Below are 129,154 nucleotides of genomic sequence, written 5' to 3'. Positions count from 1 at the left end.
AGTGTGATACTTTTCTTACACGAGACATCGGATTTAATGCCTCATTTTCACCGCAGATAAGTATTAATTTTGTACATCCAACGCAGCATACGGGCTAGCCTTTAGAAGGTTTCACCTATGATTCGATCATTTAAGAGATTTCCATATTTCTGTACGCTATTTGACCATTGAATTCACATGTAATAAAGTTTATTTGATGCACCGAGCAAATATATGTACATTATGAAAAGAGGTAGGATAACTTCGCATGGTTTTCTTCCCTCACAAGGACAAGATATTAGTTAATGAAACTTATTAATTATAAAGCAGTCTGTATCATATAATTTAAAAACAATTCAACAATTTAAAATTTTCTTTTTACTTCCCGGTTATTCAGTGCACCATATTGCTGTAGAAGACGGTATAGAAAATACGTGTTTCCATGGCCATATAATATAGATATAAGAAGATGTGGTATGAGTGCCAATGAGACAACTCTCCATCCAAGTCAAAATTTATAAAAGTAAACCATTATAGGTCACAGTACGGTCTTCAACACGGAGCCTTGGCTCACACCGAACAGTAAGCTATAAAGGGACCCACAAAATAACTAGTGTAAAACCATTCAAACGGGAAAACCAACGGTCTAATCTATATAAAAAACGATAAACGAGAAACACTTATGAACCACATCAACAAACGACAACTACTGAACATAAGATTCCTGACTTAGGACAGGTGCAAACAAATGCAGCGGGTTTAAACGTTTTAATGGTACCAAACCTTCACCCTTTTTCTGAAACAATAGTGTAACATCACAACATAGAAAGACACACTATAAAATATCAACTGAAATAGCTTAACTCAATCAAAGGACATATTAACACCATTGAACATACACTGAACAAATAAATTTGACCTATGACACAATGTAAATACAAAATAAAGAAACTTAGGGAAGAATAATAAAAGTAACATGTTATATCGGTAAGAAATATTAAACAATTGAAGAAAAACAATATGCTCGAACAAAAATATCAGACATTTGCAATAACTTTAAACACAGGTAAATGAAAATAATTTTGTTGTTAGGTATACGTTTACAGTACCAATAGAGAAAGGAAATATTTTTACAAAATAAATAATTTTGATGTTCATAGTACGAAATGAAAATTTATAGTTATACCAAACACTTATCAAAGCTGGTATATAGACCAGATATAGCCCTGAATAACATTAATTAATAAAATACCAATACAATTAGTATCAACAGGTCAAGTAAACAAGAAAGTACGATTTGAGAGTACTCGTATTTACTGACAGCTAGTTAAAAGCCAAAACAAATAATAATAAAAAATCATGCATCAGAGACTAAAATCAACTAAACACATCCCTAGGGATTTAGTATTTTAACGTCATGGACAGTCAAAGAAGACATGATTAGTGCAATGCCAAAAATAAATGTATAGACAGACAGTAGGATAGTTAGGAGTTTAACCTCTTTATAGATCTAAACGAACGTGGGTGTGTCTTTATACATCCCACTTGAAAAAAAGTACAAATTTAGTTATGTTTTAATTTGCTGATGACAAAATCGATATTAGTGCCAATGTAAACTATATTCAAAGATCTAATTACAACATTGGTAAGATAACAAGTTTGTTTAAAGGTTCGATGAGTTTACACGGATCCCATAGTCATTTAAAACTTTATAGAATGACTTAAAGCATATTCAAGTGTTAAAAAATGATTTAAAGAACACATATTAGTTTTTCTATATATGCACCATTTGTTGTATTTGAATATATAGAAAAGATAAACAAATGGATAAGAAAACATTTTAGTTCATGTATGAATTATCTTTTTTTAAGATAACAACATCTCATCAAAAACAAATAATCATGTATCCAACATACAGATACAAACACACAATCACTGCATCGACTGTGGTATGATATTTCTCCTCTTGTGAAAGTTTAGTGAGTATAACGAGTGTTTACATATTTAAAATATTATTGTCGAGAATAGAGTTATATTTTTGTCTTTGAGACACCACAAAAGCGAAAGCAGAGGAAAGCAGTAAATTTTTCGTTTTTATTGAACTTTGACCCGTTAAAAAAGTGCAAACCACACGAGAAACTTTTAAATATAAAGGCATTTAAAGGAGAAATATTAAAAAAAAAAAAAGCAACGGTAACCTACATTAATGCATTAATGATTTTTACAATTGAATCTGGTTAATATATATTTATATGCGCGTCAGTGTGATGTGCAGGATAAACTTTTCATAAATTTTCTATTATGGTTTTCAGGTTTTAAAATTGTGTACTAAACAATTAAAATAAAAAAATTTCAGAAGACGAAAGTAAAATTTTTACTATTTAAAAGAAGACAATATATATCATGTGTATTTAAAACAAGAAAAATAAAAAAATAAGGAATGACTGTAATATTTGTTCTGTCTATGAAGAAACAACATAAAATGTGGTGCACACTGAATAACCCGCATAGCGTGCTATTTGAAAGTGTGCACCACATTTTGTAGGTAATTTCGAATAGACAGAAAAAATAAAACAGTAATTTTTTTGATAATTTAATTCTAAATTCCATTTTTAAGCAGTGAATTTTGAAAAAAAAGTTGGTGACGTCACGGTCACATGATGAAATTATGTCTATGAGCTGAAAGACAAAACACTTTCAGGCAATCAGAAGACATGTTACATCCAAAATAAAATTATAACATGATATATTCATGTAAAGCATATTATAAAATAAATTGACGATGGTTGGTCAGAGAGACACGCATTACCGTGCAGACTTGTCTATAATCATCTTTTTATTATGTGTACCAGAATACCTCTGATCAAGAATGAAATGAATTGGTGTCCAAGCATATGTAACAGTTCTTGTTTCTAAAAAGGTTGTCTTAAAAAAAACTATTTCTGTTTCTGTAACATTTATAACTATTCAAAGCAATTTAAAAATAGATTGAGTTAGACATTGTATCTGCGCTATTTCTGTTGAATCTCTTTAGAGGTTTACACCTCTCTATACATTTTTATGTTTCATTAAGGTGTATAAGCGTTGGTCATAAAACATTTCAATAAAATCCGGAAATGTGCTTTCATCTGACAGTAAGAAATATCTACGCGAGAAGAAATCATGCTCGATGAGTAAATTAGCATATCTTATTCTGAATTGAAAAATTGCAAAACGAAAGTTTTGAATGTTTTGATGATCAGTAGTGTTTGATTTAAATCTAGTTTCGGGGATAATTTAGCACGTAGATAGAAAAAAAATCTTTATAAAAACAAATACATTTCATATTTGATATGGATATATTCCAGTAATTTTGTTTAGGTTCATCATCTGTTGAAGGTTTATCTCATTCCGTTAGTTTTCATATTATTTGCAGTTAACGGACGTAATATTTGAGTCGTTGCGTTAATTCGTTGTATAAACCGGTTCCATATAATCCTCGGATTGAGTAAAGTCATTAGAAGATAGATGTGTACTTGCAAGGTTATCAGTATTCGCCACTTCTTGATTAAGGTCTTCAGTATTCGCTTGTTATAGCTGATTATACAGATTGGTTGCTGATATCTGTCTTAGATCCGTCATATCCTGAAGTTACATCTAAATAGATGTTTCTATTGGAGTTGCTATTTGATTCTTCCTCTGCATCTATTTCATCATAAACTGCGTCGTAATGCTCAACAAATTCCATCCTGGCATGAACAAATGGAACAATTTGTAAGATAATGTTAGATAAAAACAATATTGTAGATTATCAAAATCTTCAAACTTTTGCTTCATTTATAGACAGACTACATTTTGAAAATGAAACCAGAAAAAAACATTAACAATAACATTCCAAAACAGTTAGATACTGGAAAGTAAATATATTTTATATATTAAATGTTTGACGTTGAAAGTCATTGTAAAATGATCCTGTTGTTTAAAAGTCTTTGAATACGATTAAAAAAAAAATAATAATAAAAAAAACAAAATCCCCAAGTTCGGACTGAACATTTTCATTTGCCTGAACTTTTACGGACATATGTGTCTTTAGTTACGGTACATGTAACTACTAATTCTGGTAATTTTATGTATTGCGAAATGATTAAAAGTCTGAAATTAATTTAAATGATATTTTTTTACTTTCACGTATATATTAAAATAATGCGACGATTAATGCTATCTCAAGAAACAGTTTGAATGAAAATATACTAAATCACCGAATTGCATTACCATTTTGATATTAAAATCCTGTTTACTTGATTTTCATATCTTTATAGATCAACACAACGTTTTTCTATTTCTTCTTTTGTTTTGTACACAAAACCATGTTCTCATTCCGTATTTGACGTCAAAATCAAAATTGAAACGACAATTGTATTTGGAACAACACCGGGGCAAAAGCCATACCACATAGTCAGGTATAAAAAGCCCCGAAAACAATTCAAAGGAGAAATCTAAAGGTCTGATTTATCTAGAAAACAATGAACGAAAAACAAATATGATATACAACTACAAACGACAACCACTCATTTCTAATACTGACACAGTTGGTTTTCTAGACGTTTCTGCTTCAAAGTGGTTGCCTTTCGTATGTGTCTTATAAATCTGTTTCGGAGTGTAAAAGTTCTGAATTTGCCTATTATAATAGAATTAATTCTATCATGCCATGCTCTATGTTCATTGTAACATCGGTAGGCATTATATTGCATTGTCAACATTTACACTCCGTTTACGCTTAATAAAGATATTGACAAGTATAATGCCTACCCATATTTAACTTAGCATAGAGTATGGCATGAAAGAATTTTTTTTTAAACACACCATACCTGGAGTTCATTGTTCCTGCAGACAATCCTACAACAGGCAAAAAGTTAATTGCAGATAGAAAAGCATTTTATGTTGTATGCAAGTCATCAATCTAGATCTAGCAATCTAGCAACATAATAAATTAACATAATGAATGATCACAGTCATATTAATCATTTTAACATATATGGTTAGTACGAAGTAGAAGACAGTTCCAGGTATTTATTACCCAAAATAAAGGAGGGAAAAAAAACTAAAAACAAAATCCCATAAAAACAAAAAACTGAAAAAATATTTTTAAGACATTTAAATTTGTAATACAGGTAAAAATGGCCGCACATTATTTATGCTACTGATAACAAAACCCTAATAATCTCTAGCTTACAAAATGAATGAATGATAATAATGGTACAGTCACATATTATTGCATCAGATGGGAATGGTTTATACTATTTTCTCTTAATTGCAAAAAAATTGAAAGTCCAAAACCTAGCACACTCGCTGAAGAGCTGATAAAACCAGAAAGGACCACAAATAACGCCAAACCTTGACAAGGAATCAGAGATTAAATCTACGTTGTTGTTTTGCCGAGGTTTGAATAAAGAGTTTGTCATGAAACCTTAGATAAAACGAACTAAATGGTTGAAAGAGGTAGCCTCCTTGCTCATTCCACTAATAAGATGTTTTCACTTCATAATGGAAACGTACGATATTTTTCACCGATATTTCTTCTAAAGTGTGAAGTAAGAAATCTTCTTGCTGACCTATCATTGATATGATGCACAACAACTTAAATCAAAATAAGCCCAGGAGTGTTCAGTCATATAAACATCATATACAATGATATCTCTCTATTTATATAAAATGCATCAACACAGAAGAAATATAAGGATATCTTTTTCGTATTTAACTTGTAATATATATAACAACGAATGCAAACATACCATCCTCTTTGACGACAATCTTGTTAATTTCTTCCCTGATTTCAGTCTTTGTTCATTTTCTTATTCATTGAACGCCGCGTCATAAGAACGACAACTGATATGATAACAAAAACTCCTACAATTCCAATTGCAACTACTCCATATAGAACTATACTATTTTTTTCACTGGTAGAAGAATCATATCTCATATATAAAACATGTTCATTAATGTTCCCAACGAAGACCTGATTTAAATAAGATGTTTGAAAACAAAGCTATTCAATGGTTTGCTTTATACCAAGTATAAAAAAAAGATGTCATGATATTTTTATTTTATTCAGGTAATATCAGTGTTTAATATGAAAAGACCCAATAAAGCCAAATATTCTGAAATTGGTGTTAAAACAACAACAATCAATCAATCAATACAACGACTTTCAATGCACAGAACACATTGGAATAGAAAAAAAGTTATTCCTTAAATGATCTGTTTCACATACAATATAGAAAAGCACTAAAAGTTATAGTACAAAGTATAAAATATGGAGATATACTATAAAGGACAGATTCGTTCATCATTTACGACGGCTATTGAATGTTCGCTACTACAGTGTTAATTATTTGGGAGTATCCCTGACTTGGTGTATGACTGCCTAGCGTACTGTTCCTGAAATAACACATACCTTTATCTTGTTCATTATGTTAATAGATTAGTCAAATTGGCGTAATTTAACCTTTTCTTACCTGCAGAACGTCACGTAAACACACTGATCTTTTGAATAAACTTATTCTTTAAGATATTAATCTAGCACTAGTGTTATCTTTCAATATTTAAATATTGTTTTGGTCCTATATCCTATCGATATTATTTACTTATAATTTGGCTTGCACATAATCATGCTTTCCAAAACTGTTTATGACGTCTTTACACTAAATCCATTGGACGTGCACTGATTGATACTTTCGTCTCATAGAAATGATTTATTATTTTATAGATGTTATTTACTCTGAAATTGTCTGAGCCAGCTTTCAGTCATTGCAAGTACACTTAGATCAGGACGTTGGGTCTTTTGTCTTTATGTTGTTTTTGTTATGTGACGAGTCAAGACATTCTCAACTGATGTTTAGATTTTGTTCTTGAGTTGTGCTGTTACACCACTGTCCCAGTTTAGGATTGAGAGCTCCAAAGCTTGTCTGATACAATGAGTGCCTGTCCCAAGTTAGGAGCCTGTAAATCAGTGATTTTCGTTATTTACTGTCTGTCATATTTGTTTTTCTTTCATTATTTATCATAACAAATGCCATTATTTTTTTTGTTTGAATTGGTTTCTATTTCGTCATGTTTCTATCTTTAAAAGCTGACTATAAGGTACAGATTTTGCATATTGTTGGAAGCCGTGTGATTACCTATAGGTGCCTAAATATGCATAATTTTGACTTCGTTGGATAATGGTATCATTGACAATCATACAACAACTCCTTATTTGACACTCTTCGCCTGTACTACTATATGTAAAGTTATAATTGCAATTTAAGAACATGATTCTGAACAATGTTTTGTAGAAATTAGTATTTACAGTTACTGTAACTAACGAAAATATGTTTCAATGGACTTTTTGCAAATCAAGAAATCATATAATGAAAAATAATACAGCTCTCAAATAAAATCAATTTCACAACGTTTTTTTTTTCATTTCATAGTATTTAACGCTTTTGTCTGTTTTATACGAATTCACAATCAAAATGTAAAAGCCATTTCTTTGAACATAAATATATCCTTATCATTTGCTCTCATTGAACATTTAAAAAAAATATGTCTGGCGTTTTTCTGGCTTAACAATGCTTCACAATGATTTTAACAGTCTGGACGTGTAACACAGGATTTTCCTTACAACTCAAAAAATGGAATAGTGTGAAAACCACTGAAAGATATCAGGTTTTTCATTAAGGACCCAAGACGAGCGTTTCGCTCACATAAGACTAATCAGTGGCGCTCGAAACAAAATATTCGGAAGGCTGAATCCGTAAAAAAGTTTTAATACGTCTTAGGACAGCTATTCATCGTGGTTAGAAAATCCTTCTGGATTCAAATTCTTCTAAATTTTGTAACAGTAAATTTATAAATCACTGTATGACTGATATTTCATTTTGAACACAGATGTGCTTACTACCGTAATGTGAATCCCTTAAAAGAGAAGACTGGTGAAAACGTAAGCAATAGTTATCAAAGGTACCAGGATTATAATTTAATACGCCAGACGCGCGTTTCGTCTACATAAGACTCATCAGTGACGCTCAGATGAAAATAGTTATAAAGCCAAACAAGTACAAAGTTGAAGAGCATTGAGGACCCAAAATTCCAAAAAGTTGTGCCAAATACGGCTAAGGTAATCAATTCCTGGAATAAGAAAATCCTTAGTTTTTTGAAAAATTCAAAGTTTTGTAAACAGGAAATTTATAAAAAAAGAACATATAATTGATATTCATGTCAACACATGGAACATACAAATTAATACGGGGTTACGCATGTTTATGAACAACTGAATATCTCAATTAAGATGGAAATTTAGTGAAACAGCATAACATGACACACTGTAAAACTCAGCTGAAAATGGATAGAATCATGTAATCGAAACAAAGCCCAATACACAACTAACAAATAGCCAAAAAGACATGAAATACTTAACAAAGAGCGTTCACAGTTTGTGGCAGCTAGTTCAAAGCCCAGTTTTTAAAAATTAATGAACCATGTATTACAAAACTATAAAATCAATTAGTAAACCAAAACGAAATGTATCCATACCACAATAAACACTAAACCCCCGGTGTTTGTACGAGGCTTGGTCTGTGGCGGCAGGCATGTGATGTTGTCATTGTTTATATCTGTAATAAGACATAAGCCACCCAAGCCTACACGTATGAAATAATCGTCTGGTCTAGCACCTTGTAATAATCGACGGCCCTGAAATTCAGATTTATTATTTAACCATACAGGTACAAATGCACACAATTGATTTGACTTCATTTTGTTTGAAATTCAATGTGGTTGAAGGACACTCTACTTAGGTTAGGGATAATGATAATATAATTATATTTAATGTAGAATTGCTTGCTAATAAGAAGGTAACACATAACTCAGCAGGAAACACTGTTTTGTGCCCTATCGTATTAACCATCAAAAACTGGCAAAACAAATCAATAAATATTTAAAAAAATGCGTAACAATGGTTCAGATTGGTTTTGATGAAGTTACATACCCTCTGATATGATCAACTAATGTAAAGCTATCAGGTTTATAAGCAAGACTGGGCAAAAACTTTGGCCTTATATCTCCTCTTTAATAACGTTCTTGAAAGTATTTAGACATATATAACATTAGTTTAATGTTTTAGGATGGACAGCAGTTTTAGCGTTACATAAATAATATGCAACCGAATATATGCATTTAAAAAAAAATAGAATATCGACAACAATAATGGTACCTTGATTTCTTAGACTGCATTATTAACGTATACAAAAACTTTTGATACTTTCTCCAACAGAGGATCATCCACATAAAATACTTCCAAGGACACTCTATAATTATCAAAATGAACATAAATGTTTTGTACAATTGCTCTTTTCCGTCTTTCAAAATCTGATTTCACATACTGTGGAGTTTTACATACTACAATGCTATCAGATATAATGGTACATGGATCAGCATCGTAAAAAATAATCATGATTATAATGAGACTATTATGGATTAGAGCCTTGCCAAGTCAGGAATATGACAGTTGTTTTCCATTCGTTTGATGTGTTTGAGCTTTTGATATTGCCATTTGATAAGGGTCTTTCCGTTTTCAATTTTCCTTGGAGTTCGGTACTTTTGTTATTACACTTTTTAGAGCATAATAAAAAATGGCTATATATATGGGCGATATTGACTAAAACAAAATCATATAGATAAACAACCTTTCTAAGAATAAATGAACCTTGTACATATATTTCAACACTGAAATTCAATAAGAAATCCAAACGCGAAAATTACACTTACAACATTGAATACTAAATTACCGGTGTTTTTTATGAGGCTCGGTTTGTGTTGACAGACATGTGATATTGTCATTGTTTGTATCTGTAATTTTGCATAAACCTATCCCATGTCAGAAGCCTGTAGTTCAGTGGTTGTTGTTGGTTCATGTCTGGCATAATTGTTTTTCGTAAATTGTACTGTTATAAATTAGGCCGTTAGTTTTTCTTGTTTGAATTGTTTCACATCTTTAATGTCTGGGCCTTTTATAACCGACTAAACGATGTGTGTTTTCACATTTTTGAGGGCCACACGGTTGCCTATAATTGCTTACATCCTATTAAATTAAACTTAGCTTCTTTTATTGTTTAAGGAATTCTCTCAGTTTTTGTTTGTTACCTTGTTTTGTATCTTTTTAATCAACTTTTTCAGATTTGAAAATCGATAATCTTCTTCTTAAATATAACATATGGCGGGGTTAAACATGTTTGCGAGCGTTCAACCATTCCATAACCATGGATAGGGGTGTATCAGCACAATTCAATGCAACATACGAACAAACAATAAAAGCCTGTTGGAAAGGGTTTGAATCATCATTTGGCACAAACCAACAAAAAACATAAGACAAAAAGTACTGACCTAAGGGTACTCGCAATAATTGAAAGCTTGTTCAAAGCAAATTACAACTGCTACTCTAAATTATGTTTTCGAAAACTAAAATGTCAGGTAGTACACGTCTTCCGGATTAGTTTACATATTCATGTACAATGCCAAATTTAAAATTTTCGAAAGGGTGTACATTTAGGACCTTAAATTATCATAACTGTTTAGAAATATTACACATTTAGATTTATTTAATAAAAACAAAATCAATGTTAGTACTGATCAAGCCAAATATTCAAAGATCATAATACATTGTTCAATTGATAACCTTTAAGAATAAGTATATTCAAAGGATCAATAAGTAAACATGGATCAAATAGTAGTTAACGGGCGTTAATTAATACAGTTTTAGACAGATCCTTATAAAGGAGCATCGGCTTTACGTTTGATGTATTTATTGCACATTGCTACATTGACATATTTTGTTCTAGTAAAAATTAAATCTCAAACAGTAAATTTATAATTTCACACGTTTTTATGATAATTTGGTCTGTATGGCTTTAAATTATATAGATATAGGAAGATGTGGTATGAGTGCCAATGAGACAACTCTCCATCAAAGTAACAATTTATAAAAGTAAACCATTATAAGTCAGGGTACGGTCTTCAACACGGAGCATTGGCTCACACCGAACAGCAAGGTATAAAGGGCCCCAAAAATTACTAATGTAAAACCATTCAAACCGGAAAACCAACGGTCTAATCTATATAAAAACGAGAAACACGTATGAACTACATAAACAGACGACAACTACTGTACATCAAATTCCTGACTTAGGACAGGTGCAAACATTTGCAGTGGAATTAAACGTTTTAATGGTACCAAACTTTCTCCCTTTTCTGAAACAATAGTATAACATCACAACATAGAAAGACACACTATAAAATATCAATTGGAAGGCTTAACTCAATCAAAAAACGTAAATTAACACACAATGAACGAATAAATTTGATCTGTGATACCTGAATGCAAATGCATAGTTAATAAAAATTATAAGGGATAAATAATTAAGGTCAAAAGTAAATAAACAGGTTTAAACAAAGTTAAAGTATGATACCACTGTGAAATGTTAAACAGTTTTTAGAAAATCATCACTTTTGAAAAAACCTGCGTCATATTATACACAGGTAAATGAAAATAGTTTTGTTGTTAAGTATACTTCTTCTTCTGTGTGTAATAAATCTTCCGTTTAGGAATACCATGAAATTTCTTTAATATCAATTAAACTAATCTAACACTTGGTACATATGGGGTGAATATCAACAATAAAACTATACAATTAGTGCTAGATAAAACTTCCTGTACAGGTGCAAGAACAGTATTTAAGGAGAAATGAAATAATTTTGATGTTCATAGTACGAAGAAGTGAAAATTTGTAGTAATGGTTATTTCACAATAATTAAAAAAAAAAATCAATCACACATTCGAGACTTTTTGAATGATGACTTAATAAAATCTAGAAACAATACTGTTTTTTTGCAGGTTTTTATATTTGATTGAACCATGGTGTTTTCTTAACACGCTAATTGAGCAATTTAATGAAAAAGAAATTATATTATCATTTTATGAATTCCTTGCTTGCCATAAATTTTAGTTTAATGGTTAAAATGTCTGACTTATTTCAGTCCAGTAGTGACAAATAAATTTTTCACGACATGTTTTTTTTTAAAAAGTCAATTAATTAGATTTTCACATTAAAAAATGGGCTGGGCTGTTTTCTGCTCTTTGGTGGGGTTGTTGTCTCTTTAACACATTTCCCGTTTCCATTCTCAATTTTATTTGGTTTTAGTTTGTTGAATCATTAAATAAATGTTCCTCATCCGAAAAGCTTTTTACCTTTTATACAAAAATTCATATTAGTTAATAGAACTGACATTTGAAAAATGCGACAAAGGGGTTTCATAATAAGTTTTATTTACAATAATGCTGAGATATCCAAAACCATTGAATCAACATTAATACACTGATTGTGCTAGCTGGTTGTAAAAAATAGTACTTTCTATTAGCGTCCGTAGCACTTGCCTGCATGAACCTTCACCAGGAAAGCCGGAAACCAAACAGTGTAAGCCAATGATGTGTAAACTTTCTGAGAAGATGTTTGAAGGATGCAAACTGTCTGAGAAGATATTTGCAGGATGTACACTGTTTTACAAAGGAGAGGTGTGAGGGATAACGAATGCAATCGACATTATACTCATATGCACTTTCATGGTAATACAATCTGTCGATGCCTATTTTTTGGTATCGCACAAGGTAATGTTTTTCTATGACTGTTAATGACGTTTTTACACTAAATCCATTGGATGTTGGATGTGTACGGATTGATATTCTAGTCTTAGATACATAATTTATTTTATTAGTTGTTATTGGCTTTGAAATAGCTGTCAGTAACTTCGAGTAATCTCATATCTGTATTTTGTATCTTTTTTGTTTTTTTGGGATGTATAAATACCCTGCCACGTCCAGTCTGTGTTTTCGATAGATGTTTTTTCTGCTTTGTATCGATCTGATGAGTTAAACCCTTTTCAACTTATTTTTAAAGTTTCTTCTTATGTTGTGCTGTAACTTCACAGTCCCAGATTTGGGGAGGGTTGAGCGCTCACAAACATATTTAACCCCACTACATTCTTTAAGTGCCTGTCCCAAGTCAGTTCAGTGGTTGTCGTTGGTTCGTGTATGTCATATTTGTTTTTTTGTAAATCATTTTGTCATAAATTAGGCCATTAGTTTTCTCAATTGAATGGTTTCATATTTTTCATGTCGGAGCCTTTTATTGCCGATTATATAGTATGTGTTTTTTTTTATCATTGTTGAAAGCCGTATGATTGCCTATAACAGCTTACATCCACTTCATTTCAATTTTGGTGGATAGTTGTCTCATTGGCAATCATACTACTTCTCCTTATTTTAATATAACATAAGTTTTACGGTCACAATCACAAATTGGTTGATTGATTAAATCTGTCTATGTCTCATCTCAACAGCGACATGTTTTGGCAGTCATCGATCGTTAGATAACAAAATAATATTCAGATTGTGTCATATTCCTAAATATGTGGCATTCCCGGATGTGACATTGCAATTGAACTTTAATTACGCATGCGGACGGAGCTTGCATTGTATGAGACGCTTCAAGTTTCACTTATTTTGGAGTTCATGCGTTTCCCTCTCCCACAATTTTTGTTCGTTATCTTGATGTGTCTTCCTAATCAATTTATGAAATTTGAACATAAACAAACTACTGTTGCCTTAAAATTTAGCCTTACCCAAATTCATTTTTGTACATTGCAGTATTTTCAACTGCTTCACCTTCATAAATCATAAATACATAAATTTCACGTTCATCACCGCGAATTGGTTGACCGATACGATGTGTTTGTGTCTCAAGCATAGAGACATGAACACGAATAGTCGTCTAGCCGCCTGAAAATTTAGCTATTGCGTCCTATTCCCGAATTTAAAATTAACCTCAGTGTGGATTGGAATGGCTGTTGATGTTTTACAAGCAGGAAACGCTAACCTTGTCGCTGAACCCAATCTCGATCTTCATGCAAATTCCCTAAATTTTGTTTATCTTGGTTTGTATCTTCGTAGATGGTTTATGAGAATAGATCTTTGCGTAACTACTGTTGCCTTTGGTTTAATACAGTTTGTTATGAAATACCAAATAATCGTTTATTTAACTTTATTAAGAGTATTATAACGAAAAAAAGGAAATGTTAAACGGTCGTTAATGCAAAAGTATCTATCATAAAAGAAAGACAAGCATGCAGACATACAACTGTAGGTCATTGCATGGGTTTTACAAACACGGAAACCTACACCATTAGGTCAAATAGGGACAACACTGTAAAAACCGGAATACGACATTTGATTTGCAACACGATTCAACAGTCGTACTTCGAACCAAACTTTTGATTTTATTGTTGAGTCCATTATTTCTACAAGAAAAGACTGCTGTTTAAAATTAACTTCGAATTACAAAGGCACTCTCTACAGACAGAGAGACAACTGATGGATCGGCTTTAATAAAAAAAATCGTTGTTGAGGGTAAGATTTGTATTTCCATCAATAGTTACAGTCAGATATGTTAAATCAATGACACTCTCCGACCTGTCAATATTGTCTGTCTTGCAGGGTTCATTTGACCTTGATTTCATTTTTTGGATCATGTTAACTTGTAGTAAACCTTTATATTTAGGACTATCAACATAAAATCAATGGTCAGTAAAGCAGGCGAGACATTTCAGGGTGTGCACACTTGTTTACATTCATTAAAAAATTTAATGTATGTTTTTGTCAAATAAAACCAGCGTGTTATTAATTAATACGCTACAGGAGTGAAACATTTATCGCGAAGATAGGTGTAACTAGCTCGGAAACAATATTCGAAGCTGCATTACAAGAATATAAATCAATTTATGAAAAACTGTTCTTCGATTTCAGAAAATAAAACTGGATACATGATTCAGAAGAACACCGAATAACCCTTGACCAACTCTCAACAGGACCGATGTTATTTCAAGACTTAACGAACAGTATTTGACTAAACATACTAGAATACTAGTAGATAATTATTATTTAAAAGCATGGCTTCAAATATGATCAATATTTTTATAGTACGTATCGAAAAGAAAAAAAAAAACAATGTTCGAGAAGGGAAAGAGATATTATGCACATTTTAATTTTGGACATTTTTCATTTTAATTACTTAATGCATGGTCAAGTTAAAATAAATAGGTACATTTGTATGAATTTCTATTAGATTTTGACTCCATAACATTCATACCGGTGGACATAAAATATAATTAGGATGATCAGAAAGTTCGGTGTATGCATAGAATAAATCTATTTTATAACTCTGTATGACCAGAAAGTTCTCTGTATGTATAGAATAAATTTATTTTATAACTCTGTAGGATCAGAAAGTTCTCTGTATATATAGAATGAATTTATTTCATAACTCTGTAGGATCAGAAAGTTCTCTGTATGTATAGAATAAATTTATTTTATAACTCTGTAGGATCAGAAAGTTCTCTGTATGCATAGAATACATTTATTTTATAACTCTGTAGGATCAGAAAGTTCTCTGTATGTATAGAATAAATTTATTTTATAACTCTGTAGGATCAGAAAGTTCTCTGTATGCATAGAATAAATCTATTTTATAACTCTGTATGATCAGAAAGTTCTCTGTATATATAGAATGAATTTATTTCATAACTCTGTAGGATCAGAAAGTTCTCTGTATGTATAGAATAAATTTATTTTATAACTCTGTAGGATCAGAAAGTTCTCTGTATGCATAGAATACATTTATTTTATAACTCTGTTGGATCAGAAAGATCTCTGTATGTATAGAATAAATTTATTTTATAACTGTATGATCAGAAAGTTCTCTGTATATATAGAATGAATATTTATTTCATAACTCTGTAGGATAAGAAAGTTCTATGTATGTTTAGAATAAATTTATTTTATAATTCTGTATGGTCAGGAAGTTCTGTGTATGCATAGAATAAATTCATTCTAGAACTCTGTATGATCAGAAAGTTCTTTGTATGTATAGAATACATTTATTCTAAGCATTATTGTAAATAGACAAGTTTCTTTGAAAGGACAGCTAAGTCCATAGCTCAAAATAAATTTATTTCAAAATGTAAAAAATTAACATCGATATAATAGTTAATTTTCAGAAATACACACTTTATCAGTTAATAAAATTATTCCAAATAAGGTTCAGAATTGCATTTTTCAGGAGTTTCGTGGAAAAAAAGGAAAATTGTTTTTTTCCTTTTTTATTCTGCTCTCAGTTATAAAACCAAAATAAAGGTTATGTGTGACGTAAAAAGAACATCATCCCACTCTTATACGTGGAAGTGTGAAAAAACCCAGTATATTTGTCCTGTCCACTTCATTTCAAGCAAGTTTAAATAGCATGTATTAACAAGTTATTTACTATGTAGAAGCTTTTGCAATGTACCTTTAATTTTTTTGAAATCTTTCTGATGTATTTTAATGAAAGCTTTCTTGCTTTCTAAAGAAAAGTTCTTATTCGCCAAAAGGATGATCCTTCTGCTACGAATTATAACTTTAAGTTTTTTATTTATTTAACAAGTTTTGTTGGAATATGTTGACGGGAATACTGCATGCTGTTGTGAAGTAATTGCCGACATGCCTCGTTGAAAAAGAGATTCTTAAAAATGCGCTAAAAGAGATAATAAAATTTTGTCCTTTAGTTATGTTTCTTGTGCCGCTGTTCCAGCGAAATTAGTAGCAATATTTCTTCAGGCAATAATGTAAAAGTCCGTATTTTATTGAAAATAACCCCATCGCAAATATAATGACTTAAACTGTGACAAATATTTTTAGAATGCATTCATCTCATTATTATTTTTTTTATTCTTAATAATAAGTAACAATAGACTCGAATTTCATATGAGTGTTTCGTTTGAACATTGCATGGATGACCACATTTAAATACTAATGCACTGTATATTAATTCATTTTGATTTTAAGTACGTTTATCTTCATATGAAATAATATAGTTAAGTTCCAGAAAAAAAAAATCATTTCTTTAAATTTGCATCAATACTAGTTCATGTGCTCAATGCATTGACAGAATATTTTGCTTTTACCCTAATAAATTCAGTTCTCCAATCAAGTACATGTAGCTGAATTTAAAGTGTTCTATGTCAAATTCGGGCGCATTGCATTTGCGCCAATTTTTACAAAATCCAATCTTTCATTTGCGCCACAAGGTTATATTTCATTTGCGCCAAAAAATAAAAACTACATTTGCGCCATTTTAAAGGTAACATATAACAGAACAGTTTAAAATATTCATTGCTACATCGTGAATAAGATTTTTTTTAGAGTATTCACCCTGGGTAACTAAGTAAGTTCATACTTATTTCTTATATAAAACTGAGAGTCACTTAGGTTTAAAACTATATAGTGTTCACATGTTTGAGGTGTCAAGATGGATATTGTCAATTCTGAGACAAACAGGCCGTTAGTTTTCTCAATTGGATTGTTTCATATTTTTCATGTCGGGGTTTTCTCAATTTTTTAGGCCGAACGGTTGCCTAAACTTGCTTTCATCTACTTCATTTGAACTTTGGTGGATAGTTGTTTCATTGGCAATCATACCACATCTCCTTATTTTTATATAGAGGAAATAAGCCTGACCACACATATACTAGATTATCCAGTGTACATGAGCACATCCGAGCCGCTGCTAACAAGTCTTGTGTCAGAACAAACTTTTGGTTTTACTCCAGTGTATAGTGCTTTATAGGTTTTATGATCTCGTTAATTTATAACAGAACTGTGTTTAAAAATTATTATGAAAAGTCTCTTATTAAGAATGTATCAGTGTATAGTGCTTTCATTATGGTTACGATGACTGATTTCGGAGGAATATGTTTTATTATGCAATCAAAAACTGTGTTTTGAAGTTATTATTAAAAGTCTCTTTTGAATAAAACTATTATACGATTTACCTGTATTTACCAGTATTATTGGCGCAAATGAAATGTTTTATTTTGGCGCAAATGAAATATGGTTTGTGGCGCAAATGAAAGATTATTTTGGCGCAAGTGAAATGCCAATTGGCGCAAAAGCAAAGCACCGGTCAAATTCTCATGAGTGTAATTTTATTTTCAATTTAATAAAATAAGGAGGGTATACATTTGTACATGTAGCAAGGGGCAGACTTTAAGACAGACAAAACCCTGTACAAGCTATAAAAAAAACGAGCTGACAAACCCAATGCAGATTACAAAAGACTGCAAAAACAAACCACCAAAGATACGAAACCCACGATAAAGAAACCCCCCAAAACGAGGATGACTACAATGCTATTACAACATCATTTTTTAAGGAATTACATAATCTATAAATATATGACGTATATAATTGGACTAATTTGTAAATTGTTTAGGTAGCCATAAGAAAATCTTAAAACATTCAAAACGATCCGAGAAATATATGCGTTCAAAAATTTATTAACATAAGGAGAATTTTGGCCCCTTGCACAAGCATTAGATTCAATGATGTTGACTAGAATAAACCTGGTCAAATAAATGACTATCAGTCTCACAAATACACTAACAATATTTCGATGTCCGTTAACTATAAATTATGTTGGAAATGTATTCATTAAATTCAAGTTAAAGATATTTATGGTAAAATTTTAAGTTAGCTATAAGACATTTACCACAAATCAATCAATTTATGTCGGAAATACTATCATATTTTTGATTCTTGATAATTTTTTAACAGAAACGCAATTTTTTTTTTATACAATTGCAGTTTTGTATGGAAGCGTATTAGCGCCTCACACTTTTATTTATATTTCTACCTTTGTTTGCGTTATTTCGCAAATGTTTGCGTTATTTCGCAAATGTTTGCGTTATAACGATATAACGCAAACAAAGATAGAAATATAGAAAAAAAATTGTGTGGCGCTAATAAGCTTCCGTAGTGTTGAGTTTTCTGGAACATTTTCATAATGCTTTTAGAATCCAACCAATCGTTTAGCTTTAGGTGCGACTAAATAATTCTACTGTGCATTTCAACGATTCGTAGACACTGCTGACTGCTGCTCTATTTAGTAGTTTAGATATATAAAAACCGTTAACTAAAGCATTTATTTCCTCTTAAAATGTGCAGACGGTCAACATTTATTTAAATATTTGTATGCATTGTTGTTATACTGTCATAGAAAGCACATCCACTCATTAATGTTGCAAGAATCACTTTAAAAACCAGGCGATTGTTGTGTGGCGATCTAAATGATGTAATCCTTATGAAATATCTATGTGATGCAATAACTAAAATGAAAAGAATCATTCAATAAACGGATGCGTTATTCAAATTTAGCAGACGGTAACTTTTGAAGATCGTAAAATATTTTGTTATCATCTTATCTAAAATATCCTATAGTGTTTCCTTCATATTATCAATACAATCATTGATACAATTCTAAACATGTGAAGTATTGAAAAGCTTGTGGACTTTAAAGTTGTGTAAAATGCGGTAAATTATATTAAAAGTAAAGTAATCAAGACTTCTAAGTACTTTAAATAATTGTATTTCAATGTGTTCTTTTTGAAAATTTTGATTGACAGGAGAGGTTCAGCCTTGAAATTCTTTCCCCACAAGTATAAAGAGAATAAACGTATAACGGTAGGCCTTTTTGTATAATTGTTGAAAAATGGTATATAATTCATGCATCGTTATGGGTTTTTTTTTCAAAAGTTGTGATTGATACACTTATAATGTAAAACCATGATTATTTCTCCAAAAATATTGCACTCAGCCAAAATATGAAGAGTTCATATCAAGGTCTAAGCAACCTATTTTAGAAGTATAAGTGGTCAAAAAGATCGAAATCAATCCTTATTTACATGTAACATCTTATATGAAGATGTAAAAATCTTTAGGGCAATCCTAGACTAGTATAGATTCTTACATATATGACATACTCTTATTTGTTAATATGGAAGTCTGCAAGTCCAATTTAGTAATTTGAAGGAAACTATTATCTTGAATATGAATATGCAGTTACTAAAATCAACATCTACGGTGAATAAAGAAAATTTTCCTGACTTTAGATTTTTACAGTCACATGTCTAAACGGATTTGCTTTTGTGACAAAATCTTTCATTTGGGCCAGAAACAATATTTCAGTTGGACAAAAATGATACATTTCATTTGCGCCAATAATACATGCAATTAAATAGTCATAATATTTATATATTGAAAAGAGACTTTGATTAATAATTTTACAAAACAGTTTTGATAGCATAATATAACACATTCTTCATAGATCACATGCAGTTGCTCTTTTAAAGTCCTATTTATCTAATCGTAAACAACAAATTAAAGTCAACAATGTTCTGAGTGGTTAGGCTGACATCCATAAAGGCGTACAACAGGGTTCTATACTAGGGCCATTGTTGTTTAACATATTTATAAATGATATTTTTTTTTGTTAAAAATGGTAGTTTATATAACTATGCAGATGACAATACTCTGTCTTTCTGTACTCCAGATTTTGATTTGTTAATTTCAACTTTGGAATCTGAGTCAAAAATACTTATTGAGTGGTTCCGGGTGAATAAAATGCATGCAAATCCCGACAAGTTTCAAGTTTTGGCTGTTGGCAAAAAGACCTTTGAACAAAACCCATCTATACATATTCAAAACTCAAACCTTACATGTGAAAAAAACAGTAAAATTATTAGGCATTGAAATTGACTATCAGTTAAATTTTGATGTTCATATCAGCTCAATCTGTAGGAGGGCATCCCAGCAATTAAATGTTTTAAAACGTTTGGGCTCAGTTTTGGATAGACTTAGTAAACTCACTATTTTTCATACTTTTATTCTTAGTAATTTTAATTTTTGTCCTTTGGCATGGCATTTTTGCACTGAGAAACATTCCAAAAAATTAGAAAAGTTGCAGGAAAGAGCACTCCGTTTTGTATATGAGGATTTTACCAGCCCCTACGAGGACCTCTTACTTAAAGCTAAGGTGCCCTCCTTGCAGATCAGACGGATTAGAACAATGGCTCTAGAAACTTTTAAGATTATAAATAATATAGCTCCTGTGTGCTTACAAAATTTGGTGAGTGTCAAAAATATTCAAATTTTAAAGTAAATTTGGATTTTATTAGATAAATACTTACCATCATAAATTCTGAGTGTAACCCCAATTGCGTCATAGGTCAGATGGAAAATCCCGACTAAAAATAAACGTACTCTCACTGGTCCGGACATATACCCCTGTTTGCCCATATTCTCCCATTCAATTTCCTCAAGACAGAAACGTAAGGAAAGGGGATGAAGGGGAGGTGGGTGGGACCTATAATTTATGATGGTAAGTATTTATCTAATAAAATCCAAATTTACTTTAAAATTTGAATATTTTATAGCTATAAATACGTTACCATCATAAATTCTGAGTAACAGAATCTAACGTAAAGCTGAATCCCCTGTAACAGAAGAAACATGAGGAAAGTTCAATCTTTGTGCTGAAACTATAGGTCCAAGAGAGTATAAACTCTCGCCAAAAGTAGCCATAGATTGAAGGTAATGAGATATAAAAGAGTTCTCATTTCTCCAGAAACCTGCAGACAGTACCTCTTCTAAAGATGCACTGTTAAACAGAGCCCAGGATGTAGAGATACCCCTAACATCATGAGCTTTAACATTAAAACTATTTAAAAGTTTTGCCTTAGAAGAACCATAAGCTAAAGATATGCATTTGCATATCCAAGTAGAAATAGTTTTAACAGAAAGATCTGAGATTCCTTTTTTAATAGGAATAAAGAGTCTTGAGTTAGAAACAGAACGTAAACTACTCGTTCTATCCAGATAAATAGAAAGGATTCTTACTGGACATAAAAGTACAGAAATAGAATCGCTAGGGAGTGCAGGAATCACGACTGGTTCTGCACCCTTATCTGGAATCTGATTCTTTGCCAAAAAAGCAGGATCAGTTAAAAGAGTAACAGAAGATTTATCCCTGTTAAATCGAAGGCAAGCATCAGAAATAGATAAGGCATGGATTTCACTCCTTCTCCGTCCAGAAGCCAAAGCTAAAAGAAAACAGCATTTATAGGAAAGAAACCTTAAATCTATTGTTTCTGCTGGTTCAAAAGGAGGAAGTTTAAAAAAGGATAAAACGAGTCCAAGATCCCACTTAGGAACTAAAGTTTTTTGTCTTGGTCTTTCAAGACTAAAACTACGAACCAAAAGAGAAATATGCTCATTGTTTCCAAAATCTGGGCCACCAGAAATATGAATAGTTCTTGAAATAGCTGATCTATATCCCTTAATAGTAGATGAACATAATCCTTTGGATTCAAAAAGAAAAACTAGAAAGTCTGCTAATTGTTGTACAGTGACTTGGAAAGGATCAATTTCCCGCTCACTACACCAATCTGAGAAGATTGACCATTTTGCATCATAGACAATGCTAGTGGAGTCTCTGACAGACTTTGTGAGATGCTTGGTTGCTCCTTCAGAAAAACCTCTCTTTCTGAGGCTAACCCTGAGAGAAGCCAGGCGTGTAGATGAAGTTTTTTCTGGATTTTGATAAAGAACCTTGCCCTTGATTTGAGACAGAAGGTCTGGTCTCAGAGGTAGAACTAGAGGACAAGCACATGATAGGCGCAGAAGGTCTGGAAACCAAGACTGTTTCGGCCATGCTGGAGCAATAACTATGATCTTGCAATTTTCCCCTGCTATTTTCTGAAGTACTGGGGAGAGAAACCTGAAAGGAGGGAAGGCGTACCCGAACATTCCTTTCCAAGATAGGCTCATTGCGTCTACCGCAAAAGATTTTGGATCTGGAACCGGAGACACAAATGTTAGAAGTTTGTGATTGAGACTGGTCGCAAACAGATCTATTTGAGGTGACCCGGGCCCCCAATGAAGAGTCACAGCTTTGAAAACTACTTGAAGTAGTTCCCACTCCGTGTTTACTGGAGCAAGGGATCTGGATAGAGTGTCGGCTAGAATATTGAGGTGCCCCGCAATATGTCTCACCACTAGATGAACCTGGAGTTGAAAACACAGAAGGAGAATGTCTCTGGCTATCTGATAAAGAGAAGGTGAATGAGTTCCTCCCTGATTCTTGAGATAAGCTACAACTGTTGTGTTGTCCGTGGCCAGAATGACAGACTGATTCTTTAGAGACATTTGGAAATGATTCAGTGCAGACAGAACAGCTTTCATTTCCAATACATTGATGTGCTCTTCAAAAAGATCTGGATTCCAGACTCCCGAGATTGTAAGCCCCTCCAGATATGCTCCCCAACCGAGGGTGGAGGCATCTGTAAATAATGTTAGACTGGGAACTTGAGGGGACAGACATAGGCCCCTCATTACATTTTCCCGTACTAACCACCATTGAAGATGTGGAAATAAAGGCTGAGTGATTAGAATCAATGCTTCCCATTCTTGTGAAGCTGGAATCCATAACTTGTGCAGATAAAACTAAAGCGGACGAATGTGAAGTCGTCCCAATGGAATTACATCTGCCAGAGAGTTCAATAGACCCAGAAGTTGCAAGAATTGACGTGCTGTGACTGATTGAACTGTCAGGAATTAATGTTTTTTCTGACATAGTTGTGTAAATTTTTCCTCTGGTGGGAGGACTAGGCCTACACTGGTTAGGAAATGTTCTCCCAGGAAAACAAAGTCTTGAGAAGGAATTATCTCTGACTTTTTCCAAGAGATTAGGAAGCCTAGGGACAGAAAACAATTGATGACCAAATCTGTCTGAACCCTCAATTTGATTGGGCAAAATTCCTTGAGAAGGGAATCGTCCAGGTAGGAATAAATTTGAATAGACAGGGAATGTAGGTGAGCTATAACTGCCTGCATGATTTTGGTAATAGCCAAAGGGGCTGTAGACAGGCCAAAAGGTAGAGCCTTGACCTGGAAAACTTTGTTGTTCCAAACGAAGCGAAGGTATTTCCTGTAAGTATGGAAAATGGGAATGTGGAAATAAGCATCTGAAAGATCCAGAGAAGTAGTCCACATTCCTGGAAGGATTGAAGCCCTGATTGATCTGTTGGTTTCCATTTTGAAATGGGGAACAATAAGAAAGTTGTTCAGAATAGATGGGTCTATGACCGGCCTCATTCCTCCAGTCTTCTTTGGAACCAGAAAAAGACGGGAATAAAATCCCGGAGACAGAGTTAAGAGCGACACCTCCTCTATTGCAGATTTTTGTAACATTGTGTCCACTTCTACTGATAGAAGTTGATACTTGACTGGGTCTTGAGTATGAGACAAACTTATCGGAACTGCAGACAGAGGAGGTGGGTTCTTGAACTGAAGTGTTAATCCCCCTCGAATTATTTACAGCACATAACAGTCTGAGGTAATTTTCTTCCACTGATTTAGGAAAAAACTTAACCTCCCCCCTACTGGTATTGATTTTTGAGGAACTTGTAAATTTTCCCCTGGGGAAGCTGTCAATAACGTACGAGGGGGCAAGAGCCTAGGTACTAGACCCAGGTTTCTTCGGACCCTTAAAACCACCAGAAGGCTTACCTGAGCTTTTTCCGGAGTTATGGGGTTTGTTTGCGGTTTGCCGTAGTTATTCTTCCTTTTCTTAGCAGAAGAAGGAGGACCACCTGAAACAGAAGTACTAGTAGAACTAGATGTAGCATTAACCGACCTCTTGCCATTAGTAACTTGTACACTAACTTTGACTGGAGGAGGGTTTTTGCTGAGTTCCTCTTGAACCCGCTGTAAGGGTTAACCAAACATCTTGTCAGTAAGTGGAGATTTTAGTAAAGAATCTTTCAAAGGCTCAGCAACAGAAATGTTTTCAAGAAACTCTGGTCTTTTAGATAGGGTGCAATTAGCAATATAACCCATTAAAAGCAACTGAGATGAACCTAGAGCTTTATCCAGTTGAAGTAAGAAGGATCGTACTTCTGCTGGAACAACCGAATCTTCGCTGTTAAGCAAATGTCCGGTTGCAGCTAGAAAATGTTCGGCTGTGCCAAGAACTTGAGAAGCACTACGAAGGAGATTCTCAAACTTTGACCAAACAGGTTGAGTGAGACGAAGACCATCTACTGGCCTTTTTCCCAATAAAGATGACATAGATTTGTCACAACTGGGAACAAGTCTACCCAGTGAAGAATCAAAGATATCAAAATCCTTGTACTTAACCTGATCAGAAAAGGATGACATTCCAAATCCAGAGATATTGTTATTAGCAACCTTTTCACTAGCAGAATTAGCGATACCTTCATTAATAAATCGTAAAGCAAATGCCATATGGCCAGATTCAGGAAAAGAATTGTGAGAAGTCACAGTATCCTGAGAAATACCACAGGAAGTTTCAAAAGTTGAAGAAGGTTTCTTCGGCTTGGAAGGAGAGGCAAAAGGGATATGTGCTTCATCCCTCATCAAGGTATACACCTTATCCCTAAGATCTTTCAAGGATGAAGGATCCTCAGTCTCCTTGGTGGGAGGTTGTTGATCTGACTTAGAAGAAGGCTCAGGAACCGTCTTCGATACCTTGGGAGAAGAAGAACTTTCAACATCCTCATCAGTGAGGAAAGCCCTTTCATGACTCCCAGGGGAAACAGAAAGCTCGTCATCCTCCCTCTCATCATATTCTACAGACTTAGCTGGAGAAGGTTGATGAGAAGAAACTCTATTCTCCAGTAGAGACATACGACTGGATAGAGTACTAAATTCAGCCTTGAAAGACTCACCAAAGTCCAAAAGTAACTTCTGAAAACCATCCAAAGATGATGCATGATCAGAACCCTGAGTACCATGAGAAGAGCTAGAAGATTGAGCTCGAGAGTCTGGAAAGGTGATAGAAGGAGCTACTGCAGGAGTCAAAGATACTGCTACGGGTGGAGCAGGAGCTAAAGGTGGTGCAGTAGCTACCCCAGAAGGGGGACCATAGAAATTGTCCCTATAAGGCCAAAAACCAGGTTGGTTTGGCATAAACCCACCATAAGGGTAAGACTGTGGCCAAAGTGGCTGAGACCATGAGGGTAAAGGTTGTGTGCCCGAGTTGGGAAGCATATACCCACAATAGGATAATGGGGGTCTAGAACCTGGCAAGTTCAAACCCATAGCTGTACCTGGGACAGAACTAATAGTACCCGATAAATTAACAGGCCTAGATAAAGTATGAGTCACCGAAGTTGACGTAGGTACCCCCCAAAATGCATGGCCGAACCTTGTGAAAGGGTCGGATAGGTAGCATTACCAGACACCGTTGTCGAAACACCGGTCAATGTACTGGTAGTTTGGGGGGACTTAAAGGTAGTGACCCATCTAGGAGATTGTCCGAACCAGGAATATTTACGTACGGACTATTCAAATTAAAGTCCATAATAAAATTTACTTTAGTCAAAAAAACAACAAATAATTTGTTTAGAAATTCAAACTAAACAAGGGAATAAATTTCCAATAATATACACAATATATGAAAAGCAATTAAGCAATTCAAAAAACTTTACAAACAACTAAACACTTCTCTGTTGAATCTGTAATAATTTGCACGTGTGACCGATGTCGCAGATGGAAATTGAATGGGAGAATATGGGCAAACAGGGGTATATGTCCGGACCAGTGAGAGTACGTTTATTTTTAGTCGGGATTTTCCATCTGACCTATGACGCAATTGGGGTTACACTCAGAATTTATGATGGTAACGTATTTATAGCTATAAAAATCTAAGTATTCTTTCAGGTATGTAAATATTCTGGATGTTCCACAGGTAAAGTCAACCCGTTACGGTAAAAAATCTTTTAGATTTGCTGCCGCTACTTTATAGAACAGCCTTCGAAATCATTTCAGGACTGAAAATAGTTTTTCACATTTTAAAAGTCTTGTTCAGTCCTGGAACGGTTTGGAATGTCGCTGTTCTGCTTGCAGATAATTCTTGAGATGTTTATTATGTTTGTTGCTTTTGCATGGTTGCTCTGGTCTAGCATGTTTTATTTTATTTTAAATTTGTTGCTAAATTTTTATTGCATGCTATGTAAGTGAGATTTAACTTCGTATTACAGGTTGTTTTATATGTCAAATTAGACTGTTTTTATGTTATGTATATGTTTTTATATTCGGTCAAAAGCTCCTTAGAGCTTATGTTGTGTCTTTTAACTTATGCCGAATCAAAATAAAGTTTTCTTATCTTATCTTATCTTATCTTATCACATTCATCAATAAACTAAAAAAAGCATTAAAACTAATTAGTTTTCTAAATGCTGAGATTGTACTTTTTGCTGGTCTAAACCGTTGCTGACTGTATCATTCGATGTTTTATAATGTTTTTGCTGTCTACATCTGTTGTGATACTGGTTTTGCAACTTTTTGGGGTACATCTATATAATTTGTCTTCGTTTTTCAGTACAATATTAGATATCCGAAATGTGAGGTCTTAAAAAAATTACAGACGTATTTCCTCCTCAATTTTTCTTCGAGTGAACTATTGTCATCTCGAACATGTGAATACTATAAATTTTATACCTTTAAGTGACTCTCCCTTTTGTATGAGATATGAGTATGAACTCATTTAATTACGCCTAAGGGGGTGGGGGGCTCTACCACAATTCTTAAACGGTGACAACTTATATTAATCCGTTTCCGTTATATTTTACCCTTAAATTGGAATTTATTGACACATATATATCGTATTAGGTCACTAGCACATTGTGTAACGAAATTATCTTACCGACTATCTTAGCATGTGGTATTTATACTATTGACCTATCAGAGTGATCAAGTCTTAAATACTTAGTATTAAGAACCTACTTCAATTGGTCTATACAAAAACAAATGCCAACAATAACAACTTGTTAGCTTTTAATTAAATGTGTTTTATGAATTTATTTCAATCGTTCATCATCAAATTCTTCGTCTGTTGAAACCTTTCAGATTTTTCGTCAACACCGTGATGTTTTTATAAAGGGACGCAACACCACTACTAATCATGTATTGAAATGAGCCCCGCCTACTAATCCCATATGAAATATACACGGTCTCCACGCGGTTGCTTTTAACCAATCATATTCTTAGAAATGTATAGGAGGTAAGATAAGACACTTTTCAGCGTAACCAGAATCCTAATATGACATTTGTTTATTTGTTCATATGGAAGTATGTCAGGCAAATAGATTTATTTGAAGGAACTATTGAATATAAATATACATTCACCAAATTTAACAAAGATCAAAATCAACACATAATGTTGCCGATTCACTGCAAGTTATATAAGCCAAAGCCACATTCATAAAAAAGCCAAAGCCACATTCATAAAATAAATTTCTCCGATTCACATGCAAATTTTTCATCACTGTCAAATTACATTTTTACCTCCGAGTGGCTTGCGTTAGATTACAAAATGTTCATCTATGGATAATATGAAAAAGTATTGAAATTCTATTCTGTAGCGATGATATATTTTCCGCTTTATTCGAATCGAGTCTCTCTTCTTTTGGGGATATACCTTTTGTAAAAATGAAACAGAAAATCAACAGAAGTAATCACGAAACCCCAGATATAAGGAAGTATATAAATTTCCAGCTGAAGTAGACACAATATTTGTATTTACGGAAGTAAATTAATGAAAAAAACCCGCATTTATGATGCATCTTGTTTAGAAGAGATATTATCAGAAAGTCAGAATTTTATAGAAAAAAGGCCATCGATAAATGAACGACACTCTGATTAAAAGAAAAGGTAGGTAGAAAATGACCCTGGTGTAAAATAGATCAAGGAGAAATTGACTTTACCTCTTAAAAATCCTTTCCGAAATTCTAAGATCCGACTAACCGTAAATAATAGTAAAGCCAAAAGTTGGACTCCTGTTTGGCTTTGTCGCCAATCCATACGGATTTAGACTTTCAAAACACGTAAGCATTGAATTAATGTGAAACACATTCAGCAATGACCCTTATTTTAAATTAATTCTTATTAAAATATCCCTATATTGTTCATTATATGGGTCATTTAAAAAAAAATGTCGAATTTTAAAATTGCAAAATTGAATAAACGTTACTAGTTTAAACCACCCTCTTGATAAGCAAATCAAAACAAACAGTACTTTTGGAACAACATATACAAAAATGCAATCTTACTCATGTCATACAAGAATATATTGAAACAATTTTTGATGGTGCAATAATTTCTCTCTCCTGTTACCGTGTTTAAAAGGAATTTACGGCTATTCAGAAAAGGTCTTGATAAAATTTAAAGCTTGTTTTTCCTTGCCAATAAGGTGGTTTTTAAGAACAACACTTCCCTCAATATAACTTCTTTCTGAGTATTGATAGATTGTTTGTCAAATTTCCATGATGTACCGAAAAATATTCCTAAAAATAACCAAATATTTCATTATGTGTAAAAATATATGTAATTAGATACTTTTTAAGACGTTACAGTCAAATATAGTCCAACCATAGTAACCACAGTAACAGGATATACATAACAGGATAGACAAATTTCTATATTTATGAACGCTGTTGTGAAATTACTACATTTTGTACTCCCTTGTAGGAGGTGATAACATTTTTCTTCTATAATAGTCTTGTTTCCCAACAAGTAAGTGCACTTTTTACGAGCATAATATTGTTTTAAGGAATAAATTTAAGAAGTAATTCACGTGGGCTTGAATTTATCGTGATTTTACCATTGGGTGGCCCTATATGCTAAATATTTTACCACGAGCGATAGCGAGAGGTAAAATATCAGCATAAAGGGCCAACCCGTGGTAAAATCAATAAAAATTCAAGCCCCATGAATTATTTCTATTCTGATATGTCAAAGACAGCAATTCTTTTGGGTCGAAGCGCTCTATGCGAAGGGAAATATTTGCTGTTCCCGTAATTGAACACACTATTAATATTGACGTAAATGACGAAGAAAATTGATTAAGTGAAATCTAAACCGATATATAATAACATACTAAGACAGATTTGGATGGATTAATATTATGGACTATCTTACTTTCATTTAAGAAGATATGGACATTATACACATTCTTGCCATGTTTTGTTTATGTTTTCATGTTTTGAGACTTTCAGTTTCCCATTCGTGCATTTTCCCGTAAAATCCTTACATTCTTACGTTATCATCGTTCAATGACGCCATTTACACCATCTGACGTCAGGCAAATCATTCATAAAAAGCATACGACGTGGGAGTAGGATAGGAACAGCCCAAACAAATCATAACGTTGTCTATCAGCTGACATAAGAATATATTCGAACTTTACCACGGGTGTGTACTCAAAGCGTTTGAACAACGTTATATTAGAATTGTTGGTAGCAGCATACTAACTTTTATTTGAACACTTGCAACTTAATTCTCCATCGTAAATAAAAACAAATAGGTAGGTGTACCGAACATTCTACAGTTTTTGAAAATGACCCATATACATGTATACTTCCAAAATATGCTTTTACTTCTGTAAAGTATTATGTAGAAAATTTCTTTTGTTTGGTCGTTCTTAATATACATGAATTATTTTTCCAATGGACGTCATGCAAACTACACAATTTATATAGACCTGTTATGATAGCAATTAATAATAAAAGTGCGTATCAATTTCATTGTTAAATTCACGCGCATGCAAATCAAATAAATAAAGGATCCTTTTGGAACAACTATACAAATGAACTTCATATGTTGTTGAAACTCAACACATTGTTTTTTTCCTGCTGAGTAATATTACGTACGTCATTTAATATATACAAAAAAATCATATGCTTTATTTTTTTGCAAACTGGAATTGTATTTATAATGCTGTTTGGAACTTAAACCCATCCTTAATGTTGACAATAATGTTTGAAAATTATGTGCGATAATTGTCGAAATATTGTTTTTTTTTCATTTTGTTAATAGTTCGTAAAAAATCATTACGGTATACTTTTCCTTGTTATTGGTTTTTGAACAGAGGTAATATTTTCAATTCTTCTGGTAACACTGGTGCTTCTGTATGTAAGTAGTTTTCATTTCATATTTTCTAGACTGTCGCAGTTTAAATATAGATTCTATCACTGCATCGAGTGTCATAAGATATTTTTTATAAGTAAAATTGTCATATTCAAAATGCAAGGCTTGTCGATAAATATCTAAAAACAAAATTAACTCTCGAGAGCGAAGAAAAAGCATATCGCACAACTTTCGGTGGTGGAGTCTGTTTTTCTAACGATTTTAGACTCCGTGTACACTAACTTTATCTTCCTTTTTCAATAAACTGCAGAAAGATGTGTTTTTTGAATGTGAAGTCATCAGACATGGTCGCCCTTTTTTAGCTCACCTTGCCCAAAGGGCCAAGTGAGCTTTTCTCATCACTTGACGTCCGTCGTCTGTCGTCCGTCGTCGTCCGTCGTCGCCGTTTACTTTGACACAAAAATCTTCTCCTCTGAAACTACAGGACCAAATTTAACCAAACTTGGCCACAATCATCATGGTCTTATCTAATTTTTAAAAAAATGTGTCCGATGACCCCGCTTACCAACCGAGATGGCCGACATGACTAAAAATAGAACATAGGGGTAAAATGCAAGTTTTGTCTATTATTTTGAATCTTATAAATAGAGAAAATCTGACTGGGGCAGTCATGTTCAGAATGTTGAGCTCTTCCAATTGTCTTTTTACGTTAAAACTGTCATGGGATTTCTTGTAGGAGTTATTGCCCTTAAATGACAAATTTTACCATTTTTTTACATTTTTACATATTATCTTGAAAACTAAAATAGATACAAACAAACTTCGAGAACAAAAGTGATCAGCAAGTCAGAGAAGATCTACATATAAGTCTGCATAGTTGAAATCGTCATTCGACTCCTTATTGGAGTTATTGCCCTTTGATGACGATTTTTACTAATTTTTTGCGTTTTTACCTTATATAATAAAAATTTTTAATAGATAGATAGAAGCTTAAATAAGCAAAAAAAAGCAGAAGACAATATAAAGGAAATCGTCTGACGACTCCTTATTAGAGTTATTGCCCTTTAATGACTATTTTTACCATTTGTTTGGCCTTGTATGATAAAAATTAATAGATAAATAGAAACTTTAAATAGCAAAAATGATCAGCAAGTCAAGATCTACAAACAAGTCAAATTTTGATGGTTAATTTAGTAGACTGTCACTCTTTATAGGACTGATTGCCCTTAAATGAGGATTTTTTTAAAACTTCTTTTGCGTTTTGAGCGAAAACCAAAGAAGATATATAGAGAGAAACTAAACAGAAAAAACGATCAGCAATACAACATCAACTGCAAAAAAGAGATTTTTGTCATGAAATCTATTCTCGTTTACAATGTTGGAGAGTGTCCTTTTTTGAATATGCACATAGACCTAGGTGAGCGACACAGGTTCTTTAGAGCCTCTAGTTTTGTGACGGAAATTTAAAGGAAAGCAAGACAATTTGACGTCAAAACTGAATTTTGACCAATGAATGAAGTGAGATCAAACGAACCACACGATGATATCTAAAACAAAATAAACAATTGGTCGTGAAAAGTATAAAATTGGAAAAGAATTAGAGAAGATACGTTAAAAATCTAAGAGCTTGTAGAATTTTAAAGATTTATCATGATTCTAATTTTAATTTTATAATAACTATAATAACAGCTGAAACAAAGTCAGGTAAAAACGCAGGCACTTGTCTCTGAATTTTTATGTACATTAACACTTTAATATAACATTTTGTCATTATGATTACATTTTCCCGTGTTTCAAAGAATAGCGGGAAACATTTGTATTAACGATGCGTATGAATTTTATAATTTAGTCACGTGCAAATTTTCACGTGCGGGAAAATATTTTGAAAGCCTTCACTTTCTACCCAACAGTCGTAGTGTCAAGATGGACACCGGGTTAGATTCTCCGATTCGAGAAGCCATTGCAAACGAGGTAAAAAATGTCATCGCTAGTTCTCAGCAGGACATGCTAAACAATATGAGCGCAATGATGGAATCCAGATTAAATCGTTTACAATCCTATATTCAACAATCTCAGTTTGATATTTCCAACGCACAGATCATCAAAATAGAGGAAAGTGTATCAGACAATTATAAGTTTCAAAGAAAAGGGAACGAAAATCAGTTTCGGCACAGTGTGAAAGTTATGTCCAAGTTAACTGAGGCCCGTCCTTTGCTTGATACTCCTGATGTCTGCATTTCCAAAGTAGCCGTGGAAAAGGACAAGATATCAGAAGGTATAGACTTAGTTCAAGAGCGCCAAAACTTAATTAAGTTAGCGGATTCTTCCAAGTTAGGATGGCGTGTAGTGCAAGAATACATTACTAATCCTATAGCAGACGATTCTGAGGACGATAAACGTATGAATAGAGCCCAATCTAGAGCTGAAAGAAAGTCTAAAGCGGAAAAGGCAAAAAAGCGCACAAGACCGGTTCCATATAAAAAGATAGGAGCTCTGAGTACAAGAACTCAACCTACAAGCCTAGTAGATGTTTCACTTGTGGAAAGAGAGGTCATTGGAGTGACAATTGTCCAGAAAATAAGAAGTCAAAGATAAGTACAATCACTTGATTACCCTTAAATAACGATTTGTTATCATCTGAAACAAAGATAAAAAATATTCATTTTGAACATACATATACTATTTTACCTTCTGTCTCAATAACGAGCAAAAACGAATCACAAAACAAGAATGTAAAGACTTAACAGTTCTCACCTGAAACTGTTTTATACTTACCTGGCACACCTGTAGGTAGATTAAAGATCAGGTTGGATAAATGGAAATTGATAACTGATAATCAATACATTCTTGACGTAATCGAGAACGGTTACAAAATACCATTTAAAACAGAACCTGACCGTATACATATTAGAAATAACAAATCTTCATTAGACAACAAAAATTTTGATTTTAAACATATTTTATTCAAGATATGAAAAGGATTGAGCAACAGGCACAGCCTATAAAAGCTCTCTTCATATTACATGTACAAGGTATAATTCAATTATAACAACTGTATTATTTAAAATAATGTAATATAGTGGAACATGCATGCTACGTATGAGCACACACGAGCAAATATATGTTTACAGTGTTACTTATTAAATGTAAAGTATATTTAAGTATATAGGCAATTACTCATCATTTATTCAAGTACCTTGAAACATGCAAATATCCTTTATAAGTTATTAGAAATATATATGTATGGCTTGAAAGAGACACTAAGCTTACTTAGTGGAATCAATGAATTAATGTTGAAGTGGAGGAGAAAAAAAAAAGTAAATTTCAAACAAAACGTTGAGTGTCACTGATATATTTCTGAACAGATTTAAAAATAGCAATATTCATATCATATGAAAATAATCTGTTTCCAAAAAGTAATAATTCAATATTTATGTCAACATTATCAGCAATGGAGTAAATGGAATCAAGAAGGATCTGTCTTACATCATTGTACTTAGGGCAAATAAAAAAGAAATGTTGGTTATCCTCAACAGGATGATTACAGTTTGCACAAAAAGTGTTCTCGGATAAGAATTGATTAAACAAATGAGATTTTAGGTTGCTAGCAATATTTCTGAGTTGACAATGACTTATATTAAGTTTCCTTATCCCATAGTTGAAAGGTTTAAATATATCATCAGTCCTATAAAACTTGTCCAGTCTACTTCTAAATATACCCAAACTTGGGGATTATTGTAAACTCAAAGAAAGACTATTCCAAAGTCTTATAGTGGAAGGAATGCACCTATTAAAATAAGAGCTAGTTCTAGCAAGAGGTGGGTGAAAAGTGTTATTTTCATTCCTCAAAGTATAAGGGGTTTGTCTAGGAAGATATGGCTGGACTAACTCATATAAGTATGCAGGTGTCATCCCATTTAATATTTTATAGAATAGTATTAGCCTATGTTTATTACGTCTATTCTCCAGAGTTTCTAAACCTAATTCAATATAAAGTTTTTGTCTGGAGGAATTACGTCGTAATCCTGTAATAATTCTAGCAGCTTCTATTTGGATATTTTCAAAAAGCTCAGACTCGTGCTGGGAGCAATTGCCCCAAACAACATCACCATACTCTAATATAGGTCTAATAAAAGCATAATAAATACGTATAAGTGAACTCCTATCTAATAAATGTTTAACTTGACGAAGCACAGATAGACGAGAGCATGCTTTTTTATAAATAATATCAATATGTGTGTTCCATGAAGCTGATGACTGAAATGTTATCCCAAGATGACAGTGAATATTTATTTTCTCAATCTCTTCGCCATTTATCCCAAAAAATACAGGTGGATGCTCCCTTTCCCTTCTAGTAAATTTCTAGTAAAAAGATTTTGTTTCATCCGAAATTGTAAACCTGTTGAAAAAAGGTTGTATTAAAGAAGTAAGCACTAAACCCTTAGTCGTTAACCCTCTTACGGTAGCGTTCAACAAATCGAGTAAACCTAGACTCGTCCTTGACTGCCGTCACGTAAACCCACACTTATTTAAATGCAAGTTTAAATACGAAGATTGTAAAGTGGCTAGAGAATTGTTCAATGAAAATGATTTTATTTTTAGTTATGATTTAAAATCAGCATATCATCATATCGAGATATTTAAAGAGCATCAACAGTATTTAGTGTTTTCATGGCTTTTTGATGATATATTTAAATGTTTTGTGTTTGCTGTTTTGCCCTTTGGAATTTCAACTGCAGAATATATCTTTTCAAAAGTTTTGCGAGAAGTTGTTAAAGATTTAAGATCTCAAGGCAAGAGAATTATTATGTTTTTAGACGACGGTTTGGCGAGCGAAAAAGATATTGCAACTGCTTTACCGTGTTTGTAAACAAGTTAAACTTCAATTAGAAGATTTGGGATTTTTAATAGCACATGAAAAATCGCACTGGTTTCCTTGTCAAAAATTAGATTGGCTCGGTTTCACATGGGATACCAAAAATGGTAACATATTTGTCAAGGAAGAAAGGATAGAGAAACTTGAAAAATATTTGAATTTTGTTTTGTTTCAAGTGACTAACGGAAAAATTTTATTTAGAGCTAGATTTATAGCCAGTACTATTTGTCAGCTTATTTCCATGCACGCCGTTTTTGGCAACGATGTACGTAGAAATACTAGATTTCTTTATGATTGTGTTATGTCAAAATCCAGTTGGCAAGCATGTGTGAAAATAACGCATGAAGCTTTAAATGAATTGTTGTATTTGAATCTTCAATGTAGAAATATAAATACAGTAGGTGCTAAGATAAGCACGGTAACAGTCAATACTTTGTTTGACTGTGAAATTTTTTGTGACGCCTCAGATGTGGGCTTTGGTGGTTATATTACACCATTTGCTGAGTCTCATTTTGAGAATTTTGAAACATTCGGTAATTGGACCGAATCCGAGATGGGTGAAAGTTCTACATAGAGAGAGTTAGAATGTGTAAGAAGGGTATTAAACACATAAAATTTTGAAAATGTCACTGAAAACAAACAAATTAGAATTCATTCAGATAACAAGAATGTTGAGCATATTTTAAAAATAGGTAGCAAGAAATTGAAATTACAATTAATTTCTACTTCTATTCTTGATTTTTGCAAAGTACAAAAGATTAACTTTACATCTAATTGGATACCTAGAGCTGAAAATAATGATGCAGATCATTTGAGTAGAGTAATGGATCATGACGATTGGGGCATAGAATCGTCGATTTATCATTATTCGTGCAATTTATGGGACAAATGTACGGTAGACAGATTTGCAACACACTATAACTCTCAGTGTAAGAGATTTAATTCAAAAGTATGGTGTCCAGGGACAGAAGCTGTAGACGCTTTCACTCAGTTTTGGGGGAATGATGTAAACTGGCTTGTACCGTCACCTATCTTAGTTACTAAAACTCTCAATAAATTAAAACAAGACAAAGCAAAAGGAACACTCATCGTTCCTGAGTGGACTTCTGCGCCTTATTGGCCTATTTTACATAGAAATGGTGAATTGTTTTATTTCGTGAGAAAAATTTATTATTTACCTCAGAATAATTGTATTGTTAATGGGGCAGGGAAAAATGGTGTTTTCAAGATAGGGTTGCTAAAATTCAGAATGATAGCTTTGAGGCTAGTGTTTTGATTTAGTAATTCTATTTTGCAGGAATAAGATTGAGGCAGAATGTTGGAGCAGCTGTGGAGGCAAGTGGAGTTTCTAATGACCATATTCTTTCTGATTTAACAGGAGATGTCTTCATTTCTCCTCGACTCAAGAAGTAACAATACGAACAAGACGTACTTTTCTAGTTTCAATAGATGGAGTACATTTATCAAAGAACATGATTTTAATAATTTACCGGCCGATCCTATTCACGTCGCATTGTACATAACTAATTTGATAGACAAAAACTGTTCTCCAAATGTTTATTAATGGTGCTATTTATTCTTTAAAATGGGTACATGAGCTGAATGGTTTTGCTGACCCTAGTGATAATTCGTTCGTTAAATCACTACAAGAATCGGCCAAAAGGTTAAACGGAAAACCTGTTAACAAGAAAGATCCTGTTAGTATCGACATGATTATTGAACTATGTACAAAATTCATAGATTCTAATGATTTACTAATTGTGAGAGATTTAGCTATGATAGTGTTAAGTTTTGCAGGATTTTTCCGTTTCGACGAGCTTAGTTCTTTAAAATGTAAAGACGTTACTTTGTATGATGACTTTTTGACATTATTTATTTCTCATAGCAAAACGGATCAGTATAGACAGGGTAATGAAATTTTGATTGCATAAGGGAAAACTATAGCATGTCCAGTCAGTATTTTCAAGAATTATATTATTTTGGCTAAATTGAACCTGAATTCAGATTTTTATATATTTCGACCTATATTTAGGCATAAATGTATAGCTAAACTTATTTACAATAATAAGAAAATAAGTTACACAGCAGCTAGAGAAAATATATTGAAAAGACTGAAATTAGTCGCACCTTCGTTGAATTTGGGTTTACATTCCTTGCGTGCTGGTGGGGCGACCGCTGCTGCTAGTTCAGAAGTTAATGAACGATGCATTAAAAGGCATGGCAGATGGAAGTCTGACACTAGCAAGACGATTATATTGCTGACACTTTAGAAAAGAGGCTTTCTGTATCTCAGAGTCTTGGATTATAAACGTTTCTACTCATATTTCAACCCTTTCTTTGTATGTTTTCTAGCTGTCTGGGTTATCGGCAATATGAATATATTGGTTTGTTTTATTTAAGCCTATGTATTTATGGGAAAGAAGTTAAGGTAATACTTACATTTACCCGCGTTTCAAAGAATAGCGGGAAACATTTGTATTAACGATGCGTATGAATTTTATAATTTAGTCACGTGCAAATTTTCACGTGCGGGAAAATATTTTGAAAGCCTTCACTTTCTACCCAACTGTCGTAGTATCAAGTTTCTTTTTACATATTTCAGATATGTATCATTTTTAGTTCTAATTCGTATTGCTCATGATTAGTTGTTATTATATATATCTCATTTTTTATATACTGTCCAAGTATACCTCTTGAGACGGTCTTCCGAGCATTGGGTTTGGACACTGGTTTCCAACTTTTTTCCACTACATATTTAGTATTTATGTAGTTTGACCGAGTAAACTCATTTTAATTGGTTGTTCCTGGCCGGCGGGATCGTCGATGATAGAGACTTTGTCATTATTTGGTATTAAATCTTAAAATACAGCATATCAGCATTCAGTCATCATTTATAACTGTAATGATTTATTTATGTATTTATGCTTATGAATTGTATTTGTCAATTTATTAAAATCCGGTGTCCTTCAAGCTGTCTGGGTTATCGGCAATATGAATATATTGTTTTGTTTTATTTAAGCCTATGTATTTATGGGAAAGAAGTTAAGGTAATACCTGCAATTACAATGATTTTAAATAGACTCATGACCTACTTAGTTTGAAGTCTAAATATATGTCAATATAGATTTTTGTAAACAAAAGTGGCCATAATCTAGTTCACGGAAGTTTTCGACCTGTTTATTGATTCAACATTTAAGGTAATTAATTTTAGCATGAGATAAGAATATAGACAACAAATTTCATTTAATAGAAAACACTGAAGCGCAATTTATGCATGTATAAACAACCTCGCCGACAGTACTTCGACCCTATTGGAAATATAGGTTAAGGCAAAGTTGAATGAAATAAATGTGAAAAAACCAAATCATAGTAAATTAATGCAAAATGCAGTGGTGGTCATTCTTCGACATGCATGTAAAGAAAAAATGAAATATAAAGAAAATATTTGTATTATAGAGAAAGTCCTTTGGATAAAATTCTAGGGCATACAAGTTTTTCTAAATATAAAAAAGAAGATTTGGTATGATTGCCAATGAGACAACTCTCCACAAGAGACCAAATGACATAGAAATTAACAAAAATAGGTCACCGTACGGCCTTCAACAATGAGCAAAGCCCATACCGCACAGTCAGCTATAAAAGGCCCCGAAAAGACAATGTAAAACAATTCAAACGAGAAAACTAACGGCCTAATTTATGTACAAAAAAGAACTATTAACAAATATGTAACACATAAACAAACGACAACCACTGAATTACAGGCTCCTGACTTGGGACAGGCACATGCATACAGAATGTGGCGGGGTTAAACATGTAAGCGGGATCCCAACCCTCCCCCTAACCAGGGACAGTGGTGTAACAGTACAACATAAGAACGAACTATAAAAATCAGTTGAAAGAGGCTTAACTCATCAGATGGATAAAAATACAAATAATACAAATACAAGTGGACATGGCCGGGTACTTGTACATCCAAACAACAAAAAGACACTAAGTACAGATCTGAGAGTACTCGCAGTTACTGACAGCTAGTTCAAAGCCACTAACAACTAATAAAACAAAGTCATGCATCTAAGACTAAATTATCAATCCGTACACATCCAACATCCAATGGATTTAGTGTAAAGAGGTCATAAACAGTCAGAGAAAAACATGACCTTGTGCAATGTCAAGATAAAGGTATCGACAGATTGTAGATCCATGATTGTGTATATGTATATAACAATAATATTTAGTTTGCTTTTAAACTGTTTTATGACGGATTGGAAGATCATCTTAATCCTTAAGGATTTAACCTGTATGAGACAACATGTTAAAGCTGTCTTAGTACGGTCTCTGTTAAATTACCTTTATGCATTAATAATCTAATTTGGGATGTAACGCGTCTTCTGATTGGCTGACGTTGTTTTGTTTATCAGCTCATAGACATAATTTTGTCATGTGACCGTGACGTCATCAACGTTTTTTCATGGTTTACTTCGGTTTAAAATGGAATTTAGAATTAAATTATAAGAAATGACTGTAATATTTTTTCTGTCTATTCGAAATATCATAAAAAATGTGGTGCACACTTTAAAATAACCCGCTACGCGGGTTATTCAGTGTGCACCACATTTTTTATGTTATTTCTTCATAGACAGAAAAAATATTACAGTCATTCCTTAAATATATTTTTTATTTATCACTGTATTGAAAACAAATTATTATCATTTTGTCTTAAGCAATATCTTTCATTATCATTTTGTCTTATGCAATATATTTCTGTAACTGTTCCTTGCGTATGTTTGCGGATTTTCATTATCTGACAAACCTATTTCACTCATTGAAAGAAAATTTAGATTTTGTAATGCTGCAAACAAGAATGAATCAAAAGGGGGAAATTTATTAATATTAACCTTCTTTTGAGTTAATCAACCGATTAATTTAAATACGTGATTTTAAGTGACAGATAAAATGACCTATGTATTAACATTCCATTCATTAATAACATTTTTTAATCATGTTCACAACATCATATTTCATTAGATCATATAATAACAAGTAAATGACAACATAGTATAGCTATCAAATATACATTGAAAATGTATGTGCATAGGTATCAAAAACACAGGTAAGTACAATGTATATGTAAATATATATGAATATAAGTATACTCTAGAAGGGTTTAAAAGAGCAAATATTGCACCACTATAAAAATAAGGAGATGAGGTATGATTGCCAATGAAACAACTATCCACCAAAGTTCAAATAAAGTGGTTGTAAGCAATTATAGGCAACCGTGCGGCCTTGAACAACGAGAAAACCCCATACCGTATAGTCGGCTATAAACAGCCCCGACATGAAAAATATGAAACAATTCAATTGAGAAATAAACGGTCTAATTTATAACAAAACAATTTACGAAAAACAAATATGACAGACATGAACCAACGACAACCACTGAACTACAGGATCCTGACTTGGAACAGGCACATAAAGAATGTGGCGGGGTTAAATATATTTGTAAGCGCTCAACCCTCACTCTAACCTGGGACAGTGGTGTAACAGCAAAACCTAAGAACAAACTATAAAAATCAGTTGGAAAAGGCTTAACACATTAGACCTATACAAAGCAAAAAAATATCAAACATAAACACAGACCGGACGTGGCACGGTATTTATCCATCCCTCATCCCTAACAACAAAAAGGACACTGAGTGCAGATCTGAGAGTACTAGCATATTAACATTTTATAGTATTTTTATACTTATTGATGTGTGCTTTTGTAAATGGAAAATAGCGAATAGTTGAATGATTTAAATAAATGAAAATGATTCATAATAACTGTTTTGTCTATTCCCCCTTTAATTGAATATTTTAAGAACGCTTGGTTTGTAGTCGGTGTATTAATTTTGACCGTTTATTCCTCGTTCACTACAAAAATGCATGCGTCTTTCATTCACGACTTCTAGTTATCATTCCCTAAAAACTTTAACTGCCTTGGTATTTGCGAAAAAAAAAAAACAATTTGTCCATATTTGTCATATTTGTTTTATTGTTTATTGTTTTTGTTTTATTTTGCGTGCTTATTGCTTTTGTTAAATTGGAGGGAATGATGTTATTCAAAAAAGAACGAGACGGCATGCAGTTTGAGTTTCTGACAGGCACCGCACATGGAGATTGTGCGAAGGAAAATTGAGAGAAATAAGAACAATGTAAAGATACATTTGTACATATTGATAAACTAGAGATTATATTGCATCTTCAAAAGCGGAATAAAGTTGATTATCTGTAGGTATATTGCTCCCAAAGAGCACTTTATAAAACAGTGCATATAGCCCCATTGGGTCTTTTGCTCTCAGAATATTTTTATTATTTGCTTTCCAAACTTTTATGAAAAGAGCGTGTCTGGTAACAGATATTCTAGACAACATGTGATGTGCGCATTGATTTCTTGTCTTTCGTCATGGTGTTATTCTTGCATTTTTATGTTTTTGTTTGTTTGTTTGTCTGTTTAGTTGGGTTTTTTTTTGTCTTAGTGTGTGATTCTTGTTATCTTCATATAATTCTTATATGATTTGCATATCTACAAATACTTGAATCGGGTTGGTCCGTTAGAATATTTTGCTTGGTTTACACTTCGATAAACCATGTTACCGAAACCACTTTCGTAACCTTCACTGTGATCTATTCATGCGCGATACTCATGCATGGGATCCAGGGGTTCTAATCGAATTGACATTAAAAAACAAATACAGAACTGTTATTTCTTTTTTAACGGATAACAAAATGAAATAAAGTGTTAAAGCTTTGAAAATGTATGAAATTAAAATGAAATAAAATTCCGCGAAATATCATGAATGATCATGTCGTCATACCAATTAAAACTCTCAAGCTGATGATTATTCCGTTACTTGTACATGTACGCTTCAAATTTTGATAATATTTAATTAAAATGAAGCTTTTGAGGTAGGTGTTATATCATTTCAGATTCTATAGCATGAATCGAACAGTTATGGATGTCGCAAAGTTAATATGGCGGCTAACTCCTTAGTTACGACATGTCAATTGTGCATTTGATGATGCAATAAACAAAACATTGTTCATTAAATAATGCGAATGTTTGGCATAAGAATTATAAGGATTAAACACATTTTTTTAGAGGTTATTGATGTGTAAACTGGGACGTTTTAACTCATAAACTGAATAAAAGTCTTCATCAATAACCTCTAGAAAAATGTGTTTAATCCTATAATACATCAAATTCCGAAGCAAGGTTGTCGGCTCTCCGAACTTTCACGAAGTCCTGCGTTTATTGCCGAGTTTACGAGCTTCGGTCCATGCTTGGAAGTTGCATATACATATATAAACTCTCTGACCGGAAACTGACGCATAAATGATATAGGATTCTAATATAATGAAATGGAATTCGAACTAACAGTGCATTGTTTTCGTGACTTATCTACTTCACATACATGACTTGTATATCCGGGTACTTTTTTTTTGGAATTTAACGAGATTTGTTTAAATTAAAACAAGGATATCCGACAGAATGACATTTCACATATGATATTAAACACATTTAGATTTAATTATGTTTATTTGCACGGATTTTACATCTAATATTAGTCTTGTCGAAAATGCACGAAAAGCTTGGAAATATTCAATTATATATATATTTACACTTTGGATGGTAGGAAAGTTGATTAAAAGGTAAACTTAAATACATTTCTTGATTATCATTTAAACTGATAAAAATTATTTCGATATGCTAAAAATGTATCTTAAATTACGAGTTCGTCATATCATGGTGGACCCCTTTATTGTGTTATAGAGTTTCAATCCACTTCATTTTTGCAATATTTCGGTGAAATATCATGAAATTTAAAAAAAAATAGGATACATACATGACATACAAGGTAAAAGGTGCATGTGCAGCTTCCCAAAACGCTATGTACAGAATCAAAAATCTTTATAGGTTAGAGTTATCGCTCTCCACAGGTTAGATAATAACTGAAATTTACAAGTAGAATAAGAACTAAAAAAAGCTAATTTAGAATAGTTAAAAGGTTGATATAAACGTGACTTTCTTGACGTGCAATAATACGTTATAAAAAGGTAAAGAATAATGGGAAAACTTATGTAAAAACCACAGGTACCACAAGGTATATTAAAATAATCTCGTCTTGTACATGTTGTACCTGTGGTAAAAACTGGGAATAGTATTCTTCAATATATTATGTCCCAGGTAATTATGAGAATCCAAATTGTCTTGATATTTAAATATATAGAATGTTATAAATATATTTAGATTATGTCTATCAACGCAAGAATATTTCATGTCGTTATACACAGGTATATCATGCGGTTGTATTATAAGTCTTCGTCTTTACTATAAGTTTGTAATCACAACCTTTATATACATACTTCTATAGTTATAGTTACAGAGTAACGATAATCGATCCTTATGAAATCGACTTTTTTTTTCTTGGCACATAGAAAGCTGATTTTTAAACTTAAGGGGGACATTGGGCATGATAAAAGGACCGAAATTGACCCAAATAGACGGTGTACGCAACATAAATATGTCGATTATTTTGATAGCATTTTTTCTCTTAGATACTTTATAAAAATTCCTATTCATTTTTAGCTCACCTTCACCTGAAGGGCCAGTGTGAGCTTTTCCCATCCCTTGACGTCCGTCGTCTGTTAGCGTCGTCCGTCGTCGTCGTCCGTTAACTTTTACAAAAATCTTCTCTGAAACTACTGGGCCAAATGTAACCAAGCTTCGCCACAATCACCATTCCGATGACCACGCCTACCAATCAAGATGGCCGAAATGGCTAAAAATAGAATATTGGAGAAAAATGCAAGTTTTGTCTATTATTTTGAAAACTGCTATAAAGATTGACAGGGACAAAATTGTTAAGAATGTTGAGCTCTATCTATTTTTCATTTTGGTCAAAACTGTCAGACGACATCCTATAGGAGTTATTGCCCTTGAATTGTACCCTTTTTTCATTTTTTCCTATTATCTTGAAAATCATAATAGATAGAGATAAACTTCAAATTGCAAAAATTATCAACAAGACAATATCTACAAATAATTTAACATGGTCGAAATCGTCAGACGACTCCTTGTTAAAGTTGTTGCCCTTTAATGACAATTTGTACCATTTTGTTCGTTTTTGCAAAAGGTAAATATCTGAAAAAAAAATAGATATATAGAAACTTATAACAGCAAGAATGATCAGTAAGAAAAGATCTATAATTGAGTCTAATGACCGAATTCTTCAGTCGACTTGTTATTGGAGTTATTGCTCTTTAATGACGATATTAACCAATTTTTAGTATTTTTGCCTATTATCTTAAAAACTATTAAAGATCGATAAACACTTTAAAAGGCAAAAATGATCAGCAAGACATGATCAACAAATTAGTTAGCAGGACTGAAATCGTCAGTCGACTCATTATTGGAGATTTTAATCTTTAATGAAGATTTTATCGAGTATTTAGTGTTTGCCTGTAATCCCGAAAACTATGATAAAAGATAAACACTTTTTATAGCAAAAATGATCAGCATGACAAGATGTACAAATAAGTTAATATACTAGGCTAAATCGTTTGTCGACTAGTTGTTGGAGTTCTTGCTCTTCAATGACGATTTTTACCATGTTTTGGCGATTTTGCCTATTATCATGAAAACTATGAAAGATAGATAGAAGCTTTAAATGTAAAACATGATCAGCAAGACAAGATCTACAAACAGTCAAATTTTACTGAAATATTTAGAAGACTCTTTATAGGAGTGACTAACCTCAAATCACGATGTTTTTACCATCTTTTGGTGTTTTGAGCAAAAACTAAAAAATAATTAGCAATACAAGATCAGCAAAAAGAGATTTTTGTCATGGATTCTGTTCTATATTTTGGAGAGTGTCCATTGTTGAAGATATACATAGACCTAGGTGAGCGATTTTATTCTATATCACCTGATTTAACGTAGCATGTACATGTACGGTTTCAATGATAAAAAAGGACCAGTCGGGATCCACCCTTAAAATTCAGCGTTTTTATTATTAGTTTGATTTATTGCCTTATTTATATGTATTCTTTAAACGATCTCTAGTCTGTATATTGCAATCACATGTCAAGTACATTTTCTCCGGGTTGCTGGCTACAGGGGTCAATTTGGATAAAGTTGCAGAGTATTTCTTTTTGATGTGTTATGGAAATCCCTGTTAAGTATGAAAATGCATTATATATGGAGTAAAATTAATGATGCAGGACCCCTAGGACATTAAAAAATCTAAACTAAACAACACCTTGATGTTAACATGCGGTGTACAACAATAGGGTAATTGTCTATATATACAATATGCCAAGCTGTAAATCGTCACGAGTCTAGATAAATAGCGAATAAATTTATCAAAGATCTGGCGCCAATCTAATTTCTCTAAATAGCAAAACAATAAGGTATAATTAAAATAAAATAAAACGCTGACAATTAAGGTGACAGAATTGAGACAAGCACCTGCACATGTTGCGGGATTAAATATGTTTCCTCATACCTCAACATTGAAGTTCCGTCTTATAATTTCGATCTTTGAGACAGGAAAAATTACTTGAGAACAAAACTTTATCAGTACAGAAAAGCATGAAACACTATATACTATCGATAGTTGACAATAGACACTAAAAAAACGCAACAAAACAGAAGTACAAGCAAAATACTACCGTATCAAAGAGTTATCCATACTGAAAGCAAGGTCAAAGTACTTAGCAATAGATATGACTTCATGTCGCCATTAACTGATATGTCGACGACTGAACGTCGGAGTATAGATTTTTTTTAACAATGCCAACACAAGTTAAATAATACACTAGTGTGTGCAATACCTAAAATAAATTTGTGTAGAATCGGAATGTAGAAAAAAATCTAAGTGTTTTTCATGTTTCAAACTATGAATTAACGAATCGATTTTACTTCCCCAAAAATTCAGAACCTATGCTTACACAATTGTTAAACATAACCTTTTTAACAAGTGTTGTGAGCGCGGAAATGTGGTCCTGCGTTTTTCACTAATAAGTTTTTTTCAACTTTGAAATTCTTACGTTCATTGAAATCTGAACCATCACTACACCTTGTACAATAATTTGTACGTGTTTGTTTCTTGTTTAAGCATACAACGGGTTGTTGGTTTTCGCGTTTGATTTATTTCACATTTTGTCACACCGGGGCCATTCATAGCTTTGTTCATTTTACGGTAGCATGTTGTTGCTTACAACTATGTCATTGTATCTTTCGTTGATAGTTGTCACATTGATAATCATACCACGTCTCATTAATTTTTGTGAAACAAAACTTAATAATTTATTATATTTCATCAAGTTTTTTTGTAGAATTACCATGACTATCCCATTTGCAGACGAGACATCTGAATCCAGCGAATGTGGGGTTTCGCGGGATAATGAAAAACATCATTACGAATTATCCTGCTCACCGGAAAGCGATCTACAACTAATCTTACATAATTTACTTAATATAGATCTTAACACTTTAATGCATGAATACGAAAAATGCAAGAAAAGTTTATTGGTTTGGTATACATTGGCATTGTTCATTAAACTTTTTGTAAAATGCATTTTTAACGCTTTAATTAATGATACAATGATTCGAAAATGTGGTCATACGGTAAAAGTTAAAGTAAAATGGAAAAGAACTCTTCTGACGAATGAACAATTATATTTAGGACCAAAACGGTGGCTTGGAAATATTATTAGACTAATTCGAAATGTACCACAGACTATAATTCAAACTTTCCCATTCTTGCCACAAGATTTTCGCATATTCTTAAAAGATGAGAAGTCACAGAGTATGCAATTCGAAGGTTCACGATTCTCAACATTTGCTACATTTCCTTATATACCGGGAGTATATGCAACTAGGTTAGCGGAGGCTGGATTCTTTTATTCCGGGTATGATGATGAAGTTGTTTGCTACAGCTGCGGCGTAACGCATAAAAACTGGAAACGTTACGATTTACCATTAGAGATCCACAAACAAATATCTCCAAATTGCTACTTTTTATTGGAAATAAAACCACAACGTGAGGAAAGTTCTCAGACTGCAGGTGCTTGTGGCCGTGATGAAATTGAACCAGATACCAGGACATTTATCTCAGATGATAAAAGTTTTAATACATCTTCTAAATCGAAGGATGAAAAACGCGAGAGCAGAGAGTATAATGCCTCGTGTTCAAATCAAACAAGTTCTTGCAACGTAAACACTACGAGAACGGAAAGTAATTCTTTCGCCACAAGTTATTCAACAAATGACACACAAAGTTTAATCAGAATTCCCCAATTCAATGCGCACACACAACATGCAATACTAAATTCTACAGGAAGCATTATACACGGTGTATATGCAAGATCTACGTTGCAAAACAATCAAAGAGAACCAACAGCGTTAAGAATATGTCTTGATAAACCGAAGTATCCAAAATACACAATCAGATCTGTAAGACTTGATTCATTTAGTCATTGGCCGCAACATTTGACACAGTCTCCAGAAGAAATGGCTACAGCAGGATTATTTTTCACAGGTGAAATTTTATCATTTTTTTGAAAAAGTAGGAAAAAATGAATTAGAAAATAAATCTTGAATAATCTTTTGTCCGATAATGAGTCCTTTTTTTTATTGAAATCTCAAACTGTTGACATAATAAAAAGTTTACAAATGACACGTTTCTGTTATTCATCCATTCATATAGATATACGATATTAAAAAATGTCAAATTTTATAAATTCAAATATCAATATTTTTCTCTCTTTCAAGGTACAGAATATGTTTCGAATTTCCTTTTTTCTCTGAATATAAAGAAAAAATCAATTTTATTGACATCATGGCTAACCATAAATCTTAGAGAAACAAATATGATTTACTGAATTGCCTATCATCTTAAAAGGAAAATTGTTATAAGACGTTTTGTCTGAGTAAATCAAATGACTAAATTTTTGTTTATTTACTCTAGGAACAGACGACCATTGCCGATGCTTTTTTTGTGGGGGTGGTTTAAGAAGCTGGGAACCAGGTGACCAACCATGGATAGAACATGCCCGCTGGTACCAGAACTGTACTTTTTTACGGCAGTGTAAAGGAGATAAATTTATAGAAGATGTTCAAATGAATAGAATTTTACCACATAAGGTATATTTCTTATTCCGTTGTATGTGAAAGCTGAAACAAAGTTTTGCATATAAGGACAATTGCACTGAGGTCATATGTAGGTATTTCCTACCATATTCTACATCAGTTGGATGATGGACATATGTGTATATGTCTTAAATTGAATTTTTATTATATTTATATCAAATTTAAATTGGCAAAAGGTTATTGTACTATACAAGTCGTAATATCAAGTACATTCTCTCCATATGCGTTCAATAAAAAGACAACTTTCGAATTCGTTGCATTTCCGTCAAAAACTTTGGTTTTAATGAATATCATTCGTACGTTTAGGCGCATCGTCACTTCCTTTCCATGTTGAGGGAGCGGTTGAAAAAAATAATGATGCTATATTGTACGAATTATTTGGAAAATTAAATTCTTATAATTAATAATCAGCACTGGTGTCATTAGGGAATTGTGATTAAGTACCTACGGAACAAACATTATTTCTAGTTTTTCCTGAATAATGATGATCATGAAGACGCTTGATGTACTTTAATAGTGTAGGGATACAGGCGGTCCCCTATTTTTGGGAAATAACGTCATAAAGGCGCGCATAATTGACGAACTTTTCCGGTGAAGGACATAACTCGAAAGTGGTGTATTAGAAGATGCCAAACAATGCAATACTTGATTAGTCGTGCACCCATTTTTATAAAGAAAACCAACTAAACATTTCTCGGTTTGAACTTTCAGTGCATTAAACATAATGGACACTTTTCCTTTTATTAACATTACTTTAAAACAGTAGTTTTAATGTATGCATCTACCAGTTTACTCTCGTCATCCTTAACTCTTATCTCGAATTTCTTGTATTATCCATTAAAATGTGTCCCTTTCAAAATACTCCTGATATATCAAAATTTCCTCAAATCTCAAATTTTGTTAGACCTATTAGCTTTGGATGATGGCTGTTTTATTATATAAAAACTGTATAATACTACGTGCGTTCATGTTTAGTGCAGACCCGAAAAATTGTCTAATTAAATTCATTATATTCTAGAATGAAAATAAATGGCATCCGAATTCGGTAGGAGAAACAAGAAAATCGGTTACGAAGAATGCTGAATACAGTAATCATCCAGCTGTTACGGCGGTTGCAGATTTAGGATATGATGAACGCATAGTAAAGATAGCTTATGATTCGCTACATAATGCAGGATCGACAGGTATATATTAGTACTGTCGTTTCAAAGTTTTCTTAGAGCTTTCGTTTTTAATAATGAATATAAATTGAAAATTGTTTAAATAATAAGCATTTTGATAAAGATTAAGGTAAACCAAGAAAAGCGCTGCGGACGCACACATGTAGTTTTCATTTATGAGCCAAAAATCGCAATGATTCTAAATGCATGTTCACCATGACAGTGTTCAAACGATGCCTAGGAAAATTTCAAACAAAACAATCGAAAGGCTTTATTCAACTCGTAATTTCGTCATGTTTAAGCATTAAAATGTAATATTTGTTATAAGAATTAAACTATGATAATCTTGTTTATAGTTTTTAGGAGTGTACAAAAGCATTGACTCATACAAATTCGACTATTCTGTTTTGGTCTCTTTCGGTCATATAGCTCTGAACATTTCGACTCATTTATACATTATTGGGTTTCAAAAATTTGCGTTTGGCCGGTTAGGTGAAGGTTAAATCTGTAAAGCGCTCCGGACGCACGAAATTTGAAAAGTGTTATTTTCTTTTTGTTTAAAAATTCAACCTTCATGACGATTGTTATATCATGAATTGCACATCTTCTTTGATTGATTATAACGAAAACCAGTTTTGTTATGATTTAATATATTTGGCCTTAAACCCGTTGACTATGAAGTTTACAAAACCGTTTATATTTCAGAGATCACTGGAACAGTTCTTCTTGAAGCCATATTCCAAATTGAAGAAAATAGCAGAATAAACGAGTTATTAAATTCAATAGAAACTGGAAAACTATCTGGCAATGATACACAACAGACAAAAGAAGACAACCCAATAGAGGCCAATGAAAATAAATCTACTGAAGAGACGACAAGTACTCCTGATCTTGAACGTAAATACACAACTATTAAATTAACATATACCTTATTTCTATCGGCGATATTTTAAAGTATTTTACTTCGCGTTTTAATTTCACCAGAACACAAATTATAACATCAATAAATGAACGTATGGTGCCAAAGTACTTCTGACTTATCCTTAATCAAACACACTCGGGGTTAACAGTAAGGTATAACATTAAAACACGGATATGGTTTATTTAAATTTGCTGTTAAAAATTTCGAAATCATTTTAAACTTAGGAATATACCTCCGTCATGCATAGCTATGGTTCATTGTCCGGGTTTTGCTTTACTTTTGATCCTTTTAGGTTTTATGAGCTCTTCACTTGGAAGAAGCAGTATGTATGCTCGGGGACTGTCAACCCAGCAGCACCGATGACGACCCAGTTAATGTAAATAAACGAATTCCGTTTTATTAGACCCCTGCAAAAGTTTTATTTGAAATACCTTCAAGAATAAAAATTTGGAAAACATTCTAACAGGGTTTAATAGATTATTTTCGTAGCTTGTGACATAAGATATGTTTTTATTACCTTATATTAACTTTAATGAAATATTCAGTGATATGTTTCAAATTATATTTCAGTGTCGGTAAGAAGCTTAGAAGAAGAAAATCAAAACCTTAAAGATCAGCAGACATGTAAAATATGTCTAGATGAACCAATAGCTATAGTTTTTCTTCCGTGTGGGCATTTAGCTGCCTGTACAAACTGTGCGCCTGCTCTAAGAAGATGCCCAATTTGTAGAGCATTCATAAAAGGAACTGTCAAGGCTATTATGTGTTAACAAATATGACATTATTGAAGTTTTATTTATGAAATTTAAAACGTAAATACTAATAAATAAAATCAAAGTATATATTTAGTTTGTTTTGTTTTTATTTCTCCATTGGTATTCATTTTTATTTACCTTTTTTATTTCCTATTATTAGAAATCCGAAAGTAGACTGAAGCATGTATGAAGTGAGATCAAACCTCGTCAGGTATAAAATAAATTAAATTGAACATTCTGAAACTCAGTGAAAGGTGTTAGCGGCCACGTGCACTGAATTCGTATGTTTGTCTTGAAGATTCGAATTGTCAACTAACTGAATGATAATTTCATATGAGTATCTAAATAGTTTTCTTCAAGTGTAATTGCCTTGATTCTGTTTTTTATATCGATTTTCTTAATTGTGACAGTTACATTGACTTTCCGTCTACCCATATTGAAACCTTAATACTATGCTATTCTCCATAATTCTTAACAATAATTAAACTTTCAAAATGCTACATTGTCCGTAAGTATAGCTCGTACACGAAATTCACTCTTTAAAGTTCTCCTTCGGGAACCGACAAGTTTTGCAAGTGCCATAACTATTTTACCATTTTGTAAAATTTTCCCTTGGAGAACACTTAGTTAAAAAAAAACATTTAGAGAACCCAGAGGAACATTGTGATGTTTTTCTGGGGAACACATAAACAAAGTTACCATTTAGTGAAATGTTCCTCTGGGGACAGCATATACAAATTATCACTATCAAATCGAAAGTTATATTATGACTCAATCATCAAGATGATATCCTTCCTGGCAGTAAGTATTTCATAACGGACAACTTTATTTCTGGGGAGGCTGATGCATAACAGAAGTCTTGAGTCATTTAAAGCTTTCTACTTAATGATAATGTTTTCATTTGTGTTCCCTAGAGGAATAGTCAATGTTCCACAAACGAAGATTTTTCTTGAAGGCAACTTTTGATATGTGTTTTCTAGCGAAACATTTTAATATTTCCCAGAGGAACACTTCCCCATATGGTGACTTTTGATATGTTCCCCAGTGGCACATTAAGCTGTGTGTTTCTTTCAGGTACATTTCACTAAATGTAAACTTTTATTATGTGGTACCTAGGGGAACATTTCACAAAATGGAAAATTAGTTATGTATTATTATGCATGCAAATGCACTCCTTGTCAGGGGAGCTTTTTAAGGTGACTTTCATCTACGAACAAAAAAAAAAAAAAAAAAAAAAGCGTGAGAAGATCTTTAAAAAACCAGAAATAATAGGTATTCGTCACCGGAAAATTTTAATAATGTTAAAGCATGAGTAAAATTACATATGCATTTTAGTGTTCTAATCATAATAATCCTTAGCATGCATGCTACATGTATGACAATCATGGTTGAATTTGACACGTTTATTTTTTCCCCATGTGTACTAATGACAATAATTCCAGAAAAGCCAATTGAACGCATCAAATTGATTAACAAAATTAATCTTGTACTAGATCAACAGGATGAGCCGGATTTTAATGTGCCAGTTCATACATAGTCAGATGCCGTAGATGTAAAGACAAGTAAGCTTTGGGAGACAACCAAAACGGTATATATAAACTGAAATGCAAGAATACAACATCTGGTCTATAAAGATATAACGATGAGAAGGGATATAACAGAACATGATATAAAATGAATGAAATGGTGCAATTTGATTGGAGAAAACGTTTCTAGTCAGCGTGCAATGTTGTCTTTAAAAGGAAAGAAAACATAACACCCAACATCACATATTACACTTCATTTTTAAATAGTTTGTATTTTATTCACCAAGTTTGTTTATTGTACCAGACTAGTATAAATATGTTCGATTGAATCTAATTAAAGTATGATGGTTTAATCTTTTAATTTAATAGATAGATTAGATACAGTTAATAATATTTTAGACTTAAATTAAATTTGTGATCAATATTTTCGTAGACATGATTAAGTTCAAATTAAAATTATATATATAGTTATTAGATCACATATCACACTCCATTGTTATAACAGGAAATAGAATAATAAAACATCACTGGATTTTATTCGCCATTTTCCGTATGTATCGCTAAGTTAATTTCCATGTCTTTTTTCATGAAAAAAAAGAAGGAGACACAAGAAGAACAAGTGCTCGGCGAAATGTGCTACAAATAGAGTTAACTTTAGAGTGAGTAAAGGATCAAGAGTCGTGATTTCCTTCAAGCAAGTGCTTTGCACTTTATATTAGTAACTTTCAATCTTTTATTTAAATGAATAAAATGGCGAGGTATTTTAAGAGCAAGAGTTTCTATCTCTCTACTTTTGAACCAAAAGACGTCAAGTATAACAATACCCGATGTTAAATATGAAAAGCGTATTTCTTTGCAGTAAAACAGAAATATATTAGTTCATGTTCAGTTGCAAATAATATAATGGAGCTTAACATAAAACAAGTGCTTATTAATGTAGAGGGGTAGTTAATTAGAATCGAAAGGTACACACTGTGCTAACAGTATTAATTCCAGTATTGGGTACGACCAGAATTCTAACTATACTTTACACCATCTCAAAGCTCTAGATCCGTTTTTTTTTAAATGTGTACTTTCAAAATGCACCCCCCTTAAAAAAACAAAAACAAAAACAAAAACCGTAGGCAGCTGTTTTTAATTTTGATATCGATTTAGAAGCAAAGTTACAAGGCGCATCAAATACATCATGTTCACACATTGAAAATACGGTCGAAAAACATTTCAGTGAATATACCTTTCAGATTCCCAATTGTGAAATTTCCATTTTTATATAGCAACATTCTTGCAGCGCCTGCCTACGGAGTATATATCTCCCGATGACAGCGAATATGTTCCAATTGTCGTAACTACAATCCCGTCCCCTCCCCCGAATGTGACCTACCGAATTAGACTTATTACTGGGTTTGCACTAACATGAGCAACACGACTGGTGCCACATGTGGAGCAGGATCTGCTTTCCCTTCCAGAGCACCTGAGATCACCCCCAGTGTTTGGTGGGTTCGTGTTGCTCAGTCTTCAGTTTTCTATGTTGTGTTTTGTGTACTGTTGTTTGTCTGTTTGTCTTTTTATGTTTTAGGCATGGCGTTGTCAGTTTATTTTCTTCTTATGAGTTTGAATGTCCCTTTCGTATCTTTCGCCTCTCTTTCATTGTTTAGTAGACCAAAGATAATTATCTGAAATTATTTTCTACGTATACTTGACATTGATTTCAACTGAAGTATTATCATTATGAAAGCGAATGAGCCCTATCTTTCAGAAGGCGATATTTTGGCGACTGTAAAAGCTTTGAAACGTTACTCTTTTAGTAAAATGTACCCTAAAATGATGCAAATTTTTTCATGTCGACAAAAAGACAAAATATGAACTTTTTTGAGGGAACAAATCTATATATCTCCCTACGGCAATGGAAATAAATGTATATAAAATCTAATATAGTTGTTAAATAAACTCTTTATTTACACACCGAAGTATTTAGAAGCGGAAGCACTTCATACTAAAAATCTGCGCAACATCAACACTTTTACAACACTCTAAATTTACAATGAAAAAAACAAAATTCAATTCTTATAATTACATTTTTATGCTACAACCATGAAATAATGTGATGTATCAGGTTTTTTGTTTGTTTTCTTTTCTATTGTTGTGACGATGTCACGGGAGGCACGTGCAGTCATGAATGATGCATTTTATTAGATAACTAAATCTTATTTTGAAATTAGATTTCACACTTCATACAAAATGTACTGCGGTCAACGCCTTTACACCCAAATAAAACTACAAAAAGAAGCATGCAATTCTTAATTAATAATAACTGATTTGAATAAGGTCGTGTATGAAATTAAGTTTGAAAGATTTTCTGTATGACTATAAAATCCACTAAGTATTGTTTTGTAAGAATTCTGCCTGGAAACTGAAAATAAAAGATGACACCCTACAAACAAGCTTTTTAAACAAGGCAAAATGCTACGCAAGGGCTCAGAAAATATTCCACAGGACACTTCTAATGTATAGCAAAGCTAAGGTACAGAAATACACCGAAGACTTAATATGACTAAGACAGCTTTTTAAGCCAGTGCAGTCGGTGTCAAAGGCACAGTCATCCACAGCCATTCTTTGTAACTAAAAGAAAAAAAAGAGGACAAAATGACAGTCATACCTTCAGCAAATACATTTATGTTTCGGTCGACTTATATTCAACATCATGTTGCTGTTTGCTTCATTGGGCAGTCGACTCTAATCTTTGTTATCTAGGATTGTCAGTTTTCCTACCGATGGTCGGTGGTTCTCTTCGGGCCCATCGGCTTCCTCTACCAATGAAAAAAATCTGACCGCCACGAAATAGCACAAAATTGCTAGAAGTTGCATAACAACACCAATCAATCAATCAATAAATCAATCATTGCCAAGGCATATATGCATGAAGCTACTCAAGGATGTTTGCTACTTTGTTTCAAAATAACATCTTTTTAAAAGATTTAATAAATTGATAATATATATATATCAGAACTAAAAACCGGAAAAAAAATGCAAGGTTCGTGTCCTTATGTTTTAGATATAAGCCATGGAAAATTTGGCGGGAAATGATTGTCACTCGACTTTTTATACAATTGACATTAGCATCTTTTTTCTATCAAAAACTTTGAAGAAATAACAAGTATTTTATAATATTTAAAAAAATGGCTTTTCATACATTATGTTATAACATTGTGAAAGGAAAAGAAGGGGTTAGCGGGCAAAATGTTGTAATGGCACCACATAGTTAAAACCAGAGGATTCCAAATATCTGACAAGAGGTAAAAAAAAAGCGAACATCCTTGAGTGAACATTAAAGCAACATTCCGTTCTTGGTAATGCAATGGCATACATGAAACATCTTAAACTTGGTGTTTCCAGGTTTAAATTATAGCTGGTGCAACAAATCTTAAGTGTCAGTGGAATGCATAAAAACTCATTAACTAATAAAACACTTATAAGAGTTTATTGAAGTATTTGGTACCTATAAATTTGAAAGTAAGAAAGATTCAATGCTCATTATATTACGCCCCATCTTTTTTTTTACCAATGCACAGATGAAGCATTATCGACATGAGGCAAATATTACCACTCGATCCTTTGTGAGGCGCCATTTTTAAAATGCAGTACGGTGTGAGACTTTTACTAAGAATAACAGGCCTCGACCTCATTGTGACTTAGCATAAACAGCAACACAAGCATGTTTCCTTGCGTGTAGTCTTGTGCAGTGTGCTTGGTGATTTTGTATCAATAATTAGTGTATTGTACCCTTTGTGGTATTTATATCTTAGATTTATTGATACCTTTGTAGTGTTTGAATAAATGTACCTTTGAATCTGTTACTATGTAGATTGTTCCATTTTGAGTTTGTAAGTCAACAATGTTGTGCGATCCTGTTATTTCATATTCTACGTCTACTGTATAGGACTCAATGGAACTAATGTTCAACTGTAAATAAATGTACATGTGTAAAATAAATAAATGAATGATATATAAGTAAAAGTACGATTAACATTTAATAACGATATGTAAAACTTCGAAAATATGATAAAAAATAAACAAATAGAAAGAAAATCTGAGCGCATTTTATTATCATTTGTATCAACATACACATGAATTGCCAGACAATATGTCTCCTACTTACGCAAATGTTCTTGTTCTCTTTTTGAAAAAGGAATGCGATCAAATTTTTTTTTTATTTTCAGATGCAACTGATCATAATGACACTTGATGATTGAAACATGCATACATAATAATAATGAAAACAATCGATTTATATGCGTTACATGTAACTATTTTAAATATGTAGTAAAGATTGTATAGTATTTTTTTCTAGATCTAGATAAATGTTAAATCAAAAGTAAAAATACAAAAATTCAACGATGATCATTTATATAATTTAAAGTAGACTTGTAAAAACAGTTGTTTTTGCCAATACATATTAGGTAAATATTGGAATGAAGTTTTCGTAAATTATGAATTTCCAAACTGAAAATAAGCTAAGAAGGGAATCCATCTGATTTTGATTGGTTCCTTTGTTTTACCAAATCATATTTTTATGCAATAGGAAAATATGATTTACTTTTAATTACTTAAAAAATAAATTGAACACATACAAAATGTTATAAGCGTCATGTAGTGCATTACACTATCTTTAGTTTGAACAAATTGAATGCAAATTCTAAAAGTGTACGTGTTTAAAATATACTTATAAAATACTTGAAACATCAATTGATATTCATTCTTGAGTGTCAAATGATTTGATGACATGTCCTTCTAAATAAAGACAATAACAAAATGATGGAGGAAATTAACATCCATTGTTTATTGAAGGATAAACCTTTTTTTTTGTACCTGACACATTTTCTAAAAATAAGTTTTGGTTCATGACACATTTTCGAAAAAGAAGTTTTGAGTAAATGATGAAAATTAAAACAAATCTGACAAACAATACCTGTCAAATACAACAAACGTTACTTATCTAGTTCTTTTTCTGTTTTTTGAAAGAGATTTGAACAATGTACTATTATATAAATCAGTACACTATTGTCTTAGATTTCCGTATCTACGTAATACCATTTTAACAGATACTAAGAGTTTCCCAGTATTTAATGTTTCCTTAATTTTTTCAGGAAGGAAGTGATCAACAAACAGAAATTTTACTTTATTCGTAAATTTTTAATGGCCAAAGTTGTGCTGAAGGGCATACGATACAGTTTTGATCCCGCGGTGATTTTTTTTGGGCATATATGCTATTTGTTCCTAGTCAATTCAAGTATGTAATAAAACATATATCTTCATGTGTTTCTTTTTTTAGAGATAAATGGGGTAGAAATTTTAGACATTTGGTCAAAATTTCATTTTCTTGGAAATTTCTATCAAAAGGACAGCGGATTTTTGAAAAATCATTTGGAATGTCTTCTTTACATAAGTGTGTTTTAAATTTATGTAACAGTTATTTGTAATTAATTAATTTAAATTTAATTTTCATAATTTTAGAAAAAACGCCAATTTTTGCTGTATATTTATCTAATTAAAAAAAAAATACATTGGTGATTAGTTCATAAAATTTTGTACAATAATATTCTTACATAATCAAACTAAATGTCATTTTAAAAAAGTGGCGTCCATGAACTCGTTTTCATGCTAATGATAAAAATCAGTCGAAAAATGCATCTTTTCCCGATATGTCACAGTTTGACGTCGCGAAAAATAACATTTTATGTTGGCAACGTCATTATCTCCCCTGTAACTGTATTCTATGCCCTTAACTACTCACTAATTTTCGTCGAAGAAACATAAAAAATAAATATAAACATGTGTTACCTTAACAATTTGCCCTGTATCTGTTCCTGCAATCAGCACCATGTCATTTGAATCAATTTTAGCGAGATGACATAGAACTCTCCCTGTTGTGTTGTAAACTGCACTTAAGACAGTTGGATGGACTCCCTCAATTGTATAATATAGAACAGTGTTGCAGAAATCTCCTTTGATCACATTACAAACCTAAAATATATGACACAACAATTGTTTATTTCAACACCATAGAGTATGTTTGTAGCAAAATGATAGGTTGAACAGCGTACAGCCCAATTATAAGAATGTGTGGCTCTTATTTCTAATGTGTAATTGATAGTTGTCTCATTAGGAATCATACCATATCTCCTTGTTTTTATATATGTCTATGAACATAAAAGTAAGATTATTGAAAGCTTCAATGTCAAATTGGACCTGTCGAGATGACGAACAGTAGTAAGACAATAAAAGGCAAAGGGCTGCTCCATGGTTCGAGGAAATGGATGACATAATTGTACGTGAAAATGGTAAAAGTAGCGAAGATGGTAGAATTTTCTAACTATATTTTTGTAGTGTGGGTTAGGGTTAATGTGTTTACGTCTGAACTGTAGGCAAACACTTTTTTTTCGCTAAAATCCACAACACATATTTTGCACTGAAAACATCTTCATACACTTTTTTCGTATATGACAACATCGATAGAATTACTGTGAATAATACATTTTATCCTACAGTTGGGTGTATTATCATACATTAACAGCCCAACAGATATCTCTAGCTGGTATTCGTATACTATACAGATATCGCTTTAAAGCTCCGCCCACTGCCGGACTACTTTTGTGTATTGCTGTTGACGAGTGTTGTATGAACTTTGGTGACCTCAGAATGTGTATTGCAGTCGCATTCCAATGACTATTGCTTGACCTTATGTGAACTATAGATTAATTTGCGTTCTGTTTGTTTCAAGCATTTCTTTAGAGCAATATGAATAAGAATGAAAATATTTTGTCATCCGATGAACAGCAGGATTAACTCTACTTTCTACGGCACCAATCTTAATGTTTAAAACTTGAAGATGTACATGTGTAACACACAAAACCAACCATGCAACAATGTCAATAATCAGTGAATGTCACGATCAGTTCGAAATTCTGAAGCGTAGGACAAATCATACACTTTTGTCTTAAATCGGACAATGTTTTGTTATTTCTTTTTACTGTTGAAATTAGACGTTATGTTATAATAAATAATTATTTGAGCGATGTTTTACTGTTGACCATGCGAGATTCTTTTCGTCGTACCGGTCACCAGCTGATTGTGTGATTTTGTTTAATATTACTGCCCGGGCCTCAAAGGTAAAATAAACAAAAACAAATATATTTTAAATCGAAAATAAATGCAATAAATGTGAGTTTTTCTGTCTTTCAAAGCAAAAACAAATTACAAAATTAATCGCAGAATACAGACAAAAACTGTTTAGCATAATAAATGTTTAGTGTCTTTAAATATCAGCTGTATTTGCACTCGGCTCGAAACAGGAGAAATAGCTCGCTGAAGCTCGAATTACACCTGTTTCCTAGCCTCGTTCAAATACAGTCAAAGAACCAACATTTGAAAAAAAAAAATATATGTATGAGTCATTATGTACAGAACTGAATTAACAACTAGATGCTTTCATTATCTATGTCACACGCAATCTTACCATCGATTCAGCACATGTCTGGTTTTTCAAATAGGTATAAGTTTTTGACTTCCAAGCTGAAAAAGGACCGGTTTAAAGCTTCGATTTTTCCATCCTGTTTTCTGATTACAACGTAAAATATTCATCCGCGAATCTCGGAAACGTTTTGCTAGTTCTGTAATGCTAAACGAACAGATAACGCTTGATTCCAGATTACTGAAAGATACAATTATCGTTCCATTGATTCAGTACTAAACCATCTTCGATCTTCGTGTAGTTTACATTGTCATGGTAACACACAAGAGGAATATCTTCATACGAAGTACGAAAACCATTACTTGAGTATGTATGATGGGATGCACACATTTTGCCTAGCTTTGCTTCAATAAATTGATCATTTAAATAAACATTACACAAAAAATATACAAATTGTTGATGCACAAAACCGGCTTTGTACCTCATCTGCAAGCGGTTCATGTTTCCATTATAAATCAAATGGTATACAATATTACTAGAATACGAAAACTCATCCAGACTTCCCATTTGTAAGCTGTATATAGTTTTGGAATCTTTGCGATTAGTGAACGACTTAATATATGGTGCTGCTATCATATATCCCATTTCATCCGATAATCTACATTTTTAGTATAACGGAGGTGTGTTAAGATCGATCATAAATCGCTCAGTCATTATGTCTTTTTCTTTAAAATTCCGGGTTAATTTATGACAGTGACTTTCTCCGTCTCCGAGAGAGGAACATACAATCAGCAAATCTGCGTCATCATCAACAAGAACTGCCCATACATTTTGTACCGAAATGAATTTAAGTTCGTTAAAAGATGTTTTGTTTAGTTTAACAAGACCTAACTCTCCACCTACATACACATAATCTCCCTCTATCAACAGGACGGGACGATGACCAACTTTATGTATATCATATAAGTTTAGAGAGAATGTATGCGATATAAGCATCCAAGCGAATATATAAATATCTGATTTCATGGTTATCTTTCGACCTGAATGACAAATATTCTCACGACACTTCAACACATACATAATCGAATTCGTAACATTTCCGTCCTTATGAATCACTTTATTATTTTGTATATTTTTCAAGGAACAATCGCAATTTATTTTAAATACAAACCAGTATTGCTTTCTTTTTCCTTGATATAACAAAAAATTAACACTTTTTTTCTTTTGATAACCTTGCTGTCGCATTGCTGTCACGGTATAAACAAAAAATATTCTACGAGCGATGATATTCACAAAAAATCATTACACAACCCTTTTATTGTATAGTAAAGCTCGCCAAACTGTTGCAACATATTTTTTTTCACCGAAGACTTCACTAATGTGAAGATTTTTTCCATCAGCGCAATATGATTTATTTTTGCATGCCATCTTGTGACGACTTTTTGAATGAAATGTATTTGTGTTATACAATAATGAATAAAACTGTCATTAACAGCATACAAACAAAGTAGAAATAAAATACAGACTTGTGACATCGTGTAGAAACAATACGTCTCTGATAAATATCAGAGAAGAACAAACATGGTCAGCGGAATTATTTGGTTGCGAATCATAGGAGTTTTGTCAAATTCGAAGAAGAAGCAAACAAGAAACAAACAAATAAAAATAAATAATTAAATGGATTATCATATTCACTTTTCTACTATCAATTTTTACTAATCATATGAATAGTATATCATACCACGGTGTTTTCAATATCAGCGCCAGTCCTTGCTTAATCAAATGTCTTCGGTACGATATGAGAGTTTCGGTTGATGAATTATACCAGAACCAATATGAAATCCTAAAAAATATACTTATTATTTGCCTCTAGATCATGTATAATAATATGTCGCTCATATGACTGATTTCAACCTTCAAGGTATTAGTTCAGATGAATAAAAATGTCAATTCATATTTGACGGCTGATAAGGAATGATCGGATTGAAGGTCAAGACATTTGAGCGCCACTAGCAAAAATAAAGATATGTTTGCTATGGCCAATATTTTGCACCAGGTATTCTCAGAACACTCCAAAGACGGGATGTCTCAAACAATCAATTGCAGAAAGTGTGACACTCTTCTTACACGAGGCATCGGATTTAATGCCCCATTTTCACCGCAGATAAGTATTAATATTGTTCATCCAGCGCGGCATGCAGGCTAGCCTCTAGAAGATTTCACCAAGGATTGGATCATTTCAGAGATTACCATATTTCTATACGCTATTTCACCATTGAATTCACATGTAATAAAGTTTATTTGATGCACCGAGCAAATATATGTACATTATGAAAAGAGGTAGGGTAACTTCGCATGGTTTTCCTCCCTCACAAGGACAAGATATTAGTTAATGAAACTTATTAAACATGAAGCAGTCTGTATCATATAATTAAAAACAATTCAACAATTTAAAATTTCCAGTTACTTCCAGGTTATTCGGCGCACCATATTGCTGTAGAAGACAGTTTAGAAAATACGTGTTTCCATGACCATATAATATAGTCAGTTTATAAAATGATTTAAAGAATATTCAAGTGTTAAAAAAATGATTTAAAGAACACATGTTAGTTTTTTCTATATATGCACCATTTGTTGTATTTGAATATATAGAAAAGATAAACAAATGGATAAGAAAACATATTAGTTCATGTATGAAATATCTTTTTTTAAGATAACAACATTTCATGAAAAACAAATATTCATGTATCCAACATACAGATACAAACACACAATCACTGCAGCGATTGTGGTATGATATTTCTCCTCTTGTGAAAATTTAGTGAGTATAACGAGTGTTTACATATTTAAATATTATTGTCGAGAATAGAGTTATATTTTTGTTTTTGAGACACCACAAAAGCGAAAGCAGAGGAAAGCAGTAAATGTTTCGTTTTTATTGAACTTTGACCCGTTAAAAAAGTGCAAACCACACGAGAAACCTTTAAATATAAAGGCATTTAAAGGAGAAATATTAAAAAAAACCAACGGTAACCTACATGTATGCATTAATGATTTCTACAATTGAATCTAGTTAATATATATTTATATGCGCGTCAGTGTGATGTGCAGGATACACTTTTCATAAATTTTCTATTATGGTTTTCAGGTTTTAAAATTGTGAAAACTATTAAAGACAATTAAAACAAACATATTTCAGAAGACGAAAGTAAAATTTAGACTATTTGAAAGAAGACAATACAAATCATGTGTATTTAAAATAATTAAGGAATGACTGTAATATTTTTTCTGTCTATGAAGAAATAACATTTTTTAGGTAATTTCGAATAGACAGAAAAAATAATACAGTAATTCCTTATAATTTAATTCTAAATTCGATTTTAAAGTAGTACATTTTGAAGACAGAAAAAACGTTGGTGACGTTACGGTCACATGATAAAATTATGTTTTTATGATAGACAAAACACTTTCAGCTAATCAGAAGACGTGTTACATCCAAAATTAAATTATAACATAATAAATACATGTAGAGCATAATATAAATACATTGACGATGGTTGGTCAGAGAGACACGCATTACCGTGCAGATTTGTCTATAATCATCTTTTTATTATGTGTACCAGAATACCTCTGATCAAGATTAAAATGAATTGATGTCCAAGCATATGTAGCAGTACTTGTTTCTAAAAAGGTTGTCTTTAAAAAGAAAAATCAGTTTCTGTAACATTTATAACTGTATTCAATGCAATTCAAAAATAGATTGAGTTTGACATGGTATCTGCGCTATCTCTGTTGGATCTTTTTAGAGCTTTACACCTCCCTGTACATTTTTTTGTTTCATTAAGGTGTATAAGCGTTGGTCATAAAACATTTCAATGAAATCCGGGAATGTGCTTTCATCTGACAGTAAGAAATATCTACGCGAGAGGAAATCATGCTTGATGAGTGAATTTAGCATATCTAATTCTGAATTAAAAATTGCAAAATGAAAGTTTTGAATGTTTTGATGTTCAGTAGTGTTTGATTTAAATCTAGTTTTGGGGATAATTAGGCACATAGATAGAAAAAAAAATCTTGATAAAAACAAATACATTTCATATTTGATATGGATATATTCAAGTAATTGTGTTTAGGTTCATCATCTGTTGAAAGTTTATCTCAATCCGTTAGATTTCATATTATTTGCAGTTAACGGACACAATATTTGAGTTGTTGCTTTAATTTGTTGTATCAACCGGTTCCATGTAATTCTCGAATTGTGCAAAGTCATTAGAAGATAGTTGTGTACTTGTAAGGTTATCAGTATTCGCCACTTCTTGATTAAGGTCTTCAGTATTCGCTTGATGTAGCTGATTATACGGGTTCGTTGCTGACACTTGTCCGAGATCTTCATATCCAGAAGTAACATCTAAATATGTGTTTCTATTTGAGTTGCTATTTGATTCTTCCTCTGCATTTATTTCATCATAAACTTCGTCGTAAGGCTCAACAAATTCCATCCTGGAATGAACAAATGGAACGATTTGTAAGATAATGTTAGATAAATACAATATTATAGATTACAAATGTATATCAAAATCTTATTCTATCTTCAAATGAGCTTTATTTATAGACAGACTATTTTTTTGAAAATGAAACCAGAAAAAAACATTAACAATAACATTCCAAAAACAGTTAGATACTGGAAAGTATATATACATGCTTGACGTTGAAAGTAATTGTAAAAATTATCCTGTTGTTTAATAGTCTTTGGATACATGTTGTTCATAATTGTTCAACTGGAAAACAAAATGTTTTCACCTAGAATGTAGTCCTAGCTGATCATTTTCTTTTTTCATAACTCTTACGGACATATTTGTCTTTTGTCACGGTACATGTAACTACCACTTCTGATAATTTCATGTATTGCGAAATAATTAAAAGTCTGAAATTTATTTGAATGATATGTTTGTACTTTCACGTATATATTAGAATAGTGCGACGAGGAATGCGATTGTAGAATACATTTACCAAGAAACAGTGTGAATGAAAATATACGAAATCAATGTGTCTCATAGATCGGTTTCGGAGTACAAAATGTATGAAGTTTCCTATTATGATAGAATTAATTCTTTCATGCAATGCTCTATGCTCAATGTAACAATGGTAGGCATTATACACCATTGTCGACATTTTACAACACAATTACGCTCAATATAAAAAAATCACAAATATAATGCCTACCCATGTTAAACCTAGCATAGAGTATGACATGAACAAATTATTTCTTAAACACGTCTATACCTTGAGTTCGCTATTCCTGCAGACAATCCTACAATAGACAAAAAAGTAAATTGCAGACAGAAAAGTATTTTATGTTGTATGCAAGTAATCAATCTAGATCTAGCAATCTAGCAACATAACAAAGTTACATAATGACCGATCACAGTCAAATCATTTGAATATGTATTGTTAGTACGAAGTGAAAGACAGTTCCAGGTATTTATTATCCAAAATAAAGGATAAAAAAAAAACTAAAAACAAAACCCATAAAAACAAAACACTGAAGAAAATATTTTTAAGTCATTTAAATTTGTAACACCAGCAAAAATGGCCGCATATTATTTATGGTACTGAAAACAGAAACCAAAATAATCTCTAGCTTACAAAATAAATGAATAACGATAATGGTACAAATATTATTGCATCAGATGCGAATTGTTTAAACTAACGTCTCTTCAGTGCAAAAATATTAAGTCCAAAACCTAGTACACACGATGAAGAGCTGATAAAATGAGAAAGGACCCTTAAGTAACGCAAAACTCTGACAAGGACTTAGAGCTATGCATGAAGGAGATACATTCCATAATTTAAAATATAAATCTAGGTTGTTGTTTTGCCGAGGTTTGAATAAAGAGTTTGTCATGAAACCTTAGATAAAACGATCATAAAGGTTGAAAAAAGTTAAATCACAAAAATACTGAAAAACAAATTCAAAACGGAAAGTCCCTAATCAAATGGCAAAATCAAAAGCACAAACACATCAAACGAATGGACAACAACTGTCATATTCCTGACTTGGTACAGGCATTTTCTTATGTAGAATATGGTAGATTGAACCTGGTTTTATAGCGCTAAATCTCTCACTTGTACGACAGTCGCATCAAATTCCATTATATTGACAACGATGCGTGGACAAAATGTAGCTTTCTTGCTCATACCACTGATAAAATGTTTTTACTTCACAATGCAAACGTTTGATACTTTTCACCAATATTTCTTCTAATATATGAAATAAGACATCTTCTTGCTGACCTATCATTGCTTTGCAGCTCAACAACTCAATGCAAAATAAGCCCAACAATTTATGTGTGCAAAAATGACCCTACTATTTGAATGAACCGAGAGGTTATAAACTTTCTAAAAAAGGACTAAAATATCGTCCACCGTTCAAAAAAAAAAATTGAGAAGAGTGTCGTCAAGTTATTAAAGATGCTCTTATCCTATTGTATAAAATTGTGTAAACGGAAGAAATCTGACAAAAAGTCACTCGATGCCTATTTAAATAAATGTCTGAATATTGTTGATATTCGCATATCTCATTTTTGAAAATAATTAAGAATTAAAAGAGTAAGTAATACGCCCATTTCCAGGATTAAAAACAAAATTCAAGTACTATCAAAGCGTTTTGTGTTCGTAATGCAGCCAACAATGTGGTGGTGGTATGACGTAAATACTACACGGAAGTCCTTAAGAATGAAATTATACATTCAACTACACCCAAGGCCGTACGCTCCACAGAGAGTCACATAGTAAATAATCATGTCACTACCACAGCTCAGCTTAAGGCTCTTCTGAACATTTGAAGGTCCCTACTTGGTATTGAATACCTAAACTACACAAAAACCCCGTAAAATATCGTTTTATCTCGGCCTTAAGTAAGTGTCCTACTAATAATCTTTCAGTGCTTTTCACGAGTTCCTTAACTACTATCAAATAACTAATCGTTAATTTTGTAATAAAACATATGAAAACAGTGGAATTTACCATTTTTTGGATTGTAAAAAATCCTTTTGATGTTTTAGATAAATTACGTGCTTTTGATAGTCCTTTTGATTCGGTTGACAGTTTTGACTTTTCCACTCTTTAAACAAAATTCCACACAATCTTATCAAACAAACGTTTCCCTATCTAATTAAATGGTCGTTTGATAAATCTGATTGCAAATTTTTTTTGCTGCAACTCATATAAAGCCTTTTTCTCTAATGAGAAAGGTAAAAATGCTTGATATACATACTGGAGGTGTGATGACATGAACCATTCTAAATATAACACATATGTACTTTCACGGTACAACAACCTTTCGATACCTATAGCTATAGCTTGGCATTGCACAATGTCCTGTTTTTCTCGGACTGACTGTTAATGACGTCTTTACACTAAATCCAGTAGATGTTGGATGTGTACTGATTGATATTTTAGCATGTTTAGTCTTAGATACATGACTTTTTTTATTAGTTGTTATTGGCTTTGAACTAGCTGTCAGTAAATGCGAGTACTCTAAGATATGTACTTAGTGTCTATTTTGTTGTGGGGATGTATAGGTACCCATCTACGTCCACTCTGTGTTTTTGTTAGATGTATTTCTATTTGTATCCATCTGATGAGTTAAGCCTTTTTCACTGATTTTTATAGTTTGTTCTTATGTTGTACTGTTACAACACTTCGAGGTTAGGGGAGGGTTGAGCGCTCACAAACATGTTTAACCCCGCCACATTCTTTATGTGCCTGTCCTAAGTCAGGAGCATGTAGTTCTGTGGTTGTCGTTGGTTCATGTCTGTCATATTTGTTTTTCGTGAATTGTTTTGTTATCAATTAGGCCGTTAGTTTTTCTCAATTGAATTGTTTCATATTTTTCATGTCGGGGCCTTTTATAACCGATCATACAGTATGGGTTTTTCTCATTGTTGAAGGCCGTACTGTTGCCTATAACTGCTTACATACCCTTCATTTGAACTTTGGTGGATAATTGTCGCATTGGCAATCATACCACATCTCCTTATTTTTATCTTTATTACTGCTTTTAAAGACAACCAATATCTCTTTTAAAATGCATAAAAGCCTTATATGCTATTTATAAGGCAAGGGTTAAGACGACTCGCTTTAAGGAAAGCAGTTTCTGTTCAGGAATATATACATCCCGTCAATGTGTTTGTATTATCTTTCATTTTTGCTGGTGTGTTTTGTATATGCGACTTTTTGTGTTTCTGTGGTTCTTATAACGTGACTCTGTACTTTAAAAGATCCCGTCATTATGTTATTGTTGTATTATATGTCATTATGTTATTGTTCTATTATAAATTTGAAAATACTTTGAACGACAAACGACAAATTTATTTTACTCCTGTAGTGGTATTAACCATATGTAGATTCTTAAAAATTCTAAAGAACTTCTGGACAATTTTAAATCCCGGTCTATTTTTGAAATTAATTCTAACATAACTTTTGATTTTTTAACCCTGTATACCAACATTCCACATGTGAAATTATAAAATTGTTTTGAATAAACATTGAATGACAAAATTTCTTCTTATGTGACGTTTACATTTTCTGACGTCAGACACGCGAAGCAATGAATGTGGTTTTTAATTTGATAGATGCTTTTGTTCTTTTTTGTAAATAATTGTTTGTTTTGATATTGTAACACAGTGATGACTGCTGTACCCATATTTTGACTATTTTATTTATAATGTCTGTTTTGTTCACGCATCGTTGTAAATATAACGGAATTTGATAAGACTGTCGTACAAGTGAGAGGTTTAGCGCTATAAAACCAGGTTCAATCTACCATTTTCTACATTTGAAAATGCCTGTACCAAGTCAGGAATATGACAGTTGTTGTCCATTCGTTTGATGTTTTTTGTCATTTGATTTTGCCATGTGATTAGGGACTTTCCGATTGAATTTTCCTCGGAGTTCAGTATTTTTGTGATTTTACTTTTTATCATATACAAGAGTGTTATCTCTCTTAATATATAAAATGCACCACAATAGAGATGTTAGCATATATTTTTCGTATTTAACTTATATATATAATTCGTCTCAAGTTAAGCCCAACAATGTTAGATCTTTAAATTTGCGTTAGCAAATTTTCGTTCTTCCCTCCACGGGATTCGAACCCTTGCTTCTGTCAGATCGTGGAAACACCGCATGCACCGGGCTAAGCGCCCTAGACCACTCGACCACCTAAGCTACATAAACATATAGCTTTCGGTGGTCGATGGAATGCCTTTTCTCATCGGCTTTATCTAGAGTTGTAACCCAGTACATGATATATAGTGGCAAGTAGATGGTGTATCTTTCACATCAGCTATTTTGTCTGTCGTAAAGGATGATAATGTTAATGATATGCCGCCACATCAAATTTTAATTTTTATTATACATGCCTAAAATGTAACAACTTTATGACAGATATTCTCCATCGGATAACACGTGGTTGTAAAACAACGAATACAAACATACCATCCTCTTTGACGATAATCTTGCTAATTTCTTCCTTCATTTCTTTCATTTCAGTCTTTGTCTTGTCTATTTTCCTTTTCATTGAACGCCGCATCATAAGAACGACAACTGATATGATAACCAAAACTACTATAATTACACCTCCAGCTACTCCATAAAGAACTATATTATTATTTTCACTGGTAGAAGATTCATACCGCAAATATCCAACATGTTCATTAATGTTCCCAACGACAACCTTTATATAAAAAGATTAAATGTTTGAAAACAAAGTTATTAAATGATTTGCTTCATATCAAGTAGTAGATCTCACTAGAAAAGGTATCATGATATATTTTCGTATTTAAGTCATGCCAGTGGTTACTATCAAAGGACCCAATAAAGCCATGTATTCTGAAATTAGTGTTTAAAACTTCAACAATTAATCAATTAATACAACGATTTTTAATGTATAGAACACATTGAAATAGAAAAAAGTTTCTCCATAGAGGGTTACTCTGCTTCTCATAGAATATAGAAATACAAATAAAATATAGTGAACAGTTTAAAATACGGATATTTAATACAAAGAACAATTGCACTCATCATTTTCAACATCTATTGTATGTTTGCAACTACAGTGTTAACTGGTAAGGAGTATCCATGAGTTAGTGTTTAGCTGCCTAGCGTTCTGTTCCTGAAATAGCACATACCTTTATCATGTTCAGTATGTTAATAGATTAGTCAAATTGTCGTAATATACACCTTTTCTTGCCTGCTAAACCTCAAGTAAACACATTGAGCTTTTGAATAAACTTTTTTTTAAAGGATACCAAACTAGCACTAGTGATATCTTTGAATATTGTTTTGAAAGGTACTAATATGATTTTTGTTTTGATAAATTGAAACATAACTGATGAAAACTTATGGTCTTATACATGTACATGTTTCCTACTGATATTATTTACTTATAATTTCACTTTGACCATAATCATGCTTTCCTAGACTGTTTATGACGTCTTTAAACTACAGCCGTTGAACGTGCACTGATTGATACTTTAGTCTCATAGGAAATATATATTAATTAGTTGAAAGGCTCTGACATTGTCTGAACCAGCTTTCAGTCATTTGGTTTTTGCTTATTGTGTTGTCAAAACGCATGTCTTTTTTTTCGTTTGAATTGGTTCATATTTCGTCATGATTGGACAGTTAAAAGCTGACAATGAGGTAAAGATTTTGTATATTGTTGAAGGCCATGTGGTAACATGGTTGCCTGAATCAGTGTCATTTTGAAACTGTGGGATAATTGTAACATTGAAAAGCATACAACTCCTTATTTGATAACATTCGTATTGTGTCAACCAATTAAAATTATTCATTTGCTTACACATGTTTCAATGGTAATACAATTGAATTTAATCAATGGGTTATTGAAACATATTGTTTCAATTGTCTTAAATCATATTTTGTACTACCATATGCAAACTTATAATCGCAATTAAGAACATGATTCTCAACAATGTTTTGCAGAATTTATTATTTAATGCTACTGTAGCTTTGCTGAAGCTTAACAGTGCTTCAAAACATTACTGACAGTGTGGACGTGCAACACATAATTTGCCTTACAACTCAAGAAATGGAGAAGTGTGATACCAATGAAAGATATCAGGTTTATCATTAACACGCCAGACGAGCGTTTCGCTTACAAAAGAGTTATCAGTGGCGTTCAAATCAAAATAACTGGAAGGTCAAATCAGTAGATAAGTTAAATGCGTCTTAAGGACAGCTATTCATCGCGGGTAGAAAATCCATCTGATTTCAGATTTTTCAAAATTTTGTAACAATAAATATTAAAGTCACTGTACTACATATATTTCATGTGAGCAAAGTGGTGCTAACTACCGTGGTGTGAATCCTTTAAAAGAGAAGACAAGTAGCCCGATTTATGCTTAAGCAACACATTAATTACAAAAATCTGCTGGACATGGATAGAATCAAGTTATCAAAACAAACCCAAAGTCACAACTAACAAATAGCCAAAAAGAAAAAAAAAAAAAAAAAAAAACTGAACAAAAAGTCCCCACACTTTGTGGTAGCTAGTTCAAAGCCCAATTTTTAAGAATTAATGAACCATGTACAGATGTAGTACAATACAAAAATATTAATTAGTAAACCAAAACGAAAATTATCCTTACCACAATAAACACTAAATCTCCGGTATTTGTACGCGGTTTTGTTTTGGGTGGTAGACATGTGATGTTGTCATTGTTTATATCTGTAATTAGACATAAACCATCCAAACCTACGCGTATGAAATAATCATCAGGTCTAGCACCTTCTAATAATCCACGACCCTGAAATTAAGACGCATCAATTAATTATAAAGGTACAAATGCACATAATTCATTTGACTCATTTTGTTTTAAAGTTTGAAATATTTAAAAATGTGGTTAAAGGACACTTTTCCTAGTTTTTGGGTAATACTAATATAATTGTACTTCATGTAAATGTAACAGGAAACACTGTTTCGTGCCCTATCGTATTGACCATTAAAAACTGGCACAACAAATCAATAATTTAAAACACAATACGTACCAATTGTTCAAATCAGTTTTGATGAAGTTGATATAATAAACTAATGTCAAACTATCAGTTTTATAACCAAGAGTGGGCAAAAACCTTGATCTAATATATCCTCTTTAATCACGTTCTTTTGGTATTTACTTAATATATATAAAATTGTTTTGATTTTTTTGGATGTGCAGCAGTTTTAGCTTTACATACATAATATGCTATCGAATAGATGCACTTTTCAAAATCAAATATCGACAACAATAACATGAATAATTTTACCTTGATTTCTAAGATTGCATTACTGAGATATACAAAAACTTTTGATAGTTTCTCCAACAGAGGATCATCCACATAAAATACTCCCAAGGATACTCTATAACTATCAAAATGAACATAAATGTTTTGTACAGCTGCTCTTTTCCTTCTTTCGAAATCTGATTTCACATACGGTGGAGATTTACATACTACAATGCTATCAGATATTATTGTACATGGAACAGCATCCTAAAAAAAAATCATGATTATACTAGACTATAATGGATTACAGCATAATAGAAACAATCTATATCTATGCGCAAAATTGTCTAAAAACAAGATCAGATAAATAAACAACCTTTCTTAGAATAAATTTACTATGTACAAGAATTCCAACACTAAATATCAAATAGTAAACCAAACATGAAAATCACGCTTACCACAATGAATATTAAATCACCGGAGTTTGTAGGAGGCTTGGTTTGTGGCGACAGACATGTGATGTTGTTCTTATTTATTTCTTTAATTAAATATAAACCTGTCCCAAGTCAGGAGCATGTAGTTTAGCGATTGTCGTTGGTTCATGTCTGTCATATTTGTTTATTTGTTTTGTTAGAAATTAGGCCGTGAATGTTCTCGATTGAATTATTTCACATGTTTCATGTCTTGGCCTTTTATAGCCGACTGTACGGTGTGGGATATTCTCATTGTCATTGCTTACGTGTACTATAATTGATTTCTATTGGATAGTTGTATCATTGGCAATCATACCACATCTCCTTATGCTTATATTCAAGCACTACTCAATTACAGCCTCCTGAATGTGGACAGCCACATGGATTGGCATGACGCCTAATGCATGGATAGCAGTAGACGCTTTTACATTATACCTGTCGACAAACATGGTCTAGCTTCTTTTAGATTTCACGCAATTCCTTCAGTTTTTGTTTGTAACTTCGCTTTGTACCATCTTAATCGATTTTAGAAAAATTGCGGTAATCTGATTATTTAACATAACAAACAGCGGGGTTAAACATTTTTGCTAGCGTTTAACCATCCTATAACCATGGATAGTGGTGTATCAGCACAACATAAGAACAAAGTGTCAAAAACCTGTTTGAAAAGGCTTGAATAATCAAATTGGCGAAATCCAAAAAATGACATAAGACAAAAAGTACTGCCCTAACGATACTCGCAATTATTGAAAGTCAGTTCAAAGTCAACTACAACTAATAACTAAATCGTGTTTTCGAAAACTAAAATATCAAGCAGACACGTCTTACAGGTAAGTGTACATATTCTTGTGCAATGCACAATTTTGAGTTTCGACAGGATGTAAATTTAGGATCATAAGTTATCATAACTGTTTAGCAATATGTAAAATTGATAATCTGTAAGAATAAGTTTATTCAAAGGATCAATAAGTTAACATGATTCGAATCGAATTTTACGGGCTTTAATGTATAAACTGTAAGACAAAACATTATAAGGGAGCACCGGCTTTACGCTTGATGTATTTAGTGCCAGTTTACATTGGCATATGTTTGATTAAGTACAAATTAAAACTGTAACAAGAAATTTATCTTGTTGCACGTTTTTACGATAACTTGGCCTGTATGGCTTCAAATTACATCAGTTTGTACACAATAATTCTTAAAAAAAAATTTGAATGATGACGTAATCAAATTTAGAAGCAATACTACACAGGTATTAATACTTGATCGAACCGTTGTGTATTTTTAACCAAAAAGCTAATCGAGCAATTTAATGAAAACAATTTAATATATGATCATTTTATGAATTTCTTGCTAGCCATAATCTTTAGTTTTATTGTTAAAATGTCTCATTTACATCAGTCCACTACTGACAGTTTTAATGTTACACGGACCCCAACTGTCTACCTTCGTCAGTCTGGCATTACTTTCTGTATTTGTCATGGTTGACATTAATTCTTACCACTGAATATTACTTAGGAATCATGTATTTTGGGCAAACAAATATAAGGCTGGTACATGTACAATGTATATGCAATGCCTTTTTATGGTAAAAACATGGATAACAGTTGTTTTCGCAAATTTTATCAAAATTTAGAAATATTTACGATCTTCGGACTGAATTTAGTATGAATTAATAAAAGATAAAAAAGTGAAACAGTTTGAACTTTAGTTGTAGAACTATCACTACTTAGGTGAGTGGTTATAACAGAAATTGGACTCAAACAAATTGACGAAAGCATTCATGGGAATGATTTTCAACTTGCAGCAGGACAGACCTAGTTGTAGTAATCAACACATATAATACTAATTACGTGCGAACGACCCATATTTCTGGTAGAGTCAGTTCATTAGATTTTCACATTACATTTGTGCTTTGTTTATAGTTTGTTGAATCATTAATATTCCTCACCCGAGATTGATTTGATTGATTTTTAGTGTTGTAACGCCACTTTTAAGCACCGCTTTTGAGCTATTTCGTGGCGGCCAGTTTTAATTGGTGGAGGAAGCCGGAGTGCCCGGAGAAAACCACCGACCTTCGATAGGAAAACTGACAATCCTAGTCAATTAAGATTGGAGTCGAGTGCACTCGCACGAGCGGGGTTCGAACTCACAACCTCAGTGTTGACTGGCTAGTGATTACAGTAGTATCTACTTAGACCACTCGGCCACCGAGGCCCCTTCCTCACCCGAGATGTTTTTCACCTGGTATATAAAAATTCATATAAGTTAATGGAACTGAAATTTAATAAAAAGCGGCAAAGGGGTTTTATAACGATTTTTTTTCAATAATGCTGATATATCAAAAACCGTTGAATAAAAATTAATACATTGATTGTGCTAGCTGGTTTAAGAAAAATATCACTTTGTAAATGATTAGCGTCCGAATGACTTGTCTGCATGAACCTTCAATAGGAAAGCTGAAATTTAAACATTGTAAGCCAAGGATGTGTACACTGTCTAAAAAGATGTTTGAAAGATGTAAAATGTTGGAAAAGACATTTGAAGGACGTAAACTCTTTAACCATGGAGAGGTGTGTGGGGAATAACGAATGAAATCGACATAACATACGTTTTACGGTCACCATTATAAATTGGTTGACCGGCTCAGTAAGTCTATGTCTCATCTAAACAGCGACATGTTTTCGCATTCATTGATTGTTAGATAACAAAATAATAGTCTAATCTGTAATTTTACAGATTGTGTCATATTTCCGAATATGCGTCAATCCCGACGGTGACGCTTTAATTGAGCGTTGATTACGCATGCAGATAGAGCTTGCATTGTACGAGACGCTTACCATTTCGAAGCATCTAGTTGCACTCTCTTTGGAGTTCATGCGGTTTCCTTTCCCTCAATTATTGTTTGTTACCTTGATTTGTCTTCTTAATCAATTTATAAAATTGAACAGATGTAAACTCCTGTTTGCCTTATCCAGCTTCCTTTTGGAACATTGTGGTATTTTTAACTTTTTCTCAGTTACCATTTCCAAGGAGAGAGATGAAATACCTCATTTCCTTATACGGATGAAAACAAGTGTTTACAAAATTTGGTCGAGGATAATGAAGTTAATTGAGGTGAATCCACTACTGACAAATGGTCTATTTGCTCATAAAATATACAGTCGTTTACTTTAATACCATGATACTACTGTTAAAGATTTATTTTTCCTTCGATCACCCATAACTTAAAATTATTAAATGAACAGAACACCTTTAACTGGTTGTTTTCATAAATAAACATGTATTACTTGTATCATTCTTACTGGAGTGTCTACCATAACAACCCCTACGTTCAAAAAGCCAGTTCCTGTTACAGTTAGTTTTTGTCCTCCACTGAAAACAAATTATATTTTCAAATATTAGTAAACAATGTACCTATTAGTAACGTTTAATATTATACAGTACCAAAGTTATTTTCAATCTCATCATAAAGGAAACTTGAAAACTCCTGTGAAATTCTAAGCTTTATACAACAGAAATTCTGTAATAATACCGTGGAAAACAAAGAAAGAAATTGCAATTGAATAAATTTGAAAACCACCATGCGCTTGTTTCTGGTAACATGAATATTTGAACTAGAAGAAGACAGTCGATATTGAAATTTGTACTGATTGCGCCCCTATTGACCGCATTGTTTGTATACAAATATGAAGCAGAATTCATCCAGTATCTTCTCAGAAACGAAAATAAAACAGTATCTTGCACAGTTACTTATATTCAAATTACTATTTGTCAGCAATAACATACCGTCTAACTAATCATTATGCATCTCTCAATTATTAAGTGACACTTGTGCATGTTCAAAGTTACTTATATTTAAATTACTATTTGTCAGCAATAACATACCGTCTAACTAACCATTATGCATCTCTCAATTATTAAGTGACACTTGTGCATGTTCAAAGTTACTTATATTTAAATTACTATTTGTCAGCAATAACATACCGTCTAACTAACCATTATGCATTTCTCAATTAATAAGTGACACTTGTGCATGTTAACATTATACGGACTTTATGAACAGGAATGTGCACAAAAACTGCTCCAACAACATGAACAAAGTGATGAGAAAGAAAAACGGAAATCTTTCTTTCTCATCACTTTGTTCATGTTGTTGGAGCAGTTTTTGTGCACATTCCTGTTCATAAAGTCCGTATAATGTTAACATGCACAAGTGTCACTTATTAATTGAGAAATGCATAATGGTTAGTTAGACGGTATTTTATTGCTGACAAATAGTAATTTGAATATAAGTAACTGTGCAAGATACTGCTTTTTTTTGTTTCTGAGAAGATACTGGACGAATTCTGCTTCATATTTGTATACAAACAATGCGGTCAATAAGGACGCAATCAGTACAAATTTCAATACCGACTGTCTTCTTCTAGTTCAAATATTCATGTTACCAGAAACAAGTGCATGGTGGTTTTCAAATTTATTCAATTGCAATTTCTTTCTTTGTTTTCCACGGTATTATTACAGAATTTCTGTTGTATAAAGCTTAGAACAATTCATAAATTTCACGCTCACACGAATCGGTTGACCGATATGATGTGTTTGTGTCTCATGCATATCTTTGTGGTCTCAAGATCATCATGTACTTTTTTTTTCTTGATTTGAATCTTCGTAATTTATTTGTGATAATAGATCATCGCTTCACTTCTGTTGCATTTGATTTAATACAATTTGTAGTGAAATACCAAGTAACCTTTCATTAAGCTTTATTAAAGGGTAATTTTATGAAAATAAGGAAATGATAAACGGTAGCAAATGTAAACATATCTGCTAAAAACGAGACAAAGATGTAGATATACAAATGTAAGTCATTGCATGAGCTTTTCGAACAAGGAAAACCTACACCATAAGGTAAGATAGGAACAACACTGTAAATGCCGGGATATGACATTTGATTTGCATCACGATTCAACATTTATACTTCGAACCAAACGTTTGACTTTATAAAATTTTGAGTACATTATTTCTACTAGAAAAGATTTATTTATTATTCATAACTCGAAAACTGCTGTTTAAAATTACCTTCGAAATACAGAAGAACTGTCTACAGACAGAGGGGCAACTAATGGATCGGCAACAATCATGAACTCTTTGTTGAGGGTAAGATGTGTATTTCCATCAATAGTAACACTCAAATATGTTAAAGTAATGACACTATCTGATCCATCCATATTGCATGTCAAAGTATGGTCTCCTTCAATTTGAAGAAATCTAGATACAAAATTGAAATTTTAAGATGTTTTATTTCGGCAGCACATTGGTAACGCCAAGGAAGTACACATATGACAATTTGACGAAAGCCGAAATTCACCATATTTTCGCAAATAAAGATTCACGTACTTGCTTTCACTTGCATACACGTTTTTTTTCGTTATAAAATTGCTAATTATTCGATAAAACACGATGTTTTTGCGAGAAAAAAACAGGGTGCAAAAATAGGGTATTTTGAAATAGAGTTTATTAAAACTCAACTTGATTATTTAAATAACTTTATATTCCACGCGCTATTAACCCATTTCAATATTTTAATTAGCTAAACCGTATTAGGCAAATGTTTTCAAAATGTTTGCTTTTCAACGCTTTTTCATTTCGTATTTTATTTGGTCTTCCTAATTGCTATTATTCTTCCAATTCCCTGGAATTTTTATTGATGACGACACGAGGGTCTGCGTGATTAATTGCAAGCCTGATATCTTTCATGAGTTTATTAACATACACTGTGCCGATGCCACTGCGGATGTCGTTTCGTCCCTTCGTATATCCCCAACCCAGAAGAATCCACTTTTGTAGACAAGAACTACCATTGATACGTTCATCTTCTATAGATTAACTCATCAAACATAAATTTACTGTTTAGAAAATGTTGCAATAATATTCGAAACACCTATAGGCATTTATAGCATAAACTGTATTAGGTAGAACGTTTCTGAATATTTGGGTTTCAGAACTCATCAATTTCAATTTGATTTTGCCATTTAGCTTTTTATTGTGAGCACCAATAAAAAAAAAGTCATAGTGATAAAGATTTTAAGAAAATATTATACTTCTATATTCTCCAAGATCCATTGTTCCCTTACATGTATTCGTGTTATTTATCATATATAAATATAGATACTAAATTGTATTTCTTTTTCAATGCTTTTTCATTGCGTATCTTATTTGGCTAACTTGCTATCATTCTTCAAATCCACTGAACTGTTATTGAAGACGAGACGATGATTTGTGTGATTTTCTGTTTTTTTGACATGAAACGAAAACTGTTTTGTTAGGACTATAAATGTTCTTTTTCCGTTGTTAAAAAGTCTGCCAATCTGTTGGTAGCAGTAATAGCATGAAATACAACGGTATCAATTTTAGTACTTTAATAAATAGTTATACCATTTTATCCTAACTATATTACTTTGTAAGGAAAAGAAAAAAATATATTGGTACAATCTTTATATGCCGTGTTGTAAAATAATGACTATTTTAAGTTAATACGTATACACTCTACCTGTTAAATGTACCAAGTCAGGAATATGACAATTGTTTTCCATTCGTTTGATGTGTTTGATCTTTTTATTTTGCCATTTGATAAGGAACTTTCCGACTTGAATGTTCCTTGGAGTTTGGTATTTTTGTTGTTTTACTTTTTATATAGAATGTGTAAATTTCAGAGTATTAGATCTATTCACTTGGAATTTAGATTGAACAGTTCCGCTGCAAATTTAAAAGCATTCGTGATAAAATGCTAAAAAGAAAATTTACTATTATTCATCATTTCTACGTTAAATGATATTTTAATTTAGAATTAGGCAAAATAAAAATAAAAAGTATTGAAAAGATGATTAGAAAGCAAAGATATTGATAGATATTTCAAATCACCTGCACTGTATACATTTGATGTCATTACAAAATAAAACGTTGTAGCGACTTCCCATAAAACCAATATTTGTTCCTCGGATTGATATCTTTCTTCCTCCAGATAAAATACTTCTGCTCGGCGAAAAGGTTAATAATTCAAGTTGACTCTTTAAAAAATCAGTAAAATAATAAGTGTTGCATTTTTGTGTGTAATAATAGCAACATGTCAACGGGAAATCTATTCAAAGTTTTTGTCATCAATCTTATTATTACTACCTAATAATGTAATCTACAAGTTGTATTAATGTAACACGATTTCGTTATTGTAACATTGTACCAAAGGACTATAAACAATTCTGTTGAATATAATATTTTACGAAGGTTACACCATATATCATTTACACTTCAAAATATCTAAGGTATAACTAATAAAATTGAATATAAAAATATACATGTTACAAATTCATTAAAGACTGAGGGGCATATTTATTTTTTTTCGTTCTTTTGATGTGTTTGAGCTTTGAGGCTTCCGCTGATAGCATGATACCATATTTATATACATATATGTATAATATGTTAGGCATAATAAGTTTTGAAAAAATCAACTTATTCAGGAATGAAATTAAAAAACGAAATGTTAAAATGTTTTTTGATTGTAGTAAAATTTTCAAAATCTGTTTTCTTATATATACATTAAAGTTGATTATATGAATATTTCGTAATTATAGGTGTACAAGATAAGTTAGGACATATATTGTTTAGTAAATAAATTCTTTTGTTGTCATCGGAAGACTTCATTTTTGTTGTTGTGTGATATGTTACTTTCTCTTACACTTTTCCATTAAGCCACAACTTATGTAACTTACCCGAAAAGTGTATTTGTGTCTTGCTAAAGGGCTAAGGACTTCATTTACCGTGACTTCTATTCCGTTCTGTGTGCTTGCAGATGCATTGCAAGTTAAACAACTGATACTGAAAAAATATATTTTATTAGGCTTTAAAAAATAGATAAGATTACACAACTCATCAACATTTACACTTTAGATTTATAAATTATGCTTAGAATGACGGTTTACCTTTATCCACTAGCATATAACAATTAGCAGGGAATATTAATTGTCGCTTTCTTGTATGTCAGTCAACATATTAATTATTTGATTGAAGGATTCTAATGCCACTTTCCCTGTCAGTGTTCTAGTAATTTTGTAAATCAGATCACTTAAAGGAAACTGTGAGGGCTACACTAAATAGGGTCTTATTTATCTTCAGACCATCTAATCAAATATAAAAATGTATGTTTTATAACGTGATGAAATCATTTGTTAGAATGGAAAAAATCCTTATCAAAATCATAAACGAGATAAATACAGATTTTGAAGACAGAACTATTTAAAACTCCAGCTGCTATGAAGTTCCAAAATTATCAATATAACCAACAGTCGTTTATGTACTGAAATTTGACTGCTAACGAATGCAATCCACAGAAAAGTTTAGTTATTTGAAATGTGTTAAAACCTACTCTGAAAAATGCACTTAAAAACTCGATGTTCATATCTTATATATATATCTTGTTTTCACGTTACTTTAGTATATTCTTTTAAATATTATTAGCCTCTAACTGTATAAGAAACAATACCAATCGTATGTTTGCAACAACGTACCGAAATAAAGATTAAATCAAAGCCTGAACATTTTGACATTGTTTATTATTTTTATCCGTGTCGGTCTTTTAATTATTTTATATCATCACAACTTCCGGTAAAGATTTGTGTTAGTATCTATATCCAAATATCTTCAGGTAGAATCGCTAGTATAAGAACCGAAACAGGCAAGGAGAAAATACAAAAAATAATAATGAGTCAATGGCATTAACTCCAAAAGGATCAAGATCAGATGTGGCGGCAGAGAAAGTGTATCGCTATGCATGCAGTCAATATGTCACAATCGGAAATACAACTCAATAGCCAAGTCTACACATCAGACGACCATCAGACCACCTTCTGTTATCTACATATCTTAAATAAAGGCAACAATAGTATACCGCTGTTCAAAAGTCATAAGGCGATTGAGAGAAAACAAATTCGGGTTACAAACTAAAACAAAGGGAAACACATCAACTATAAGAATAAAACAACGGAACAAAAGAAACACTGAAGTGCAACAAAAACAAACGCGAAATCCTGATGGCTGTATATTGAGTATTGGTCAAACAATTCTTGTATAGATAACAATGGGGCAGAGAGTATGTTAAAACACGTCGTTCGTATCAAATTATAAGGCTGTTATCTTTGAAGAGATTTAACTGTTGATGAACGGGAAGTAGAGAATGGAAAAGTAGAAAATATCACTTGTGTATTGCATTCTATATAGTTTGAAATACTTCATCGGTGTCAAAATCAAGGAGATTATCAAGCTATGAAGCAGACCTTATAGTTTCGGTAGTATCCTTAATCTCAAGTTCACTGGGATATATGACATGTCAGCACCAAATATTCACAGTGTGGTTAAAATATGATTTTTTCAACGATTGCTCGTGAAATCAAATAATGTAATCTCATGAAAATTACAAATTTCAAATCTCATAACGAAAATGATTTTTCAGAAGTGACTTCAACAGATTTTTGTTACATTTATCAAACCAATTAACTTTAAAATTTGTAGCGTATTTTGCAAAATCTATTTTTTCAGCTTAAAATGAAAAATGTTTGGCGTAAATATACACGGTCTAACTTCAATAGGGTCTTTTTAATGTAAAACATCTGTTGACATTGAACAAAATTGCACACTTTTATTTCTTCAAAATTTCAATAAAAAACTTCGCTGAAGAGCCACACAGAAATTTACTATCCTCTACAAAGTATGTCAGATAGGAAAGCATGTTCCGCAATATCGTATGAGTTGATATATATTCCATACCACGATGTACAAAGTCATTATATCAGTTTTCGTAAGTTTCATTAAAAAACAATCGTAAGATAATTGTCAATATCTAGATAAACGTAAAGATACGAAGTTCAACTAATTAAATCTGTTATGCAAATTACAACGTTTTTCATTGAAGATTGGATAATATACCTATACAATCAAAACAACCACGAGTATGCCGTTCTCAGTTGTACATTTAGTATATTTTTGTCTACGAAAAGGACCTTTAAAGAGGGGATAATTGCTTATTTTATCGAATGTTATTCCAATAATTCGATCGGGGGTAAAAAAGATTATTTGAGTAGGTTGTTTGAAACTCTGATACAAGTAAAAAAATACCAGATGTCTGAGTAATCAAATCCTAAAGATGCACTTACACAGTAGATGGTTTTATAACTGTCACATTTTCGCAATCAACACCATTTATGGTAACTGAAATATTATCTCCTCTGTTACCAATATTACTTCCAGTAATGTTAATCACAGTTCCGCCAAATTCAGGCCCTGCAGATGGATACACCTGTAATTGCCATAAAAAACTTTTAGGTAGCATGAAAAAAGAAATCCAAACAACGAGGGCTGCGGTCATAAAACTTAACCCAGTGCTCGGAATACACACATTGTGCTCGAAACACAAAATCAAACATTTTTATTTGTTGAATTGTGAGTTGGAATGTGAAGATACTTATCTTTAATACAATTAGGAATAACATTTACAAATACATTTCAAAAAATTAAAAAAACATTGACTATCTTGAGTATTCAGTCAACTCAATATTTTTGTAAGATTGTTCAATATCTACATCATGTAAATGCATTTGAGGAAAAAAACCAATTTCACACAAAAAATATAAAAAACCGGTACATCTACCACGGGGAAAATCAAGGTATATCAAGAGGCTGTCAGAGTGACAGCAAACCAGATTTTTTAACATTTATTTGTGTCCTAAAAAAAATTAAAGGATATGGTATGGAGTAAATGTACATGGGACAAAATCGCACACAATACATAGAGAACATAGAAAATTATCAATGAACAGGGCTTTTATTCCTGTTCTTCATCTTGACAGTTGATGTACTGGCATTTTTTTAATATCACAAGGACCATAACTTCTGAAAGGTAAAAGTGACAATCATCAATATTGAACTTGACCACCATTTTGTCATCAGTAACAACTTATTAAATTTTGAAAAGCTTTAGTTCAACGGTCCATGAGTTAAAGCACGGACAGGACTGTAAACACCATTTTTCAATCTTTCAAGAACCACCACTCCTGAACGGTGAAAGTGAAAATCGTCAATATTGAACTTGATCTCCATTTTGTCATCAGTTACAACATATTAAAATTTTAAAATCTTTGGTTGAACGGTTCATGAGTTAAAGCACGGACACGACTGGTAATACCATTTTTCAATCTTTCAAGAACCATAACTCCTGAACAGTGAAAGTGAAAATCATCAATTTTAAACATGACTTTCATTTTGTCATCAGTAACACCATATTAAAATTTGAAAAGCTTTGGTTGAACGGTTCATGAGTAAATGCACGGACACTGTTTGGCAGCCTCCCGCCCGGATGAGCCGTACATCCCCAAATCAATAACCCATTTTCCTTCGGAAATCTGGTAAAAAATTACAGATGATATTGTCTCGACATTGTAAATTTTACTAGTTTATGATAAACGTTATTTAGATACTTCTATGAAAACTATTCAGCAACGATTTCAAGGACTTTTCAAATAAAAAATGCGCATAAATGGTTAATCAACATAGTTTCTTTAAAAAATTACCTCTGATACTGAAAGATGACATTGAACAAATTCGTCTTGTTTACATTTCTCTGGTGCACCATCAATTGTAGTTTTGCATGATCCACACCAATCACATTTGAACCCCTGGGTTTTATGATATTTACAAACTCCGCAACTGCTACTAAAGTCATTACATCCATAAACTAAAATAACAATAGCCAAACATCCATATACTTAAAAAAAATTCAATATGCATAAACATGCATATACATATAATCTTTCATCTCATCGACAACAAACTGAGTGGAGAATATTTAGCAATTTTGAACGGTTGGGTAAGATTTTGATCCAACAAAAAAACACTGCATTTTAAAGAGAAAACCATCATTTACAACAGATGAAAGTCATCGATGGTCCCTCACTACTGCCATTTAAGAAAACTGCTTTGAATACAGTAAATGATGGACATATTTCTTACAATCAAATTTGTAATATACATGACAATTTAATATACAAATTAGTAAATACCGTTGCCTAAAACACTATTTTTGAAGCTAAGGCCACACCAATTTGATTAATAGTTCTTTGGATTTTCCCGCTCCTGTTTTGGAGAAATTGACTTTTCAATAAATAAAAAAAATTACCACTTCCGCAAATTTTTGGGCCGCATGCCGCTCCAAATTTTGTTTCTCCTTGAAATTTTTTTTTCACATAGACGTTTTTCTTGTGCATATATTGCTCCGTTCGATTCAAACGCACGTGTGATAAATCGAATTGTAAATAAAAGGTCAAAAATCGGGATGCCAACATGTAGTTGTGTCAGCTCATTGTCGTGGACAAGTAGTTACTGAACACACAGTTATCCGAAATGCATCTCGTTTTGTCTATAAAGATCTGTTCTAGGAGACAAATATTAAAAATCTGTCTTTAGATGACCACGATCACATCAATGTTCGTTAGAACCATCGTCATCCCGGATTATTGTTTCAACAGACATAGACCTGAATCTGAATAAGTACGTTGCAGGGCCAGGATAGGCATCAATGGCAACGCCAACGTAAGAGAGGCGCTGGAAAATTAATCCAACGATGTGAGAGCAACCAAAGTTTTAAAGCTCTCAATTGTATTGGTACACACGAGATTGTTTGGTAGTCTATTCCAGTAAAAAAATGTTTTTACAAAGAATGACGGTTTATATTGTTCAGATTTGCTATGTGGAATTTTGAAACACCGGCTGCTGTTTTGTACAAATGTATCTACAATGTTTGTTGTTTTATAAACCTATCTATCTTGGATGAAATTAATATTAAATTCCCTTGAATTTTAAAAAAATCACAGATTTATCTTATTTTGATGAAAGTCCATATCCCATTGTTAGTCTATTGGCATACAAGCAGAAATCTTTTGTAAGGGAAAATTTAAGAGTTCCAACGTTCGAGACCAAAGTGGTGGTATTGTAATTGGCATGCTCATAACAATTAGGGATGTGTAATTGGTTCAACCACTTCTAGTTAAGCTAAAGAGTTTAAAATGCATTGCAGCTTTTAGGAGCAAAAGGAAAGAGTATTTTGCTGTCAGAATAATGTATGTGAATGTTGTGACAAGTATTTTAAGGGAATATTTTAATACATTGAGATCTACATGCATAGCAATATAAATATCTTACTCATGATGTTGAAATATTCACCTCACTCATTATGTTGATCCTTTGTATGGATAAATAGTTCAAAGTGGACATCAAGCAGCCAATAAACAATCATTACCATATATAGATATAATGAAAACAACTATATCAAAAAATATTTAATATTTTGCAGGGGCATTTTTTTTGGTACATACATGTACACATATTTAAATTTTATTCAATATATGTCATTTACCTAACTAACATAATTCCACAGGCACTTGTTTCAGAATTTTTTCCCCCTATATACCTTATTAACGTATTATATTAAGGTATATAGGAAATTTTTTTTCTGAGACAAGTGCCTGTGCATAATCCTCTTGTTAAACTGCATCTGCTATGCTTCCTTAATATATACACATGTATGAATTTTAATGAAAATTCACGCAGACAAAGCTTATTTGACGAAAATAATTATAAATTAACTAAACCCCAGCGAGACAAGAAAGTTGGGTATGGTTCATGCGCCAATCCATCAAATTATATGCATTAGAGCATGTTTCTTCTCCTTTTTCTATGAAGTAACCCAGTTTTAACATGTACATGAATTCTAAATCGCACAATTTAAAAAAAAAATTTTACCGCTCGTTTCACTTGTAGAGCACTCGCCTCATAAAAACTCTATTCAAGAAAAAAATACAATAAAAAAAATTTCGCTCGCTCGCCCCATTTTTTTTGGAGATTTTGTCCGAAGAACTACGAATCAAATTGGTGTGGCCTAATATATAAAAAAGACAACAACTTTAGAGTGTACCATTGTTTCTATTAAATATTCTTAAACATCATTGCACTGTAAGGTAGAAAGTTACTTATCGTTTCAAAACCTTACCTTCTACATCGGCAGCATTATCTAACCTTGAACCATCATACTCAAGATACAATTTCGTTATGTCTGATTTAGGGGCCTACAAAACACGTAGCTGTAGATTTTATTGAATATAATTTTTTGATATCAAGATCATCTGAAATATATGCTACATGTACGAGTATACACTACATTTTCTATCATACATAAATGCTCATATTTCATGTTTGACAATTGCGAAGCGATTCCTCTGTTATCAAGGAAGAATGTGTTTTGTTAAATTGACAAATTGATGAAACATTGTTTTCAATGAAAAAACAAATGATCATGAATATTTTTTTGTCTGTTAATATCCAACGTTCGTCTAATATCAACCGAACCAGAGACGATAGTTTTGTCAAGGATATCAAACTAATGCAAACAAACAGTTTTGAATTACAAATTGTCTAAGTTTAGTTTTCAAGTAGTTCAATGCTTTTAAACACAACTAGAAGGAATGTTCAGTTAACAAGCTATCAAAAAATAAACTTTGGAAAAAAAAAAGCAATCGGTCTAGTTGTTTATTCAAACGGGTAGAGATCGTATGCGTCGACAAGGTATGCTCTCTTGATATAGAATATACTAACAGTCAAATAAGTAGAAAATGTTACAGGTAAACACATACAAATACCAGTAATACTGTCAAATAGACAACAGTGGACATATCAGAATAAACAGTGTAATGTTACCAGTAAGTTAAGGGAAAGTAAGACATATTAAAAGATCTCTAAATTCAAATCCTTAGAACTAACCTAAACACCTGTGTGTTTGTGTGTGTCTAAACTGTTTGAAATTGGATGAAAAGCATTCTGCAGAAGTGATATTTCATAATGACACAGTTAAAAAGTTTACCGTAATGTTGTTTGAACTTTATTATTATTGCTATTAGAACATTGCAAATTGAATATAAGAAGTATGAATCCATGCCAAATTCAATGTTCGTTGATGTCAAAGATTTCATAGATATAAGAAGATGTGGAGATAACTCTCCATCCAAGTCACAATTTGTAAAAGTAAACCATTATAGGTCAAAGTACGGCCTTCAACACGGAGCCTTGGCTCACATCGAACAGCAAGCTATAAAGGGCCCCAAAAATGACTAGTGTAAAAACCATTCAAACAGGAAAACCGACGGTCTAAGCCATATAAAAAACGAGAAACGAGAAACACTTATGAACCAAGCACAAGTCCTACTCAAGGAAGCCGTGTGAATTATAGCAAGTTTTTACAATCCAGGTTAAACCTGATAGAACTATACATAATTTAAGCAAAACGACAATGTTATGATGGTACAAAATATATTTTTTAACAAACTGTTTTTTACTCTCAGGTGGCAATATATGTTCCTGATATGAAAAAGACTATCACAATCTGCCAGTTGGATTGGCAGCCAGCTTTAGGTTTATAGCGACAGTCCAAACGTTAGGAATTTATGTTAATTCATCATAATTAATCTGTCATTTACAATACCAATAACAACAGCGTCATTTGTATATAAAAAAAAAACAATATCAAAATTAATTAACTCCCATCAATTAAAACCAGACGTTGATTCTTAAAATATACATCAAAATCAATAATCCAAATCATTTTAGTATTGTAATAAATAAAACCTATGAATTTTCGTCACTCTACAATACAATAACAAATGCTATATTGGAAGACCGACTGCATCTGCACATTAAATAGTGCTTTTTATATAAACATTGGAACCGTAATTTCGATACGTTTGTTTTAGATCTCGTCAAATTAACTTTGAAAAGAAATACACCAATTCCAACATACAATAAAATACTGGATTTTTTGACCGACAACATTGATGTGTTATGTTGATTAATAGTTTCGCACATTTATTGGCCGACGATTCTGACGTTTCTGACCGTGGCATATTAAGCAGAATTCAAGACAAACAATAATATGGACAAGAGAGAAACATCTTGAATTGCAAACTAAAGTAATTTTTAGTGTCGATATCTTGTCGCCCCAGTACTGACATTACTGACATTTAAGTGAGTGCTATATTTGTGATAGCCTAGTTTTCTTAACATTAAACATACTAATGAAACTTCAAGGTCTGATTCATATCTTGATCCGCTACTTGATATAAATACAGACGACTCCATACTATGATTTATGATACACATTATGATATCAAATTCCAAATTGTAACATTCTCATCAGTAACAATTCCGCCGCCTTATTGTTCGGTGTAGACATATCTTAATAATGTTGATACGTTACGTGACGTCCTTACATGTTCACATTATATATTATTATACCGTCAACATTAACATGGGTGTGTCACTTGCAAAACTGATCTGATAGAGTTATGTAGAAGACCATCCGTTTGGTATTTCTGCCATGTACTTATCTTATGTTTTTTACCTATAAGATGTTTAATTGTATATACTTAATTGATTTGTGAGATATGATCATCGGTAATCTACCTTTGCTTCCAATTTTTATATCATTAAACAATGTATAGCATGTATAAATACCTTAATATCCTGACATACAACAGTATATGAGTCGTATACCACAACAGCGTACTCCTCATCACCAACAACACATCGCAGTTTCTCCGTGCTATTACCCTAAAAATTCTTAAAATCAAAAGACTTGCATGCAGGTAAAAATATGAATAGTTAAGTACAAACTCATAATTTGAATGGACTGAACAAGACATTAATAGCAATTGTTGCTGATAATATATATCTTAATAGAACCCTTTTTTAAGATAATGTGCTGATATAACATACATCTCTATATTTCATTTTAAAATTGAATATAGGCTATTGTCTTCTATTTGGCGAATTAGTAGAATTCAAGAATTTAATGGAAGAACAAAAAAGTATTAAGAATTGTAGTTGACTTTTATGTTTGGCTGAGATTGTTATTGAAAGGAAAAAGTGAACGGCAAAGCAAAAGTTTACCCCTTAAATGCAGTGATCAGAAAGATCGCTGTATGTCATCTGCATGATCTGGTTAACTGTCTATTACAAATTCAAGTTAAATTGCCAAAATATTATAGTAATTCATATAACGTGTTGTATTGAGGTGAAAACTATATATATTTGTAGTAAGATGCTTCCAAATGCAAAACATGAAAGTATTGCCTTCAAATAAAAACATTTGTTGAATAGATTGACATAATATTTTTTGAACTAAAATACAAATTATGTACTTACATATTTATATAAATTAACGACATTTATCATCAAATTTTCAGTTTTGCCGCTAGCCTGTATCAATACCTTAGTACTTGTTAATCTTGGACATTGGTTTTCTGTCATCTTTAACCAAAAAAAAAAAAATACTTAACAAAACAAACAAACACTAAACGAATAAAACCTTATATTAAACAAAATCAAAAGTTTTAGACCGTATTTCTATGCAATTGTACAATAGACAATATTTGCCCCCTATCCCCCTTAGCATTACTGTTTATTGATATATACCACAATTTGTAATCTTATCGTCAATGGTAGAACTATCCAACAGTGACAAAACAACGTAAATGTAGCAACTATAAGTAGCCTAACGGTCTAAATAAATGAATAAACCCAAACCGCATAATAAGCTCTAACAGTTTTGACATGGCAATTGTAAACACGAAACATAAACGGCCTGATATGCTAAAACAATAAATCTGAAACAAATATGATATAAAGTAACACACGACAGCAACTGCATTACAGGCTCCTGACTTGGCACAGGCGCATTATGAATGATGAGGCTCAAACATGTTTCATGCTCAACCCTCCCTCTAACTTGTGACAGTATATAGATTAAAGGATGGCTGTTTAACGTCCAGGGGCAAATTAAATGCATATTCAATACATACATATTATAAACCGGTGTTTTTTGGTGCTAGTTCACTAGGTAACAGTTCGCGGGAATACTTTGACACATAATTCTGACTCCGAGCCGACCACTGTTTGCTCTTACTACTAAATGCCGCGTGCTTAGCGGGATAGCAGCAAATACGAAATTTCAAAAACTTGGTTTGTTTCAGCCGATGATTGAAACCACACACTCCGGCACTCGAAGACGCTTTTACGGAGACCACCGATGTGATTTTGGAACAATGGTGGTACAGTATAATATAATAAAAACAAACTGTAAAAACAGTTGGAAAAGGCACTAAGCACTCGACACAAGGCTTTTAAAATACTTGTATGCCTGGTTGAACAAATATGTAATTACTGCCAATCAATGACTAAGAATTAACTAAATACGCCATGGTGTATACAAATTAATGTATTAAGAAACCAAAATTGTGACCAATACTTTCTTAAGCGACCAAATATACAAAGAAAAAACCTTTTAGGGCATACATTTGAAATAAATTAAACAGGAATTCCCGTAATTGGGGTTAAGAGCCAGTGATATTGCTGAAAATAAGAAGATGTTACATTTTTTTTGGATTTTTTTTTTGTGTTATTCATTTAGACCAATTAAGGTTATATACCTCAACAAATATAAAAATAAAATCATCGATCTTCACAATGCTTCACATTGCGAAATTTAGTTATTATCATGATTATTGGAATATAAAAAAGATATTTTGAACGTTTATTTAGGGAAAAAGGTAGTATAATATAATTGAAAATGAATGTTATTCATGTTATTATAGAATTGTGAAAGAAAAGTTCATGCCGAACAAATTAAACAATTGAGAGCCAAAGATAGAAAAAAGCGTTCGGACACTGCAAATTTATCATTTTTTTCAATTAATGGTTCACTACTTGGTTGACACCATTACAAGTGGATCATAGTCCCCGAAGGTATCATCAACTCAATATTCAGTGATTTGTTCACAAACTAAGTTTATACTCTCTCAAGCAATGGTTCTCTTGTATATATTTTGCCACTCTTTTTAGGTATTGTTTGGTCATAAAGCTCATCAGGTTTTAGGTACTTACACATTACTTAATATAGAATTGTAGTGTTCAGCATTGCTGGTAGGTACTCATAAAGAGTTTCTTTCCCCGTAATAATAACGGAATCTATTTGAAATTGAAGCTAGATTTAGTATAAGTGGTAAAAAAGGTAATCTGTTTTCATTGAAATAAATAAAAAGTCCTGTTAATTAATTGTATTTTTACATTTTCTTATTCAAGTAAAGATCATGTTATGTCATTCGTTATCTTCATAGTTCCGGTATAACCGTGTGATGGGAATAAAAAACTGACATTTCAATTTTAATTCATTTATAGTACAATTAAATATGTTTGACAGACTCCCCATAAAAAGCTCTAAAAAAAAAAAAAAAAAAAAGCGCAAAATAAAATAAAAAAGAACCCCGGCAAACTCTTAGGTTTTATGGAATATTCGTAAATTTATAAGAATGTTGATATCATACCATAAAACAATTGTTTTCCTTTATATAAAAAGTCCTTCAGATTAAATAAAAATAACATTTGAAAACCAGGGGTGTAAAAAGAAACGTTAGGAGCTAACTGCATTATAATTGCATTTAATTTTTTTTTTAATTTTTTCTACTTTAAGTACATATCTAGCTATAGACTGTTCAAGTTGTACAGGCAATAATTAACAAGACGGGTCACACTTACTATAAACTCTTACTCTTTCGTATCGTCTGAGTTCGACCCCATTGTCGGTCATGATGCGTATGCTTGAGATTTCGATGACACTCGAATCAAAAGTCAAAAAAGCCAAATAAAGTACGAAGTTGAAAAGCATTGATTACCCACAATTCTGAAATGTTTTGCCAAACACAGCCAAGGTAGTCTATTCCTGGGGTAGAACATCCTAAGTATTTCCAAAATTTCAAAGTAAAGTAAACAGTTGAGTTATAATTATGACAATATAAATGATAATTCACGTCAGCACAGAAGTGCTGACCACACTGGGCTAATGATACCCTCAGAGGGGAAACCTTAACAAGCAGCTGCATCGACCAAATGGTATGACTAAACTGTAATGAGACTGCAACAATTGTTGAAAAATGTACATATGTTGCTTTGGCAATAATGCATATGAATAAATATTGCCGTAAAAAAATATGCTATGTACCTTACCGAAATGTTAACTGCGGTAATACAGGTTGCTGCATGTCTAACACAGGATACAGCGTCAAGACACCAAAAACAAGCCGTTGTATTTACGCATGCACCGCAACTGTGAATACATTTTATGATAAGGTTTGTAGACATTTCTAGAAAATTGTAAACGAAAGATACATATCTTGTTATAGTTTTTTTACATAGTAGTAGATACAATATACAATACAAAAGATCCAATCTAAATTTGACAACACAGATCAGTCAACAACATAGATATTAGTAAGACACAGTAAACATACAGACATATATAGTTTAATCAAAGTAGATTGATATGATTCATTTGACATCCATGATCATAATCATACTGATGAAGGATATCTGTTATCCGAAATATTTATAAATAATTACATTTATAGTTTTCTTTTTTTTGTTATTGGTGTTGTTTTGTACACTTTTCAGGCGTTTATATAATTTATTTATTGTGTACATGTATCGTTACTCGTAACGATCCAGCGCCCTCGTGGGAGAGATCGTTGACTATTATTCAGACATTTTATATATATATATATATAATACCGTTTCGATTCCTAACATCACTGAAGAGACATTAATTGTCGAAATCCGGATATGGTGTACTAATTAATGCACCTTTTGTTAGCGGTATACCATCTTTTCCGCAAGTTTATTGTTTTCTGTTTGGTATTAAATTAATAGTTAAGATCCATTTTGTTACATCTGGTGATCCGATTATTTGGCAATCGCCAATGGCAGTCAGCAGGGTTTAAGAACATCCGTTGTTCGACCTGCTAGTCAAATACGTTTTGTTAAAATATACTTTTTCACTTGTTAGGTCTTTTGGAAAATGTTGTGTGTGATGTATTTAGACCCCTCTACCAAGAAATTAGTTTTGCATGCACACGTATAAAAATTGCGGTTTTTATCTAACGCAATCATAGGTTTGAACGTTGTTTTCAATTTAAACTTGTTTATATTTTTTCGTTTGTATTTGTATTATATTTGCCTTTGGGTTTATATGATCCGTTCATCCTATTTCGACTCTTCAAAATTCAAGAGTCTATCCTAAATTGAGGTAAATTATATGGCCTTCCAAATACCGTTTCGATTCCAAACATCACTGAAGAGACATTAATTGTCGAAATCCGGATATGGTGTACTAATTTTTGCACCTTTTGTTTGCGGTATACCATCTTTTCCGCAAGTTTATTGTTTTCTGTTTGGTATTAAATTAATAGTTAAGATCCATTTTGTAACATCTGGTGATGCGTTTATTTGGCAATCGCCAATGGCAGTCAGCAGGGTTTAAGAACATCCGTTGTTCGACCTGCTAGTCAAATGCGTTTTGTTAAAATATACTTTTTCACTTGTTAGGTCTTTTGGAAAATGTTGTTTGTGCTGTATTTAGACCCCTCTACCACGAAATTAGTTTTGCATGCACACGTATAAAAATTGCGGTTTTTATCCAACGCAATCATAGGTTTGAACGTTGTTTTCAATTTAGTCTTGTTTATATTTTTTCGTTTGGGCTTGTATTATATTTGCCTTCGGGTTTATATGATCCGATCATTTTATTTCGACTCTTCAAAATTCAAGAGTCTATCCTAAATTGAGGTAAATTATATGGCCTTCCAAATACCGTTTCGATTCCTAACATCACTGAAGAGACATTAATTGTCGAAATCCGGATATGGTGTACTAATTTTTGCACCTTTTTTTTGCGGTATACCATCTTTTCCGCAAGTTTATTGTTTTCTGTTTAGCATTAAATTAATAGTTAAGATCCATTTTGTTACATCTGGTGATCCGTTCATTTGGCAATCGCCTATGACAGTCAAAAGGGTTTATGAACATCCGTTGTTCGACCTGCTAGTCAAATGCGTTTTGTTAAAATATACTTTTTCACTTGTTAGGTCTTTTGGAAAATGTTGTTTGTGCTGTATTTAGACCCCTCTACCAAGAAATTAGTTTTGCATGCACACGTATCAAAATAGCGGCTTTTATCCAACGCAATCATAGGTTTGAACGTTGTTTTCAATTTAGACTTGTTTACATTTTTTCGTTTGGGCTTGTATTATATTTGCCTTATGGTTTATATGATGCGATCATTTTATTTCGACTCTTCAAAATTCAAGAGTCTATCCTAAATTGAGGTAAATTATATGGCCTTCCAAATACCGTTTCAATTCCTAACATCACTGAAGAGACATTAATTGTCGAAATCCGGATATGGTGTAATAATTTTTGCACCTTTTGTTTGCGGTATACCATCTTTTCCGCAAGTTTATTGTTTTCTGTTTGGTATTAAATTAATAGTTAAGATCCATTTTGTTACTTCTGGTGATCCGTTTATTTGGCAATCGCCAATGGCAGTCAGCAGGGTTTACGAACATCCGTTGTTAGACCTGCTAGTTAAATGCGTTTTGTTAAAATATACTTTTTCACTTGTTAGGTCTTTTAGAAAATGTTGTTTGTGCTGTATTTAGACCCCTCTACCAAGAAATTAGTTTTGCATGCACACGTATAAAAATTGCGGTTTTTATCCAACGCAATCATAGGTTTGAAAGTTGTTTTCAATTTAGACTTGTTAAATTTTTTCGTTTGGGCTTGTATTATATTTGCCTTCGGATTTATATGATCGGTTCATCCTATTTCGACTCTTCAATATTCAAGAGTCTATCCTAAATTGAGGTAAATTATATGGCCTTCCAAATACCGTTTCGATTCTTAACATCACTGAAGAGACATTAATTGTCGAAATCCGGATATGGTGTACTATTTTTTGCACCTTTTGTTTGCGGTATACCATCTTTTCGGCAAGTTTATTGTTTTCTGTTTGGTATTAAATTAATAGTTAAGATCCATTTTGTTACATCTGGTGATCCGTTTATTTGGCAATCGCCAATGGCAGTCAGCAGGGTTTAAGAACATCCGTTGTTCGACCTGCTAGTCAAATGCGTTTTGTTAAAATATACTTTTTCACTTGTTAGGTCTTTTGGAAAATGTTGTTTGTGCTGTATTTAGACCCCTCTACCAAGAAATTAGTTTTGCAGGCACACGTATAAAAACTGCGGTTTTTATCCAACGCAATCAGAGTGTTTTCAATTTATACTTGTTTACATTTTTTCGTTTGGGCTTGTATTATATTTGCCTTCGGGTTTATATGATCCATTCATCCTATTTCGACTCTTCAAAATTCAAGAGTCTATCCTAAATTGAGGTAAATTATATGGCCTTCCTAATACCGTTTCGATTCCTAACATCACTGAAGAGACATTAATTGTCGAAATCCGGATATGGTGTACTAATTTTTGCACCTTTTGTTTGCGGTATACCATCTTTTCCGCAAGTTTATTGTTTTCTGTTTGGTATTAAATTAATAGTTAAGATCCATTTTGTTACATCTGGTGATGCGTTTATTTGGCAATCCCCAATGGCAGTCAGCAGGGTTTAAGAACATCCGTTGTTGGACCTGCTAGTCAAATGCGTTTTGTTAAAATATACTTTTCACTTGTTAGGTCTTTTGGAAAATGTTGTTTGTGCTGTATTTAGACCCCTCTACCACGAAATTAGTTTTGCATGCACACGTATAAAAATTGCGGTTTTTATCCAACGCAATCATAGGTTTGAACGTTGTTTTCAATTTAGACTTGTTTATATTTTTTCGTTTGGGCTTGTATTATATTTGCCTTCGGGTTTATATGATCCGTTCATCCTATTTCGACTCTTCAAAATTCAAGAGTCTATCCAAAATTGAGGTAAATTATATGGCCTTCCAAATACCGTTTTGATTCCTAACATCACTGAAGAGACATTAATTGTCGAAACCGGATATGGTGTACTAATTTTTGCACCTTCTTGTTTGCTGTATACCATCTTTTCCGCAAGTTTATTGTTTTCTGTTTAGTATTAAATTAATAGTTAAGATCCATTTTGTTACATCTGGTGATGCGTTTATTTGGCAATCACCAATGGCAGTCAGCAGGGTTTAAAAACATCCGTTGTTCGACCTGCTAGTAAAATGCATTTGTTAAAATATACTTTTTCACTTGTTAGGTCTTTTGGAAAATGTTGTTTGTGCTGTATTTAGACCCCTCTACCGAGAAATTAGTTTTGCATGCACACGTATAAAAATTGCGGTTTTTATCCTACGCAATTATAGGTTTGAACGTTGTTTTCAATTTAGACTTGTTTATATTTTTTCGTTTGGGCTTATATTATATTTGCCTTCGGGTTTATATGATCCGATCATTTTATTTCGACTCTTAAAAATTCAAGAGTCTATCCTAAATTGAGTTAAATTATATGGCCTTCCAAATACCGTTTCAATTCCTAACATCACTGAAGAGACATTAATTGTCCAAATCCGGATATGGTGTACTAATTTTTGCACCTTTTGTTTGCGGTATACCATCTTTTCGGCAAGTTTATTGTTTTCTGTTTGGTATTAAATTAATAGTTAAGATCCATTTTGTTACATCTGGTAATGCGGTTATTTGGCAATCGCCAACGGCAGTCAGCAGGGTTTAAGAACATCCGTTGTTGGACCTGCTAGTCAAATGCGTTTTGTTAAAATATACTTTTCACTTGTTAGGTCTTTTGGAAAATGTTGTTTGTGCTGTATTTAGACCCCTCTACCAAGAAATTAGTTTTGCATGCACACGTATAAAAACTGCGGTTTTTATCCAACGCAATCATAGGTTTGAACGTTGTTTTCAATTTAGACTTGTTTATATTTTTTCGTTTGGGCTTGTATTATATTTGCCTTCGGGTTTATATGATCCGTTCATCCTATTTCGACTCTTCAAAATTCAAGAGTCTATCCTAAATTGAGGTAAATTATATGGCCTTCCAAATACCGTTTCGATTCCTAACATCACTGAAGAGACATTAATTGTCGTAATCCGGATATGGAGTACTAATTTTTGCACCTTTTGTTTGCGGTATACCATCTTTTCCGCAAGTTTATTGTTTTCTGTTTGGTATTAAATTAATAGTTAAGATCCATTTTGTTACATCTGGTGACCCGTTTATTTGGCAATCGCCAATGGCAGTCAGCAGGGTTTAAGAACATCCATTGTTCGACCTGCTAGTCAAATGCGTTTTGTTAAAATATACTTTTTCACTTGTTAGGTCTTTTGGAAAATGTTGTTTGTGCTGTATTTAGACCTCTCTACCAAGAAATTAGTTTTGCATGCACTCGTATAAAAATTGCGGTTTTTATCCAACGCAATCATAGGTTTGAACGTTGTTTTCAATTTAGACTTGTATATATTTATATATATATTGAAACTCCATGTATTGAATTAAAGCATGTACTCTTAATTATAAAATGCTTATGAAACTTCACATTAACGACATATGCATATAAATATCGGGGGTCAATGTATTAAATCAAGCATTGAATCTACTACTGTGGATTCATATATATTCATGGGATGCCAATTACGTGGATTTCGTGGGTATAGATAAACCACGAATTTAGATGTTCAACGAGCGTATGCAAAATTTAGAAAAACCACAAAATTAAATATCCACGAATGTATCTATCTCTTAACATATACTAGTATTGATTCATTCTTGACTTTTTCATATTTGGATTTGTGAATTCCTGATGAAGATCATACTCAGTCAAAATAAAATCAGACCGCGAAAATATGTCAGTTCTGTCTAGTGTCATAATTCTTAGAAAACCACAAGTTTATTGATATTGTGCTGTGTTACTTTGCAGCAATATCCGTTTGGAACATGTTTCCCAGCATTCAATTGAATAATTAGATAAAGAGGTTTTTCTACGGTCCCCCGTTGTCTGCGACGTTTGTCCACTATCTTAAATTAATTGTTTACTATTTTAAATGCTAGATAATTATAGCATTTCTAAATTTGAACATGTATTTATATTGAGTGGTTAAGTGAACGGGAAGTTGTGAAAGAATCTACATATAAATTTTATTATAACGTTATTTCCTTGATTTTTCTCTTCCTAACATCATCTACATTAGAAGAGTTCAAGGGTAGCCTTAGTATTCTGCCTGAAGCCTTGACATGAGCTTCACACATCTAAAACTCCATAGATCCCAGATGTACATACTTTTAATTTGTATATAAATATTGTAAATAGCTACTGCTGGATTTTAGAATGGAGGAGGAAAGGCCTCATGATTAAACGAGCAAGAGTCATTTTATACCCAAGAAGAGTCCGACTCTGTATTGATAGAAGAAGAAGATGAAATAAGAAACCAATTGTTCAGAGAAGTCTTTCAAACATTGAATTTCAAAATCAAAGATAAGAAGTCACTTTCGGTTTAATCTAAGCTACTTCCAGCGTCAAATCAAAAGTTTCTTCATACTGATTCCCAAAATATATGTTTTCTTTGTACTTTTGTCTAAAATAAGGGATATAATTTGCTACTTCCGGTTAAGAACATGTCACTTCCGGTATTAAAAGATAGCTTTTTTCACACTGATTCCAAAAATATATGATTTTGATATACTTTTACCGGAATTAAAGGGGATAATTTGCTACTTCCGGTTTCCAGAAGATGACATCCGGTTTGAAATAATAGGTTTATAAATGCCGATTAAAAAATGTATTTGTTTTTTATGTACTTTTACCTGAAAGAAGTGTAAATAATGCTACTTCCGGTTGACTCAAGATCACATAAGGATGGCATTTTTCAAGGTTAGAAATCTCTAAACCTAATGAAAAAAATTCAATGACTTTATCATGAACCAGTATGAAGTTATAATAAAGGTCAAGATCTAGAAAGTCAAATTCTCATTTGACCTTGACCTCAATTTCAAGGCCATAAAGAAAGGATCTCAAATCAATATACCCTTGGTATCTACTATGTATGGTTCATTAATTATATCTCCATACAACTTTCCTGGGCAAAAATTCCTTTTAAAAGGGACGGTCCTCTTTCGACCAATGTCACAACGAACAATTTGGTAAAAATCTTATCATTATTTATTACGTTTTGTGATGAAAAGTTAAAACAATCACTAGTTAAAATTTAGATCATGACCTTGACCTCAAATGTCTTTTGGTGGACCAAGGACATCAAATTAAAATTGACCTCTATAGATTACAGTTCATGAGTAATAATTATCTATAGCTTTGTAAAATACAGAAGGGGAAATAACTCTCATATGGAGTTTCTGTATTGCTTCGAAGAAAACATCCTTAGGATATAACGAGCAATTTGCAAAAATAATTCTGTCGATTTCTTCTACGGTTGCGAAGGAGTAAGCGTAAACGTATTCATTATTCGATATCCGATGTACCAAAAATCTCAAGATCAAAAAGTAGCGGAAGAAAAATAAATAATCAGAACAAAATCTAAAGGTCTTTCTTACCTGAGGAAAGTGGAAAGACCTAAATATATGTATCATCCTAATGAATGAACGTATGATGTTAATTTTATTGTGCATAAATCATTTACCCTTTTCACATTTCACATACCTGTGGAACGCAGAGCATTTAATTACATTTACAGTTGTTGATGCTATGATGACTTCCGTAGAGTTAAATGTCACATTCAAATGGAATGGTTCTGAAAGGAAATTAAAGCAATCATGGTTTGAACACACTATATACAATATAAAGATGTTTAATTTAAACCCATGATATAACTTGTCGTTTGGTTTTAACAAAAGTAATATATGGAGTGTCACTTACGGGGAAGATTTGTGTCTTGTGTGATATCTAGTTTTCTGAGATTGTCTTTGTGAATTGTTGTTTATCATTTTCCTTTTGATAATATGTTTTTCTTGTTCTGCGATATCTAATTCTGTCAAATTGTGTCTTTATATGTATTTTTTTTTAAATAGAAAAATTCAAAATTACACAAATATTTGTAATTGGAATTATAAGAACTAAATTTTAAGTTATCAAGTGAAAAAAGTTAACTTCTAGTACAAATATTCTCCATTATTTCTTCTAAATTTATTTTCAGCTATTATAACCAAATATCACTATTAATTTTGATATGATTTTTATTTTCATTTGATATTCATCATTATGTGAACGACAAGGAACATGCATGGTCCATTTATGTAATATTGTATTAATATATATATATATGTAACACTCCCAAACGTGTCCATCCCCCCAAACGTGTCCGATTCCCCCCACCGTGTCCGATTCCTCCAAACGTGACTGTTGCTTGCTTAATGTCTAGTGCCAAGTATTTAGAGCGAACGTAAAAATTAGATTAGTACATTTAAATTATTCGTTTACTAAGTTAATTATTTTGTACTAATAAACTGCGGTGATGCCTTACTATATTAATCATGTATGAGGATAGTACACGGCCGGCTTCCTGCAGAGGTGTTTTCATTTTTTTCAACAGTTCAGATTTTTTAAAAGTTCTTGAAATTACAAACTGGTATTCAGGTTTAAATTATAAATTTTGGGTTTCAAGCATCACTTAAAGACACACAAACAAGAGACATTACGTCCGGTGGCAAATATTTCATGCATTATCAGGACGACAACATATTAATAATAAATACTAAAGGTAAGTTCTATGATGAGAGGTGGAAGAATATTTTGGGATTGGGCCTAAATGTGTACGGTTATTAGGAATTTACACTAATCGGGACTCGGAATTAAATAATAATAAATAAATAATATTTTGGGATTGGGCCGAAATTTGTACGGTTATTAGGAATTTACACTAATCGGGACTCGGAATTAAATAATAATTTTTGGGAGCGGGGAAAGACTGCTTTTATTTTTCGGGACTTCAGTATGACACTCCTTCATTCCCCTTAATATAATAGAGACCGTTTGAAATAAACTAAATTCTAACTGTCACTAGATAATAAGGGAATATGTAAAAGGACAAAAATGTTGCCTTGCAGCATACCACCGACGGCACCCTAAAAGAGTTGTTACAAGGATTTTAATGTACAGAGAGTGGGAAATATCCACATTATAACATGACATTGCTGCGTACTTTTACATCCCACATAGCCGAACGGAGGCTCCACTTTGGCACGGGTTATACTGTTAGTTTGATAAAGGCCTAAAGGACTATATTTAAATTTGCAATGAGACAGTAAAAGGAGTATTCGTCAATGAAAGAGCAATAACCAAATAACGGGGGACACGTTTGGGCGTTTTTATAAAAATGGACACGATTTTGGCGTTTATAAAAATGACACGCTTTAGCGCCCTTTTACAACTTGACATGTTTTGGAGTTCAGTGACATTATATGGACACGTTTGGGGGAATCGGACACGTTTGGGGGGATGGACACGTTCATGAGTGTTACATATATATACTTAGTTATTCAACAATTTATCAACAGCATCTTAGATCTTTTGATTTGCGCAAGCTAATATTTTTTTTTACAAGCTATTAGTAATACAACTATCGTTATTCGTACGATGCCCATAAATGTATGTATAAATGAATGTACATGTATACTTGTTGAATGGTGTTTTTTTTTCAAGATTACTAAATATATAATTACCATCGCCAACCGACAAAAAACATTCATAATGTTCATATGACTTCATCATCTGACCATCACTAAATTTATTTCTACAAATGACGTCATAAAATAAAATATCTGGATCAAACAATAGTTGAACTTGAATGTATTCAAGATGGTCCTGGAAAAAAAATCAGCAGATGTCACAAACTTGAAGTTTAAGTTTAACTTAAGTCTTAATTTATGATCAGTTTAGTTAGACTTTATGATTATGTGGATTGTTATTTGTTCACAAGTAACGTACAAATATACCCGTTTTATTTATAAATGTTTTGCTGGTGAAATTAATGTTTTTGCTTTGTAAAAAATTAAAGCCATTTTAACTATTTAGTAACTAAAACTATTTGAATTTTGAATTACATTAATATTCGTACTGAAATTTATTACTTAACTAAAATCAATAAATTACACTTAATCATTTGACAGTTGCTTCAGGTGCCCTATTTTTAAAGAACTACTTTATAGCGATTCTTATATCTTATCCTATTTGTTTTACAAACGGCTTAATTTAGTGTGCTCTTTTTACTTTCTTTTTTATTTCTCTCATGAACAAGAACACAAAATGGGAATGCTAGAACACTAAGACAAACCGGGATTTAAGAAGCCGTTTTTGAATGACAGTACACCGGAAGCTCTACTGACAAGCGGTTATATATGTTGTAAGTCCTATCTGTCATATTTTTTTAGAAATTAATATAATAGTAACCTTCAAAGGGTCCGTATCTTTGCAGAGCTTGATTAGCATAAACATATGCTAAATGTATCATTTGAATCATTCTATTTAAAATACAGTATGCAGTGTCTGATCAACACTAGGTTATCGTATTTTGTTTAGTGAAATGTCAAACGCTACTGACGTGCTTTTCACATTACGCCGCCTTCTTTTGCAAGATCGTGATTTTAAAGCAAAACTCTTTTAGCATGACTACGATGATATACGACTTAAATCGACATATCACACGTTTACAATGTTTTATATACCAAACATTATTTGGACTACTGAACAAAAAGAACAGGAAATTATCAACAACCCTTGGAGTCCCACATGAACAACGAGGAGAAATAAATAGTTTTAGAAAAGAGAACGCCGTTCTTTGTTAAGAGAAACAAGTATTTATTTCTGTATAATCGATATAGAAAATTTACAAAAGTCTATAAAAAGAACATGAAGAACGTCCAACGTAAAGTAAATTAAAATGACTCAAGTAGCGATGTCAAAGAGATTCGGCTTCTTGAATTTCATAAAGATCTATTCCTATATCATTAAAGCAAGTATTGCCATGGCATTATAATTTTGTTTTCAACTTATGAGTTTGAATGTCCCTTTGATATCTTACATCTCTCTTTCACATTATGTGTAATACTATTAAAACTTCAACACTCTACATGTCATGTCCGATTCCACAATTTCAAAAAAACTATATTGTATAACTCCTCTTTTCCTTTACAACAAGAGGCTCGAATGATCTTATACTGTTCATCTGGCATTTTTGCATGAAATTGAAAATTGTATTTGGATTAAATGGACACTTTGTGGTCTAAAATCTTTGTCTTGATTGTTATCTTTGCTGTTTTGTTTCCTATTAGAAGATTACAGGCAATTTGGTATCTGATAGACAGTTGTTTTATTGGCAATCATGCCTCATCTCCTTAATTATATAAATGTGACGAAAAAGTTGTCATTGTGACAATTCCTTCATGAAGTTCACTTGCGATTTCAATCCCTTGACTTGTATATATATATAACTTGAGTTGTTGATCATCTTGGCTATTTTGCTATTTATAGATTCATTTAACTATCGTAGATTTGAAAATTTAAATAAAGAAATACGCTAAATACTTTGTTGTTTCTTAAATTGGGACGCTAAAACTAAAAAAAGAAAAACGGATATTAGGTAAAAATCCTAAAATCAGAAAAAATCATCTTCAGATCAACAACTTCTATAATATGTATAACATGTATAGGGGTTCAATCAATTTGACATACTGTACATGTCTGCTATTGAAATTTGTGTATCATAAATTTCAAGATTATAGACTCTCACGCATGTTTAAATCGTCTATTAAATTAAATGTTGTTTTCATTTTTACAGCACTAGGTCGATACCTCTGCTTGATGCCTATCAATCATCGAGGATATCATTAACTCATTAGTCAGTACTTCGGTACTGACATGATTTATAACAACTATAACAAACCTTTTCCAAATGTCCGTTAATACATTTTGAAATTATAAGAAACTAAGGTTTCAACTCCCTCAGGCAAAGTTGACCTATATGGATTTGACTAATGTTTTATGATCTTACTGGTCATATAGCTCTCCAATTGTTTCGGTTTTTATACATCCTTGGCTTTAAAATATTCGGCTTTGAGCGTTCCTGGTGCAGTTAAGTCCAGAAAAGCGCTTCTGACGCATGCAATTATAACGTGTTATCTGAGTTATCTCCCCTTATGTGGCAAAGTTTCAAAAAAAATGAATCAAACAAAAATATTGTGTTTTTGTCAAATGCAGCCGTACATATGATAAAACACATAATTTTCTTTATCAACATGAAAAGTCTTACACATGAATTACATATTACTCTCGAAATTTCTACATTTCATTAAAGATCTAGACCGATTGTTATCTGCTATTTCAAAATCTAAGATGGAGGAAGACAACCCAGCAACCTTAATTCAAAATAATTTGTTAATTTACTGAAACTAAAAACATGTGAAAATCCTATATTTTTAACAATTAACAGATAAATATGTAGTTAACTTAAAAACACCTCACAACAGAAACTCAAAGACATTATAACCTCAACTTCATAGGGATGTTTGATTATAAACATGAACATAAACTACAATATTTTTCATCTCATGATTCTTGCGTAATACTCTCCAGGGAAGCCGTCATTCATCAAATGTATTATAACATTAATCAATGAAAAACAAGGGTCAACACTGTTCGTCAACATTTGTCTCTTGATACAACTCAAATATCTAGCTCTAGATTACACCAATTTGTTTTTATGTAGTATCAATCGGAACAAGCGTTCTGGAAATTATCAAGTTACCAATTTTCAATACTCCTACAGATATATAAAAAAGAAGATGTGGTATGATTGCCAATGAGACAACTATCCACAAGAGACCAAATGACACAGAAATTAACAACTATAGGTCACCGTCGGTTTATTTGTGAGGCTAAAATTCACAAGTAAACCAATTTTGATCTGAAACGGTCAATTGGGTCTGCACAGCTCTTAAACGAATGAGCATTATATTATAAGAATATTTTCAGTCTTTTAAGAAAAATGTTTAGACTTGTCTATGTTATTCACTGCGGTAAATTTAGTACTGATCAGACAACTCACTTGTAGTCATGTTCTGTCGATGTTCAGACTGTTCAGCAGCAGTTGTTATTCATACTAAATTGTCTGAAAAGCTACTGAACAGTACTGAAGTTATTGCAACCAAACTATTTAAACGGTACTGAATATACGGCAGTGGATAAGTCTGACAAATTACTGAAAGACTAACCATGACTTTATAATTTATCGTTGAGAAGTTGCAGATGTTATTAAGATCAAAATGACTGTTTAAGACTAAATTTAATTTACTATCAGTGGAAAGTAGGTAAAATGTAATTTAATGTTATTACATCTAAATTAATCTACATTACTGTCGATATCATGTATAATTTCCAAATTTTACTTCAGCTTATTTACACCAAACAATAAGATATAATAAAATTACTGACATTGTCTGTAGTTTCATTGATCACCAGTTCTTTTGTTTTGACTTGAAGACATTGTCGGCCAATAGATGGCAGCCACCAAGTTGAACGATCAGGATTGACCATGCAGCTACAATTTAGAGCTTTCTATATTATTCAAAATATAACGTATAACTGTTGTGAAAAAGATGCACATTTATGGAAAACACCCTTACGGTTAACTTAACAAAAGAGCAACTTTAGGGCTGCATTGTTTATATATTACCGATGCTTTTCTGTTAAGAATTTGAACGTACAGTGAAAAAAAAGGTTGTATTTAGAATTGAAATATGGCCGTCAATGGACAATGCGGTAGTAAATTTTTTCCACAGTTTGACCTCAATTTGAAGGTGTTGGTGTATAAGTAGCTAGCTACGTTAGATCGGAATTATGACATTTAATCATGAGGGTGTTCGCTTTGCACTCTCCACTATAAACAATACTTGCAAAAACCATTTGAGGGGTCCGTAAATGACTTGTTGCAAGTATTACCCACTCTTTACAGCATTTGTTCATTTTCCCATCCTTCTTGCTGGTTGATCTACCTATTAAATTCATGTTGTTTTATTGTTTCGTTGGTCTCTGATTTATATGAAAATACACAGTCACGACTAGTTGGCATGACATGGTGTTAATCAGTGATTCGTGTAGGAGTTTTCAGCATGTTAAAGAATCCTTGTAGCAAGTAGCTGAAATTGGGCTGAAAAAAGGCAAACATTTTTCTCTTTTCTCCTTTTTTTAATTCCCATGTTCCATTTGCAGTTCAATTTTTCCGCCCTTCTTGTCGACTAAATCCTAAATATACTGTGGAATCATTTATATTCGAGGGTACCAATTTTCGTGGATTGAGGAAAACTTACATTTTCGTAGATATTTAATTTCGTGCTTTTGCCAAAGTCGGCATACATGTCTATTACAAAATTTATAATTCGTTGAATATTTAAATTCGTGGTTCACCTCTTCCCACAAAATTAACGTTGGAATCCAACGAATAATGATTAATCCACAGTATGTGATATTTTTTCCGTTGAACGTTGAACAAGCGACATTCAATAAATAAATAAATTAATCAATCGACCTATTGTTCATGGAGATCCCTTGTAACACGTATCTAAAAGCGGGCTGTGACAAGGCAAACATTTCCCTCCTTCTTCTTTCGTTCGTTCGATGGAAAAAGTGTCTGTCATTTTCAAACTAATCTTCATTCTTTCAGTTGTAGTCTTGATTTTGACATATTGAATTTATTGTTATATACAGCATCCTTAATATACATTATCATCTTTGAATTGTAATAATGTTTAAAGTGAAAGGTGATTAAACGTTTCAATATAAGAGTTGTCTTAAATTAATTGTCGTAAAAAATCCATGTATAAATTGCATTGATGCTGATTGAGAAACTGTTTATGAATATCTCTACGTCTTTTTTTGTAAACATAATGCGCTTTAACAAATTTCGTCACCTGCAATTGTTCATACATTTTTCATGCCCACGGTTGATTGTTGACTCATTCACAAACATACCACATAACCTGACTTTGCACACTATATACTGTATATCTTGTATCCATTATTTAAATCTAAGTCCTATAAATGCATTAACGTTTACTTAGTAACTGTCGTTCAAATTGGAATTGAATTTTGACAATATGTATAGCAAAACATATAGTCGTCGACTGTCAACAGGAAAACCTGTCCAGGTAACGTAGCAAACCTGTCGTCTTAAAACTGCAAAAACAAATGTTGAAGCTGTCAGTTTATATAACATCGTCTTTATAACCAGAGTTGGTTGTTTCTTCTTCAACTTTCTCTATCTATATATGTGCAACCACGCTTGGCATTAGTATAATGAAAAAGTGTTTGACTATTTTTGCCAAGGTTTTAGATTGAATTGCACTAGTAGAGTCGTTTAAATTTGCATAAACGTAGATCTGTAGATGATTAATAGTATCTGCGTGTACTGTAACTATTTAAAATGCCCCTTAAATCACTTAGTATCACTGTAGCTCTAAAACCAAAGATGAATCTGATGATAAAATACTTAAACATGCCAGTAATTTTAAAAGTGGTTCAGTTCAGCATGAGGCAACCACCAGCAATATAATTTGCGTAATGCTGCCAAATTTTTAATTGATCTCAAACGAGTTTTGTCTATGTTTTTGTTTTTTCCATTTATATAAGAATACCCTCACTCTGTCGACGCATCTAATGTTGTCCACTTGAAGTTCAAACGTTTTCTTCAGTGTTTTGAACCTTCGTTTGTTTATCCCGAATTGATTTAGGAGATTAGAGTTGAGATCATATACTAAGAATATCAATTATCGACTAATGTTGCCACCTGATTATTTGCTAAATTTCACGTGCTCAATTAACCTGCAGAAGATTATTCAGACACCCGTGTAAATAGTTATTGCCATCAGTGTTCTAAATGAAATATGACCAAAAGATACTTTCGGCACTGTTCGTATCATACTGACGCAGGTTCAGAGCATAAATTAAGACAACGAAACGTATTATAATCTCAAAATTGTTATTCTACAGGACATAAGCAATATATGAGGTAACGGAAAAACTCAAACATAAATAAAATAAATGCCCGCCAATTAAATGTAAATACTATGTTTAATGATTCCTTCCCTGATATTCACATGATGTTTACCTTGGATTAAAAATGTCCCATCCACAAGCCGGATTTTCTGATGTCATACATTCGAAGCAAGTTACATATGAGGGACATGGCTCATTATCAGCGATATTTATGACCTAAAATACAAAATTATTCAATGTAAGGGCAACAGGCATGTAATCACTATATTTATCGATAAAACTGAACTAGTAACATTAAAAAAAAAAACAGTTGTACCACAAACGTTCAGAAGTTCTGACGAAGTTATTTTCAGCGATTTTGCAGTGAGTGCAATTTCAGAAATATATCTAGGTTACATTCTACAAAATATATGACAGGTTTATCAACATTCATAAATTGTAAAAAATTCTTACGGTATTCTCAGTCAACACATACACATTCTGGTCCTGAACTTGTATATCTAAAACTGGAAACGAATGTTGAACGATGTTAAATGTTCCTAATTGCTTACTTCTTCTTTCATCTACATATATCTGACAATGAAAAGTGAAAATATTTATTTCATTTACTTTTGATCTTTATTTTCTTTAATACTAATATTGTTTATAATATAACGTTTATAGTTTCCAATATAAAGCTAATGCAATACGAAAAATAGTAGCACATTTGTTTAATGCATGTAACTATAACATAGTATCAACAATGTCATGTAGATGTCTTTGTAAAAACAAATATAAAACTTGCCGATATTTTTACCGGTCTGCCTTTCTAGGTTACTTTACCTTAAACGATGAGCATTTTCGATGTGTTGAAAATATTTCATCTTGATTGATATTGCATTTTATCCTGCAATGGGGTGTCTTATACATTTCCAGCCCAACAGATATCGCAAGCTTGTATTTGTATACTATACAGATATCGCTTTAAAGCTCCGCCCACTGCCGGAACATTTTTGTGCATTGATGTTGACATATGTAGTATGAATATTCGTGACCTCAGAATGTGTATTGCAATCGCATTCCAATGACGTATTGCTCCGTCTGTGAATGTTCAAGTCTCCGATCCGCAACCCACTTTCTGCTCCTAGATCAACATGAACAGCAGGATTAACTCCATTTTCTACAGCGCCAATCTTCGAGTTCAAAACTTGAATGTGTAAATGTGTAACACGCAAAATCAACCATGCAACAATGTCAATAATCAGTGATTGCACAGACAGTTCGAAATTCTGAAGCGTAGGACAAATCAAAACTTTTGTCTTAAATCGGACAATGTTTTGTTTTTTGTTTTTACTGTTGAAATTAGTTGTTATGTTATAATAGATGATTATTAACTTTGAGCGATGTTGACCATGCTAGATTTTTTTCGGCGTACCGGTCATCAGCTGATTGTGTGATTTTATTTTAATATTACTACGCACGTCTCAAAGGATTTTAAATCGAAAATAAATGCAATAAATGTGAGTTTTCTGTCTTTTAAAGCAAACGCAATGTACAAAATTAATTGCAAAATAAAGACAATAACTATTTAGTGTCTTTAGATATCAGCTGTATTTTTATTCGGCTCGAAACAGGAGTAATAGCTCGCTGAAGCTCTCATTACACCTGTTTCTTATCCTCGTACAAATACAGCTGATATTTAAAGACACTAAACAGTTATTGTCTATCTAAGTGTTCTCCTTTAGTTTGGCACGTATATAACTTGAAACGTTCCAAACGTTATTTGCGCTCAAGCAAAAGAGAGATAAATAAAATGGCGGAAATGGACATTGCGTACTTACTGAAGGAATCACATCTTAACCTGCAGGATTTGGACCAAGCATCATCAGTTAAGAATAGTTGGTACTATAACATTAAAGAGTTATTTCACTAATATTGTCCGTAGCAATATATCATATTGCACAAGCTCGTGATATAGGATATAATGATCTGAATATATTCCTCAATATTAGTGCAATAACCCTATCACATCTAAGGACACGTTCAATGGCTACTTTAATTGCAAATTTTAAAAAAAAAGACCAGCAATTCCATTTAAAAAAGATATGTGGATGTAACGGAATGTTCAATTCATTGACAAACCATAAATAAGACGCACCCTAATAGTTTTTGAGCATTAATTGTTGAATGGTCGCTGCGAATCGTTCCTTTGAAGTCGTGTACATCAACATCTAAACAAGGGTAAGAGCTTAGTCAACGTCACATCTGTAAAATTACTAACTGTTTCCCTAGTAATTGTGCAGCAATAAAAGAACGATAAACAAAAAAAAATAAAAGCAGTAATATCAAGAAAGATGACAACCCATTAAGGTTGTTATTCTAAAAAATTTATTCTAACTGTATAAATATTCTAGATCGACTGCTGTGATATTTAAATATAGTTACATGTATACATGCATGTTATATATTATATTTCCTACGAAAAAGGTTTCTAGTGATAAATTATGATGCAGCATGGTAGTTCTATTAAGGAGCTTTGGTGTCCAGTTCGACTTAACAAACTGAAAAATTAAAACAAAAACCACTGAGTTCTTCAAAACGACAGAAGGAAAACTGAAATTTTGCTGGTAATTTTCTCGGAGGTAGTCCTAGTTATGTTGAAAGCAATTACAGAGTGTTATACGTTTATTAACTAATTAATCTCTGGACTCCGCATGTCAGCCATGCATTTCAAATCCCTTTAATATTGGTAACATAAGGATGACATTGATATTGATGTACAATCATTGACATCCCCCTTTTACTAATTGTTTGATCCGCCCCTGAAAACAGTATTGATTTGGTTTTTGTGTGCTTTAAAAGTATTAACAAAAATACCAAGTTAATTCAACTAGAGGCTCTCAAGAGCCTTTGTCGCTCACCTTGGTCTATATGCATATTCAACAAGGGACACTCTCCAACATTGTAGACGAGAATAGAATAAATGACAAAAATCTCTGTTTTTTTTTGTATCTTATATTGCTGATCATTGAAGTTTGTTTAGTTTCTCTCTATCTTCATGATCTTATATAGCTTTTGCTCTAAACACAAAAGAGGGTGAAAAAACTACTATAAAGAGTAACAGTCTACTTATTATATCAGCAAAATTTGACTTGTTAGTAGGTCTCGTCTTGCTTATCATTTTTGATTATTTAAGATTCTATCATCATTTATTATAATTAATATCATACAAGGAAAAACGCCACAAAAAATGGTAAAAATCATAATTAAAGGGCAATAACTCAAATAAGGAGTCGTCGGACAATTTCTGCCATTTATCTTAATTGTAGCTCTTGTCTTGCTGATCATTTTTGTATATTTAAGTTTCTTTTATCTATTATAAGTTTTAAGATATAAGACAAAAACGCAAAAAAAATTGTACAAATCGGCACCAAAGGGAAATAACTCTAATAAGGAGTCAACTGATGATTTCAACCATAAGACTTATTTGTAGAACTTGTCCTTCTGATCATTTTTGCAATTTAAAGTTTCTCTCTATCTTTTATAGTTATCAAGATAGGATAATAGGCAAAAATCGAAAAAAAGTGGTAAAATTTGTCATTTAAGGGCAATAACTCCTACAGGAAATTGTCTTACTGTTTTGACGTATATGGATAATTGGTAGAGCTCAACATTCTGAACAATTTTACCCTTTTCAGATTTCCTCTTTTTATAACGGTTATCAGAATAATAGACAAAACTTGCATTTGACCCCATATGTTCTATTTTTTGCCATGTCGGCCATCTTTGTTGGCAGGCAGGGTCATCGGACACTTTTTTAAACTGAATACCCTTATGATGATTGTGGCTAAGTTTGATTCTATTTGGCCCAGTAGTTTCAGAGGAGAAGATTTTTATAAAAGATTACAAAAATTTACGAAAAATTGTAAAAAATTGATTATAAAGGGCAATAACTCCTTAAGGGGTTAATTGACAATTTTGGTCATGTTAACTTATTTGTAGATCTTACTTTGCTGACCATTACTGCTGTTTACAGTTTATCTCTATTTATAATAATATTCAAGATAATTTCCAAAAACTGCAAAATTTCCTTAAAATAACTAATTCAGGGGCTGCAACCCCACAACGGGTTGTCTGATTCGTCTGAAAATATCAGGGCAGATAGAATCTTACTTGATGAACGTTTTTACCAGTTGTCAGATTTGCACTTAATGCTTTGGTTTCAGAGATATAAGCCATAAACTGCATTTTACCCCTATGTTCTATTTTCAGCCATGTCGACCATTTTGGTCGGCGGGCAAGATCATCGGACACATTTTTAAACTAAATACCCTAATGATGATTGTGGCCAAGTTTGATTCTATTTGGCCCAGTAGTTTCAGAGGAGAAGATTTGTGTAAAAGATTACAAAAATTATGAAAAATTGTTAAAAATTGACTATAAGGGCAATTACTCCTTAAGGGGTCAATTTATCATTTCTGTCATGTTGACTTATTTGTAGATCTTACTTTGCTGTACATTATTGCTGTTTACAGTTTATCTATATCTATGATAATATTGAAGATAATCACCAAAAACTGCAAAATTTTCTTAAAATTACCGACTAAGGGGCAGCAACCCAACAACGGGCTGTCTAATTTGTCTGAAAATTTTAGGGCAGATAGATCTTGACCTGATGAACAATTTTACCCCCATGTCAAATTTGCTCTAAATGCTTTAGTTTCAGAGATATAAGCCAAAATCTACATTTTACCCCTATGTTCTATTTTTAGCCATGTCGGCCATCTTGGTTGGCGGGCCGGGTCGTCGGACACATTTTTTAAACTAGATACCCCAATGATGATTGTGGCCAAGTTTGGTTATCTTTGGCCCAGTAGTTTCAGAGGAGAAGATTTTTGTAAAAGTAAACGGACGACGGACGCCAAGTCATGAGAAAAGCTCACTTGGCCCTTTCAGCCAGGTGAGCTAAAAAGGGAGAAACTGTAAAAACTGACAAAATCAAACGTTAAACTGTATCAACCAACGGAACGAATGGAAAACAACTGTCTTGACCAGGTACAGGAATTTTCCGAAGAAAATAGTGGGTTAAATGCTACATCCTAAAACTATTTTTGAACGCTTTTTGGTGTCACCCTTGATTTACAAAAGCACGTTAAAAAGTGACAAGAGACCGGTAAACAATGTATGCATAAAGCATTAATATTATCAAATTATTGGTAAACATTCATTTAAATGAATCAAGTTTCACTGTCGCCCTTTTTTGAATATTTACATAATTGTCCTCGTCTAACTTCAAATTCCGCCCTGATTATTTTTAACAAAAAGATTAAGCAAAAACCTACCCAGGTTACGTAATGCTTGGTTAAAATGACTTTCGATGGCGTAAGTATCAATATGCTTAACAACGTTACTTTTCAATTCGCAGGCAGACAAAAGACGCCAAATGATCGCAGAAGTTTGAATAATCTCTTTAGGCAGGATAATTTGAAAAGATATACAAATGTAAATCTGGACATAGATTCTACCAATGCATTGGGTATGATACGATACATCTCCTGTCGACAGTGGAAAAGTACACTTTATCGTGATAAACGGGAGTAGAATCTGTCTCTTTATTGATTTTAAGACGTTATACATGTATAGAGGTAAGCTTTATCTCGTGTTTCAATAATCTGCAAAGCTACTTTTTCAGGTAAGATCGCCTTTTTTCAAAGCGTCACAATAGTGAATTCAAAGGAATGCAACACAAGATGGCGTTATATTTGAACTATTTGAACCCAATTAAACATTGATTTCAAGAGAACCGCATGTCGATGATAGAAAAAAAAATATCTAGAAGAAAAAGATAAATTGGCTAAAAATTAGAGAAATCTATTAACATACTTTACCAATCTTTCCTGTCGTTGTTCCAGCAAAAATTAGCGAGTGGGTAGAAAAACTTAAAATACCAAGTTTAACTATGGAACCAACTTTATCGATCTCGTCGCTGTAAACTATCTCATCGTCCGTTATAGGTAGTGTTCCTTCTACGGATCCAAAAAAGATTGTATTACAGAATCCGTCGTCTACGTCAGTTAATTCTGGACAAGAATACTGAAAGATTCACAAAGGTATATAATTTTGATGATACCTTTAGACTTAATCAAATTTTTTTTAAAGTTTTGGTGTGGTGCTATCATTATATATGCCATTTTAAATTAAATTAATTTTGTTCAAACAATTAAATATTAAAGCATTTTTTAAACCAACAGAAGTACAATTCACCCCATATGCACATATCTCTTTTGTTTATATGGTTAATGAATGTGTTAGGTAATTGGTCGTGGTGTCTTCATAATGGCCCTGTTATATGTCCAACGTCTAAAACAATTTCCGGAGGATATCTTTAATGGCACGAGCCAATGTCAAAAGATGTAAATGGTTCGAGGAAAGCATATCCGCTTGGATTTCTTTTCGAAAAATCGTTTATACTCATCTGTTGGGGAAAATATTCAATTCAGGATAAATCCCACCATGAACAAGGGGACTACTTTTTTCGCCTTGTGATTTTGAGAGAAGGAACAAGTAATACAGTTTGATGAAATATTTTTCATGTAAAATACATCAACATGAATTATATATTCGAAAGAACTGGATATCAGTTTATGTCATGGTAAGTTATTCGTGTCAATCTGTGTTCATAGAAGCCTACAGTTTCTCGCAGTCATAATTTAAATATTTTTTTTTTTATATGTTTTGCATCTAGCGGTCAATAACTCGTCTTATTATCCGGTTATTATTTTTTTTCATATCAATAAATATTCTAACAGTTAAACTAGACAGAAAATTTAGTAATAAACACTTAGTCTAGTCAAACAAGCCTATCCTTGAAGGCCAAACTGTACAGATTTTAGAACTATCAGATCGTTTTGTCTTTTTTTGTGTGTCTTTTGTATGATGATTTTTGTGGTTTCTGCCTATCTGATGAGTCAAACCCTTTCAAATTGATTTGTTCAGTCTATTCATATGTGCTGATGTTACCCATCGGTCTCAATTTAGGGGATGGTTCACCTCTCGCAAGCATATTTTACTCCGCAACATTATATATGTGCCTGTCCCTAGTCACGACTAATTACTTATTACTTAAAGTCTACTTTATGAAAAAAAATGGATTTGTATTTGTATAATTGGACACAAATATAAGGCTGTATATGGATTTGACTCGTACATAAATACAGATCTATATTTGTACTTGCTGGTTTTTATAGACTTCTCTCTTTATATATATTTATATATAGATTGTTTTATAAAGTGCAAGATTTCATATTAATAGAAAATGTCATGTCTTTCATACGTTTATACCAACAATTTTACAAAACACATTCAAGTCCTTTGTGTTGATCATTAAATGAAGAGAATACTTGGGTTAACTTACATTTAAAAATTCATTTTGACATAGTCCTGACGTTTTATTGAAACACCAACCTGGTAGTCTCTGTTCTATGAAGTATGTATTTGCAGTATCATATGGACATTCTAATCGTTCTTGTCTGGATTCCATGAACTTTTCTGCCATATTTTGAATCTTATATTTGCAGATTACATTTAATGAATCATCACTAAATCCAACGAGCAGGTATTCCTTCCAGTGAACAGCATCCTGGGCCAGTGTGTAGTTTTTGCCATCATGTGAACATAAAATAGGTGTGTCTTCAAATGTGTTAGTTTTCATATCATAATTATCTATACACATTTTTCCTAATTTTGAATGTCCGTCTTCTGTATTGAAGAGAAAATAGATAAACTTCTCCATTTTAAAAATAGCCTTGAATGTAACATGCTTTGCTTGTTGTAAATACTCGACAGCATACTCTAGAAATCCTTGACTTACATATGGTTGAAAACTATCTAAATCATAACTTGATATAGCATTGCATTTTCCCCCGTATGAGACATACCATAAACACATTGAAGATGCTATGATTAAAATATTTGAGTTTTTAAATGTAGTTGTTAAATATTGAGTAGACGGTTTATTACTTTTCAGATCAGCACTAGAAGTAACAACACTAAGATCTAGTTTGAGTTTCAAACACAATGTATTGTAATTTAATTTATAATTACAAACAATTAATGATTCATTGCTATGGCTAGCCAATAGCCAATTTTCAAAATGAATTGAGGTCATACCATCATTAAAAACATATTTCTGGTCTAATTGAATCAACGATGAATCAAGTTGAATTATTTTACTGTTGTCTGCGATGTACACATATTCTGATGTAACAGCTATATTCCGAAATTTCTCATCATAATTTCTATACACTGGTTTTGAATAAAAACATCTTAATTCAATGATGATGACGGTTACTATCAGAACAAGCAATGTTACCAAAACCATCGTTCCTTCTTATCCAAGTGTATTACATTAGATCCTGTATTTGTCTAAAGAAGTGCAGAATATTTGTCTAATTTACTTTGTTTGCATGAAAATAAAAACCTGAAAAAAAGTAAGTTTGTTTTAAATTATTAAAATATAAAGAACAAACGGAAAATATAACCAATTGATTCTATGAAAAAGATAACGAATGTTTCTGCTATATCCTATGATCGTATATTTTATCCTTTTTCCAAACGATAATATAAATTTACCCAGCCCTACCAAAAGCACGAACTTAACACGGTTGGTGGCTCGAGTACTACGTATTATATCAAGTATGAAAAAACTTGGCCAACAATGTCAAAATGCCATGGCGCTACAAGGTGATTATTTATTCAAAAGTTAAATTGACAAAGATTGGGACCTAGAGAAATTAATTCAATACAATAAAAAAAGTAAGTTATTCTGTGTTGTTGGTCTTGATCGCCCCATCATTGCTCGTTTTAATTATGAAGGTTTTTCGGCACATTAATATAAATAGGTTTTCACACACACACACACACACACACACACACACACACACACACAATGATAGTAATAGTCAGTTGATTGAGATCTGCCTAAGTGTGGTCAATGGATCTGAAATGTCGACTGAGAGGAGGGTATGTGTCACATTCATAGTCACTATGATGACCGTTCATACGTTTGTGACATTGATGACAAGATAATCACTTATAGGCATTTCTGATTCACCAATATACTGTTTACCATATTTATCCTGTAGTAGATACTTAGTAGTTGTAGTCTTGCAAGTAACATTTGCAAAATATGTTGTATTTCGTACTAATCGAGTGACAATTTAAAGTTGGGTATGCAGAATGTGCTTGCAAGTCAGATGCGGTTTCTTTAACAACCCTTGCAAGAGCCTGCTGTGACGACGGGTCTGCTTTAGTGAATAAATCAACACTCACCAGCAAGTCTTTGAATATATTTTATAATTATAAAGTCATTCTATTTTTGAGGTTTTTGCAACTTCATGCTCGATGAAATTATAGTTGTCTCTGTTTCTAACTCTACATCTCGAATATATGCACATGTTCGCGTTGTTGGAATATTGGAATAGACTTTTTAACGCCATTTTGTCCAAGGTTATAGTTTTGATGTTGTTTTACATCTCCCCCCCTTTTTATCTATGTTGTATTTACATTGTGTCATAGATCAAATCTATTCGTTCAGTGTATGTTTACTTGTTTTTGTTAATATGTCTTTTGATTGTGTTCAGCCATTTCAATTGATATTTTATAGTGTGTCTTTCTAGGTTGTGATGTTACATTCAGGTTAGGGTTAAGGTTGGCGGCTGTTAAAACGTTTAAACCCGCTGCATTTGTTTGCACCTGTCCTAAGTCAGGAACCTGTTGTTCAGTGGTTGTCGTTTGTTGATGTGGATCATTAGTGTTTCTCGTTTCTCGTTTTTATATAGATTAGACCGTTGGTTTTCCTGTTTAAATGGTTTTACACCAGTCACTTTTGGGGCCCTTTATAGCTTGCTGCTTGGTGTGAGCCAAGGCTTCGTGTTGGAAGACTCTACTTTGACTTATAATGGTTTACTTTTTACAAATTGTGACTTGGATGGTGAGTTGTCTCATTGGCACTCATACCACATCTTCTTATATCTATTTTGTATAGACTTAACCATATTCAAAGGATCATGTGTCGTTTCTAAAGGTATCCGTCGATTATCTCCTGTTTTAGTGTACAAATATTTTATTGATGAATTTGTCATGTATTATATATATAACTACAAAAATAAATAAATACGAACTATACAAGTAATTTAAAAAAAAAGTGGATTAGGAAAACAAGAACGTAATCGTATATGAATTCCATTTCCCTAAGATCTAAATAAAGTTACAAAATTATTTTACTTGCTAATATGTAGATGCATATGTATGAACAAAATATTATATTGAATATAATAAGCTAAATAAAAATCATTATATCTCCTTCTTTAGTTATAGCTAATCTTGTATTCATGACACTCGTGCATCACTTATTTTACCGTTTAGAAAACTACTAAGACCTATTAGACCTTTTCAACAACTGTCTACACCTACAGTTGAGAACAACTACGTTAGGTGAGATATGAATATTATTGATCTTGATTGCCAATGAGACAACTATCCAACGTATACCTTGTTTTGTTTATTAAGTATTTGCTTATTAAAATTAAAGTTAGTTTTGAATTGACTATCATAAAAAGAAGGGCTTCAAAATTTCATTTTTTTAGACGTCGAGATGGAAAATATAAACAAAATAACATGTACTTTTGTAGTAGATGTTTAATTAAACAAATTATGGTTTATGTCTGTTGACTAGGGCAGCACATGTGTCTACATTGTCTTTTAATTTGGGATTCGGGTGCCTTAATGTAGTATTTACTTTATTTCTTTTTAATTCACCAATTTGATGTTCAACTTTTTCGATTCTTTATCTTTAAATGTTCGGCTTTCGGTGCCGTCGCTGTACAACCAAATGCTATAGCTGACCAGAGAGAGGGTAATGCTGATGAATTGTCACGCCCTAATGTTGTACGACTAATAAAAACTTTAAGAAAAAAGCGCCCAAAAATACAACTTATGCGCGAGAACCAGCTGAAATACAATAAAGTCATTACAAAACAGATGCCAATACTTTTAAAGGCCCTTGGTGTCATTTCTGGTTCAGATTCAGATTAAAATCCTAAGCTAACTTTGTCGTTCTTTTGCTATTTTTATGACTTCTGCAATAGGAACAAAATCACACAATGCAACACATAAACAGACATAAAGAGTTACCGCATGATCTGCATTTTGGTTAAATACCCTCATGCTACCCCCACCCCACCCCCAAAAATAGAAAAAGGATCTTTGATTGACAAACAAGGAATCAAATATGAGGACGAACCATAATGTCAAAATACCAAATTGTAAATTTATAAAATTCTATTGTGACAAAGACGTACCAATGACCAACACGACAACAAGAATTGTTTCAGGCACATAAAACATGCGGCGGGGTTTTACAAGTATAATTGGATCCAAAATCTTCCCCATGTATAACATGTATAACAGAGATGAAATTTAAAAACAATTACGCATGGAAAAAAATAGAAAAGAGTAGAAAACCAGCTAAGCTAAGTCCAGAAGTGGGAAGGGTAAGCAGTTACCGCTTCATGCAAGACACACGGATGTCATTTTCGGGAACGGCGATAGGAATCTATGACAAAGGGACAAGATATGATGTCTTTTGGGACACGGACAACCTATAACGGCCAATCAGTTCGTGATGACAACCATAGAACGTATTAAAGGATTACCTAAATTGTTGGCCAAAAAGCCCTATTTGAGTCAGAAGTGCGACACTGTCCAAAAAGACTCTGCAATGGCAACAAGATCGGTTGAGATATAAGGTACTGATGGAATATTGTTACATATTTTCAAATATTTGGGCCTTGAGCATCACCGAACAGACATTGCTCGTCTGGTGCAGAAAAAAAAAATGATACCGTTAATGGTTCCAATTCATTCGGGGAACACCTCAACTTTAACATGGTACACGTATCTTGAAGCAGAGTGGTCCCTTGTAACTAAATATTGCGATGTGGCCTTTTCCTTTGACCTTCGAAATTAAGAGGCTACCAAAATTCAATGTGTACACCACGTGACGTGAAGATCGGTTGAGAAGCACAAATTATATCGGACGGACGGACAGTCCTGTTACAATGTTTCTTCCGCAAGTTTAATATATAGCATTGCAAAAAATGTTTAATCGCTATTGGCATGTGGCACAATCTCCATTGACAAACTAGCTTATCTAAATATTCATATTCATATATTTTAAGAAGAAATAAAGCAGATCACGATGTGAAATTAATAAATTCAACGTGAAATGTCGTATAAATACATGTAATAAGAATATTATATGAAAGAGAGAGATATTCAATATTTTTTTGAAATATGTTCTTTAATCAAAATAGTGTATAACAGTAATAGTAATACTATTAATGATTGATTTCTATTTTTGAGACGACACCTCTATATTACCTGTAAACTGTAGGTGTCATTAGTCGGTGTCGAGAGTTGTTGAAAAGGTCTATTATTGACAGGTAAGGGTTGTCAAAAAAAAAGAAATTATCATATACATGGTCGAATATATATATGACAATTCATATTGAAGTGTACTGGCTTAAAATAGTTGTTTGTCTGTATGTCCATTCGACGATATTTTCTTTTTTGGTTGTAAAGCATTTGTTGTTTATAATTCAGTTTTAAATTTGAATTGAGAATGAAAAAAAAAAGGAAGGGCCTCAAGATTTAATTCTTTTTTTTAAGACGACGCGCTTCTAGCCTCCTTGAAAACATTTAAAAATTGAAGAGAAAAATCTTTATTAAATTATAGTAAAAATTTTATCAAGCAATGTTTTATGTGTATTGGCAAGGGCAGCACATATCTTACCAACGTATGACAATTTTGGACTCGGATGCTTCCTTAATCTGTTAATGTTCGCATTGCTTTATTGTTTTTTATTCATCAATTTGATGTGCAATTCATTTTTATATTTAGTGGCAATAGGAATAATTTTCGACAATTTCGCTACAAATTTGCCAGCTTACATTTTATCTGTCTAGAGTAAATGTTGATACCAAAGGTTGGCCTTTTGGGTTTATTTTGTCTTTCAGGAAACCAAAGTTTTCTAGAAAACATAGCGGACCTACTCTACTAATTGCCTGCATCGATGTGATTTGTTTTGCATCATTCGGATCAACGGTCTATAACTTCGTGGTGACGATCATACAAATAATGAATGGATTACCTCAATCTCTGGAAAACACACCACCGGTTAAGTAAGCAGTTTGACCTTGTATATAAAGACTCTTAGTCTTAGATGCATGATTTTTCTTATTAGTTGTTATTGGATTTGAACTAGCTGTCAGTAACTACGAGTACTCTCAGATCTGTACTTAGTGTCTTTTTGTTGTGTGGATTTATAAGTACCCGTCCACGTCCAGTCTGTGTTTTTATTAGATGTATTTCTATTCCTATTCATCTGATGAGTTCAGCCTTTTTCAACTGATTTTTATAGGTTGTACTTCTGTTGTACTGTTACACCACTGTCCCAGGTAAGGGGAGGGTTGGCGCCTTCAAACGAGTTTAACCCCCCTCCCTCCCCCCCCCCCCCCCCCCCCCCCCACACACACACACATTCTGTATGTGCCTGTAACAAGTCATGAGCCTGTAATTCAGTGGTTGTCGTTTGGTGCTGTGTAACATATTTGTTTTTCGTTCATTATTTTGCACATACATTAGGCCGTTATTTTTCTAGTTTGAATTGTTTTGCACTTGTCATTTCGGGGCCTGTAATAGCTGACTATGCGGTATGGGCTTTGCTCATTGTTGAAGGCCGTACGGTGACCTATAGTTGTTAATTTCTGTGTCATTTGGTCTCTTGTGGAGAGTTGTCTCATTGACAATCGTACCACATCTTCTTTTTATAATATCTGTTAAGGCAAAGGCTCTCTAGTTACGTATAAAAGAGAGGCGAATACATTTTTTATATATATCAAAGGGACATTCAAATTCATACGTCGAAAATAAACTGACAACGCTATGGTTAAAAACGGAAAAGACAAACAACAATACACAAAACAACACAACGTAGAAAACTAAAAACCGAGCAACACGAATATAAAAAAAAACGGTCAACCGTGGTGATCTTAGGTGCTTAAGAAGAGTAAGCAGATACTGCTCCACATGTGACAGCCGTCGTGTTGCTTATGCAAGTGAAAAAGGTTCGGGATTATAGTTTCTACAATTGGAACATATCCGTCGTCATCTGTGAAACGGATATTCCATAACGGTCAACCAACTTGTGATGGCGTCCGTAAAATTTACGAAGGGATGATTTCAATTTCAACAATTGGAACTCTCGGTTTAACAGCTTACCTATGAGCAGCAACCCTCTATCAAGAAAATCATGATAGGAAATACATGCCCTAGAATATCGTGTCAACTGGGAGATATATACTCCGCTGCTGAATGTTGCTACATAGAAATGAAAGGTTCACAATTGGGAAGCTAAAATCATCTATTTTGTCGTAAGGTTTTGTTTTCAACCGACCCTCATTGTCAATTTCTTGATGTAGGTCAAGATATGAGGCAGACTTAAATGTATCTGTTGTACCCTTTATCTAAAGATCGATGGGATACCGGTAGATGCGTTCAACATAGTCATCAAATTTTGAATTATTTAGTGAGAGAACATCATCTATATAGCGGTAAGTGAAGTTCAAGGACACTGTAAGTTGATAGATAACGCTTCTAAACGCAGATTCTGGAGACTTCTTCAATATAGGAATAGAAATTGGTTTCCAAATCATATCCAGTCAAGTAAGGTAACCCCTAAACATTATCCAGGGTACCACAAAGCGAAGCACTTTCTCTAAACTAAAAATAACGATATGATATTGTCCTTTGGCCTTAGCCCTGCTAATATTGAATGTGTAAATCAAGTGCAGTGAAGATCATTTGTAAATCACAAGCTTGAGAGCGTCCACAAGTATGTTAAGGGCTGACGGACGGTCAGTTCAATTACAATATTCCCTCCACATTTGTATTGCAAGATGATAATACAATGTAAATACTCAAAAAGGCATTAACCACTATTGACAGGGGTACAGAGAGAGAGGAACAATAAACGTATGCAAATATCCGCTTTCTCGGTATCGTTAAACCGAATATGTACAGGATGTAGTTGTTATGTTATATTGAAATGTTTTTTATCTTTTATATCACCTCTCAATTTCACCTGTGAACTGTAGTTGTCATTAGTCGGTGACGAGAGATATTGAACAGGTTTATTATCACATATTAGCAGAAACATTCAACACTGCATGTAAGGCACATATGAGCTATTGTTTTTGAGGAAACAATCCAGATTTTTTTTTAATAACTTGATAAGTTTAATTCCAACAAAAATATCTCAAAACACCTCATTACTTAGGGATTAGAAAAGGCAAAGAAGTTGAACATTGAACAAATCCGAAATAAAAACCGCTCAATGACATGTGGTACCGAAATAAAAAAAAAAACATGTTTAAGCCTATCAGTACTTTTTAAATTGTTAAATATTCCGCTTGTCATCAGGTTTAGTCGCTGAAAATGTTGTACGACGGACAAAGTAGTATAACTAGGATTTGTATAGGTTTGTTGTACTACAATAATATTATTATTAAACTATTTGTTCTTGGTAATCAGCAGATCAAATTAGACGTGTTAGGAAAGTCAATACGATTTTGACGCTGATGTTAAATACCAATACCACTACAGGCTATTGTGGGGACCATCTCAAAAAGCCAAGGTAATCATTTATTATAGTTACCTGTATGGGGTTGTTTGATAATTTATACAATTAAATAATAACAATTTACACCGAGGAGGATCCAGCAAAACAACACGATCATTATTAATATTATCATAAAATTGCCTTGGTTCATAGTAGTGATCGAATAATTTTAAGATCGTTGTTCCCCCATTCTTACTATGTTGTTGAACGATTACAAGGAAAATCTGCAAAGTGATATAAATAAATGAATAAAAAAAACCACTGCAATCAAATCACATCCGAATCCGATTTTTTTCTCTACGTCAATCTTTGTTCAAAATGTTCGTATAATTGAAATTTATTTAAAGAAAAAAGATATACCTTTCATAGCATTTATACGGGATGGGTTTTGCTCCTTTTTTGGGGGGAGGGGGGTTACGGTGACCTATAGTTGTAAACATTTGCGTCATTTGGTCTCTGGTAGATAGTTGTCTACTTTGGCAATCATACCACATCTCCTTAATTTATATCATTTTCTAGATTAGAGAAATGTGTAGCTTAAAATTCTAAAAAAAAAACTAGAAATTTGTGTACTTGATAATTAAAAAAAAATAAAAAAATGAAATAATGAAACAAAAGCTATTTCAATTTGATAATCTTTATCTTTTTATTTTATCTAGAAAGATCACTCTGGCAATTCAATGTAATGCCGAAAAGGGACAATACCTAAAAAAAAAACCGTTAAAATGTGTCAATTAATTATCCTTATTCACATTTTAACTGACATTTTCTTTCTATCAACTTTTGTCAGTTAGTTTTCGGACAGAAGAGGATATCGAATTACGTTTTAAAAGATTACCGCATTTGGGCATTATTCAAGCATGTTAAATTTACGTTTCGGTGAAGGGTCGGAAGTTTTTTTTTCTTGGTATCACGGCTTCCTCCACCAACAAAACAGAACACCATGATTTAATTGAGATATTGTTGAATAAAGGCAATTAACAGTAATATACCGCTATTCGAAATTCATAAATCGATTGAGAAAAAAACAAATCCGGGTTACAAACTGTAAGTGGCGTTAAACTTTCATATGGAGAAGTTAATTTTATTATCCTTGGGTCAGAAGGATATTTTGAAAATGGAATATTCGTTTTCACCTCTTGCAAAGCCTGCTAAATTATATGTCGGGCAATTTTTTTTTGATTTCCTTCATTTTGTTCTACCTAATATTCACTATACTCTCCGCTTTCTAAATTGGACGGTATATAGTGATTGTTGGATGGGTCCATCCGTCCGTTCTTTCTTCCTTCTGTCCTTGCTGTGCATTCATACCCAGATAGTAGTAGACAATACAAATCACATACGGCTCGTTCAAAGTGGTTTCTTGAACATAAAAAGCGATGCGCAGCAAGACAACCTTACATATTCTACTCATATTATTTATTATTATACTTCATGTCAAAATGCGGGATTCTGATTGGTTAATAAGAGGGAGACAATTTACTCTATCCCATGGCAAATACTCTATTACCCTTCACGGTAACGCTTGATCATTTGAGCGCTTTACTAAATAAGGAGGAATGTTATGTACAAGACGTCATAGTTTATTACTTTGAATTTGAAATTTAATAGACAGTAATAACAGAACATTCAGCATAATAAATTAAATAACACATATCTGAGAGGGTGATAGAGCAGATTGTTACCCCTCGAAAAGACATAGTCAACCTTGGCTTCGCCTCAGTTGACAATGTTTTCTCGGGGTAACAATCTGCTCTATCACCCTCTCAGCTATGTGTTATTTATATAATGAAGTCTAAATTGAAAACAACGTTCAAACCTATGATTGCGTTGGATAAAAACCGCAATTTTTATACGTGTGCATGCAAAACAAATTTCTTGTTAGAGGGGTCTAAATACAGCACAAACAACATTTTCCAAAAGACCAAAAAAGTGAAAAAGTATATTTTAACAAAACGCATTTGACTAACAGGTCGAACAACAAATGTTCTTAAACCCTGCTGACTGCCATTGGCGATTGCCAAATAAACGGATCAACGATGTAATAAATGGATCTTAATTATAAATTTAATACTAAACAGAAAACAATAAACTTGCGGAAAAGATGGTATACCGCAAACAAAAGGTGCAAAGGTTTTTGTACACCATATCCGGATTTCGACAATTAATTTATATAATGTATATATTTGGACTTGTGGGTGGCCGTAAAATCTGCCATTCCCATTCTTGACCCTTACTTATATTTTTTTAAGTTTTGTTTTGCACTCCCAAATCAAACAAATACAAATGAATGTATGCAGATCTACGTAAGGCCAATGCACGTCTTAAACAAATTGGAGTCGACGTAAACCGTTCGCTTCATATCAAACACACCACAAAGCTAAACTATACTACTCCGGGATACTTTTCAATGCAATTGCATTTTGAGAAAGTCCACACTTAAATCTTGTATCGGTATTGGTATTTAACATCAGCGCAGTATTTAAATCCCTTTCCTAACACGTCTATTAAAACAGTAATAATAAAAATATTTTAAATGCCTGCCTTCATGATATTCATAATTTTGTACTATGGAGTAAATACAGTAGAATGTTGAAACTTATAACTATTAAAAATATCATTGCTCTTATATATAAAATTAAAAAATTGAAAAGCCTACCCGTCAAGCTGGCTTCACGGTGTTTTCCTTGTTTACAATCCAACAATAAAAAGTACACATAAATTTGACTATTCAAATATGCACTATTCGGGGTTAAAATAAAAGTGAGCAAAACTCCTCAAAAAAAGTATTAAAAATTAAAATTTGCATGTATTACTATTGTACCCGGGTAACAGTATTCCTAAATGTAATAGTTAAGCAGTGTTCCGGTACGAAAAAGCTATTGATCTCAATGAATACAAAACAAGTCATTTTTACTTCCTGAACAAAACTATATTTACTTGCTGATAGGCAGACGCATATGTATGAACAAACTACTTTATTGAATATAATAAACTAAATAAAAATCATTATATTTCCTTCTTTATTAATAACAAACTTGTATTCATGACACTCATGCATGACTTAATAGAGCTTTCTTACAATTTGATGAAAAGGTACGTACGCTTGACGAATCATACGCAAGACTCGTTTTAGGGATCCTTTATTTTGACATATTTATATAATCTTAATCGAAGCGTCTTGGAACTTCGATGTCGTTTCACCTTAATGTTTGCCTATTAAGGACCATTACACTGCTGGTAACGACACGCGTTAAACTTGATTTTTCGCGTTTAACTTGATTTTTCGTGAGATATAGGAATTTCGGGACGTTCGAAAGGTAAAAATATAATACCACCAGGGGGAAGGAGATAATTGCGTTTTCGTCCTGAACATTCATGAAATATTTGCCACTGGACATTAAGCGACCAATAATCATCAATTTTCCAAGCATGTTTACTGTTTCATCGTCATTATTAAATCCATAATATATATAATGCAAGATCGTAAATTAATTTTCTTGATATACATTTAGGTACTAAAATGTGTATGTAAATGAACAAAACAATATACATGACTTTAGTAATATATAATTGGTTGATCTATAGTTAGAGCTCAAAGGCGGATTTAGGAGTGAGGCGCACCCAAGTGCCTCTACTCAGCAGACACATTCATAACCTCCTATTCTAGATGTTCGCCTTGGTCTATTAATATACAACTAAGTCAGAGACAGAGACGGTTTAATTTTTCAAAACACCCAAGTTTTCCGTTTTTTTCTTTGAGTGCAACTTGTTTGTTTTTCTTCTTTTTTTCACCATTTAATGCTTGCTATACAGTGTGAACTATGTAACGTTCATATTAAATTTTATTTGATCATCAACATCAATTTTAAATAAAATTTAATATGATGTTGATCATCATGTATTTGTTGGTTGGCTGTTGTCTCGTGGATTTATCCTATATCTCAC

General features: G+C 32.5%; 3 protein-coding genes and 1 long non-coding RNA gene across 4 annotated transcripts; 1 reads left to right on the top strand and 3 right to left on the bottom strand.

The window, feature by feature from the left end:
• The first annotated feature begins 46,737 nt into the window (after positions 1 to 46,737).
• On the top strand, positions 46,738 to 51,792 carry LOC127700147 (baculoviral IAP repeat-containing protein 7-A-like). The gene is made up of 5 exons (XM_052203570.1): positions 46,738 to 48,325; positions 48,755 to 48,930; positions 49,955 to 50,120; positions 50,802 to 50,993; positions 51,589 to 51,792. Exons 1-5 carry the CDS (start codon positions 46,990 to 46,992, stop codon positions 51,786 to 51,788), a joined length of 2,070 nt encoding a protein of 689 aa, XP_052059530.1. The 5' UTR covers positions 46,738 to 46,989; the 3' UTR covers positions 51,789 to 51,792.
• Positions 51,793 to 55,231: 3,439 nt separating this feature from the next.
• LOC127700535 (uncharacterized) lies at positions 55,232 to 62,406 on the bottom strand. The gene is made up of 4 exons (XR_007981624.1): positions 60,813 to 62,406; positions 59,138 to 59,320; positions 57,140 to 57,259; positions 55,232 to 55,918 (listed from the first exon to the last, which is right to left on the bottom strand). It is a non-coding gene; the product is annotated as an uncharacterized LOC127700535 (long non-coding RNA).
• A 775-nt stretch (positions 62,407 to 63,181) lies between these two features.
• LOC127700092 (plexin-2-like) lies at positions 63,182 to 103,499 on the bottom strand. The gene is made up of 17 exons (XM_052203559.1): positions 103,163 to 103,499; positions 101,145 to 101,235; positions 93,680 to 93,779; positions 90,824 to 90,928; positions 90,134 to 90,229; positions 87,621 to 87,696; positions 85,147 to 85,310; positions 83,734 to 83,876; positions 81,298 to 81,403; positions 80,453 to 80,598; positions 78,611 to 78,799; positions 76,822 to 76,906; positions 73,101 to 73,325; positions 72,443 to 72,601; positions 70,269 to 70,506; positions 66,051 to 66,078; positions 63,182 to 65,267 (listed from the first exon to the last, which is right to left on the bottom strand). Exons 1-17 carry the CDS (start codon positions 103,209 to 103,211, stop codon positions 64,985 to 64,987), a joined length of 2,283 nt encoding a protein of 760 aa, XP_052059519.1. The 5' UTR covers positions 103,212 to 103,499; the 3' UTR covers positions 63,182 to 64,984.
• A 6,096-nt stretch (positions 103,500 to 109,595) lies between these two features.
• LOC127712353 (plexin-A4-like) lies at positions 109,596 to 117,388 on the bottom strand. Its single transcript, XM_052219101.1, has 4 exons — positions 116,881 to 117,388; positions 115,350 to 115,559; positions 109,941 to 110,060; positions 109,596 to 109,703 (listed from the first exon to the last, which is right to left on the bottom strand). The coding sequence occupies exons 1-4, from the start codon at positions 117,256 to 117,258 to the stop codon at positions 109,596 to 109,598; spliced, it is 816 nt and encodes a 271-aa protein (XP_052075061.1). The 5' UTR covers positions 117,259 to 117,388.
• Between the last annotated feature and the right edge of the window lie 11,766 nt (positions 117,389 to 129,154).

The sequence above is a fragment of the Mytilus californianus genome, unplaced genomic scaffold (assembly GCF_021869535.1).
Source record: "Mytilus californianus isolate M0D057914Y unplaced genomic scaffold, xbMytCali1.0.p SCAF_1, whole genome shotgun sequence".
Taxonomy (NCBI): Eukaryota; Metazoa; Mollusca; class Bivalvia; order Mytilida; family Mytilidae; genus Mytilus; species Mytilus californianus.
Note: the sequence above shows the minus strand (reverse complement) of the source record. Positions and strands in the feature narration are given on the sequence as shown.

Excerpts from the sequence above, each read along its gene's own strand:
- LOC127700147 (XM_052203570.1), top strand. The coding sequence starts at position 46,990 with ATGTTGTTGCTTACAACTATGTCATTGTATCTTTCGTTGATAGTTGTC. Across the intron at positions 48,326-48,754 it reads AGCAGGATTATTTTTCACAG|GAACAGACGACCATTGCCGA; the intron begins GTGAAATTTTAT and ends TATTTACTCTAG. Across the intron at positions 48,931-49,954 it reads ATAGAATTTTACCACATAAG|AATGAAAATAAATGGCATCC; the intron begins GTATATTTCTTA and ends ATTATATTCTAG.
- LOC127700092 (XM_052203559.1), bottom strand. The coding sequence starts at position 103,211 with ATGATGAAGTCATATGAACATTATGAATGTTTTTTGTCGGTTGGCGAT. Across the intron at positions 80,599-81,297 it reads GACACAAATACACTTTTCGG|AGTCAACTTGAATTATTAAC; the intron begins GTAAGTTACATA and ends GATTTTTTAAAG. Across the intron at positions 66,079-70,268 it reads GATTATCGTCAAAGAGGATG|GATTGTCTGCAGGAATAGCG; the intron begins GTATGTTTGTAT and ends TGTCTATTGTAG.
- LOC127712353 (XM_052219101.1), bottom strand. The coding sequence starts at position 117,258 with ATGGAGAAGTTTATCTATTTTCTCTTCAATACAGAAGACGGACATTCA. Across the intron at positions 110,061-115,349 it reads CGACAGGAAAGATTGGTAAA|ATATATGTAGATGAAAGAAG; the intron begins GTATGTTAATAG and ends TTTCATTGTCAG. Across the intron at positions 109,704-109,940 it reads ATGTGTTGACTGAGAATACC|GTCATAAATATCGCTGATAA; the intron begins GTAAGAATTTTT and ends TTTGTATTTTAG.